The sequence below is a fragment of the Canis aureus genome, chromosome X (genome assembly GCF_053574225.1).
Source record: "Canis aureus isolate CA01 chromosome X, VMU_Caureus_v.1.0, whole genome shotgun sequence".
Classification (NCBI taxonomy): Eukaryota; Metazoa; Chordata; class Mammalia; order Carnivora; family Canidae; genus Canis; species Canis aureus.
The window spans coordinates 85,764,089-85,908,267 of NC_135649.1; the positions used below are offsets into that span (position 1 = coordinate 85,764,089).

The window sequence follows — 144,179 nt, forward strand, 5'->3', positions numbered from 1 at the left end:
TGATTTTTCAGTTGATTTTTAGATTTATCTTTAGGTTTACAGTTGTGTCAAATGTAAATAATGATAATTTTACCTTCTCATTTCCAACTTTATACCTTTAACTTATTTCTTTTGCCTAATCACATTAGTTAGTATTTCCAGATTAAGGTTAAATAAAAGTAATGATAGTGAACTTTGTTATTTATTCCAGTCTCAGATGAGAATGCTTTTACTGTGTTCCCATTAAGCATATGCTGACTTTAGAATATATATATGAAAAAAATGTATGTTGACAGAAGGAGCTTGGGAAGATGGTGGAATAGGAGGACCCTAAGCTCACCCATCTCACATTTACAACTAGATACCACTTACAGCCTTGTAAATAAGCTGGAAGGTGATCAGAAGTCTGGCAAAACAAACCCCACAACTAAAAGAAGCTGAATTTGAGAGTTTAGGAAGGGCAGAAATGGTGGTCAGGAGCTGCCCTAGGAGGGAGGAAGCTGTGGGTATGGTTAGGGGAAAGAAATGGTTCCTCACCACACTGGAGCCCACATTGGAAGACAATTACCCCTAACTTTGAAAACTAGAGGGGCTGAATTCCCTGAGTTTGTACAACCAACAGGGCTTGGAGCCTAGAGATTTAAAAGTCAGCTGGCTTAGCACTGGGCCAGCCAGGAGGGCAAGTGATAGCTGGGTCCCTGCCCTTAAAGAGACAACAACCCATGGAGAGGCAACATAGAAGCAACAGTTTGCACAACGTTGGGGGCAAATGGGAAGAAAATCTGTTTATGCTGATCTTGGAGTACGTTCTCTGGGAACAAAGGAACTGGCAGTCACAACTTTCCTCCCCCACCCCCCAACAGAAGCACAGAGCCACCTGGGAAGCATCACTGCACAGACACTTGCTACCTAACCTGCCAGCAGTGCACTCTGCCCTTGCATTTTCCTGAAGACTTGCCCATTACAAGCCTGATGGCCTCAGCCCTGGGCTCAGCACAAATTTTGTTAATGCCTCATATGTGTGCCATGCATGCTTATGCTCCACATCCTTGGCCACCTCTGCCTCGTGCTAAGCCCCTGGCTGCCACGCCCACCATGCTTCATGGGAACCAACCTAGGATTAGCATCTCCGTGAAAATTTTGTTAACACCACCTCCCCACCCCCAGGGCCTCCTGTGGTCCAGCTCCTCAGAGTTGGCCTGATTGTGTCTCACTAACACCACAGAAAGCAAGCACAGCCCATAACAGGCAGTCAGTGCACTTGTCCGGGCTGAAAGAAAAAGCAATTCAGACACAACAGCAAGATGTAAGCAACAAATATAGGAGACTCTTCTGAAATGCCAGGTGAATGGGGGACACTGCACTGCAGGGCACTACAGGACCTGTTCTCCATAAAGCCATTACTTTCTTTTTTTAAAAGATTTTATTTATTTATTCATGAGAGACACACACAGAGAGAGGCAGGCAGACATATAGGCAGAGGGAGAAGCAGGCTCCCTATGGGGAGCCTGGTGTGGGGCTCAATTCCAGGAACTCAGGATCATGAGCTGAGCCAAAGGCAACTGCTCAACCACTGAGCCACCCAGGTGCTCAAAGCACTATTTTTTTTAAAAAGATTTTATTTATTTACTCATGAGAGGCACAGAGAGAGAGAGAGAGAGGCAGAGACACAGGCAGAGGGAGAAGCAGGTTCCATGCAGGGAGCCCGACATGGGACTTGATCCCAGGTCTCCAGGGTCATGCTCTGGGCTGAAGGCAGCGCGAAAGCGCTGGGCCACCGGGGCTGCCCCAAAGCACTATTTTCAAAAGCAGAAGATGTAGCTGATTTTCCTAACACAGAGAAACAGACAAAAGAGGTAGACAAAATGAGAAGACAGAGGACTATGTCCCAAATGAATGAACAAGACAAGGCCTTGGCCAGAAATCTAAGCAAAAATGGAAATAAGTATTATGTATGAAGGAGAATTTAAAATAATGATCATAAAGATACTCACTGGACTTCAGAAAAAGGTGGGGGACATCAGTGAGATCTTTGATAAAGAGATAAAAAATAACATATCAGGGATGAAGAACTCAATACATGAAATTAAAAATATAATAGATGGAATAAATAGAAGGCTACCAGAAGCAGAGGAATCTATCAGTGACCTGGAGGATAGAGTAATGGGAAGTTATAAAGCTGAACAGGTGATAGACAAACAAACACTACATAATAAGAATATACTCGGAGAACACAGTGATTGCATCAAGCATAATAACATTCGCATTATAGGGATCCCAGAAGGAGAAGGGGGGGGGGGAGTGCTGAAAATATATGTGAAGAAATAATAGTTGAAAACTTCCTGAACCTGGGGAGGGAAACAGAGATCCAGATTCAGGAGGCACAGAGATCCTCAACAAAATTAACCCAAGGAGGTCCACACCAAGACACCTAGTAATTAAAATGGCAACAAATAGTGACAAAGAAATAATTTTAAAGATTTCAAGAAAAAAGAAGACAATCACATATAAAATAAACCCCATAAGTCCATCAGCTTGTTTTTCAGCAGAAACTTTGCAGGCCAGAAGAGAGTGACAATATATTCAAAGTGCTGAAAAGGAAAAATCTGCAGCCAAGTATACTCTATCCAGCGAGGCTATCATTCTGAATAGAAGGAGAGATTAAGAGGTTCTCAGACATACAAGTGTTAAAAGAATTCATAAGCATTAAGTGAGCCCTATGAGAAATATTAAAGGGGGTTCTTTGTGTGGAAAACAAAAACCATAAGTAAGAGACATAGGAAACACAAAAGCAAAAAAAGTAAATATATCTGTAAAAATCAGTCAAGAGAAACACAAAATACAAGGATGTAAAATATGACACTAAATTTCTGAAACATGGAGGACAAAGGAGTAAGAATGAGTCCAAAATTAAGTGGCCATAAGCTTAATATTATATGCAGAAGATGTTACATATAAGCTGATTAGTAACCACTAATCAAAGAACAATAAATACACAAAAAGTAAAGACTAAGGAATTCAAGTGTTTCACTAAATAAAGCCAAGTAATCATGAAAGAAGATAACAAGAGAAGAAAAGAACAGAGAGGAACTACAAATGCAACCATAAAACAAACAACAAAATGGCAATAAAGGGATGCTTGGGTGGCTCAGTGGTTGAGCATCTGCCTTTGGCTCAGGGAGTGATCCGGGGTCCAGGATTGAGTCCTGTACCGGGTTCCTTGTGGGGAGCCTGCTTCTCCCTTTGCCTGTGTCTCTGACTCTCTCTCTCTCTCTCTGCGTCTCTCATGAATAAATAAATAAATAAATCTTTAAAAAAAAACAAAAAAATCCCAAAATGGCAACAAATACACACATATCAATAATTGGAATATAAATGGACGAAATGTTCCAATCAAAAGACATAGAATGATAGAATGTATATATAAAAAAACAAGACTCATTTATATGCTGCCTATAAGAGACTCATTTCAGACCTTGACACATGCAGACTGAAAGTGAAGGGATGGAAAAACAGTTATCTTGTAAATAGAAGTGAAAAGAAAGCCAGAATACCAATACATATATAGAGCAAAATAGACTTTAAAACAAAGGCTATAACAAGGGACAAAGAGGGATACTATATAATCATAAATGGTACAAACAACAAGAAGATATAACAATTGTAAATTTATGAACCCAACATGGGAGCACCCAAATACATAAAGCAGTTAATAACAAACATAAAGGGAATAATCAATAGTAATACAATAATAGTTGGGGATATTAACACCCCACTTATATCCATGGACAGATCATCTAAACAGAAAATCAACAAAGAAACAAAGGCTTTGAATGACACATTAGACCAGATGGATCCAACAGATATACTCAGAACACTTCATCCTAAAACAGCAGACCACATATTCTTTTCAAGTGCACATGGAACATTTTCCAGAATAGATCACGTAGTAGGCCACAAAAGAAACCTCACCAAATTCCAAAAGATCAAAGTCATACCATGCATCTTTTCTGACCACAATGCTATGAAATATGAAATCAACAAGAAAAAACCTGGAAAGATCACAAATACATGGCAGTTAAATGACATGTTACTAAACAATGAAAGGGACAACTGAAAAATCAAAAACAAAAAAATAAATGGATTAAAAATGAAAATGAAAACACAATGATCCAAAACCTTTGGGATGCAGCAAAAGCTGTTCTAAAAAGGAAGTTAAGTAGGAAAAAATAACATGAAAATCAATAGATAAATATTAATTCTGAGAAAAAAATAAAAGGGAAGTTAATAGCAATACAGGCCCACCTCAAGGAGTAAAAGAAATCTCAAATAAATAACCTAACATTACATCTAAAGGTACTAGAGGGGCATCTGGGTGGCTCAGTTGGTTAAGTGTCTGCCTTCAATTCAGGTCATGATCTTGGGGTCCTGGGATTGAGCCCCACATAGGACTTTATGCTCTTCAGGGAGTCTGCTACTTCCTCTCTCTCTACCCCTCCCCCTCTCAAATAAATTAATAAGATCTTTTAAAAAATAAAAGCACTAGAAAATGAACAACAAAATGAAAACCAGTATAAGGAAAGAATAAGATTAATATTATTATTAATAATAAGACTATTATTAAATATATTATATAATTATATTACTAAGATTATATTATTATTAATAAGATTAGAGCAAAGAAAAAATAGAAAACAAAAAACCAATAGAACAGATCCATGAAACAGAGCTGGTCCTTTGAAAAGATCAACAAAATTGATAAACTTTTAGCTAGACTTATCAAATAAGATAGAGGTCAAATCAATAAATTCAGAAATGAAAGGGGAAAAATAACAACTGACAACACAGAAATACAGAAGTTTGTAAGAGAACATTATCAAGAATTATATGCCAACAAATTGAACAACAATGGATAGAAGATATGGATAAATTCCTAGAAACATATAACCTCCCAAAATTGAATTGGAAAGAAATAGAAAATTTGAATAGACAGATTACCAGCAATAAAACTGAATCCATAATCAAAAAACTCCTAACAAACAAAAGTCCAGGGCGAGACAGCTTCACGGGTGAATTCTACCAAACATATAAAGAAGAGTTAATACCTACTCTTTTTGAAATTTTGCAAAAAATGAAAAGGAAAGAAAACCTCCAAATTCATTCTATGGGGCGAGCATTACCCTGATACCAAAGCCAGATAAAGGCACTACAGAAAAGAGAACTACAAGTTAATATCTCTGATGAACATAGATGCAATAATCCTTTTTTAAAAAAAAAGGATTTTATTTATTTATTCATGACAGACACAGAGAGAGAGAGAGGCAGAGATACGGGCAGAGAGAGAAGCAGGCTCCATGCAGGGAGCCCGATGTGGGACTCGATCCGGGGTCTCCAGGATCATGCCCTGGGCGAAAGGCGGCGCTAAACCACTGAGCCACCCGGGCTGCCCAGATGCAATAATCCTTAACAAAATATTAGCAAACCAAATCCAGGGATACATTAAAAAAGTTTTTTTTTTTTAATTTATTCATGAGAGACACAGAGAGAGAGGAGAGATATAGGAGGAGGGATATGCAGGCGCCCTATGGGAGCCTGATGTGGGACTCCATCCCAGGACCCCAGGATCACAACCTGACCCGAAGGCAGATGCTCTACCACTGAGCCAGTCAGGCGCCGCCGCCCCCCCCCCCCCCCCCCCCCGCCAGGACACATTTAAAAAATCATTCACCATGATCAAATAGGATTTATCTCTGGGATGCAAGGGTGGTTCAATATTCACAAGTCAATCAGGGTGATATGTTATATCAATAAAATAAGTGATAAAAACCATATGATCATTTCAGTAGATGCAGAAAAATTACTTGACAAAGTATAACATCCATTCATGATAAAAACCCTCAACAAAGTAGGATTAGAGGGAACATAATTCAACATATTAAAGGCCATAAATGGGCATCCCAGGTGGCTCAGCAGTTTAGCGCCGCCTTCGGCCAGGGGGGTTGATACTAGAGACCCGGGATGGAGTCCCACGTCCCGCTCCCTGCATGGAGCCTGCTTCTCCCTCTGCCTGTGTCTCTGCCTCTCTCTCTCTCTCTCTCTCTCATGAATAAATAAATAAAATCTTTAAAAAGAATAAAGGCCATAAATGAAAAACCAGCAGATAACATCATACTCAATGGTGAACAACTGAGAGCATTTCCCCTAAAGTCAGGAACAAGACAAGAATGGCCAGTCTTACCGCTATTATTTAACATAGTACTGGAAATCCTAACTACAGCAATCAGACAAGAGGAAGGAATAAAAGGCATCCAAATTGGTAAGGAAGAAGTAAAACTTTCGCTATTTGTAGACAACGTGATACTACATATAGAGAATCCTAAAGACTCCACCAAAAAACTATTAGAACTGATAAATGAATTTAGTAAGGTAGCAGGATACAAAATCAATGTACAGAAATCCATGGCACTGTTTTATACTAATAATGAAGCAAGAAAAGTTAAGAAAGGGGTCCTATTTGCAATTACACTAAGGTTAATAAAATACCTAGGGATAAACTTAACCAAGGAGGTGAAAGACCTGTTTTTGAAAACTATAAAACATTGATGAAAGATATTGAAGATAACACAAACAAGTAGAAAGATATTTCATCCTCAGGGACTGGAAGAACAAATATTGTTAAAATGTCCATAGTACCCAAAGCAAACTACAGATTTAATGGAATCTCTATAAAAATACCAACAATATTGTTCACAGAACTAGAACAAACAATCCTAAAATTTACATGGAATCACAGAATACCCTGAATAGCCAAAACAATCTTGAAAAAGAAAAGCAAGGAGCACCTGGGTGGCTCAGTGGTTGAGTGTCTGCTTTTGGCTCAGGTTGTGATCTCAGAGTCCTGGGATCAAGTCCCTCATTGGGCTCCCCATGGGGAACCTTCTTCTCCCTCTGTCTATGTCTCTGCCTCTATCTCTCTGTGTCTCTCATGAATAAATAAATAAAATCTTAAAAAAAGAAAAGCAAGGCTGGAGGTATCACAATTCCAATTTCAAGTTATATTACAAAGCTGTAGTAATCAAACGGTATGGTACAGACACAAAAATAGGCATATAGATCAATAGAATAAAATATAAAGCCCAGAAATAAACTCATGTTTATTTATTTTTTTTAAATTTTTATTTATTTATGATAGTCACACACACAGAGAGAGAGAGAGAGAGAGAGGGAGAGGCAGAGACACAGGCAGAGGGAGAAGCAGGCTCCATGCACCAGGAGCCCGATGTGGGATTCGATCCGGGGTCTCCAGGATCGCGCCCTGGGCCAAAGGCAGGCGCTAAACCGCTGCGCCACCCAGGGATCCCTAAACTCATGTTTATATGGTCAACTAATCTTTGACAAAGCAGGAAAGAACATCCAATGGGAAAAAGATGGTTTCTTCAACAAATGGTATTGGGGAGAACTGGACAGCAACATGGAAAAGAATGAAACTGGACCATTTCCTTACACCATACACAAAAATAAATTCAAAATGGATTAAAGACCTAAATGTGACACCCAAAATATAAAAATCCTAGAAGAGAACACAGGCAGTAATTTCTCTGACATCAGATAGAAACACTTCTAACTAGATACATCTCCTGAGGCAAGAGAAACAAAAGCAAAATTAAACTTGGGGCTACATCAAAATAAAAAGCTTCTGCACAGTGAAGGAAACAATCAACAAATTGAAAGATATCATACTGAATCGGAGAAGATATTTGTAAATGACATAACTGATTAAGGGTTAGTATCTAAAATATAGTCCTTTTCTGGGTGCAGTGTCACAGGGTGAGGAGCTTTCATCTTTCTTGGCAGCCACACCATCCAAGGTTCTCTGCAGTCTATGCAGCTTTCTCAGAGGCAAGACAGCCACAGTAAATGGGGCAATGGCCACAACAAGGTGAATGGGTGGTCCCTGGAGATGGCTGAGTCACACTCACTGCAATACCAGCTACTGGAACCTGTTCTGCTTCTGGGCAAGGAGGGATTTGCCAGGGTGGATATCCGAGTCCGAGTGAGGAGTGGTGGCCACATGGCCCAGATTTACACAATCTCCTAGTCTATCTTCAAAGCCTTGGTGGCCTATTACCAGAAATCTGTGGATGAAGCTTCTAAAAATGAGATCTAACACATTCTCATCCAGTAGAACCAGCAGACCCTGCTGGTAGCTGATCCCTGGCAGTGTAAATCCAAAAAGTTTAGCAGTCCCAGTGCCCATGCTCACTACCAGAAATCCTGCTGATAAGTCCATCATGAGGATCAGGGTTCATTTGTTTTTTAAAGATTTCATTTATTTATTTGAGAGAGACAGAGATCAATAGCAAGAGTATGAACAGTGGGGAGAGGGAGAAGCAGACTCCCTGCTGAGCAGGGATTCCAATTAGGGGCTTGATCCCAGGACCCTGGGATCATGACCTGAGCCAAAGGCAGACACTTAACTGACTGAGCCATTCAGGTGTCCCCAGGGTTCACCTTTATAATAAACAATTGTCACAGGAAAAAAAAATATAGAACTTTTACAAATCAACACCCAAAAAACAATTCAATTTAAAAATGGGCAGAAGACATGAACAGATATTTCTCCAAAGAAGAACTATAGATATCCAACAAACACATGAAAAGATGCTCAACATCACTCATCACCAGGGGAATGGGAATCAAAACTACAATGAGATATTAGCTCACACTCACCAGAATTCTGGCTTAAAATCAATAACACAAGAAACAGCAAATGTTGGCAAGGATGTGGAGAAAAAGGAACCCTCTTGCACTGTTGGTATGAACGCAAACTGGTGCAGCCACTGTGAGAAACACTATGGAGATTCCTCAAAAACTTAAAAATAGGACTTTCCATGGGGCACCTGGGTGGCTCAGTTGGTTAAGCATCTGATTCTTGATCTTGTCTCAGGTTGTGATCTCAGGGTTGGAGGATCCAGCCCTGCATTGGGCTCCACGCTCAGTGGAGTCTGCTTGAGATTCTCTCCCTCTGCCCCTCCCCCTGCTCATGCACGCTCTCTCTCTAAAATAAATAAATTAATCTTAAAAAATATAACTACCCTATGATCCAGTAATCATGCTACTATAATACAAAAACATTAATTCATACACTCCTTTTTTAAAAAAGACTTTATTTATTTATTATTTATTTATTCATGAGAATACACAGAGAGAGAGAGGCAGAGACACAGGCAGAGGGAGAAGCAGGCTCCATGCAGGGAGCCTGATGTGGGACTCGATCCCGGAACTCCAGGATCACACCCTGGGCTGTAGGCGGCGCTAAACCGCTGAGCCACCGGGGTTGCCCCCTACACTCCTTTTATAGCAGCATTATTCTAATCCTAAATTATGGAAGCAGCACGAGTGTCCATCAATTGATAAATGAATAAAGAAGATGTTGTGTACATATATAATATGGAATATTATTCAGTTATAGAAAAGAATGAAATCTTGCCATTTTTAACAACATGGATGGATCTAGAAAATATAATGCTCAACAAAATAAGCCAGTCAGAGAAAGACAAATACCATATTATTTCATTCGTATGTGGAATTTAAGAAACAAAACCAAGAAAAAAGAGACAAACCAAAAAACAGACTTTTTTTTTTTTAAGATTGTATTTTTTTGATAGAGGGAGAGAGCACAAGCAGAGGGAGCAGCAGAGAAAGAGGGAAAAGCAGGCTCCCCATTAAGCAGGGAGGCGGATGCAGGGCTAGATCCCAGGGCCCTGAGATCATGACCTGAGCGAAGGCAAATGCATAACTGACTAAACCAGCCAGGTGCCCACCCCCAGACTCTTATTTTTTTTTTAAAGATTTTATTTATTTATTCATGAGAGAGAGAGAGAGAGAAACAGGTTCCATGCAGGGAGCCTGATGTGGGACTTGATCCCTGGACTCCAGGATCACACCCTGGGCTGAAGATGGCTAAACTGCTGAGCCACCCGGGCTGCCCCAGACTCTTAACTAGAGAGCAGAAACAGATGGTTAACAGAGGAGAAGAGGAGAGGTGGGGGGTATGGGTAAAATAGGTGATGTGGAATCACTATATTGTACACCTGAAACTAATAGAACACTATATGTTAACTGAGCTGGAATTAAAATAAAATAATAAAGTCAATAAAAATAAAAATATGTATATTAAAAATATATAGTAGTAAAATATATATAACATAAAATTTACCATTTTCATCTTTTTAAAAGATTCTATTTGTTTGAGGGGGAGGGGCAAAGGGAGAGAGAGAGAAAATCTGACTCCCTGCTGAGTGCAGAGCCTGATGTGGGGCTCGATCTCACAACCTTAAGATCATAACCTAAGCCAAAACCAAGAGTCAGATGCTCAACTGACTGAGCCACCCAGACAACCCCCCCCCGCCATTTTCACCATTTTTAAGTATACAGCTCTGTGGCATTATGGACATTCACATTTCTATGCAACCATCGCCACTATCGACCTCTAGAACCTTTTCATCATTGGGCATAATATGTTTTCATCATGCTGTTTTATCTTTGTTTTCTATTTTAAAAAAAGATCTTAGAAACAAGACTAAAGGTCAAATTTTATTAAATGCGCTTTAGCAATTATGAAGAAAATTATATAATTTTACTTGTTTGACCTCTTTTTAAAAAAATGTATTTATTAAAAAAATTATTTATTTAAGGGGAGAGAGAGAGAGAGAAAGAGAGAGTAGTAAGAGGGGCAGAGGAAGAGGGAGAGAAAGAATCTCAAGCAGACTTCCCTCGGAGCATGGAGCCGGGTGTGGGCTTCAGTTTCGTGACCCTGAGATCATGACCTGAACGGAAATGAAGAGTTGGACAGTTAACCAACTGAGCCGCCCTGGCTTGTTTGAACTCTTAGTATAATGAGTTATTTCAGTAAATTTCCTAATTTCGGAGTGATCCTCAGATTCCTGGAATTAACTGGTCCTGCTTCAGGTGTGCTATTCTTTTAATGTGTTTTTTTTTTCTTTTAATTACAAATTTTTAAAAACCTAGCTTTGGTCCGTTTGACCCTTAATTTTCCCCTTTTGCACATCAGGTGCTTTTACATGGTAGAAATGACAGAGCTTGCTGATGGAGAATAAAGAAGGAATTGGATGAAACTCAGCTTTATGGCCAGCTAGGGGGTACGTGTGGGTACTTTTCATTGAACTGGGGAATCACAGGAGTGGGAGGCTCAGGCTGGGTTCATATGAACAGTGAGACTCCAAGGGAGTGTGGGGGAGGGGGTGATCAGGATCACCTTTGGAGGACTTTCAAAACAGGCATGTTGAAGTTAAAATAGGTTGTAAACCTCCAGCTCAATAGAGCAGACTGTTTATTTCCTACCCCTCCTGAGAGCCCATTAAAATGATAATAAAAGAACAGAAAAAAAAAATATAAGTCAATAACAAGGAGATCATGGGCAGCCAGTAGTACTATGTGGTAGGGGGAGGAAATATCTGCTCCTGAGGGATTCCAGTAAGTTTCAGGGAGAAGAAAGCCAATTAAAGGCTCTTGACTGAGGGCCTCCTGGCCTAGAATATGAACAGTACGGGCTACAGCCAAGGATGGAACACTCCTGGAGAGCTGGGGAGACACGAGGGGCAGAGTAGAAATGAAAACAGGGGAACTACCAGATTCCGGCTAAAGAAGCATTTCCCTATCCTCTTCTCATACCTGCACGCAGGATATCCAGCAGCCAGTTATCTAGGATCTAAGCAAAAGGAACAACAAGAACAACAGCAATAATAATAATCCAATAAAATATGCAAAATTGGCAGGTTGCTCTCTAAATATATTTAACAAATGGTCTAGGGAGAAGCAGGGCAGTTGAAGGCAGGAGCAGCATTAGCTCCTAAGGGCAAAGACGATGACTTCTAGCATGTAGGGGTCCCCTGGACAATAGCGTACTCACTCTAAGTGGGTAAAATTCAGCCAGTCAACAAGACCTATTCAAGTATACACAGTCCTTAATCCTTTTTTCTATTGCCTCACTCTTACATATGATTACAAAATTACTAGACATTTGAAAAGAAAGAGCTTGCAACATGAAAAGAAAAAACAAAAAAGATCAATGAAGGAACTAAAAATATATTCTAACCATATTTGAGAGGAAGAGGTGATAGTGGTGGGTTGTGTGTATGTGTGAGTGTGAGCTAAATTCTCAACTGTCATGCTGGTTAAGTGAACAGATAATATCTTAAAGTGATAAAAAAAAGAAATTGCGGTATGAACAAATTATTTAGAGATACAGAGATAAGCTTCAAAAGATAAGCAAAAAGTCAAAAGAGGAATGGATGTATTAGAGCACCAGGGGAAGGGCGAGAGGAGCCATTCTAGAGCACTTGATGATTTAACTGTTCATCTTAAAAGTAAAACTGTCTAGTTATTTGACCAGCAAAAATGGGTCTATTCAGGAATGGCAGAAAATTGCCATTACGAATGTGCAGGGTATGGACTGCCATTGGCAAGTTGAGAGAACAAAGGAGAGAAAACTTCTTTCATAGAGGGAACAGTTGGAAGGAGCTGTTACAGACAAAAAATCCACTGGAGGACACGGGGAATTTGAAGGGTAGTGGCTTTTCGCTGGCTGAATTGTGGCAGTCTCTCATTGGCTGGGCTGTTGCTGGACAAGGAAAAATTATTCTTTCCTCTTCCTAGGGTAGTAAAGTATAGGCTTCTTCCTTCTGGGAATGCAAGGTAGTATCTCCATGTTAGGGTCTGCAATTGACCACGAGTGGTAGGACATAAGAGCTCCTTCTTCTGGCCACCAAACTCCATTTTTAAAAAGATTTTATTTATTTATTCATGATATATATATATAGAGAGAGAGAGAGGCAGAGACACAGGCAGAGGGAGAAGCAGGCTCCATGCAGGGAGCTCGACACGGGACTTGATCCCGGGACTCCAGGATCCCACCCTGGGCCAAAGGCAGGCGCTGAACCTCTGAGCCACCCAGGGATCCCCACCAAACTCCATTTTGGTGAGATCTCCCTTTATCAATTTTTACATAACCATGTGCAAATTTTAGTTCAATAGAAGACGAAGTATTTTAAAAAACAAAAGCAGAAAACAAAACACACACAGTCAGGCTGTACGTAGAATGTGCGTGAGTGGAAGGGAAGGGGAGCATCTGGCACACATATGCAGAAAAGGCTCCCCAGATGATTCTGATCAGAGTCTTCCCTCTCTGCCCTTGGTGCTTTAGCACTGTAGCCCCGTAGCTCCAGAGATGCTGGTCTCTTCCCTGGGGTAATTATGAAACAGACTCCTAATAGATAGTAAACATACCCTTAAGTGAAGTTCCTTTCAACTACTTCGTCCTCCCAGCATAAAAAATATAAATAATGGGAGGGTATCAACTTGGGCGTGATAAGGCTTCAACAGTAGAAACCTAACAGACATTGGTGTGTAAGCTTCTGGCTAAATTTATAAAAATCAAGTGATCCTGGATTGGGAGAGAGGAAGAATGAGGGGGATCCCCCACACAAACAAAAAAATATTTTTAAGGATTTTATGTATTTATTCATGAGAGACACAGAGAGGCAGAGACATAGGCAGGGGGAGAAGCAGGCTCCCCGTGGGAACCTGGGATCACACGCTGAGCCAAAGGCAGACTCTTAACCACTGAGCCACACAGGCGCCCACAAACAAAAATCTTTTAACTGTCCCAAATACTAAGTTACAGTCACAGAGAGCCGGGACCAGGGCAAGAAGGAAAGAGATCTTTCTGGAATTGTACCTGCTACTCCTGATACCCAAAATGCTCTTCCACCAGATCTTTGCCTATTTCCTTGTTATTTGGGCCTCTGTTTGTTTATTTATTTAGTAAGATTTTATTTAGTATTCATGAAAGACAGAGGCAAAGAGGCAGAGACACAGGCAGAGGGAGAAGCTGGCTCCAGAGCTTGATGCGGGACCTATCCCAGGACCCCGGGATCATAACCTGAGCTGAAGGCAGATGCTCAACCACTGAGCCACCCAGGAGGCGCCCCAAAAGGTCTTTCTTCTTTCTCTTTCTTTTCTTTCTTTCTTTCTTTCTTTCTTTCTTTCTTTCTTTCTTTCTTTCTTTCTTTCTTTCTTTCTTTCTTTCTTTCCTTCTTTCTTTCTTTCTTTCTTTCTTTCTTTCCTTCTTTCTTTCTTTCTAATAGTTTATTTATTTATTTGAGAGAGAGAGAGAGAGAGAGAGAGAGGAAGCATGCCTGGGGGCAGAGGGAGGGGGGAAGCAGAGCCCCCGCTGAGCAGGGAGCTTGAGCGGCCTGGATCCCAGGGGGCCTCGCCGACCGGCCGTTCATGCCTTCAAGCCGCTGCTGCTTAATGAGCAGCTGGTGTGAGGAGCTGCGCAGCTCCAGCGGCCTGAAGAACGCAGGAGACGCCACAAAGCCCCCGGGCTCAGGGACGTGTGTGGAGAGACAGACAATAAGCATAAAAGTAGATAAATCATCCCAGGTCAACTAAGTGCCAGACACAATTAACATAGGCTCTTCATTCACCGCCTTCCCGCCAGGGAACCCATCCGCTCTGACTTCCGTTTTAGCCTGAGTTCCAGGGTGTTGGGATGTTTCGCGAGTCAGGAGAGGAAACACGGAGACGGGGTCTAATTGGAAGGGGTTCTATTATGGTGGGACTTTTGGAAGTGGGAGACTTCACAATAGGCCGTCAGGTCCATCTGGCATCCCTGGTTGGAGCTGTTTGGAAATATTTCAAAAGAGGAAGAATTGTTCATTGTCAAGGTCAGAGTTTTCTAGGACTGGCTGTTTCCTGGAACACGTCGGGGGTTTATATCTGGCTTTTTGCAGGTAAATTGTTATAACGGTGCTTGTTAGAGGCGCTGCCGGAGGGGGCGTGGCTACCGCGGCAGGCAGTTGCTCCAAGGTTAGAATGAACGCAGGCTGTTCAGTAGGCGAGCCCTCGGCATCAACACCTGTGGGAGGCTGGGCAGGCGAGCAGCGTGGGCGGAGAAGATGTTGTCAGGAGACCCATTAGGGGCCTCGGGCAGCCCTCTGGGGCTCTGTAGAGCTAGAATTGTCCGTCAGAGGTGTTCCAAGGGGAAAGAATGACCCAGTCTCTACACTCCAGCTGCAGTCAGTCCCTGGAAGTGACCAGATCCAGTCGGGCCTTATTTATCTACCTTCTTTTAATGTTTTTTTTTTTTTTTTTTAAGATTTTGTTTACTCAGGAGAGACACACAGAGAGAGGCAGAGACACAGGCAGAGGGAGAAGCAGGCTCCCTGTGGGGGAGCCTAATGTGGGACTGGATCCCAGGACCCCGGGATCAGAACCTGAGCCAAAGGCAGATGCTCAACCACTGAGCCACCCAGGTGCCCTAGTACTTCTAATTTAAATTACTTAACCTCTTTGATATTCAATCTGTACCTCTATTTATTTTGTCATACCCAAAATTTTGGTTCTCAATTTCATCAACATATTACATGAAACAGTCTCAGAATACCAACACCAACATTATTATTATTTTTTTAAAGATTTCGTTTGTTTATTCATGAGACAGAGAGAGAGAGAGAGAGAGAGGCAGAGACACAGGCAGAGGGAGAAGCAGGCTCCATGCAGGAAGCCTGACAGGGGACTCCATCTCAGATCTCCAGGATCAGGCCCTGGGCTGAAGGCGGGGCTAAACTGCTGAGCCACCTGGGCTGCCCCCAACATTATTATCAACATGATTGCTGATAGGAGTTAAGATGGTTTTGGATTTCCTTTTGCTTTTAAAGTATATCCCATTAGGGATATACAGACAAAGTACTGTATTTAAAAGTAACTTGAAATAATTATTCTCTGTGTGATTTTTCTGCTAATTGATAGTCAATTTAATTCATTTGTTTCATGTAGTTTTTGGTTTTTCGGGATTACTGTTTGAAAATTTAATTTTGTTTTCTTTTTTTTAAATTTTTATTTATTTATGATAGTCACACAGAGAGAGAGAGAGAGAGAGGCAGAGACACAGGCAGAGGGAGAAGCAGGCTCCATGCACTGGGAGCCCGACGTGGGATTTGATCCCGGGTCTCCAGGATCGCGCCCTGGGCCAAAGGCAGGCGCCAAACCGCTGCGCCACCCAGGGATCCCTAATTTTGTTTTCTAATTATATAAATTAGATAGTTTCCAAATCAAATGTACATAACAAGATATATTCAGAGAAGTTTAGCTTCCACCTTTGTGTTTCCCACCCTGTTGTCTTTGTTTCTCTTTCAGTAATTTTTTAAAAAGATTTTATGTATTTATTCATGAGAGACACAGAGAGAGGCAGAGACATAGGCAGAGGGAAAATAGGCTCCCTGTGGGGAGCCTGATGAGGGACTCAATCCCAGGATCCCGGGATCACACCCTGAGCCGGAGGCAGATGCTCAACCACTGAGCCACCCAGGCATCCCTCTTTCAGTAATTTTTTTAAAATGCTTTTGTTTATCCTTCTGTTAAAAAATGTGAACAAATACATATTGCGAAATAATTCTCCATGGTTCTCTCATGTTTGTGCACATCTTGTGAACAGAGTCACTGATTGCTTTTATTCTAGTCTATCTTTTCAAGAATGTTTATAGAGCTAACAGCCTTGAAAGATAGAGACAGTATCTCCCCTGGGAGCATAGGGCAGGATTACGGCCAGTTATAAAATATTCAGGTTCCCTAAACTCAGGGTTCCTTTCCTGTAATGTAACCCACTGCATGAGAAGGCATTACATATGATCCTCTTCATGTCACTCTTTAGGAATTGGAGCTTGAGGACCTGGCTCAAATGCCAATAGTCTGATTCATGCTATTTCTGTAATAGTTTCTTTTGTCTTTTCTTTGTAATCAGGGAGTTTTAAGCAAAGAAGTGCCTTGATTTTACAGGGTCGTGATCTTACTTTAAAAGGATTACTTTGGCAGTAGTGTAGACAATCACCTGTAGGGATGAAAGAATGGACATAGGAAACTGTTGCCAAAGGAAACAAAGATGGGCATCGTCCAGGGTGGGAGCAGAAAAAGTAATGAGGAAAGAAGGAGTCTGAAGACATTTGACCCTCCTGAATTTCAGATATTAGATGTGTCAAATTCAAACTACAAAAATATATTTTAAAAGTTGTTTTAAGTTTGGCTTTATCAACTTGTTCAATAGGTCTGAAATGGCATCAAAAGAGATGCATTCAAAAGTATTCCTTCCAACTTTATTCCATAGTCATTCAGTCCCTTCTCTGAAGCCAATTAGAGTCACAAGTTAGTTAAATTGTCAAAGGAAATATGAGATGGAATTATAAGACTCAAGAATCGTGTATTTTCTACCAGAATCCATGAAACTATGGCAAGCTAACTTGTTGATGAAATCGCCGACCCTTTACAATTCTTAACAACACACACATATTTTTGTATTCTACCCTTCTCACTTTTTAAAAAAATTTATTTATTTATTCATGAGATACAGAGAGAGAGAGAGAGAGGCAGAGACACAGGCAGATGGAGAATCAGGCTCCCCGCAGGGACCCTGACGTGGAACTCGATCCCAGGACTCCAGGATCACGCCCTGGGCCGAAGGCAGCGCTAAACCACTGAGCCATCCGGCCTGCCCGTACACTACTCACTTCTTAGAGAAATGTTAGTGTTCTGTACATACTTTGCTCATTTTAGGATAAAGTACAGAAAATATTTAAAATCAAGGAACTGGATGGGATCCAGGCATTGAACGAAAATCAAAAAGAAATCCAGAGATGATCTCTGGGACATTCTAATATTTGGAGGTTGGAAAGAAGAAGGAAAATTATTGCAGAAAAGTAGAAAGGGCATCAGAAAGAGTGATGGCCCAGATTCTGAAGTCTTTCTTGGCCACCAATCCTGAAAATCTCTAAAGTAGCATTCCACCCACAATTCAGTTGCTCTGTATTTATCACCTATTTTAAATACTTCATAGCATTTATACCTATCTGAAATTGTTTATTTGACTTCCACTTCAGACCGTTTATTCTACGAGATCACAGACTTGTCTAAAAGGGTTACCGCTGCATCCTCAACAACTAAATCAACTTTAGGGCCTGAGTGTCCCTAAAGCCCAAGAAAGGACAAATTCTGTGTGCATGTGTATGTGTGTGTTTTGAAAAGGAAAAAAAAAGGAGGGGGTAATCCAAGTAATTATAGATACCAACATACTTGGGGAAATGTCAGAACAAATTACATACCAAACAATTTTCCAGCACTTAAGAAAGCAAAAATCAGTGTGTGGCTAGCAGTATGAGTCCATGGTGAGCCAGTGTGCCAGACTGATTCTGTTTTCTGCTGAGTGCCATGTCATGCTGATCCTGGTGAAGCAATAGATGTAATCTACTCAGACTTCATTAAGGCTTACATGTCCTCCAGCATGCTTTTCCAATCAACAACCTAGACTGATAAGGTCTATCTACTGTGTCTAAGAAGACTTTCCTGCTCGCCAAAAGTGTAGCAGGGACCCAATCTTATTTATTACTACTCTTTAGAGCTAATAGCATCCTGGGGAGAGAGTAATGTAGAAAATGATGGGCTTATAGGGAAAAGGTAAGCACAAGAAAGTGAAGGGAAGGAAAGGTATGATAATACCTTGACTTAGATATTATTTATCATTTATGCACCGGAAAATACTCACTTCTCCCCATATGGTACTTGGCAGATACAACCGATGACCTTGGCCTACCTACAGGGCACTGATAACAGAGGTTATCTGGTTTAATAAACGAATACATTTTATAAGCAAGGAATATATTTTTTTCACTTATAGTACCTTTAAAAGCTATTTGATTTTTTTCTGATGATAGATACAATTAACATCTTCCAAAAGGAAAAGAATACACAGTGACACCTGGGTGGCTCAGCAGTTGAGCGTCTGCCTTCAGTTCAGGGCATGATCCTACTACAGTCCCGGGATCGAGTCCCACATTGGGCTCCCTGCATGGAGCCTGCTTCTCCCTCTGCCTGTGTTTCTGCCTCTTTCTCTGTGTCTCTCATGAATAAATAAAATCTTTTTAAAAAAATTTTAAAAAGGAAAAGAATACACAAAAAAAAGAGTATAGTAAGAGGCAATATATCTTAGTGTTTACATAATTATGAGCTTTGGTGCTAGACAGTACCAGATTCAAATCCAGGCTCTAGTACTTGATAGAACTATATGATCCTTATGTTGCTTGAGCCTCAATTTCCACAATCATAAAGTGGGGATAATAAATGTTTAATTTGTAGAGTTATTATGAAGATTTAAGGATCTTTGTTTTGTTTTGTTTACTTCATATTACATGAAAAACTGGAAACTGGATTGTTCAATAAAGCTTTCCATAATAAGACATCTAGAAATCCTGGATAAAATACAAGTTTCCTAGTCAGTAAAGGAAATCTCCAGAAGTCAAAAAGGAACAGAAAACAGAAACCAAAGTGATAGGGAAGCCCATAGCCACTCATAGTTGCCATTATTAGGAACATAGAACTCTGGTTTTTAATGCCTGCACAGGGATACAAGACACCAGCTCTGGGCTCACACAATGAGAGTGTTAGAACCACAACCTCACACAAAGTCAGGACCCTCTAAAAACATAGTCAAATGACAAGCCAGAAAAGCAATCCACTTTCAGCAAGGGGAGAAAATGAGTCTAATCTGTCTCAATTTCCCCTCTAGGGGACGCCTGGGTGGCTCAGAGGTTGAGCATCTTCCTTTGGCTCAGGGCATAATCCTGAGTCCTGGGATCAAGTCCCACATCAGGCTCCCTGCATGAAGCCTGCTTCTCCCTCTGCCTGTGTCTCTGCTTCTCTTTCTGTGTCTCTCATAAATAAATAAATTAAATTAAATTTAAAAAATTTCCCCTCTAGGTGGGGAAAAAACGTTTCCCCCTGAAAATTTGTACTATAAGCCTGCCTTCATATGTGCTTAGAATTCAAATATATATATCACATAAAACATCTAAAGGATTTAATTTAAAGTGGTCCAGCTTTATAACACGCTGTGGTGATTGCTAGAAGACAATGGAAATTGTCTCCAGAAGAATCTGGCCCTCAAATAAGATTCCTTGGGATTTCCATGAAATTCATCCATGTAGAAGCCAATAATAAAGTTAGAAAACACTTGAAGAAACAAGCCAATATAGAGTCAGCAGAAAAAAAAAAAAGCAACAGAAATGAACCTTCCTGAATTTCAGATATTAGATGTGTCAAATTCAAACTATTAAATTAGTATGTTTAAAAAGTCACTTTAAGGGGTGGCTAGAGCCCCTCATTGGGCTCCCTGCTCAGCGGGGAGTCTGTTTCTCCCTCTCCCTCTGCCTCTGCCTCTGCCACTCTGCCTGCTTGTGCCCTTTCTCTCGCTACCTCTCTCTCTCAAGTAAATAAATTTTTAAAAATCTTTTTAAAAAAGTCACTCTAAGTTTAATTTCATCAGTTGATTCAATAGATCTGAAATGCCATCAAAAGAGATGCATTCAAAAGTCTTCTAATCTTCTTTCACCATCATTTAATCCCCTCTCGAAAGGCAATTAGATTACTAGTTAAGCTATTGAAAGAAATATGAAATGGAATTACAAATATGAAGAAGGAACAAAAGTACATAGAAAAATAAACAGATTTTTAAAAGTCTAAATACTTTTAGAAAAGAAAAATACAGTTATTGAAATTATAGACTCAATAAATAGGGTAAAGAGATTAGATAATTTGAAGATAGAACAAGTGAACTGGAAGAGAAATCTAAAAAAATTTTCACAGAATTCAGCATTTAGAAACATAGAGACAGAAAGTATGAGAGGACAAGAATAATGGATGATATGAGATAATTCAATATGCACTTAAGTGAGTATTTTGAAGGAGAGAACAGAAAGAATAAGGGAAAAGTAATTTTCAAATACATAATGGTGGAGAATTTTCTAGAATTTGTGAAATGCATGAATCTTTAGGTTGAAGAACTACAATGAGCTCTGAGAACATTAATAAAAACATATATTCTTAGACTTATTATAGTAAAACTAAAGAACACCAAAGACAAAGAGAAAAATATTAAAAGCAATTAGAAAGAAAAAAGAGGATCACAAAAAAAATGGAAAGCAATTGAATTGACAACAGATTTATCAACAGCAAAAATAAAACCAGAAGACAGTGGATTATGCTTTAAAGTGTGAAAACAAAATAATTGTTAACCTACAATTGTCTACTCAGATGGATTATCTTTTTTTTAAATCTTTGTTTGCATCCATTAAGTTCAGCCTGTAGTAAGTCCGATTCATAGGCAAAAGTATGTGTATAAGAAATGTTTATTGCAGCTCTATTAGTAGAAGCAAAAAATAGCCATAAACATGAGGATGGACAAATTATAGTATATTTATAAAATGGAATGGAATAATTATTATAATGATATAGAAATATATCCAGTACTTATTTTTTTAACTATAAAAAGTAAGTAGCCCAGCCATGTGCATATTATAATCCCATTTTTGTAAAAACACATGGAGGCATGTGCATTAAAAACATACAGAAGAAGAGGGGAGCCTGGGCAGTGCAGTCAGTTAAGCATCTGACTCTTGGTTTTGGCTCAGGTCATGATCTCAGGGTGGTGGGATCAAGTCCCGTGTCAGGCTTCACCCTCAGCACAGAGTCTGCTTGGGATTCTTTTCCTCTCCCTCTGCCCCTCCTGCTCATGCTCTCTCTTCCTCTCTCTCTCTCTCTCAAGTAAATAAATTCATAAATAAATAAATAAAATCACATAGAACAATACACAAGAATCTTCTTTTTGTATATTTTTTATTGGAGTTCAATTTACCAAAGTATAGTATAACACCCAGTGCTTATCCCATCAAGTGCCCCCTCAGTGCCCATCACCCAGTCACCCCATCCCCCCCGCCCACCTCCCCTTCCACTACTCCTTGTTTCTTTTTTTTTTATAAATTTGTTTTTTATTGGTGTTCAATTTGCCAACATATAGAATAACACCCAGTGCTCATCCCATCAAGTGCCCCCCTCAGTGCCCGTCACCCAGTCACCCCATCCCCCCACCCACCTGCCTTTCCACCACCCTTTGTTTGTTTCCCAGAGTTAGGAGTCTTTATGTTCTGTCTCCCTTTCTGATATTTCCCACACATTTTCTCTCCTTTCCCTTTTATTCCCTTTCACTATTCTTTATATTCCCCGGATGAATGAGACCATATACTGTTTGTCCTCCTCCAATTGACTTACTTCACTCAGCATAATACCCTCCAGTTCCATCCACATTGAAGCAAATGGTGGGTATTTGTCGTGTCTAATGGCTGAGGAGTATTCCATTGTATACATAGACCACAGCTTCTTTGTCCATTCATCTGTCGATGGACACCGAGGCTCCTTCCACAGTTTGGCTATTGTGGACATTGCTGCTATAAACATTGGGGTGCAGGTGTCCTGCCGTTTCACTGCATCTGTATCTTTGGGCTAAATCCCCAGCAGTGCAATTGCTGGGTCGTAGAGTAGCTCTATTTTTAACTCTGAGGAACCTCCACACAGTTTTCCAGAGTGGCTGCACCAGTTCACATTCCCACCAACAGGACAAGAGGGTTCCCCTTTCTCCGCATCCTCTCCAACATTTGTGGTTTCCTGCCTTGTTAATTTTCCCCATTCTCACTGGTGTGAGGTGGTATCTCATTGTGGTTTTGATTTGTATTTCCCTGATGGCCAGTGATGCAGAGCATTGTTTCATGTGCATGTTGGCCATGTCTAAGTCTTCCTCTGTGAGATTTCTGTTCATGTCTTTTGCCCATTTCATGATTGGATTGTTTGTTTCTTTGCCGTTGAGTTTAATAAGTTCTTCATAGATCTTGGATACTAGCCCTTTATCTGATAGGTCATTTGCAAATATCTTCTCCCATTCTGAAGGTTGCCTTTTAGTTTTGTTGACTGTATCTTTTGCTGTGCAGAAGTTTTTTTTTTATCTTGATGAAGTCCCAATAGTTCATTTTTGCTTTTGTTTCCCTTGCCTTCATCGATGTATCTCGCAAGAAGTTGCTGTGGCCAAATTCAAAAAGGGTGTTGCCTGTGTTCTTCTCTAGGATTTTGATGGACTCTTGTCTCTCATTTAGATCTTTCATCCATTTTGAGTTTATCTTTATGGTATAAGAGAATGATCTAGTTTCATTCTTCTGCATGTGGCTGTCCAAATTTCCCAGCACCATTTATTGAAGAGACTGTCCTTTTTCCAGTGGGTAGTCTTTCCTGTTTGTTGAATATTAGTTGACCATAGAGTTGAGGGCCCATTTCTGGGTTCTCTATTCTGTTCCATTGATTTATGTGTCTGTTTTGTGCCAGTACCACACTGTCTTGATGACCATAGCTGTGTAGTACAACCTGAAATCTGGCATTGTGATGCCCCTGGCTCTGGTTTTCTTTTCCAATATCCCCCTGGCTGTTCAGGGTCTTTTCTGATTCCACACAAATCTTAAGATGATTTGTTCCCACTCTCTGAAGAAAGTCCATGGTATTTTGATAGGGATTGCATTAAACGTGTAAATTGCCCTGGGTCACATTGACATTTTCACAATATTAATTCTGCCAATCCATGAGCATGGAATATTTTTCCATCTCTTTGTGTCTTCCTCAATTTCTTTCAGAAGTGTTCTGTAGTTTTTAGGGTATAGATCCTGTATCTCTTTGGTTAGGTTTATTCCTAGGTATCTTATGCTTTTGGGTGCAATTGTAAATGGGATTGACTCCTTAATTTCTCTTTCTTCAGTCTCATTGTTAGTGTATAGAAATGCCACTGGTTTCTGGGCATTGATTTTGTATCCTGCCACACTGCCGAATTGCTGTATGAGTTCTAGCAATCTTGGGGTGGAGTCTTTTGGGTTTTCTATGTACAGTATCATGTCATCTGCAAAGAGGGAGAGTTTGACTTCTTCTTTGCCAGTTTGAATGCCTTTTCTTTCTTTTTGTTGCCTGATTGCTGAGGCCTGGACTTCTAGTATGATGTTGAATAGCAGTGAGAGTGGACATCCCTGTCGTGTTCCTGATCTTAGGGAAAAGGCTCCCAGTGTTTCCCCATTGAGAATGATATTTGCTGTGGGCTTTTCATAGATAGCTTTTAAGATGCTGAGGAATGTTCCCTCTATCCCTACACTCTGAAGAGTTTTGATCAGGAATGGATGCTGTATTTTGTCAAATGCCTTCTCTGCATCTATTGAGAGAATCATATGGTTCTTGTTTTTTCTCTTGTTGATATGATTAGTCACATTGATTGCTTTACGAGTGTTGAACCAGCCTTGCACCCCAGGGATAAATCCTACTTGGTCATGGTGAGTAATATTCTTAATATACTGTAGGATCCTATTGGCTAGTGTCTTGTTGAGAATTTTTTTTTTGTGTTCATCAGGTATATTGGTCTATAATTCTCCCTTTTGGTGGGGTCTTTGTCTGGTTTTGGAATTAAGGTGATGCTGGCCTCATAGAACAAGTTTGGAAGTATTCCATCCCTTTCTATCTTTCGGAACAGCTTTAGTAGAATAGGTATTGTTTCTTCTTTAAACATTTGATAGAATTCCCCTGGGAAGCCATCTGGCCCTGGACTTTTGTGTCTTGGGAGGTTTCCGATGACTGCTTCAATTTCCTCCCTGGTTATTGGCCTGTTCAGGTTTTCTATTTCTTCCTGTTCCAGTTTTGGTAGTTTGTGGTTTTCCAGAAATGTGTCCATTTCTTCTAGACTGCCTAACTTATTGGCTGCTCATAATACATTTTTTAAAAAGATTTTATTTATTCATGACAGAGAGAGAGAGAGAGAGAGGCAGAGACACAGGCAGAGGGAGAAACAGGCTCTATGCAGGGAGCCTGATGTGGGACTTGATCCTGGGACTCCAGGATCACGCCCTAGGCCAAAGGCAGACGTTCAACTGCTGAGCCACCCAGGTGTCCCTCATAATAGACTTTTAAAATTGTTTGTATTTTATTGGTGTTGGTTGTGATCTCTCCTCTTTCATTCATGATTTTATTAATTTGAGTCTTTTTTCTTTTTAATAAGGTTGGCTAATGGTTTCTCTATCTTATTCTTACAAAGAACCAACTCCTGGTTTTGTTGATCTGTTCTACAGTTCTTCTGGTCTCTATTTCATTGAGTTCTGCTCAAATCTTTATTATCTCTTTTCTGCTTGATGTAGGTTTTATTTGCTGTTCTTTCTCCAGTTCCTTTAGGTGCAAGGTTAGCTTGTGTATTTGAGTTTTTTCCAATTTTTTGAAGGATGCTTGTATTGCAATGTATTTCCCTCTTAGGACTGCTTTTGCTGTAGCCCAAAGATTCTGAATGGCTGTATCTTCATTTTCATTAGTTCCCACGAATCTTTTTAATTCTTCTCTAATTTCCTGGTTGACCCATTCATCTTTTAGCAGGATCCTCTTTAACCTCCATGTGTTTGAGTTTCTTCCAAATTTCTTCTTGTGATTGAGTTCCAGTTTCAAAGTATTGTGGTCTGAAAATATGCAGGGGATAATACCAATCCTTTTGTATTGGTTGAGACCTGATTTGTGACCCAGTATGTGGTCTATTCTGGAGAAATTTCCATGTGGATTTGAGAAGAATGTGTATTTAGTTGCATTCAGATGGAAAGTTCTGTAAATATCTGTGAAATCCATCTGGTCCAGTGTATCATTTAAAGCCCTTGTTTCTTTGATGATGTTGTGCTTAGAAGATTTTTAATTTGCAGAATGTGTTGTGCTGAAGTCTCCTACTATTAGTGTATTATTGGGATCCCTGGGTGGCGCAGCGGTTTGGCGCCTGCCTTTGGCCCAGGGTGCGATCCTGGGGATCCGGGATCGAATCCCACATCAGGCTCCCGGTGCATGGAGCCTGCTTCTCCCTCTGCCTGTGTCTCTGCCTCTCTCTCTCTCACTGTGTGCCTATCATGAATAAAAATTAAAAAAAAAAAGATTTATTAGTGTATTATTATCTAAGTATGTCTTTACTTTGGTTATTAATTGATATACTTGGCAGCTCCCACATTAGGAGCATAAATATTCATGATTGTTAGGTCTTCTTGTTGGATAGACCTTTTAACTATGATATAGTGTCTCTCTTCATCTCTTACTACAGTCTTTGGGATAAACATTAATTTATCTGATATGAGGATTGCTACCCCAGCTTTCTTTTGAGGACCATTTGAATGGTAAATGGTTCTCCAACCTTTCATTTTCGGGCTGGAGGTGTCCTTAGTCTCTTGTAGACAGCAAATAGACGGGTCTTGCTTTTTTATCCAGCCCAAAACCCTGCATCTTTTGATGGGATCATTTAGCCCATTCACGTTCAGAGTTACTATTAAAATATATGAATTTAATGTCCTCGTAATACCTATTCAGTCCCTGTTTTTGTGGACTATTTCTTTGGGCTTCCTCTTTCTTTTACAGGGTCCACCTTAATATTTCTTGCAGAACTGGTTTGGTGTCACATATTCTTTCAGTTTCTGCCTATCTTGGAAGCTCTTTATCTCTTCTTCTATTTTGAATGACAGCCTTGCTGGATATAGTATTCTTGGGTGCATGTTCTTATCATTTAGGACCCTGAGTATATCCTGCCAGCCCTTTCTGGATTGCCAGGTCTCTGTGGAGAAGTCTGCCATTTATCTGATATTTCTCCCCATATAAGTTAGGGATCTCTTGTCTCTTGCTGCTTTAAGGATTTTCTCTTTATCTTTGGAGTTTGCAAGTTTCACTATTAAATGTTGAGGTATTGAACGGTTTTTATTGATTTTTTTGGGGGGGAACCTCTCTATCTCCTGTATCTGAATGCCTGTTTCCCTCCCCAAATTAGGGAAGTTCTTAGCTATGATTTGTTCAAATATGCTTTCTGGCCCTCTGGCCCTCTCGGCGCTCTCTGGAACCCCAATTATACGTAGATTTTTTCCTTCTGAGGCTTTTATTTCCCTTAACCTTTCCTCATGGCCTTTTAATTGTTTTTCTCCTTTTTCCTCAGCTTCCTTCCTTGCCATCAACTTGTCTTCTATGTTGCTCACTCCTTCTTCGACCTCATTAACCCTCGTCATTAGGACCTCCAATTTGGATTGCATCTCATTTAATTGATTTTTAATTTCGGCCTGATTACATCTAAATTCTGCAGTCATGAAGTCTCTTGAATCCTTTATGCTTTTTTCCAGAGTCACCAGTAGCTTTATAATTGTGCTTCTGAATTGGCTTTCTGACATCAAATTGTAATTCATATTCTGTAACTCTGTGGCTGAGAGTACTGTTTCTGATTCTCTCTTTTGTGGTGAGTTCTTGCTTCTAGTCATTTTGCTCAGTGCAGAGTGGCTGTATGAGCGGGCTGAGTCAAGAATATCAACCACAACCAAAGTAAATTTCACCCTAGATGATTCTGATGAGGTCAGAGACCAGAAAATGAAAACAGAGATCAGAATGAAATAAAACAAAAGGACCATTAAAGTGAAAAACAAATTTTAAAACAAGGTAGTAAAAAATGAAAGGCCAAGAATCCCAAAGAAGAAGAGAAAAAAGAGGAGAAAAAAGCAAAGGTAAAGAGGAAAAGAAAAAGAAAACAGGAAAAAAAAAGCGAAGAAAGAAAAAGAAAAAAAAAGTGGGGGGATTGGGAGATGGTGGTGGTGAAGTTGTAGTGGAGGGAGAATGTAGTCTACCTGAGGGGTCCTAGAGGGTTATCCTCTTGGTTTTGAGTGCATTAAGTTCTGTATGTTAGAAGATACTCAGTCCCAAATTTATATAAACCAGCAATACGTGTAGAAAGCCCTAACATTGTCCATCAAAACATAAACAGATAAAATAGGGGGGCAGAATGGGAATGAAGAGAGAATATAATCTCACAGAATGAACCAGCACAGTATACCACTTCGTTCCTCGTGCATGCTGGTCGTCTTTTAGAAGGTATTAACTTCTGCCATTGTAGAACAAAATGAGTCAGAGAAAACAAAAAACAAAAAACAAAAAAAACATATCTAGTATATCTCTCAAAATTAAATTGAGTATGTTGAAGGGAATCTAGAAGTGGAAAATATATCTAAGACCTATAATTGTAGAAATATGAAAGTCAAAAAGGAAGAAACTTAAAAATTAAGAGGTGGTAAAATATTGTAGTTAAGGTGGGAAAAGAAGAAAAATATTGGAAATTTTTAGTCTGGTATAAAAACGAGTTGTAATGGAAAAAGGGGGGGGGGGAAGGAGGGGCACCCTCTGGTTCTATATACTGCAAATTCCTTGACTTCCCCTGGAGCTTTCCAGTGCTGCTTGGTCAAGAACTTGCTCTTCCCCTGTCCTTCCAGTGGGTCTTCGGGCGGAGGGGCTGCTGTGCTGATTCTCAGGTGTGTGCACTTGTGGGAGCTGCTCCGCCCCCTCTGCCCCCCAGCCAAGTGCAGGGCTCAATAGGAGCTGTTTATCCTGTGAGGCCCCTGTTCCCTGGCAACCCCACTCCATCCCAGGCGACCCCCGCTCCATCCCAGGCACAGGGTGACACTTGGAGGAACAACCACATTGGCGGTGGCCAGCCTTCCAGCTCTGGAGTCAGCTCCCGCAGTAACTACCACAGTCTCCCAGTCCACATTGGCCTGGATGCTCTGGGGGCGGGGGGTGCTGACCTGCTCAGCTCAGGGGCACCCGGCGGCAGGAGCGTCCTCGCTGTCCTGGGCCCTCCCACCTCCCTGTCCCGGGGGGGAGCGCAGGATCCTGGGCTGTGTCCCCTGGCGCCCTGGGATCCCTGGCCTGCGCTGCTGGAATGGCGCTCTGGGGGTGCGGCTCCTGAAGGCCCTTTCCCCCAGGCTCCCCTCCTCTGTTAGTGACCCGGGAACCTGAGGCTTCACTGCCCCTCGCATGATCCTGCCCAGTTTCCCTGCTGAGCACCTCTCTGTCCGGGAAGAATCTGGGGCCGATTGTTAAAGTTCCCGCTTCTCCGGGGCTGGGCTCTCCTGTCTGGGGGCTCTCACCGCCCCCCCTTAACCCGGCTCCTTGCAGTGCCCCTCCCTCACTGGATTCTGTTTTATTTGTTTTCCCACCTTCCTACCTTGTTAGAAGCGAAACCCTTCTCTCTGTAGCGTTCCAGCTGTTCTCTCTTTAAATCTCAGGTTGAATTCCTAGGTGTTCAGGATGATTTGGAAGTTATCCAGGTAAGGTGGGGGGCCTGTTGAGTTGGGGACCCTACTCCTCTGCCATCTTGCTCCGCCCTCCAAGAATCTCTTAACTGTGGTTGTATCTTGGTCTGAAGTCACATCGTGGAGAGTAGGTGGAGGGAATTTGACTTTGAAATTTATAGTCTTCGAGTATCCTCCTCCTCTCTTTTTACTATGACACTGTTTTAAGGGATGTAGCTCTTAGGAACAAGGAGAAAGTAAAAATATTTCCAGATAAAGAAGAACTGAGAATTTGCTACCATACATTCTTCAGAAAGAAAGATCCCATGATAAAAGTTCAAAATATAAAAATGGATCATAGGGGTGCCTGGGTGGCTCAGTCAGGTGTCAGACTCTTGATTTTGACTCAGGTCATGATCTCAAGGTCCTGGGATCAAGCCCCAAGTCGTACCCACTAAGGCACCCTGCAAATAAATTTTAAAAACTTAATCCTAAATAAGGCAGGAAAAAGAAAAAAATAGGTGGGGAAAAACAAAGGCATAAATAAGATGGCAGAAATTATTGCAGATGCTTCAGCAATCACAGTAAATATAAATGGACCACATTTATCAATTAAGTGTCAGAGACTGTCAGAATAAAAAAATAAAATCCAGGTTTGTGCAATTTACCAACAATACACAATGCTTCAGAAAGATTGAAGAGAAAACATTAGAAAAGATATATGGGTAGCAAAAACTAACCAAAATAAATGCTGTATGGTTACATTAATATCAGACAAAAATAGATTTTATGATGACAGAGATAGCAAGCTATCCATTTAAAATCTCTTCCTTTTTATAGGGAGTTATAGGTGGGAAGTGACTAATCCATCAGTGATTAATTTTCCAAGTCCTCCTTTCACTTATGAGTGGTCATGTGACCAATTTTTCCAATCAACCATGAGTGGAATTGATGCCTGATAAGCACAGGGCTCTGAATATACTGGCATAAAATTCATATGCAAATTCCCTTGTTTTTGTTGTTATAAACAAAATTTACCCCAAATCTCACCTCCCAGTGTAAAAATGTTATTTTACTTCTTTCTAGGTCCCTCTATAAACATAATTGTGTAAACATAAAGAAAAATTGGGATCTCATTATATACAGAGACTTGTCTAGATTCCTCATTAAACCCTGTATTCTTCTCTTCCATGTTATCAAATGCTCCTCTTAAGCATGACTTTTAAAGTTGCCACAGCAATATATAACTCAGCACAGTGCTGGACATAGGGTAGCCTTTAATAAATGTTGGCAATGAGTGATGAAGAGAAGGAGCCTGAGGATGATAAGGAAGGAGATGGAATATATAGCACAATTCATATCCACCCACTCCTCTGACACCCATGGTAATGACTATCACTCCCTATATCTCTGTCTAATATCTCTGATAATTTCCTAAGGATAAATTGCTGGAAGTAGAATTACTGAGTCCAAGAATATGAGTCTGTTTAAGATTCTCAATACAGACCATCAAGTTGCTTTCTAAAGAGATTGCACCAATTTATAATCCTCACAGCTGCCTCGTAAAATGAGGATCATTATTCCCATTTAACAAATCAGATGACCAAGGCTCAAAGATTAAGAAACTTGTTTCAAGTCATTACTAAGACTGGACTTTGAATCTAACTACAAAGTTATTATTCTAATTCCATTCCTAACTTACTTTGGGGCTTAGTTTCCCCCTTTCCCCCAAAATGTATGTCAAAGCTCCAAAGCAACTGGCCTGGATTATTTAAAGATGTCAGTGTCATGAAAGACCAAAACACAAACGAGGAAAAACAACTAGGAACCCTTCTAGGTTAAAGGAGACTAAAGAGGTATGTAGTGTATGATCCTTTATTAGAAACTGAATTTTTATTTTATTTATTTTAAAGATTTTATTTATTTATTCATGAGAGAGAGAGAGAGAGAGAGAGAGAGAGGCAGAGACACAGGCAGAGGGAGAAGCAGGCTCCATGCTGGGATCACACTCTGGGCCGAAGGCAAGTGCTGCTAAACTGCTGAGCCACCCAGGGATCCCTATTCTATCATCTCTTTAAAGATTCTATTTATATAGTTATTTGAGAGAGAGCACATGCAGGAGTGTGGGAAAGTGGGGGGGAGGGCAGAGGGAGAGGGAAGAGCAGGCTCCTTACTGAGTAGGGAGCCCAAAGTGGGGCTTGATGGATCCCAGGACCTCGGGATCATGACCTGAGCCAAAGGCAGATGCTTAACTGACTGCATCACCCAGGCGCCCCAGAAACTGAATTTTTAAAAACCAGTTATTAAGGACATCTTGGGAAAAGTTGGGGAAATTTAAACTGTATATTAGACAACAGTATTGTGCCACTGTTGAATTTTGCAATGTGACAATCATAATGTGATTATGTAGGAGAATGTCTTTATTCTTAAAAGATACACATTGAAATATTAAAATTGAAGTGTCATGTCTGCAATAAACTCTCAAATGGTTCAGGAAAAGAAAGAAGGAAAGAAAAAGAGAAATGGGGGGAGAAAAGAAATTTAAAAATATGTACATAGTGGGAGGAGGGAGAGGGAGAATATAAAAGTGCTATATCTGGTGACTCTTGTTGAAAGGCATATAGGTGTTCATTTTACTCTTCTTGAAACTTTTCTAAAGGTTTGAAATTTTACAAAATAATATACTGCCGAATAAAAAATGGATACCAAAACATGGCATTGGTACTGGATCTTTAAAATGATTTCACAGGCTGTAAAGACTTTGCACAGGTTTCATTTCTTCTTTTTTTAATTTTTAAGAAAGATTTAATTATTTGAGCAGAGGATGGGGGGTGGAGCGCACAAGCAGGGGAGGGGCAGAGGGAGAGGAAGAGAGAGAATCTCTGACCCCCTGCCGAGCACAGAGGCCAAGGCAGGCTTGATCTCAAGACTCTGAGATCATGACTTGAGCTGAAATCAAGAGCCAGATGCTTAACTGACCAAGCTACCCAGTTCCCCTCTTTTGTTTTTAAAATATTTAAAGGAGGGGGATCCCTGGGTGGCTCAGTGGTTCAGCGCCTGCCTTTGGCCCAGGGCGGGATCCTGAGGTCCCGGGATGGAGTCCCACATGGGGCTCCCTGCATGGAGCCTGCTTCTCCCTCTGCCTGTGTCTCTGCCTCTCTCTCTCTCTGTCTCTCATGACTAAATAAATAAAATCTTTAAAATAAAATAAAATATTTGAGGGGCTGGCACCTGGCTGGCTCAGTTGGAAGACTGTGTGACTTTTTATCTCAAGAGTCATGAGTTTGAGCTCCTTGTTGGGTGTAGAGATTACTTAAATAAAATAAATCTAGAAAAAAATAAAGTATTTGAAGAAATGCTTTAAAGAGAGCCCAATATCCTTAAGGCTCAAGGGATCCTAAAGAATTTTCCCCATCGAGCTTGTTTTTAGACTGTTAAATAATTGCTGCTGACTCATTTGCTGATAGTCTCTGGATTTTGCAGTTTAGTACTGTGATTACTATTGTCTTGGTGATTAGCAATCTGATTATATAATCAGAGCTGGATTTTGTGTGTCTTCTTTCTTCATCCTAGGGGAGCAATTATAACTGGTCTCTCGGGGGATCATGAGTGTGGGCACAATGCAGTGAGAAAGGCTAGGATTCTTTCTGTATCTTTATTCTTTGTCTTTTTATTGGCTAGCTGTATCTGTCATAAATAAGCTGAGTGAAAATTAAAGTCTTAGGGTATAATGTATTTTTCTGATGGCCTCTATTTTTCAACCTAAAATATGCTATCTAAACCATGCACATTCATTGACAACTGAGATACAGATTTTGTAATAAAAATTCTATTCAAAATTGTATAAATGTATATATCATATTTTCCTTTTTGAGGGAGAGACTATTTTAAAATACACTATTAAAGGAAGACTTGTTTAAAAATGAAATGACATTACCTTTCTTCTTATCTAAATAAGCAGAGTTTAATTTTCCAGTGCTAACTTTCTCATATTTCCACAAGAGTAAAACAGTAGTGGAAAAAAGAATTGAGTCACCTCAGTTTCTTAATGAAAAGTTTGGTATAAGTTAATTTCTGGGGGAGTTGGCAGCCATGTCTCCATGAATGTACCTTGTTTCTAGGTCAGTTCCACTCAAGAGTAGCACTGAAATTGGGGTGTAAACAGCTTGGCTAATAGGTGTATTTTAATCCTGTTTGCCTGTTTCAGTCCCTCTGGGTTGCTTTGAGGAAGCACAAATCTCTCAGAAGGTCAATGGTTCAGTTCAATGCAGTGTTGCCTTCTAGCAACATCCCTTTGCATAATATTTGTTGGTGAGAAAACAAGGAGAACATTGATAAGGAATTAACATTAACTTGGGGTGAAATATTTATGAACAAATTTAACCAAAAGGCTTATACAGTTTAATTAAGTTGAATTAACATTTGCCTGCTTCAGGGTACGGTATATAGTTGGAAACCCAGAATTGTCACAGTTGAAATATGTTTTCAATGTTTACTTATTATTATATTTAATTTGAACTTTTTGCTTTGAAATAATTTAAGCTTACAAGTAAGTTTCATTTAGAAATAGTATAAAGATCTCAGGTTCTCAGGTATATCCTTCATCTAGATTAACCAGTTGTTAATATTTTGTAAAACTTGCTTTATCACTTTATCTCTCTGAGTCTCTCTCTATATATAATATATAAAATTATAACTCATTATAATTATGTATAAAATATATAAGTAAAGTTAAATGTATTTCTATTTCTATTAAATATAAATATATAATAAATATATTTAAAAATGATTATAATTAATTATATATAATCTATATAATCTATATTGTTCTCTATTTTATTGTTGTTATTATTATTAATTTTTTTAATTGCAGACCTCATGTCCTTTTACCCCTTAAATATTTTCAATGTGTATTTCTTAAGAACAGGGACATTTTCTTTCATAACTATAGTAAAATGACCAAAATCAGAAAACGTAACATTGAAACAATGTTATGATCTACTATACAATCCATATTCAAATTTTGCCAATTGTTCCTATGATGTCTTTTTTTTTAAGACTTGAGAAAGAGAGAGAGAGATTGAGAGGTGTGGGAGAGGTGCAAAGGGAGAGAGAATCAAGCAAACTCCATGTTCAGCATGAAGCCAGATTCAGTGCTCAATTTCACAACCCCGAGATCATACCTGAGCTGAAACTGAGTCAGTCGCTTAACCGATTGTGCCACCCAGATGCCCCCCAATAATGTCTTTTATAGCAAACTTTCCCCCCTTTGATCCAGAACCTAATCCAGGATCATACTACCCACTTAGCAATCATATCCTCCCTATGCTTTTAAGATCTGTAACAATTTCTCTGTTTTTCTTTGTCTTTCATGATATTGACATTTTAAAAATCCTAGAGGTCAGCTGTTTAGTAGAATATCCCTCAATTTAGGTTTGTAAGTTTATTGACACTTAGATTCAGATTGTGCCTGTTTGCCAGCAATAGCAGGGAAGTAGCATTATGCCCTTCTCCGTGCACGAGACCAGGAAGTCAATTTGTCCCATTATTGATGACGCTGACTTGAATCACTTCGTTAACCTCCATGTTTCTCCACAGTAAAATTACCATTTTTCCTTTGAAGTGCAATGTTTTTGAAACTACTACTCAATCTTTTACAATGGCTAAAGGTTATAGTACAGATTGAAAGTGGTGCAGAGTTATAAATTTGGACCAAAAAAACAAAGGTAACTCTATTATTCGAATAAAATTTAGGAATCTGATTGTAGGTTTGGCTGTTGCACACAATCTTAATAAGACTTCGTGTTCATTCACACAGAATGGTGTTACAGGATTATTTGTCTCAACACTATTTTTTTAAGATTGATTTATTTGTTTTAGAGACAGACCACAAGCAGGAGGAGCAGAGGGAGAGGGAGAGAGAATCTCAAGCAGACTGTGCTCGAGGCAGTGCTCAATTTCATGACCCTGAGCAGAAACCAAGAGTCGGTCACTTAACCAACTGTGCCACCCAGGTGCCCGGTCTTTAAATAAGTGATCTAGTTAATATGTTCCAACTTTGTGTCTAGCCTTGCTCCCATTGGGTATGCTTTGAGTTGTAGATAATATAGATATAATTCTATTTCAATTACACTTGTATTTTATATACTTACTCTAATATGGCACCTGGGATGGGGGATATTAGACATTTGTATTTTGCAGGAAACCTTTAAACAAAAGCAATTGAATGCATCTTTCTTAATGGCTACCCAAGAAATCTTAAAAACCAAATCAAACATGAGTTCAGTCACAATGTGGACACATGGAACATCTTATAAATGACACAGATCGGAGGAATATGTTTCTATGTGTCAGTGTCAAAAAAATTTTATTCCCTAAATGATCTATCTCATGCACATCAGGCAATCAGCCAATAATGATAAGCAATTATTACTAATAACAAGGAAGCATCTCTGTGGGCTCAGGGTACCCACAGCCCACATCGCACATCATTAGGGTGCCCCTGATATATTTCTTTGTGGCTTCTTTTCTCTGACTACATCAAAGCCTGAAGCAGAATATAATGATTTAAAAAGATAGACACAGTCAATGTATTGACCCTTGAAATTGGGTGCCTGTGGCTGCTTCTCATTTCTGGGAACCCTTCTTAATAACTCTGTCTCCTAATTTCTGCCTGGCTCGAGCTGCATTTCAGTAGGCTCCAACTTTGTTGGAATGGGAAGTAGGAAAACTGCCACCTTGGATAATGAGATTGGAATCCTAAGCTTTTCTGTGTTTCAGGACTGACCTACCAGTATGATTTGAAAATAGCTTTACAAATTCTCATCCCCTACGCATACAAAGATGATGGTAAATAGAATCCTTGAATTAGACTCTGTTTTAACTTTTACAAGACTATCAATCCTCTTCTCTTCTTTAAACATGATAAATGTTAAATGCAAAGCATCCCCAACCCTCTGAAGGAATGCTCCTGAAAGCAAGTAGGGAATTTACATAGTGCTATTTTAGCTGGTCTGCAGTAATGCAATAATTGTTTGATTTTGAAGTGTTCTGGACTAATTATAATGTTATCATAATTCATATGTCAATATTCCTGAGTTACAGAAATTTCTGTTTTTACCTAATAACTAAGCTTTAATGAATCTTATTTCTCAAGGGTGGATTTTCATTTCAGGCCACATATTAGTTTCCATTGTTGCCATAGCAGATTACCATGATTTTGCCTTTAAACAAAATCCATTCGTTAGTTCCCAGATCTGTAAGTCAGATGTCTGGATACAGCATGGCTCAATTGGATCTTCTGCCTCGGTCGGGTCTTATGATGCCAAAATCAAGATGTTGGCAGGACCTTTCTGGAGGTTCTGGGTAAAAATCTACCTCCGAAAACATTCAGATTGTTGGCTGAATTTAGCGCTTTGTGATTACAGGACTGAGGTCCTCGTTTTCTTGTTGGCTGTCAGTTCAGGAGCTGGTCCTGGCTCCTAGATGCTGCCCACATTCCTTCTCATGCTTTCATGTGTGCCCCTCCAACAAAGGCTGATTGAGTCCTTCTCATGCTTCAAATCACTGACTTTTCTTTCTGCCACATCTCTCCTCTGCTTCCAGAGAAAGTTCTCTGCTTTTAAGGACTTAAGAGATTAGATCATGCCTACTTGGATAGTCTAGGATAATTGTCTTATCTTCAGGTCCATAACCTTAATTCCATCTGCAAAATCCCTTTAGCCATGTAATGTAATATATTTACAGGTTCTAAGGGTTAGGGCAGGACACTAACTCTGGAAGGCCATTATTTGGCCTACTCTAGGCCAGGAAAAAAAAATAAAAAGATGAGACTGAAGGTTCATCATGAATTTGGGATTTTCAAACACAGATTTCAGTAGCTTTCTTGAATAAGTGCATAGTACCTCTATAAAGAATGGTACCTGACTTTTGGTTTTCACTGGTCAATACAGGAGTCTTGGAGATGAAAAACTGACAAGCCCAGGGATGCCTGGGTGGCTCAGTGGTTGAGTGTCTGCCTTTGGCTCAGGTCATGATCCAGGGTCCTGGGATGGAGTCCCGCATCAGGCTCTGCCTATGTCTCTGCCTCTCTCTCTGTGTCTCTCATGAATAAATAAATAAAATCTTAAAAAAGAGAGAGAAAAAAAACTGACAAGCCCAGATATCATTCAAATATAATCAGGAACTTTGGGGTGAATACAGGGATGAATTTATGGACCTCTAATCCTAGAGCTTGTACCAGATCCCAAAAGAGTGGCAAGTCTTTTGGGAAAGATCTATGTGCCTTCTTGGGTCCCTCATGACCTCTTCATGAACAAAATGGGAACATCAAATCATCTGTGCATGTAAGATGTGACAAGGAGAGTCTAAAAGATGTTAGGTGTTCTCTGGTTAATACAAACATCACTTGTATCCATCAGCTATTAGATAAGGTGTCAAAAGATACAATAAGATATTAATAACTACAAATGTCCGTAGTCATTTTAATTTGGGTGAATATAATAACAGCCAATCACCATCGGCTGGAACAGCCTTATAAATAAGGTCACAGGAGGATCTTCACTTGAAGAAAAGAAAAATTCAAGATATTCTTTGTGTGTGTGTTTTGTTTTGTTTTCGTAGCAGGCCGAAACCCTAGTTTATTTCAGCATCAGCAACATCTTAGCCATCACAAAAGTAAACTCTACCAAGGGCGACAGAAGTCTCTATAGTGAGGCTAAGGGCTCAGCTGCCAAGTGGCGAACATCAGAGGGGTGCATGGCGGGCAGTGCGCCGGCAGTAAGTTCGGAAGCAGCGGGGCTGGTGGTGGTGCAGGTGCGGCTGGGGCCTCACTTCTGGGCAGGCACGAGGTCATGGATGGCCTGGCCCTGCTCCAGCCTCTGCTCCATCTCGATGAGCAGCTTCACACCGTCCACCACCACCTGTACCAGCTCCACCTCTGAGAAGCCCAGGCGGTCTGCGTCGGAGACCTCAAAGACGCCCCCCACGGCAGCTGTGTCCACACCACCTGTGCCTCGTTTCTGAAGCCGTAGCCGCTTGAGCGCCTCCGGGAACTTCTCATGCTTGCCCAGGTGGGGCAGCTTGATGTGCACACCTGCCCGCAGGCCTGTGCCCAGGTTGGATGGGCAGGTGAGGATGTAGCCCAGGTGAGGGTTCCACGTGAATTCGTAATTCTTTGACTTGAAGAGTGCTTCAATCCGGGTGAGGCCGTTGCAGAACCGCGGGAACACCTCCTTCATGTTGCCCCCTTTCTGCATGGAGATGACCCGCAGGTGTCTTCCTCGTCGACCCACATCGGGAAGGTCTTATTGTCGTTGTGCCAGATGCCGCGGGCGTCCGGCCAGTCGTGGACAGGAGTCGAGGCCAGGAGCAGGGGCGACACGGGCTTGTCGAAGAGGACGTGGTCGGCGATGAGCTGCTGCTGCTCCGCCTCGGTCCTGCTCTTGAGCGCGTAGTACCGGGGCCGGGTCGCCGGCCAGGCTCGCCGGAGCTTCCACCGCGAGCTTCCCGAGGGCACAGTGCGGGGGAGGCGGAAGCCGCGGATGCTGCGACCCGTGCGCACCCGCGAGCTCAGCACATAGTTGGGGTCGGGTCGTCGCCGCCCTGCAGGTTGTCGGGGTTGAGGCCGGTCTATGTGCTCGTCGCCACCGGGCCGGTCCTCGAGGATGGGGTCAAAGAGCTCCTTGCACACGTCATGTGACTCCTCGTCGCCGGCCGCGCAGCCCACGGTCATGATGTAGGGGTGGCCCGGGTTGTCCACGCCGGTCTGGATGACGTCGTCCAGCGGGAGGCCGCTCGCGCGCTCTGGGCGCGCAGCTCCAAGTACAGCGGGGGGGGGGGGGGGGCCGCACCCTGGCCGTGTGGTTGCGGTGGCCGCGAGGTCGGGGGCGAGGGGAGCTCCTCCTTCAACGCGTTGTGGCTGTTGGAGAAGGGCGTGGCGGGGCGTGGGCGGGGTGCTGCCTCCCTCGGCAGCTCCGGACGCCGTGCAGGCCAACAGCCTGGTTTTGTTATTATTGTATTTTTTTCATAGTTACTTAAACTATTTATTTTATTTTATTTTATTTTATTTTATTTTATTTTATTTTATTTTATTTTATTTTATTTTATTTTATTTTTTTATTTTATTTTATTTTATTTTTTAATTAGAATTCAATTTGCCAACATACAGAATAACGTCAAGTGCCCTCCTCAGTGCCCGTCACCCACTCACCCCCACCCCCTGCCCACCTCCCCTTCCACCACCCCTAGTTCGTTTCCCAGAGTTAGGAGTCTTTACGTTCTGTCTCCCTTTCTGATATTTCCCACACATTTCTTCTCCCTTCCCTTATATTCCCTTTCACTATTATTATATTCCCCAAATGAATGAGAACATATAATGTTTGTCCTTCTCCGACTGACTTACTTCACTCAGCATAATACCCTCCAGTTCCATCCACGTCGAAGCAAATGGTGGGTATTCGTCGTGTCTAATGGCTGAGGAATATTCATTCCATTGTATACATAAACCACATCTTCTTTATCCATTCATCTGTCGATGGACACCGAGGCTCCTTCCACAGTGTGGCTATTGTGGCCATTGCTGCTAGAAACATCGGGGTGCAGGTGTCCCGGCGTTTCACTGCCTCTGTATCTTTGGGGTAAATCCCCAACAGTGCAATTGCTGGGTCGTAGGGCAGGTCTATTTTTAACTCTTTGAGGAACCTCCACACAGTTTTCCAGAGTGGCTGCACCAGTTCACATTCCCACCAACAGGGCAAGAGGGTTCCCCTTCTCCACATCCTCTCCAACATTTGTGGTTTCCTGTCTTGTTAATTTTCCCCATTCTCACTGGTGTGAGGTGGTATCTCATTGTGGTTTTGATTTGTATTTCCCTGATGGCAAGTGATGCGGAGCATTTTCTCACATGCTTGTGGGCCATGTCTGTGTCTTCCTCTGTGAGATTTCTCTTCATGTCTTTTGCTCATTTCATGATTTCATTGTTTGTTTCATTGCTGTTGAGTTTAATAAGTTCTTTATAGATCTTGGATACTAGTCCTTTATCTGATAGGTCATTTGCAAATATCTTTTTTCCCAGGAAGGACAACTCGAGGAAAGATACATATAAAAATTAGCTCTTCCCAGTGAAAAAAATTCTAACTTTGATATAGGCTAAGTTAAAGGCTGTCAGGCTCCTTAATAGTGTAAAGTGATTTGGGGGGAAATTGACTCAGAAAACCCAGCACTCATGACATATTGATAAGTAAAAGCAGAAGACTACAGAATGGCCTACATAGTAGTCTGTATTGTACATACACATTAAAAAAAAAAAGAAAAAAGAATGGGAGGCCACATACTAAAATCACAACAGAGTTGATCTCTGGGAGGTAAGATTTTAAGCATTTAAAATTCTTTTCTTTAGGGTGCCTGGGTGGCTCAGTTATGTAAGCATGTGACTCTTGATTTCAGCTCAGGCCATAATCTCAGGGTCAGGAGATGGAACCCCCCATTAGGCTCTGTGCTCATCTGGGACTCCGTCTTCCTCTGCCCTTCCCTCCCATGCTTGTGTGCACTCTCTCTCTCTCAAGTAAATAAGTCTTTAAAAAATTAGAAAAATAAGATCTTTTTCTTTGTGTTCTTTTGAATTTTCAAATTTTCTTTCATTGAGCACGTATTACTTTCTAATTAGAAATAGAACCATGTAAAAATCAAAAAAGAACTCAAGGTGGAAAGAGGGGGTGGGATCCATTTCGGAATGTAACTCTGTGCTCTTAAATATCTTTATCTGCAGTGTGATAGATATTTTTCTTGCTTTTGGCTGCCAGGCACCTTTTCAAAGCCTTCCTATACTTAGGTATTTCCTACCTCTTGACTCTATTTCTCCCTCCCCCAAAGTGGAAGACAATGGCTCATTTTCCCAGCTTGGCCCGCAGCTAAGGCACAAACCTTTGATGGAGGTTCTTCATGACCACGCAGAACAATAGCAGTGAAATTTCTGTCCAGAAACCAGAGACATTAGAAGGCATGCATATGGGAAATCCGTGGCTGAGCGGCATTTGTTCATCAGAAGCAGAGAGAGGTGGCCAAAATCCTAGTGGGAACTTTCTGGGCCAATCGGTGGTGGCTGTAGTGTCTCCACAGAAGCAATCTTGAGATGTGGTTTGGGTCCTGTCTGGGCTGTGGAAAGTCTCTGCCAGATTCTCCAGTCTTCCAGGAGATTCTGTGAGCTACTTACTATCCTTTTATAAGTGGCATTTCTGCTCAAACTACTTAGGATGAGTTTTGTTGACAGCTAAGAACCCTGACTATTATGGACTGAACTATGTCTTCTCTAAATTCATATGTTGAAGCCCTAACTCCCAGTACCTTAGAATGTGACTATATCTGGAGGTAGTTTAAAGAGGTGATTAAGTTAAAATGAGGTGGTTAGGACAGCCTCGGAGCCAATGTGATGGGTGTCCTTTTAAGAGGAGACAGCAGGGGCCCATGCACAGAGGAAAATCCAGTGAGGACCCAGAGATAAGGCAGCAGTCTGCAGACCAAGGAGAGAAGCCTCAGAGGAAACCAAGCCCTGCCGACACCTCGATTTTAGACTCCTAACCTCCAAAACTGTAAAGAAAAAAAAGTCTGTTGTTCCAGTGACACAGGCTGTGTCATTTTGTTACAGCAGCCTGAGCAGACTAACACGCTGACAATACAAGGACACGTCTGTGAAAGAAAAAAACCCAAAACCTATGCCTCCGTCCCTGCCTTTGCGCTGAGCCACAGCAGCGGCCACAGAAAATGAAGGCAAGATGGGGAAGGCCACGGGCGACCACAGTCAGGGTGGAGGAAGTACGCGGCCTGTGGCTGGTAGCCAGGATGGCAGGGCCTCAGAGAGCTGAGAGCAAGGCACAGCTATAAGGCACATACAGAGAATCACAGGTCAGGTACAGGGGCTGCCAGGAGGAGACAGAAGGCAAGATTCATGCCCACATGTCAGCATGATAGTTCACAACGAGGGCATGTAACGGAAGACACCAACCGCAAAGAAAACAGATCCAGAGGCGAACTCATTATCCTTTTGTTTTAAATAACATGCATCCATTTGCATTTGGTTACAAAAGAATTATATGCTTATCATAGAACATTTTAGAAAATACAGATGTTAAAAAAAGATTTTATTTATTTATTTATTTGACAGACAGAGAGAGAACAAGCAGGGGGAGCAGCAGAGGGAGAGGGAGAAGCAGGCTCCTCGCCGAGCAGGGAGCCCGATGTGGGACTCGATCCCACGACCCCAGGATCATGACCTGAGCCGAAGGCAGACACCTAACCTACTGAGCCACCTAGGGCACCCCACAGAACAGATTTAAATCGACACATGCACATAAATAAACCTCACTCCCAAGCTTCAAACCTAGAGATAAGACTGAAATTTGAATGTGTTTCCTTTAGATCATTCTCCACGTATATATAACACTTTTTTTAAAAGATTTTATTTATTTATTCATGAGAGACACAGAGAGAGAGGCAGAGACACAGGCAGAGGGAGAAGCAGGCTCCGTGCAGGGAGCCCGACGTGGGACTCGATCCTGGGTCTCCAGGATCCGGCCCTGGGACAAAGGCGGCACCAAACCACTGAGCCACCCGGGCTGCCCTATATGACACATTTAAAAAGAATCCTCACTGGCATGTGCCATGTAGTCCATTTCTATTGTTCATTCTCTGAACAGCTAACAATGTGGCAAGAGCATGTCTTGTTACATGGGCCTCGGGGAGTTGGTTTGCTGAGGGCGGACTGCTCAGCGGATCGAAGAGGCATGTCGCCAGTGAGCCTGGAAATAAGGGCAGGCTTATTTTGTTTTTCTAAAAACAAAAACCAAAACAAGTTCATCTCACTTTACTCAAGGAGGTCCGACATGATGCTGTCGCTTGTTCACTGCTTGCATTTGAAAAACTAAGTCTCAAGGTTTAGAAATCCACAGTTCTGATCTTTTTAAAAAGTAGTATTAGAGAGATTGTATAATGGTTTATTGAGTTTAGAAATTCACCAATGACTACCTTCAGCCTTCCAAAGCTTTTTGCTAAAGCAGCCTGTACATGTCAAAAAATTGCTCTAAATAGCTTGCAAACCACTCGACTCTGCCCCCTTTATGTAGTGAAATTGGTCAGTTTCCCAACAGTAAAGAAGAGGGAAAATATAGATTGGCAGCAACCAACACTGCCCTGAGAACAACGGCTTTCTAAATCCAGGGCTTTTTAGTAGGAGACATAAGTAATTACAGCCTCATGTAGCTGTTAACTAACGTTTTCAAACCCCAGGAAAAAAGAGCATTCTTTTGCTGGCTTTTGTTTCTGCTTTGAGCTCAGAGCTGTAATTCCTCTTCCTGCTGGGCCAATCAGGGACACTGGTGACTTTTCACTAACCAGATCTAGATTTGCAGTCCGAACTGGGCACTTTAAATCACACCCAGAAGCAAATTGGAAACTCGTCTTCTGGGAAACCTGGATATTTTGTGAGACGGTTAAAACCTTCTGCATTTGGGCTTGAACCTGGCCCACACTTTTGTGGCTGCCCCCCTGGGTAAAGCCTTTCTGATTTTTCACTTCAGACAAAGTAAAAGAATCACTGGTCTCAGATGTGTGTGTGTGTGTGTGTGTGTGTGTGTGTGTGTGTGTGTGTTTAATCTGGGTAAAATATACATAACATAAAATGTACCATTTTAACCATTTCTGTAAGTGCACAGTTCTGTAGTATGAAGTGTATTCCTTGCTGTGCAACCGTAACTACTATCCATTTCCAGAACTTTTTAATGTTCCCCAAGTTCCATACCTATTAAACGCCAACTCCTCATTTCCTGTCTCCCCTACAGTCTCTGGCAACTGTCTCTGTTTCCCATCTCTGTGAATGTGACTCCTCTAGGTACCCTGTATAAGTGGAATCTTAGAATATTTGTCCTTTTGTGACTGGCTTCTTTTACTTAGCATAATGCCTTGAAGGTCTGTAACATATTGTAACGTGTCAGAATTTCATTCCTTTTCAGGCTCTATAACAGTCCATGTGTGTATAGACTACATTCTGTTTATCCACTCATCTGTTGACAAAACACTTGGCTTCTACCTGTTGGCTACTGTGAATGATGCTGCTATGAACATGGATGTAGCAAAATCTTTCTCAGTTCTTGCTTTTGAATCTTTGGGGTATTTCCCCACAAAAGGAATTGCTGGATCATATGGTAATTCCATGTTTACATTTTTGAGGAACTGCATATTGTTCCTCAGAGTGTCAGACTATTTTACATCCCCACCAGCAGCACGCAAGGGTCCCGATTTCTTCAGATGTGTTTGTTTGTTTGTTTGTTTTTAAAAAGATTCTATTTATTTATTCATGAGAGACACACACAGAGAGGCAGAGACATAGGCAGAGGGAGAAGCAGGCTCCCTGCAGGGAGCCCAATACAGGGCTTGATCCTGGATCAGGGATCATGCCCTGAGCCAAAGGAAGGCGCTCAACCACTGAGCCACCCAGGCATCCCCAGATGTGTTTTAAAGTACCCACATTTGGGGCACCTGGGTGGCTCAGCGGCTTAAGCCTCCCACTCTTGATTTCAGCTCAGCTCATGATCTCAGGGTGGTGGGAATGAGCCCCAGGTCAGGCTCCACACTCAGCAAGGAGTCTGCTTCTCCCTTTTCCCCTCTCCCTTGCCCTGTGCACCATGTGCTCTCTCTTTCTCTCTCTCTCTCTTTCTCTCGAATGAATAAACAAATCTTAAAAAAAAAAAAGTACCTACATTCGCATCACCAAATCACCATTTTCATCACCCCACAGAGCTTTGTTAGAAGTGGTTCCCAAACTCTGATGCAGGTAAAAATAACCTAAGGAGTGTGTTAAAATGCAGATTATTGGTCCCACCCCAGAAATTCTCATTCAGTAGGTCTTTGGCGGGGGCCTTGGAATCTGCATTTTCACATCAGTTGCCCAGATGCTTCTGGTGCAGGTGGGTTCCGGGTAACCTTTGAGAAAAAGTAAGATAAAAGATCTAAACTGGGAAGTTTAGAATCACCCTAAAGCCAAACTTTTGGGTTTTGCCTCTATTTGAATTCAGCCCCACTTATATGTCAGTGCATTTTTACTCTGGGATTAAGTGACCACGTGCAGCCAATGTTGGAAAAATTGCTTATAAAACTTCAGGAAAGGGGTGCCTGGGTGGCTCAGTCAGTTAAGTGTCTGCCTTTGGTTCAGATCATGATCTCGGGCTCCTGGGATCAAGCCCTAAGTCCAAATCTGGCTCCCTGCTCAGCAGGGAGTCTACTTCTCCCTCTCCCTCTCTCTCTCTACCCCTCCCCTGCTGGTGCTCTCTCATTCACTCGCTAGCTCTCTTGAATAAATAAATAAAATCTTTTTAAAAAAAACTTCAGGAGGGAACCCTGGATGGCGCAGCGGTTTAGCGCCTGCCTTTGGCCCAGGGCGCGATCCTAGAGACCCGGGATCGAGTCCCACGTCCGGCGCCCGGTGCCTGGAGCCTGCTTCTCCCTCTGCCTGTGTCTCTGCCTCTCTCTCTCTTTCTCTCTCTCTGTGTGTGTGACTATCACTAAAAAAAAATTAAAAAAAACTTCAGGAAAGAGTGTCTTGTAGAAGCTATTTTCTGACTTCTTCAGGTGCCTACATTTTTTTTAATTTTTATTTTTTAAAGATTTTATTTATTTATTCATAGAGAGGCATAGAGAGAGAGGCAGAGACATAGGCAGATGGAGAAGCAGGCTCCCCACAGGGAGCCTCATGTGGTACTTGATCCCAGGACCCTAGGATCACGACCAGAGCCTAAGGCAGATGCTCAACCACTGAGCCACCCAGCTGCCCCTCAACTGCCTACATTTTGATCATCTTTTCCAGTTTCTCCTATTTATGCTTTCCTGTACTTTTAAAATGTCCAACACTGAACATGCATTACTTTTATAATTAGAAAAACGATCCTCAAAGTATTACACCAAATAAAAATTCCTTGAAAACTCAAGTATTTCCTCTGTCGGGTTTTCTTTAGCAGCCACTTCCCTTCCACTCGAGACGTATCAGTCCCTCGGAGTCTGTGCCTTCCTGGCATTTAGTTTATAATTCTTCTAGACTATGTCTCTCTTTGAGAAGCAGTGATTGCATTTATTTTATTTTATTAAAAAAAAAACAGTGGTTGCATTAATAGAAACTTGAGAAAGAGGCCAGTGATTCTTGCCAGCAGTGCCTCATGGGTAATGGGATTCAGTTTGGAGGCTGGGACATGGGAGTTCAGCATGAAACCCAGACACAATTAGATTCAGGAGACTGCTAGCTTACTGGAGACCACAGTATCAATTTATTAAATTACAGTGAGAAATAGGAGATCTCCAAATAGGACTACTTATGTGAGTCAGTCAGCACATGTTTTTCCCTGTAGAAATACATACCCAAGAGACCAAATGACTCTACCACTTGGATGAATATTGGGTAAGCATGGGAATCAGACCACAAGAAATCAAATGGTTAAAATCAGTGGTGTCATAAAGCTCCTGTCACCTGACAGGGCCATTTGCCTTCTGAAGCCATGTTTGCTAAAAATTCCAGAACACATGGGACAGTGAGTCAGAAAGAGACCTCACCTCTTGACCATCCTGGGGATCCACAGGCAGGTTTATCCTTCTGCTCTCTTTATTTCTATATTCTATGCAGAATATCCCCTTTCTTTCAGCACATCATTCACCAGACAAAACACATAAGTAGGTTAACTCACATTCTAGGAAGGCTTTCCTACAGATGTGTCCCCACAGTCCTATATGCATCGGGTACCTGAGCAAGATCAGGCAGTGCTGTTAGCATTGAGACAGGACGCGGGCTGGGGCAGGGGAGGAGATACTGAAAGATCTGCCTTAGATGCTGCAGCCTGCTTCAACAGCTAGAAGAGGTGTTACAAGTATGACCAAATCAGGTATTGAGGCTGAAAGATAGGAAGTGACAACAGGAAGGAAAACAAGAGAAAGCCTGAAGTAGATCAGAGGCCAAAGCCAGAGGTTCAGAGACTGTACTCAGACTAATTCTCGTGGATATGGTCTCCTGATGATGGCAGAGGCTTGTAGAGAACTCAGAGCCTGTCTCAGGGCTATGACCACCCCCCCACACTTAGAGACCCCCACACACACTTACAGACCAGGTCCTGTTTAGAGCATCTGACTGGTGGTTTCTAAGTATCTCAAAAACACATTTATAAACCATCTGTTAGGTAGGTTGGCTCCTTTAAATGGCTGAGCTCATTTGTTTTATGGTAATTTTCATTCAGAGGGTGAGTTCTATCTGACCTCATTAACAAATTCTGAGGTCATGTTATTGGACCCTATGGAAGTTATTTATATGTCTGGTCACCCTGATAGCCAAGGAATATCATGAATCCTCTCTATGTGTTCTCACCACCAAAGGCAAGTGCTTTAAAGAAAATTACAAGTCCAATGAAATTTGGGTGAATATATACATAATATAATTAATTAATTAACTAATTGTATTCTCAGAACACAGATCAATTAATTTCAGGGTTTCTGTGTGTTGCTGCTCACTACGATGAACAGAATTTATATATTATTTAGATCATCCAATTATCCTGAAGTACCATCACATTTGGCACTTATCTTTTTGTTTTCCTTACTGTATTTTTTTAAAGATTTATTTATATATTTTAGAAAGAGAGAGAGCGAGCATGTGCACACAAGCTGGAGGGAAGGGGCAGAGGGAGAGAGACAGAGAATCACAAGCAGACTCCCTGCTGATCTCAGAGCCTGACTTGGGGCTCAATCTCATGACCCTGAGATGATGACCTGAGCTGAAACCCAGAGTCGGACACTACCAGCTGAGCCAGCCAGGTATGTTGTACACTTTAAATGGGTGAATTGTATAGTGAAAGAATTATATCTCAGTGTAACTGTTAAAAACTCAATGACAGAGGTGCCTGGGGGGCTCAGTCGGTAGAGCATGCAACTTTTGATCTCAGGGGTCATGATTTCAAGTCCTACTTTGGGCATACTGCCTACTTAAACAAAAACAAATAAAAATAAAGCATACAATTCAAAGGTTTTAATATATTCACAGATAAGTGCAACCACCACCAAAACAATTCTAGAACATTTTCATCACCTTGAAAAGAAATTCTGCACCCTTTAGTTATCACCCCCTATCTAATTACCCACTGTCTAGCCCTAAGAAACCATTCATCTGCTTTCCATCTCTCTAGATTTGCCTGTTTCATATTTCATACAAATGAAATTATATACTACGTGGTTTTTTTGTGACCATCTTCTTTAATTCAGCCTAAACTTTTCAGATTGGTCCATGTTGTAACATCTGTCAGTACCCCATTCCTTTACATAGCCAAATAATATTCTACTATATGGATATACCACTTTCATTTATCCATTCATCCATTGATGAACATTCAGGCCGCTTTTGGCTATTATGAACAACGTTCCTATGAATATTTGTGTACAAGTCTTTGTGTGGCTATGCATTTTCATTTCACTTGAGCCTATAACTTGGGATGACATTGTTGGTTTCTATGGAAATTTTATGTTTAACATTTTGAGAAACTGCCAAATTGTTTAGCAAAGCAGCTTAAAAAAAATCACTTTATAATCTAATCATAAATGTATGAAGGCTCCAATTTCTCCACATCCTTGTCAATACTTGTTATTAACTGACTTTTTTACTAGAACCATCCTATGAAATGGTATCTCATTGTGGTCTTGATTTGATTTGATGATCTGATGACTAACAGTGACTAGCATCTCTTCATGTGGTTATTGGTCATTTGTATATCTTCCTTGGAAAAATGTCTGTTCTGATCTTTTGCCCATTTTTTAATTGGTTTGTCTTTTTATTATTGACGTATAGAGTTCTTCATATAGTCTGGCTACAAGTCTTTTATCAGATACACTATTTGCAAATATTTTCTCCCAACCTATGTGTTGTTTTCTCACCTTCTGATGGTGTCCTTCAGAAGCACAAAAGTCTTAAATTTTGATGAAGCCCAATTTATCTTTTTGTTTTTCCAAACCACACACAGAACATGGTATCTAGGTGATTAACTCACAGCATCGTGATGGGCTACACTTAACCTTCTTTCTTTTCAATACAACATGCTTTAAATTTTAGAGTATTTGATTGAATTCATTTAGTCATTAGCATGCCAAATGCACCCACAAGGAAACAACAGATCCACAATTTCTGGTTCAGCACAAGGGATAAAAAAAGAAAAATCCAATCTACTTCCTACCTCAGCATCCAGTTTGGCATCTTTTTTTCCTCTTTTCACATCCCTTCTTTTGAGATGAAACTTTAGTAACCAATTAATATAATGGCTTCACTTATTCCATGGACTTGAGTGGCCAGCGTTGCAGACACATTTTTTCAGGAAGAATTGTTATTTTAATAACATTGATTCTTTCCAGCAGTGATAACGGCAGAGCACTCTTCCTGGACAATGACTTTGGAATAGCTCACAATGGGGGACCGAGATTGTACTTGAAAGATTTACCTAGCGGAAGGTTTATAAAACTTACTCTGTGTTTACTCCTTATCAAAGATGGTCAAAACAGCATTGTTTTAGTTCTCTGTCCTCTTAAAAAAACCTATGGCTGAGGTCTATAGCTCACACACTGTATTTTTAAGTCAGGGACTAGAAGGGAAGGGAAGATTACCGTTTTTCTAGTTCTTTGGGAGTGTTGTCCCATAGCATGAGGTCATGAGTTAATTTATCACAAATGATTATTTTTCAGTCCAAGTTATTGTTGGCCATATGTTTGAAATAGATGCCAGCCAAACCATATGTAGCTGTCCTAGCTATGCTAGTAAGTACAACACAACGTAAAAAATTCTCCAAAGATGAAGTATCCTCTGAGACAGATCCTGGTAGCAAGAAGGGCGTATATGGTTTGCTAAGACTGCACACCAGAAACAACATAAGCATTGACGTCACTCTTTTTCCTGGGTAATAAGACGGCATGTGCAGATGAATAGAGCAGATAAAAGGCCTTCATGCCAGTTACCTGGTTATGGATTCTGAGGTTTCACCTTTGACCTATGAAACTCTCTAGGGAGTTTCCTCCAGGGCCAATGCTTGGGGAAAATATTATTATCTCTATACATATACATATACATATACATATACATATACATATACATATATATGTATAAAACCAGTGCAAAGTTTTCTTTTTTTTAAATCAATTCCCTATGGGAGCAAAGTCCCTGGTGAAGTGGTTAGTAAGCAACAAAGCCTCTAGAGAATTGCTGTTTCCTTCCAAAGCTTTTCTTTTTTGTCTTTAAGGCTACAAAAATCACCCTCTTAAAATGTGTTTTTGGAAAAATAAATTAGTAACAAATTTCAATGTTTTAAAATTCTATTAAAATGCCAACTGATTTCTTTCAGGAATGGTTTAGTTTCTTTCCGCCTCCAGAGCAGTAGTAATTTTTGTTATTTGCCATGCGAGCACTCATGCTTATGGAGAATTATAGGCACGCAGTTATATTTAAAGTGAATATTATTTAAGTATTGAAGGGTATGGAATTATATTCATTGAAATATAATTAAAGTACAGAGACATAATAATAAGTGGGTGGAAGTACGTGCAATAATAGTTCAAGGTAATCATTGCATTACAATTGGGCCACAGATTACAGGAGAGTATAATGAGGTCTCCATTTAATTAGGGCACTTTAATTCTGAGCCAGATTGGAGGCAAAGGGCACTTCAGAGAAGTGCTAGGGCCCATTCTTACTACAGAAATAGGTGAAAATGGCGTTCTGAAAAGATTTTCATTTGAGTTTAGGAGTAGCCAGTGAAATGAGAGACAGAATTTTAACCTCTGATTCCATTACTTCATTGTGTGGACACAGGATACAATCTGTGTCCATAGAATTTCTATGCTGAGGCAGTGCAAATAATTCTTGAATGGAGCCCCCAAGTGTCTCCCAATCCGTCCCCATCTATCCCTCCTACCGTAGCTCACAGTATTCCTACACAGAGAACCTCCACTCTGGCTGAACGTCCTTGGCTTGGCACTGGAAATACCATGAGCATGTCCTGAGAACAGGTATGTCCACATGTACATGCTGTTGAGACTTGGTAAAACGGAGCAAGGGAATCACTCAGCCAGATTTTTCAGAGCTGCTCTGGGTCAGCCACCCTACCCCTCCTCTGGCTCCCAGGAGGCCTTGAATTTCATCTTTTTTTGGTCCAGCTGATGTGCCCAGCAAGCAGCCCTTCAGAATGGCTGCCAGGATCCCTCAAGTAGGAAACTGGCACCCTGTTCTTGCCCTCCAAAATCAGTTCCTCCTAAACTGACCCCTCCCACCTCCTGGTGATGGCCAGAGCCATCCTCCCTCCCAGTTCCCTTGCCGAAGCAGCTTTCCGACCCCTCCTCCTCAACGAGCCACCCTCATGCCTCAAAAGTCACTTCTACCTCTGAATTCCTCGGACTCTAATTGTCTGTGGGGTTCACAGAACGATTTGTGGATGAATAGTGAAGTAATACATCACCACCCACTTGTCCTCCCAATAATTCTCTGTGAGGAGAATTCCTTTGGGGCTCTTCATATCTTCAGTGGCTACCAGAGTGCCGATTGCCTAGCAGTAGTTATATATGGTGTTAAGAGTCATTTGTGCAGTGCTCTCGTCAAAAATGGGTAAGCTGCATCTAAACACAAGGAGACATCAGACAAAGCAAACTGAGTGATATTTTATACAAGAACTGGCTTGTACTCTTCTACCATGTCAAGATTATGAAGGGCGAAGAAAGACAGAGGAATGTTCCAGGTTAAGAGATTAAAGCGATGTGACAACTGAATGCAATGTGTGATCAAGGATTTGATGTTGAACCATAAGACTTTTCTCTATAACAGACGTAATTGTAAGAATTGGTAGAATCTAAATAAGATCTGAGGATCTAATCATGTCATTTCCATGTTCATTGACAGTAAGGGACAATTATACAGTGTTTATATGAGAATATCCTTGTTTGGAAGGAATACACACAGAAGTATTTAGGGGTAAAGAAACTTCATGTGTGCCATCTACTCTCAAATGGTTCAAAAATGATTATAAATATCATATATATATATATGTATTAGGTGTCACCCACACATATAAACATATGTATACACATACAAAGAGAAAAATAAAGCAAATTGCGGTAAAATGTTAATAGTTGGAAAAATCTGACTACATGAGTATATAGAATTCTCGGCACCATTCTTGCAACCTGAAGTTAGAAATTGTGTCAAAACGAAAGTCTTTTGTTCACTTTTGTTATTTTTTGAAGTGTGGACTCTGGAATAATGCTCCAGAGCATTGGAATAGCTTGGAATCCCAACTTTGCCGCTTATCAGTCGGATGACTGGAGGCAAGTTACTAGGCCCGTGAGGGACTCTGTTTTATCATCTGGGTTATGAAGATAATAATGGTACTGATTAGAGCAGGCTGCTCAAGTATTGATCTTAATTCTGGGAAAATTAAGCACTGCGAGTCTTTGGCCCAGAGTCAACTTGTGGTAAAGGATAGCTTCTATTATGAGATGGCCCAGTCCAGGTTTCCAAACTACTTATGATAGAATGATGTTGAGAAATCATGAATTACTAGGGTCAGGAAGGGAACACCATAGGCCATGAATCTCTTGCACACTTCCAAGGGGCCTTGCTAGCTGCTGTGACAGCTGAAAGCACCTGGGGGCTATCAATTCCTAATTTTTAAAGATCTTTAGGATGTTTAAAGAGGGCTTACTTAGCTTTGGACCCCCATCCAGGGCTCAAGCACAATAGGATGATCACCCTACCGGTGGGTGACATATGGCTGCCAATTAAAATCCCACCAGGTCCATTCCCAGAACGAGCTTTAACACATGGCCAGGTGGCTTGCGAGTGCTTTGGGCTGGATGCAGATATTTGTCCTCTCTTACCCAACAGAGAGCTGTTCTGAACAGCTCAGAGTCTCATTGGCTTGACTGACTCCGAGTCCTAAACCCAGAAGTACGTTCACATGGGAGAGAAATAACTACTTACAGAATTATCTAGACCAAGTCCTTTATTTCACCTCAGAGGAAACTGAGGCCCAGAAAGCTAATGAGATTATGCTGGCGATTACTCTGTGGGTATTCGTACTGGGAGGACTAGAGCAAATTTCCCTAAATCTCTTGTCTTTGTCCTTTCCATTAAGGCCACATTGCTTTGCAGCACTGTGACCAATAGAGTCAAGGAACTCGTAGAGGCAGATGTATAGGGAATGACAGGAACCAGGGGCAATGCTCCCCTCATAGGCTGGTGCCAGTCAGCGTCTAAAGGGTCTCTCTGCTGAGACATGGTTAGCAAGGACCCCATGTCACAGGGATGCACGAAAAATAAGAAGGCAACATTTGCTGACATTTGAACAGTAGATCTCTGTAGGCCCAGGTGCTCATTGACCAAAATAAAGTGTTCAGTTTTCATTACACAATTTGCTTCCCTGATATCTACATGCTCTTTCTTCTATCTTCATCAAGAGGCTTCTTACCACTTTCTCTGGTTCTAAACACCAACGATCTCCCTACCTTCCACTTTGCTATGACCATCTTGGACTTGAGGACATTAAGTGTGGCTTCACTGTGAAGTTCATAGTTGACCTTGACCTTGACTAATTCAGGGAGTACAGGACTGTTGCAGAAGGAAAATCCAGTTTCCTTTTGTGGTTGGTTAGGAAAGCTATTTCAAAAACAACTTGGAAGGTGACTGGAAAAACCGTAGATTCGGAGCTGGATATCTCTTTAGAGCTCATCCCACCCATTGAGGGAACTTTGTTGTCTCTGATAACTGAAAGTAGGGACAATCCTTATTATTATTTTTTTTCAAATTCTTCTGGAAGGAAGACAATACAATTAACACAGAAAAATATGCAACTGGGCATCTGGAAGGATTGTTTTTTCCTTTTTAACCAATGGCTGCTACGTTGAGGAAAGGTCTCAAGGCTGAAGAGCTAAGTGAGAATCTGATGGCAACCAAACTCTAGAATCTTGAAAAAAGCAATCTGTGTTGATTGAAGCATGCACCAGAAAGAGAGCAAAGCAGATTTCTGAATTCTCTATGAGGCTTATGTTATTTGCTTGGCAAGGTGTTAAGAAGACATTTTAAAATCTTGCATAGGCAACCACAGCAGGGATATGGTGAAGATCACGTGTGGAGCTCTTGCAAAGTATCTTTACTTTGGTTATATATCTCTCTTTCCAAAATATCAGGAATCAGCATTTCTGAATTTGAATTAAACAACATTGGTATTGGGGCGCCTGAGTGGTTCAGTAGGTTAAGCTTCTGCCTTTGGCTCCCATCATGGTCTCAGGGTCCTGGGATGGAGCCCTGCATTGGATTTATCCAAAATCCAGAATCTTGACTCTCAGCTCTTAGGACTGAAGGTATGCTCCTCAGGAAAACATAGCTAGACACCTAAACTTAGATTCTATCCTGGTAAGAGTAATGACTTTCTGTAGAGAAAAATCATAAAATTTGAAGATATTAATTTTTTTTCTCTAATTAGTGAAGTGAACAATTTTTCTAAAGACTTTATTTGAGAGAGAGTGTGCATGAGCAGGGGGAGGGGCAGAGGAAGAAGCAGTCTCCCCACAGAACAGGGAGCCGGATGCAGGGCTCAGGTCATGACCTGAGCCAAAGGCAGACACTCAACTGACTGAGCCACCCAGGTGCCCCAGTGATATGAACAATTCTCCTGGAAATGGGAGCTCTTTGCTTCCAGCAGCCTTTGACTTCCAGCAGAGGTGTGCAACCTGCTACGTGTCCTCAGGGCAGAAGACCCCCAAGGAGTCAGCTGACTTCAGCTCTCTCTTAACTAGGCACCATGCAGTGTGCAAAGCCATTGACAGCAAATACCCAGAATTAGGGAGAGTCAGAGTTTGCTCAAGGGGAAAAATGGAGAAGAAACAATTGCCCAGAAACCAGAGTGCTATGCTACATTTCAAGAAAGCATATTATAAAGAATTCAAACTTGGTTAACTATGTCATAAAAGTCATAGATTTTGAGGGGCACCTGGGTGTCTCAGTTGGTTAAGCTGCCCACTCTTGATTTCGGTTCAGGTTATGATCTCAGGGTCTTGGGCTGGAGCCCTGCACTGGGCTCCCTGCTCAGCAGGGAGTCTGCTGGAGATTCTCTCCTCTTCTTCTGCCCCTCCCCTTTCCAAATAAATAAATTAATCTTAAAAAATAAAACAACTAAATTTTGAAAAAGCTATGGGTGTAGAGCAAAACAGACATCTGTATATCTCAAAGGCCCAAATGTCTTTTTTCTTGCATATCCAGTTTGGTCTATTCCATTGTATTCCTTCTGCCTTCATCTGGATTTGGGGTCTCATTCTGAGCCATTGCAATAGCTGGCTAAGTGATCCAGACTCCATATTGCTGCTGGGGTTGCTTTAATTTAAAAAAAAAAAAAAAAAAGCTTTATGGGAAATTGGAGGCAGCCAGGATGTCGAACAGCAGGGAAATACTTGGAGGCACATTATCTCCTTCAGGCAATGAAGTTATTTATTGTCTAGGCATTGAAGGCTGAGCTTTCAGAGGAGTTCTTCATGACCTGGAGAATGGTCAGGACAGAGCGCTAGGTGACAGAAGTTGTGTGGCCTATGTGATCCTGATGAGGTAACTTGGATTTATATATAGGCCTAGCTGTGCCTGTTGGGATGGCAGCCTGGCTTAGTCGGAGGAGCATGTGACTCTTGATCTTGGGGTGGTGAATTCAAGCCCCATGTTGAATATAGAGGTTACTTTAGAGTAAAATCTTAAAAAAAAAAAAACAACTTAGCTGTTCCTTTACCTTTGGAAAGGTGAGAAAGATGAAAAGGCACAATTACCAGAAAGAAAATTTTAGTATAGACCAGCCTTTCTCAGCTGGAGAAAGAGAGAATTACACCTTAAGGCACCCATTGTATGTAATAAAGTAATTTCTCTCCAATCTCTCTAGAATGAAACTAGTTATGTACCGTCTTTGGGAGAATTAAGAAAATGATCACTTGAAATGTTTTTCTATGTTGTGTAATTTAGAAGAGGATCTGCTATAAAGCATCATCTGTATGCCCACAGTCCAGGGGCACCTGGGTGGCTCAGTGGGTTAAGCATCTGCCCAGGATCATGATCCCAGGGTCCTGAGATCGAGTCCCTAGTCAGTGTGTGTGTGCATGTGTGTGTGTGTGTGTGTGTTTGGGGGGGGGGCTGCTCAGCAGGGAGTCTGCTTCTCTTTCTCTCTCTGCCCGACTTGTGCTTGCTTTCTCTCTAGTGCTCTCTCTCTCTCTCTCAAATAAAATCTTTTTTTTAAAGCATCATTCATATGCACAGAGTCCAGATGATGAGGCCAACCAGTCCTTGACCTTTACCATCAAGGCCATTGTCATTAGAGTCTTCCTGTGGCCAGCATTCGAGGCCCTCTGTCCCAGTCTCTCACTCAAGATCTTTAATGCCAAGATCCTCAGGTCTTTGTACCCCTCTGCCCAACATCCTCCCTGACCCCAGTTCTTAGTCCTCAAGTGCCAATGGCCTGTGAACCCTGGACTGAGCTAATAGCAACTGGACCAAACACTGGGGGAGAAAATGTCAAAGGAAAAACATAACTCCAGAAGGTGGATAGAAGCCATGGGGATGTTCAAGGCATCAGAAAGGGTGAATAGGGGCATCAGAATGAGCTACAATATTATTGGTCTACTTATCCATCTGTTTATCCATTCACTTATTCAGCATTTATTAATAAGAACCTACTAAGTGGGAGGCAGGCACTGTGTGTACAGTGATGAGGAAGATAGATGTCATTCTTTGCCCGTTGGCAAGGAATTTATAGTTTAGATGAGCTAAGCAATGGGAGGAAGAACAGGGTTTTATAGATTCCAGAGGAAAACCGCTGTCATCTAAAACTTTGCAGACAAGGCAAGAGAAAAGAAGTAAGCTGGGCACCAGGTAGCCCAACTGACACCTTCTGATCCAGGCAGCTCTCATAGACACAGGTGGCCAAGAAGAATGTATGGGTAACAATCTTCTTGGGGAAGAGATGGGAGCCCCCCTCCACCGCCCCATTGGCAAACTTTGGCCTCCATAAGGAACAGCAGAGCCAGTGTGAGCGTGTCAACTATGTGCCACTGTGAGCTCAGAAGATCACGCCGCTTCTGGCCTGGGTGTATTTGGCCCGCTAAGGCTGTTAGGGAGTGGTGGAGGATGCTTGTTGTATTTTTTATCCCATGCCCTTGGCCTTATTGGACTTCAGCTGGCATAGGTGCCTCCTCGGGTTTCAGGGCCTCTTAGCTTCTCTAACTTAGGGCTTTTTACCAAAGCTTAGTGAACTTGTCTAAGCCCATAAAACATCCAGAAATTTAGAGGAGGCAAAGCCCCAGGGGTACCCACCAACCAGAGGGAGATCGGAGTCCATGGATAAACGGTCTCACCTCTTGTCCTCTGGAAGGACGTTTCCGAGGCTCAGTCTCTCTGATCCATCAATGGGCTCCCAGTGAGAATGAGTCCACAGCAGTAACCAGCTCAACAAAGCACCCTTCCTTTGGCTTTTTCTCTTTCCCTGTCTCACTCTCCTCACTCCCTCACTCTTATTCTTGGGGTCACCTTCCAAATAAACTACCTGCAACCAAGTCCTTGTCCCAAGCCCTATGGTGGGGGAATCTTGAACAAAGGCAGGTGCCATGCCCCTTCAACAACACTACCCTAGCCCCGAGGAAAGAGGCCTTGCAGGTAAATCACTAAATTTGGGACTACCTTGCCCACCCTGTCATATCTGCATCTGGCCACTGCCTGTGTTATCTGTCCCCTGGATCTTGTCCTTCTGTGGTGTCTGTTGGTCTGCCCAGGCATGGGATGGATGGACTGCTTGCAATGGGATTCCTTCTTGCTTTCTCAGGCCCTGATATCTTTCTTCTTGGGCCCTCTCCTGTCTGGCATGCTGGTGTGGTCCTGCCCAGCTCATGCCACTTGTCCACTTGGAATGGTCTGTTCTGAGTGGGTACAAAAGACCTTTTGGTGCTAGTGGTTGCTGAGATCTGCCCCCTCCCCCTAGGGGTAAGACACCCTAAAACAGCAGTCTACCAAGCACCCCGTAATGTCTCAGACAGTAATAGATGGATTAGGAGTTCACGCTGAGAGAGGTCGGGGAGGAGGATCCAGGGTGCAGCCTGAGGCAAGGGACTTGTGGGGAGAAGACATTCATTGTCTGTAAGCCCAAGCAGTGTCCCTTATGCTGTCTCAAGACAGAACTGCCTCCTCCCAAAGACTCGATCTGGGTTTCAAAGAAAAAGTGGACAGACTGATCGACATGATGGGCCACTGCCTCTAGGGATTCAGGAAGAGCCTGAGGGTGTACAGATGGTGGGCTCTGCCTCGTGCCCCAAAACAAAGACACCTTGGGGAGACACTGGCCTTCTCCCCACCTTTCATGGGAAGATGCAGCTCCAACCCAGTTAGAAAAGCAAGAAATTGGGTACCAGGAGAAGTGACTTGGGGCTTGGCTTGGCAGGGGTCAGCCTGCAAGCCATGAGAAGACAGGTAGCCTGAGGTGACAGGGAGAAAGTTCATTGGGTGCAGGTGATGTCTCTGAGGACCCTCAAGCCACCAGGGAGGGAAAGAAGTCGTTCTGGAATACTAGTGAAGTTGGAGGGTCTGGAGCATGAGCTTCATTCATTCCCATAATGGACCTTGTTTCTTCCTTTGGGGGGACATAGGCTAGTGCTAATTACTTGTGGAGCAAAAACATTCAAATCCATCAGATTTCTGAATCCACTCAGATCAACTCAGATCTTCCCAGTTTCCCCTCTCTGTTTACTCAGGGCCCTTCTCACAAGGATGAAGAGGAACAACATCTGCTTCGCCCTCTCCTTTTCTCCTGGGGTTGCTTACCTTGGGGGCAGAAACATTTGTCCATTATAGCCAGTAGGATCCTTCTTGTTGCCTGGTAGTTGAGTGAGCCGGTCTCTGAGATAGAATGGCCATCACTTTGACCCAGGTGCATGGAAGCCTACCCTCTTCCTGCTCCAGGCTATGCCAGCATGCACTCTGCCCCCTTACCTGGACAAGCCAAACAGTCTTATAGTCTCCTCATGGAGTGAGTGGCACTGTCCTTGTCATGGAACCCATGGTTTGCTTATTTACATGGACAATCAGTTCCTTGCCCATGAGGTGAATAATTGGTCTCATCTCGTTGGCTTTTGAGTCTTCTTCCCTCCAAAACTAATAGGTTGTCTATCTTTGGTTTTGATAATAATTCAATGTAAAGGCATCCATTCCCTTCACATCTTACAGATCGAGTATTCCTGACTCTGAAATGAATTTTCTGGGTTCAGTGTCTCAGAACCATAATAACTGACTTGGCAATATGAAAAGTCATTTACAACAAAAGTACGATGAGGCTCCTCTTCATTTGATCCTGGAAATATCTTCCATAAATCTAGCTTATTAAAACAATGAGTCTCTCATAATATCTATGCAATTTTCAAATGATAGGGTCATAAAATTGCTATAAAATATTAAGTCTATTCTCTTTTGATGATAATGATGCAAATATTGATGTAGGCCCACTAAGATACACCAAGCACGTGTTTATCAAAATGGATGGATAGTGATATTGAAATACTTCTTCATAGCATGCATAAACGAGATTATGTGCTTTTACATTTTTTTCTTTGTCTTTTCTAGTTAAAAGAGACATCCTTCATGTTTATGAGTGTGATTTTCATAAGACTTCACATTTTTTTATATTGAAGTTTCCATATACTACATTTTCATGATCCTTCACTGACTCACTTATACATTCACTCCTCAACAAACATATACGTGTGAGGTAGCATGTAAGTGCTTCAAGGAGTAAAAATGGATCAAAACGGTTCACAATGCTCAAAAGTTCACAATTGTGTGGTGAGTTTAGGGAATATGGTAGGGATATGAGAAGAGCTATCCAAAATGGCACCCACAAGAGAATAAACGTGAAATAAAGATGTGATCATTGTGCTATGAGAGAAGAGAAAGGAGTAATTCCTTCCAGCTTGAGTATGAGAGAGAGCTTCCAGAAAAAATCACCCTGATCAGCAGAAACCACCACTGCAAGCAGCTACCCAAGCCTCCCCTAACATAAGATGCCATCTTTTCAAAGACTGATCCAATTTCCTCCTTGAAGATGAAGTTAATAGTGTCGTCCCCTGCCTTTTGGTAGAGAAGAAATAATCAGAAGTTTTGCCATACAGAGTAGAAATTGAGAGGATTATGTGGATATTCTTTATAAGGTCCAAAGTAATTTACAACTCCAAAGCATTTATTATGATTGCTCTTATTTTTTTTATTAGTTTCAGAGGTAGAATTTAGTGATTCATCAGTTGCATACAACACCCAGTACTCATTCCATCAAGTGTCTTCTTTAATGCCCATCACTCAGTTACCCCATCCCTCCACCCACCTCCCCTGCAGTGACCCTGTTTGTTCCCCTAAAGTTAAGAGTCTTTTATGGTTTGCCTCCCTGTTTTCATCTTATTTTATTTTTCCTTCCCTTCCCCTATGGTCATCTGTTTTGTTTCTTAAATTCCACATATGAATGAGATCATATGATAGTTGTCTGTCTCTGACTTATTTTGCTTAGCATAATACTTTCTTACTCCACCCATGTCATTGCAAATGGCAAGATTTCATTGTTTTTGATGGCTAATATTCCATTATATATATATATATATATATATATATATATATATATATATATATATATATTATCTCCAGTCATCTGTTGATGGACATCTGGGCTCTTTCCATCGTTTGGCTACTGTGGACGTTGCCGCTATAAATATTGGGTGCATGTGCCCCTTTGAATCACTGTTTGTATCCTTTGGATAAACACCTAGTAGTGTGGGGTGCCTGGGTGGCTCAGTTTATTGGGCACCTGCCTTCGGCTTGGGTCATGATCCCAAGGCCCTGGGATCGAGCCCTGAGTTGGGCTTTCTGCTCAGTGGGGAGCTTGCTTCTCATTCTCCCTCTGTAGCTCCTCCCTGCTTCTGTTCACTTGCTCTCTGTCAAATAAATAAAATCTTTTTATTTATTTATTTATTTTATTTTTTAGCAGCAGGCAGAGACAGCGAGAAGCAAGCTCACTGCTGAGCAGAGAGCCTGACGTGGGACTCAATCCCAGGACCCTGGGATCATGACCCAAGCCGAAGGCAGATGCTTAGCTGACTAAGCCACCCAGGTGCCCCAAATAGAAGTTTAAAAAAACAAAACAAAACAAAACAAAACCCTTAGTAGTGCAATTGCTGATTGCTCTTATGTTTAAGAACCCCTACCTCGGGATCCCTGGGTGGCGCAGCGGTTTGGCGCCTGCCTTTGGCCCAGGGCGCGATCCTGGAGACCCGGGATCGAGTCCCACGTCGGGCTCCCAGTGCAGGGAGCCTGCTTCTCCCTCTGCCTGTGTCTCTGCCTCTCTCTCTCTCTCTCTCTGTGTGACTATCATAAATAAATAAATAAAAATAAAAAAATAAAAGAATCCCTACCTCCCAAATGTAAAAGACTATGAAGGGACTGTTTGGTGACTCTGGAGCATTTGTAAACCTAAGCTCTCTCAATCTCTTGCTCAGGCTGGGTTCTCTGAAGTTCTCACCATGGCAGCTCCTGTGTAGGCATTGGCTCTGAGAATCTTGTTCTGACGAAACCCAAACATGTGTGCGCTCACCTTGTTCTCAGCAAAGCTTCCTCACTGCCAGGCCTCTGGAAAGGGGTAAACACTAAGCCCAGGCACCCCTTCTGTTTCTTCTCTTCCTCTGTCTCAAATTCATCCAAAAATAAGTCAGCAGACTCATGAAACTTGATGCCTTTGAGCAGATGCCAGGAAGAGTTGCTCACTGGCTAGAATAATTAGGAGGGAAGGGAATTAGGTCTGGAGTTGCCACATTAAGAAGCCTGATGTAGCAAATCTGTTGGGCCTTCCTTGGGCAGACAGGGTCACCAACCGTGATGTTCTAAAATACTCACAAATTCTTGTATACTATAGCCACAATTTCCTCCCCTTGAACATGAGCTGGCCTATGGTGACTTACTTCTCACCAACAGAATGCAGACAAAGTGACAGTTGAGTGACTGCTGAGGCTGAGTTATCAAGGGTAATACAGCTTCTGCCAGGCTCTTGCTCTTGGGATCCCTGCCTTGGGATCCCAGTGCCATCATGTCAGGTGTCTGGCTACCTGGAGGCCACCGTGCTAGAGAGCCCACATGGAGACCCAGAGAGACTGCCTGAGGTGTCCTGGTCTCCAGCTGTTTGAGCCCTTCCAGCATCAACATCCAGATTTGTGAGTAGAGCCTTGGAGTGTTCCAGATCCCAGCCTTGGAGCATCCCTTGCCAATGGCGAGTGGAGCTGGCTTTCGAGTCCCCTCCACTATCATGGAACAGGGCGGTCATGAGCTGTCCCTGCTGAACCCTGTTCAGATTGCAGATTTCTGAGCAAGATAAATGCTGCTGATTTAAGCTACAAGTTTTTGGGTGGTTTATTATGCAGCCAAAAGTAACTGTAATATCTACTTAACTTCGTCATACAATCAGTTTTATTTTCCCCTGAATCAAGCCATCGAACTGTTGTTTAGACTGGTATAGACAGAGCCAGACTTGCTATTTTTGGAGATGAAGTTCCCAGAGTGGGTCTTCATATCTGGGACATGCAGGCCATAATCATTTCAATCTACTCTCATTTAGTAGCAGAGAAGTGGGCTGGGTTTTTTTTTTTTCTTTTTCTTCTATTTTTATTATCTATGGTAAAAACAGGATCTGTGTATTTGAATTCAGATCTCTTCTCAATTCCCTGTCAATTTTTGTTGCAAGCTTTCTTTCCCACAAGGAAATATTTTATCGGTTTCCAGAATTCAGCACTGCCCAGCATTAATTTTGAAATCACAGTGTTTAATAGGGATTTATCTATAGAAAAAGTTGTCTCTATAATTTTCTATTCCCGTGACTGGAAGCTGCTGGGTCAGTGCAAATTTTAATGCTATTTGTCCCCTGTGTATTCATTTACTGATTTAATGGAGGGGTGGGGGACAGGAGGCCCAGGTTCTGACTTCTTGGAAATGGCCTAAAATAGTTAGCCGAGTGAGGACTCACAGATAAATAGATGTTTTTAAATGCAGAGAGCATTAAAAAAAAATCTAGCAAGGAGATACTATGGAGAAAAGAAGTAAGGAAATACCTCAGTTCTTATAAAATCGTACTTTTGAATAAAAAATAAAAAAATAAAAAGTAAAATCGTACTTTTGGTAACACAACCATCTAGAATGCATCTCTGAGCAGAGACAGATGAACATCGGAAAAAAAATGACAGGTGTGGAGAAATACCTGAATAAGTGTTAGAGTTTTCATAATTTATTCATAGACAAGTTCCCCGGCTTTCACTCAGAGACCATTTCTTCATACGGCAGTAAATTCTAGCTTCTGAATTTGCAAATATTTTACACAATATTGTAACATTCGTGGTCATCTGGTTTCCTAATCCATGGTAGATTAGAATTAGCAAATAAGCAAGGGGGGTGGGAGGAATGCTTAAGGGGGAAAGATAGTAGGGACAGGTACCAGTGACAGTAGTGGGAAAAAAACATCTCAGAACATGAGACAGAAACTTAAAAGTGAAACAAGAAATCAAAATGCATAGTCCACTGCCCTTGGCATAGAGGCAGACAGCTCTACCTGCGTCAGTGATCCAGGAGAACATCATTGATGTTCAATAACATCACGTGGTGACAAGTCGTGGTGAAATTTTATTCAGGATGCTCTTTTTATAAAAGAAGGGAAAGTTGTTTGGGCCATATTTTAGAGAGACTAGAGAAAATGAGCTGAAGAAACAAGTTTTAGCACTTAAAAAGATAAAGTTCTGTTAGCTAGAAAAATCACTTAGGTGGACACATTTTCTCACACGTGGGTTAAGTCTGGACTTGCAGCATTATGAATATTCATCTCAATGACTGGAAGTCATGTCACTTTGTATAAGGTCTCACAGGTTCGATTTTTGTCTTTAATGAGACGGTAAGGTTATCTATTTATTTATTAATTTATTATTTTTTTTATATCAAACTCCCCTCCTTTCTTCCGGGTTGAAGACTCTGCTTTCTTCGGGGAGATGCTCCTTTAACCCGAGGGTCAAAGGGGAGTTGCCATCTTTTCACAGACGTCACCTCCTCGGCCACGGTGATTGGTTAGAGGTGGCGCCTGCCTAAAGTGGCCTGATCCCTGGTCACAGTGGTGGGACTCGGGGATGAGCTTGTGACCTAAGACAGGCCTGTGTCCACCAGAGTAATTTTAATTAGCACAAAAGAGAGAGACCACTTTCCCACTTTCCTATGGGCCCGTGAAATTGAGTAGATAGGAGGCTGGAAGCTTCCAGGGCCTTGGTCTCAGCCTCTGGGCCTAAATTGATCTGAGAAAATGTCACAGGGGAAGAGACAGCACACAGATCCTGAGGAACTTCTTTCCATCCTTTGAGGTTCCTGGGGCTGTCCCGATTTTGCTTACGTGACCCTGTGTGCTTAGCAAATCCCTTGATTCTAGAAGCTACCCACAGTGTCCTTGCCACAAATCCTCTTTTGCATAAGTTATTCCAGTTGGCTTTCTATCATTCTGCTGCTAAGACGTCTGCCAAATGCAGAGAACTCTGGAAACTGGGTGAGGCCCCTGTGGGCTGGCCGCTGCAATCTAGAGGGTCTGATGTGGATGTCAAGAGTAGAATACTGAGAAGCAGTTCCTGTTTGTGCAACTATGGGGGAAGGGACGTCTCTCGAGCCGCATGATTGGGAGGAAGTGCTGCTGCCTACCTGGGGGCGGGGGTGGGCTGGGGTAAGGCCAGGCCTCAGGCTGCAGTCGGAGTCCAGGAGCAAGCTGCATTATCAGATTTCCCTTTTCTGGGACGCCTGGGTGGCTCAGTGGTTGAGACTCTGCCCTCGGCTCAGGGCGTGATCCCAGAGTCCCTGGATCGAGTCCCTGGATCGAGTCCCTGGATCGAGTCCCTGGATGGAGTCCCGGGATCGAGTTCCGCATCCGGCTCCCTGCGAGGAGCCTGCTTCACCCTCTGCCTATGTCTCTGTCTCTCTCTCCTTGTCTCTCATGAATAAACAAATAAAATCTTTTAAAACAGATTTCCCTTTTCTGAACAATGCAAGCCCAGGGCTCAGCCTCACTCTCCGGCTCCCCTCACCCCCGAGGCCCTAAGCGAACCCGCTGATCAGGCGTCATCCCAACTCCGGGGCGGGGTGGGAGGTGGGGGGTGGAGGGCAGCTCTTTGAGGACTCTTTCAGTTGGAACTTTCTAGGCCATCCCATCATTTTGGGATTCAAATCAGTCCTGTTTTTTTTTTTTTTTTAATATTTTATATATTGATTCATGAGAGACACGGAGAGAGAGGCAGAGACAGAGGCAGGGGGAGAAGCAGGCTCCATGCAGGGAGCCCGATGTGGGACTCGATCCCAGGACAGGGGATCACAACCTGAGCCGAAAGCAGATGCTCAACTGCTGAGCCACCCAGGCGCCCCTCCAGTCAGTCCTGTTAACCAATCATCATGTCTCTCAGATACTGCTGGTGCCCCTAACCTCAAGTCTGGCTAACTCTGAGTAGAATCCCTGAACTATAACCACTCTAGAGACAAGATGTCCTCCAGCCAGAAAAAAAAAAAAAAACAATAATAGCAGGTTAACACTTATATAACACTCTTACATAGAGTATCTTACCTATACTAACTGATCAATGGCCCACAACAACCCTAGGAGGTAGGTGCTATCATTAACCTCATTTCACAGATAAACTAAGGCACGGAAACATTAAATGACTTGCCCAGGTTTATATAGATAGCAATATGTGAAGCTGAGATTCAAACTTAGGCATTCTGGCTTCCCAGTCTACTGTCTCAACTTCCAGGTTAAACCTGCCTTCGGTGTGCCCATCTGTCTATCCATCGATCTCTCCATCAAGTACCTATCTCACATGCACACATACTAGTAGATTTGGTCTGCTAATTTTCCTTTTGTAGTTAGGGGTTTGGGTAGCAGCCTTTGTAAGAGTGATCAGCCTATATTTTTCCTATGTTTTTTCTTCATTATTGGTACCAAGATTATATTGACTTTATAACATGAATTGGGGAGTTTTCTCAAAATTGCTAATGGTATTGCCAATTCTATATTCTTTCTTGGATTTTATAGCCTTAATTTATTAGTTTCTAATATGCCTGTTAACATCCTCCATTAGGATTGTGTTTTACATGTCTTCATAATTTTTTTAAGACTTTATTTGAGAGATAGACAGCACATGCACTCAAGTGCTGGGGGTGGGGGCAGTAAGGGAGGGACAAGCCGACTGTGTGCTGAGCAGGAAACCAATGCAGGGATCAGTTTCACCACCCTGAGATCATGACCTGAGCTGAAACCAAGAGTCAGAGGCTTAACCCACTGAGCCACTCAGGCACCCCATATTTTCAGATAATATCAATATAAAAAGGAATGTTAAGGCAAACTCCAAAATTAAAAATAGAGTGAAACAAACGAACCCACAGGGAAAAGCCTTATTTTAAGTGGCCTGTGCACAGTACTGTGTACATTCTTGGTGGAATATATTATAAAGGCATAAAACACTACAAAGAAACCTTAAGCTCTCCTCAGTCGTTTTATTTTTAGAAGTAATATTGACATTGCAATTTTGGAGCTATTTTTATGTATTATAGAGTAAAGTAAAACATGTAACTATGTCCATGTTATGAAAAAAACAAGACTTTCAGTTAAGAAAATAGAGATACAAAAATAAAATCAAAGAAGTCAAGAAAAACACTTGAGTTCCAATTTGAATGAAAAACAGAAACATGGAATGTTATTATAATATATAATTCCTAGATGTTTACACCAGAATTGGCAAATTTTTCTTGTATGGCTGAAATGGCTGGATAGTAGACAATTTAGGCTTTGCAGGCCACTTCATCTTGCTGCAACTGTTTGACTCAGCTGTTATTGTGTGAAAGCAGCCACAGACAATATGTAAACAAACGAGCATGATGGTATTCCAATAAAAATTTATTTACAAAAAAAAAAATTTATTTACAAAAGCAAGCAGTAGCTTAAGGGCCAGAGTTTGTTGTGTTTTCTGACCCTTGGTATAGAATCCACGCCCCTTCCCCCAATAGCAATGAGAACATTTAGCACTTATGTTGGCTTTTGAATTGCATTCCCTTAAAAGCAATCAAGGGTTTTCAGAGAGAGCTGATTCCAGATCTCTGCAGGAAAAGTTCAAGATGAGCCTGAATTATCTTGTTTCAGAAAGCAAAACAAAACCAAAGAAATCTCCAAGATTAATGGAGTCATTTCAAAAGAATCTTGGCATTACATTGAAGGGTTCCCACTGTCCAATTTGAGCAATTTGAGTATCAAATAATGATAATGATGATAACAAACATAATTATACACAAGACAAATAAAATTCGTTTTTTATTATTCTTTTTTAGAGAGGAAGAAGGAAGGGATGAGCAGAGAGAGGAGAGAGAATCCTAAGATGGGCATGGAGCCTGATGTAGGGCTCACTCTTACAACCCTGAGATCATGACCTGAGCTGAAATAACTGACTGAGCCACCCAGGTGCCCCAAAATGAATAAAATACTTAAGTTTATATTGATAATTAAAAAGAAAAGGAAGAGAAAGAAAAACCACTCCTTTGCCAGCATTGCAGATGATTTCTATATCAACTTTTTCTCTGGTGATTTGTAATTAGAAAAAATAAGTTTTTCCTCTACTCTAATTGAAGAGAGAAGCCTCTTCTTTACAGAAAAATTACAATTGATAAGTGTAGAAGGATGATAGAAGTAAAGAATCACCAATGTGTAAATCCTAGTGGCACAACTGATTCAAGAAGGGATTATGAATGTGTGGCAAAATGGTCAGCTGTCAGGTTGTTGGTGAACAGAAGAGTTGCGTGGTGCCAAATTGTCACCTCACAAATAATTCACCTGCTATAAAGGGGAATGCATACCTTTGCAGTGGAGAAATCTGGTGGTTGTCACTAACTCAGGAATCAAATTCAACAGCACTAAGGCTGGGGAAGTCTGACATTACATACACCTAGTCTGATACAATATGAAGGAAACAGCATAACCTATGAAATAGTGTTGCCTTTCAACCTTTCACGTGGAATATAGGGGCCAGGAGAACAAGTTAAGTGATACCGCAAGGAAACAGTCAAATTCAGGATGATGTGGGACATTCGACAAGATGACAAATTGATCTTGTCTCTTCAAAGTCTATGAGTGCAAATTAAAAAGATGTCGAGGGGATCACTGGATGGCTCATTGATTAAGCATCTGCCTTCGGCCCAGGGCGTGGTCCTGGAGTCCCGGGATCGAGTCCCATGTCGGGCTCCCTGCATGGAGCCTGCTTCTCTCTCTGCCTGTGTCTCTGCCTCTCTCATGAATAAATAAATAAAATCTTTAAAAATAAATAAATAAATAAATAAATGTTGAGACACAAAGGAGATATGACAAATACATTTCATCAACTTTAAATCACTTTTCAAAAAAAACAGTCACATAAAATATATTTGGACAATTGGGGAATTTTGATTATGAACTACATAGCAGTTATAAGAAAATTATCGTTAATTTTCTTAGGTGTGATAATGGCACTGTGGTGATATAAGAAAATGTCCTTATTCTTGGGAGATGCATGTTCAAATATTAAGGACTATCATAGCATCATACTTGAAAGCAGATACAGAAAGCAAACATGGCAAAATTTTAACAGCTCTTGAATCTTATTGGTTATATATGTGTGTGTACATTACGCTATTCTTTCAAATTTTTTGTATGTTTGCAACTTTCCAAAGTCAAAATGTAGGGAAAAGTTTTCTTTGTGCAGGACTCTACCTTGCCTTCAAACTTGCAGTCAGGCCGATCATTTTGCAAACTGGCTTTCACATAGGCAGAATTTTAAGGATGACTCCCTCAAGATTGTATGCCCTAATCCAGGTCCTGTGGGTACCATAAAAACAGCCTTCCCCCCGACTTACATTATGTTACATAGCACAACTGACCCTAAAATAGGGAGATTATCCCAGTGGTCCCAATTCTAACCATGTGAGTCTCTTTAAACAGACTTTTTTTTTCTGGTTGGCAACAAAAGAGGACATCAGACTCAAGGCACGAGAAGAAGTCAACTCACTGTCGCTAGCTCTAAAGACGGGCAAAAGGGGGCATAAGCCAAGGAATGCAGGTAGTCTCTAGAAGCAGAAATCAGCCCCTGATGACAGCCAGCAGTTCGACAACTGCAAAGAACTGAATTCCAGCAATAATTTCAATGGGCTTGAAAGAGAAATATTCTTCAGGGCTTCCAAAGACAAATATAGCCTGGCCAACACCTTCATTTCAGTCTTAAGAGGCCCAGAACGAGAAAGTACTGAGTCTGCCTAGAGCTCTAACACACAGAATGGTGAGCAAAGAAATAGTGTTGTTTTTAACCATGAGGCTTATGGTTATTATTATGGCAGCAATAGAAAATTAATATAGTATACTAGCAAGATCCAGGTGCTAGAGGAAAATGTTCAGGGAGTTTTGAGTTTGGGTTCATTAATTTGTTGAATTCTGTAAACTGTGGAATTAAAATTAAAATCTGAGTTGCTTTGCTTCTCTGTTGCAAATTACTCCTTATCTTTCCAAATTATATAAAATTTATTCTCTGTTCCTTATTTCTTTGTATCTTCTAAATATGCGTGCTCATTAAGGTGTTTTCAGTTTTATTTTTCAAGTACCAGAAAATATATAGATATGCACTTTCTAATCCTGTAAAAAATAAACACTTAATAGATTTTCCTTCATAGATTGTTAGATATGAAAGCAGATTCAGAGGAGTGACGTCCGTGGGAATGGTGGCACAAAAATATCCGCAAAAATTCTCCCCAATAAGAACAATGAGAATGCTAACAAAAATTGTCAAAATCAACTTTTTCAGAACTCTGGAAACTAAGTGAAGGCTTGCAACAATTCACAGAATGTTTATTCAAGAAAAAGAGTGGAATCTCAGCAAGAATGGGAGCTTTGTGGTACTTGCCTCATAACATCTTCCTCTTCCAGTCTCCTTGGAAGCCTTGAAATCCAGGAATCTCACAACAAAAGTAGCTGTGAAAACTAGCAACCTAATGGCCACAGGGGGCAGAAGAGGTTTGGAGCTCCCCCAAGGCTCATCCCAATAATTGCCTTTATCTGTTTTTTTTTTTTTTTTTGCTGCAGTTCCCTGGAAACACCCTAAATCAAAAGGCAGAGATTGGCAGAGTGGATAAGAAAACATGATCTGACTCTATGGTGTCTATGAGAGACACACAATAGTCTCAAAACCAAATAGGAGCACCTGGATGGCTCAGTGGTTAAGCATCTACCTTTGACTTGAGTTATGATCCCAGGGTCCTGGGATCAATCCCCACATTGGGCTCCCTTCTCGGCAGGAGGCCTGCTTCTCCCTCTCCCTGTGCCTGCTGCTCTGCCTACTTGTGCTCTCTTGCTCTCTCTCTCTGTCAAATAAATAAATAAAATCTTAAAAAAAAACCCACAAATACTTTGAAAGTAAAAGGACGGAAAAAATATATACCATACAAATAGTAATCCTAAGAGATCTGGAGTGGCTATACTAATTTCAGCCTGCTTTTCCCTCTCCCCCTGCTTCTGCTTCCTCTCTCTCTTTCTGTCAAATAAGTAAATTTTTAAAAAAAATCTTGAAAAAAAACCACAGCAAAATACCACTACATCCCTATTATAATGGATAACATTTTATTTTAAGTAGGCTCCATGCCCAGCATAGATCCCAATGAGGATTCGACTCAACAACCCTGAGACCAAGACCTTAGCTGAGATCAAGAGCTTAATGCTCCATGGTCTGAGCCACCCAGGTGCCCCTAATGGATAACATTTTTAATAATAATGACAATGCCAAGTGCTGGTAAGGATGAGGAGCAACTGGAAGTCTCACAATTTGCTGGTCGCAATTCAGAATAATATAGTTACTCTGGAAAATGGCTCAGTATGCTCCTTGTAAGATTTAACATACCCTTCCTATGAGACTGAGCCATCTCACCTCTGGATGTTTACCATGGAGAAAGGAAATTTCATGTCCATACAGAAACCTGTTCGCTGATAAACCTAGGCTTTATTCATAATCTCAAAATATACAGTTAATTTTTGTTGATTTTAGAGTATCACAGATAATTAATAATTACCTAGAAATGATTTTGATGATCAAGGATTTCACCATTATATATAAAAATATGCTGCAGAGGAAATTTAGAACAAATTAGTAGGTATGTGTTAGTATGTTTTTGCTTGTTTGTTTGCTTGATCCATCTTCTTTGGAATTTTTGAAGGATAGTATAAGCCTCTTCTCAAGTTTCTCTTTCCATAACAAGACCAAATTCATATGCATAGAGATTTTATCTCTGGATTCTGAAATGGTGGACTAGGGAATTTGGCGTGCACGCATGACTTTGGGACAACTAGAGAAGGTGGGTGAAATAAAAAAGTCTGTGTGAAGGCTCAAGGGAGGTCCCTTGATCTACCTTCCCAAGATCTAGGAGAAGGAAGAGACCCAGGGAGCTGTTTTTCCCCTGGGCACTTATACTAATTCTAATAGGAAAGCTGAAAAGCTGAACAGAACTTTTCACAGCCTTGCCAAACTGAGGAACCTGTCAACGATATACGGGAAGACGGGTGTTTACCCCAACGGGCTGCATCCTACAACCAGAAGCACATTCTCCCAACAGCTGTAGCCTGGAATCACCTTAATCACCAAACACAGAATAAGTAAATTCTGGTGTGCTAGTGCTTCTGGGCATCCCAAACGCCTGGCATGCCCAGATTCCTTCCTGAAGTAAACATATATCTTCTTTGGAGGAGAACAGCTATACATCAAATTGTTTCTGCAAACAGCTTTGCAAATACAATATCCAGGATTTGACAAGAAATAATGAGACACATAAGAAGAAAAGATGCCATAAATTAAAGCCAGCAGAAATTACAGAAAATAGAAACAGACTCACACAGGCTATAGATACTAAAATTATGAGACACAGGCTTTAAAATAATAGTTCATTCTGGGGTACCTGGGTGGCTTAGTTGGTTAAGCATCTGACTCTTGGTTTCAGCTCAGGTTGTGAAGTCAGAGTCCTGGTCTCTGTGCTCAGCACTAAGTCTGCTTGAGAGTCTCTCTCCCTCTCAATCTGCTCCTTCCCCCAGTGTGTGGGCATGCGTGTTCTCTCTCTCTCTCTCCTTCTAGCTCTCTCTCTCGCTCTCTCTCTCTCAAATAAATAAATAAATCTTTTAAAAAGAAAAGAAAAGAATGATCCTCCTTATGCCCAAGGAGATAAGGAACAAAATTAAGAATTTGGCAGAGAACTGCAAATATTGAAACAAATGAAATAAAAATTCTAAACTACACTAAAAAATTCAATAGAGCTAAAAAAAGAAAATACAATAACCAAAATTAAGAATGCAGGGGTTGGATGTAACAGATTAGACAAATCTACAGGGAGAATCAGTGACCTGGAACAGGGGTCTATAAACTAAAACCTGTGGGCAAAATCTGGCTAATAGCCTGTTTTTGTATGGCCCAGGAGAGAATGGTTTTCACATTTTTGAAGGGTTTAAAAAAAAATATGTGAAAGACACTCTCTTTGACCTGCAAAGCCTAAAATAGTTACTGTCTAGCCCTGTAGAAAAGCTTAGCAACCCCTAACCTAGAAGGGACAAGGAAGAAGGCTGACAAGTCAGCCCCAACCAGCATTGTACCCAGCTGGTGAGACTCAGCTACTCTGGCCCTTTCAGGAGGGCTTTGACCATTCATTTATTCATCCGCCCAGATATCTAATATCTATGCAGTCAATTCCCACCTTAGTGCTTAAGAGCATGGACTTTATGGTCAGAGCTGGGTTTAAATCCCAACTTAGGGGCTCTCCTGTGTGGCTCAGGCAGTTAAGTGTCTGCCTTTGGCTCAGGTCATGATCTTAGGGTCCTGGGATAGAGTCCCACAGGTTTCCTGTTCAGCCGGGAGCCTGCTTCTCCCTCTCCCTCTACTGCTGCGCCCCCCCCCCCCCCATTGCTTGTATGCTCTCTCTCTGTCAAATAAATAAATACATCTTTAAAAAATAAAAAATAAATAAACCCCAACTTAGCCTCCTCACACAGAGAAAAGGGGATTAATAATAGGGCCTCGCTGACTGATACTCATGAGGACCTTGATAGTGCAGATCAGACACTTAGTACAGTGTTTGTATAAAGTAAGGACTCAATGCATGTCAGATGCTATTGTTAGCAAGGAGTGCGCTCAGGTCATGCCCCAAACTGACTGTAAGTCCCAGAAGGGCACCCTGGTGCCTGTAATGGGGTAAGATGGGATGAAGGTAGGACAGGAAAGGAAGGGAGAGCAGGATTATCTTGAATATGCAGGATGAAGGCCAAACACAAACTTTTTTTTAAAGATTTTATTTATTTATTCATAAGAGAGACACACACACACACACACAGAGAGAGAGAGAGAGAGAGAGAGGCAGAGACACAGGCAGAGGAAGAAGCAGGCTCCACGCAGGGAGCCCGACGTGGGACTCAATCCGAGTTCTCCAGGATCAGGCCCTGGGGTGAAGGCGGAGCTAAACCGCTGAGCCACCTGGGCTGCCCAAATACAAACTTTATACCATTCCCCTTCCCACAAACATTTGCCTACATGTGAATTACAGTCGGAAGTGAATATCATCAGAAGTGCCTGGGTGGCTAAGTCAGTTAAGCACCTGACTCTTGGTTGGGCTCCAGACATGATCTCAGGGTTATGAGATCGAGCCCCACATCAGGCTCTGCAATGGGTGTGGAGCCTGCTTAAGATTCTCTCCTTCTCTTCTGCCTCTTCCCCCTATAGTTCTCTCTCTCTCTCTCTTTCTCTCAAAAAGAGTGAATATCGTCAGCAATGCTTATTTGTAATAGCTAAAGACTACAAGTAACCTAAATCTTCAACACCTACGGAGTAGAGTGAAATTAGTTGATGACATGTAAGGTGCAAAAAATCAATGCAAAACTGTGAAGTATGTCAAAGCATAATATTCGAACACTTAAAATTTAAACTCATAAATATAGACGGAACATGTAACAAAGATTCATTTGATTCATTAGTGAGGGCATTGGCGAGATTGTAAAGCTGGTTCAAAGAGCAATTAGTGAACTGGGTATCCACAGGCATGAATAAAGAACATTAGAATAAGCACTACATAAGGTACAAATCTGCTTAAATAACTCATAAGGCCATAAAACCATAACCTTCAGGTTATCTTTTGTACCAGACAGAAATAATCTACAAGTTGACTACAACTTCACAGTGTCTGGGCTTTAATCAAATAGTAAAAAGTGAAGCCAAGCACAGAGACATTTTCTTAGAGAATTAAATAATTCTATTACACAATTCTCCCAGTACAACACTGAGATGACGTGCCTCCCCTCCTTTGCCTTATTTCCAAACTTTTAGGCATTTTTTCTTAATAAATAGTATGCCAGTGATATAAAATGTGTTGAATGTCTAAGTATTAGATCTCACACAGGAAATTTGTGCCACCCCAAAGGTTTTAACTGGGAAGTGTTTAATAAACAGACTACTTGTGGGGCAGGGAGTGAGGCAGGGAGGGGGAATAGGGTTAAGAAGATCAAAAAGAGATGAGGTTTCTAGGCACTAGGACAAGTAGGAAACCCTTACTATCCATAGATATGACAAAAAGGGGAGAAATTGAGTAAATAAATACCAACTCTTGTCCTCCTTCTGCCCTCTGTTCTTCAGTCAATGCCTTCTATTGGCTCAACCCAACTGGAAACCAGAGGAAGAGCAGCCATTGATGCCATCCATGCAGGTCAGCCTCTGGACATAGAGCAAGACCGAGAAGGTGGGAAATGAGATGCAAACAGAGAATAACCTGCTCAGTCAATATGTCAGGTATTGTTATGGATTAAATTGTGTCTTCCAAAAAAGATATGTTGACATCCCAACCCCCAGTACCTCAGAATGTGACCTTATTTGGGCATGGGGTATTTACAGAGGTAATTGAGTTTACTTTATTTATTTTTGTATATTTTTTTATTGGAGTTTGATTTGCCAACATATAGCATAACACCCAGTGCTCATCCCGTCCAGTGCCCACCTCAGTCACCCAGTCACCTCATCCCCCTGCCCATCTCCCCTTTCATTACCCGTTGTTTGTTTCCCAGTTAGGAGTCTCTCATGTTCTGTCACCCTCTCTGATATTTCCCACACATTTCTTCTCCCTTCCCTTATATTCCCTTTCACTATTATTTATATTCCCCAAATGAATGAGAACATACAATGTTTGTCCTTCTCCGATTGACTTACTTCACTCAGCATAATACCTTCAGTTCCATCCACATTGAAGCAAATGGTGGGTATTTGTCATTTCTAATGGCTGAGGAATATTCCATTGTATACATAGACCACAGCTTCTTTATCCATTCATCTTTTGACGGACACCGAGGCTCCTTCCACAGTTTGGCTATTGTGGACATTGCTGCTAGAAACATCGGGGTGCAGGTGTCCTGCCGTTTCACTGCATCTGTATCTTTGGGGTAAATCCCCAGCAGTGCAATTGCTGGGTCGTAGGGCAGGTCTATTTTTAACTCTTTGAGGAACCTCCACACAGTTTTCCAGAGTGGCTGTACCAGTTCACATTCCCGAGGTAATTGAGTTTAAATGAAATAATGAGGGTGGACCCTAATCCAATATGACTGGTGTTTTTATAAAAAGGGGAGATCCGAACACAGATACACATAGAAGGAAGACAATGTGAAGAGACAAGGGGAGAAGACAGCCATCTACAAGCCAAGTGGAGGGTTCTGGAACAGAGTCTCCCTCACAGCACTTCAAAAACAACCAACTCTGTTGGCACCTTGATTTTTGTTTTCTAGCATCTAGAACTATGAAGAAATACATTTCTGTTGTCAAAGCCATCCAGTTTCTGATACTTTGTTATGGCAAACTAATACAGGTGTGTAAAAAGAAAAATACACACAGAAGGAGGGCCTCTATCAAGAGGGCCTCTATCACTCAACACAGAGTGTTACTTCTGTGAGGTGGCAGGGGAGATTTCTATTTGGTGGTTTTCTTTATTCCCTAGCTTGTGTACGTTTACATCAGAACAAATGAGCAGATGGTTTTGTTAAAATGAAATTCAAGGCAGTAGGAAGAGGAAGTCACTCATGGGCAACTGGAGCGGTGTGTATGGCAGAGGGGCCAGCTCAGTGATATACCATTAATATGTGGGCTCTAGTTACTTGTGTCCCAAGGGGACATTTCTTGCCCCGGACTGGATTCCCAAGCTTTCTGTTCCCTTTATGTCACACACTTGGCTTTTGTCTCCTTTCCAAAGCTGCTGTCCCACTGGTAGGTCCCCTGAGGCTTTGTTTCCAATCCCTACCCCCCACGACTGTAGAGAAGGCCAAAGGTTAGCACAGAAGACAACTCCATTCAGGGGGGCTCCTGGGTGGCTCAGTGGTTGAGCGTCTGCCTTTGGCTCAGATCCTGGTCCCAGGGTCCTAGAATCGAATCCCGCATCAGGCTCCCCACAGGGAGCCTGCTTCTCCCTCTGCCTATGTCTCTGCCTCTCTCTGTGTGTCTCTCACAAATAAATAAATAAAATCCTTTTTTTTTTAAAGGCTACTTCATTTGAGAATGTGTTATTGCTCTTCACTAATTGAAAAAGTTAAAAATATCACAAGTTGTGGGCACCTGGCTGGCTCAGTCAGAAAAGCGTGTGATTCTTGATCTTGGGGTCATGGGTTCAAGTGCCAGTTAGGTATAGAGATTCCTACCAAAAATAAATTTAAAAAGACATTAACACAAATTTGATCCTCTCAGAAAATGTTTGCTAAATGAACACATGTTATAAGGTTTAAGAGCTCTAACCTAATTTTTATTTATTTATTTTAAAAAAATTTTTATTGGAGTTCAATTTACCAACATACAGCATAACACCCAGTGCTCATCCCATCAAGCGCCCCCCTCAGTGCCCATCACCCAGTCACCCCCACCCCCTGCCCACCTCCCTTTCCACCATCCCTTGTTCATTTCCCAGAGTCTAACCTAATTTTTAAAGGAAGGGTATCTCATCCATAGGTTCTCTACTCATTTCTTAGAAAAATAATTAAAAATCCAACTGGAGAGAGGGGAGGGGCAAAGAGTAGGGTCCCCAAATCACCTGTCCCCACCAAATTACCTAGATAACCTTCAAATCATCCTGAAAATCTACGAATTCGGCCTGAGATTTAAAGAAAGACCAGCTGGAACGCTACAGTGAGAAGAGTTCGCGCTTCTATCAAGGTAGGAAGACGGGGGGAAAAAAGAAATAAAGAAACAAAAGGCCTCCAAGGGGGAGGGGCCCCGCGAGGAGCCGGGCTGAGGCCGGGGCGAGTGTCCCCAGGACAGGAGAGCCCCGTCCCGGAGAAGCAGGAGCTGCACCAACCTTCCCGGGCGGAAAGGGGCCCGCAGGGAGTTGGAGCAGGACCCCAGGAGGGCGAGGATGCCCTTGGGTTCCCGGGGACACTAACAGACACCTGCGCCCCGGGAGAGTGCGCCGAGCTCCCTAAGGGCTGCAGCGCGCACGGCGGGACCCGGAGCAGCTCGGAGGGGCTCGGGCGGCGGCTCCGCGGAGGGGGCTGCGGGGCGGGAGCAGCTCGGGGGGCTCGGGGGCGGCTCCGCGGAGGGGGCTGCGGCCCGGGAGCGCGAATCCAACAGCGCAGGCTCCGGAGCGCAGGGCGCCGGGACACAGCCCAGGATCCCGCCTCCCCCCGGGACAGGCAGAGGCCGGGAGGGCCCAGGACAGCAAGGACGCTCCTGCCCCGAGCTGAGCAGATCAGCGGCCCCGCCCCGGAGCCTCCAGGCCCTGCAGACGGAGAGCTCCGGAGTTACTGCGGGGGCTGAATCCAGGTTTCCAGAGCTGCAGCAACCACTGGAGTTGTTCCTCCTGCGGCCTCACGGGGTAAACAACCCCCACTGAGCCCTGCACCAGGCCGGGGGCAGAGCAGCTCCCCCAAGTGCTAACACCTGAAAATCAGCACAACAGGCCCCTCCCCCAGAAGACCAGCTAGACGGACAAGTTCCAGGGGAAGTCAAGGGACTTAAAGAACACAGAATCAGAAGATACTCCCCCGTGGTTTTTTTTTTTTTTTTTTTTTTTTTGCTTTTTGATTTGTTTGCTTCCCCCACCCTTTTATTTCCTTTCTTTTTCTTTCTCTTTTTCTTTCTTTTTCTTCCTTTTTTCTTTTTTCTTCCTTTCTTTCTCTCCTCTCTTTTTCTCCTTTTCCCAATACAACTTGTTTTTGGCCACTCTGCACTGAGCAAAATGACTAGAAGGAAAACCTCACCTCAAAAGAAAGAATCAGAAACAGTCCTCTCTCCCACAGAGTTACAAAATCTGGATTACAATTCAATGTCAGAAAGCCAGTTCAGAAACACTATTATACAGCTACTGGTGGCTCTAGTAAAAAGCATAAAGGACTCAAGAGACTTCATGACTGCAGAATTTAGATCTAATCAGGCAGAAATTAAAAATAAATCGAATGAGATGCAATCCAAACTAGAAGTCCTAACAACGAGGGTTAACGAGGTGGAAGTACTAGTGAGTGACATAGAAGACAAGTTGATGGTAAAGAGGGAAACTGAGGAAAAAAGAGACAAACAATTAAAATACCATGAGGATAGATTAAGGGAAATAAACGACAGCCTGAGGAAGAAAAACCTACGTTTAATTGGGGTTCCCGAGGGCTCCGAAAGGGCCAGAGGGCCAGAATATGTATTTGAACAAATCCTAGCTGAAAACTTTCCTAATCTGGGAAGGGAAATAGGCATTCAGATCCAGGAAATAGAGAGATCCCTCCCTAAAATCAATAAAAACCGTTCAACACCTCGACATCTAATAGTTAAGCTTGCAAATTCCAAAGATAAAGAGCAGATCCTTAAAGCAGCAAGAGACAAGAAATCCCTGACTTTTATGGGGAGGAGTATTAGGGTAACAGCAGACCTCTCCACAGAGACCTGGCAGGCCAGAAAGGGCTGGCAGGATATATTCAGGGTCCTAAATGAGAAGAACATGCAACCAAGAATACTTTATCCAGCAAGGCTCTCATTCAGAATAGAAGGAGAGATAAAGAGCTTCCAAGACAGGCAGGAACTAAAAGAATATGTGACCTCCAAACCAGCTCTGCAAGAAATTTTGAGGGGGACTCTTAAAATTCCCCTTTAAGAAGAAGTTCAGTGGAACAATCCACAAAAACAAGGACTGAATAGATATCATGATGACACTAAACTCATATCTTTCAATAGTAACTCTGAACGTGAACGGGCTTAATGACCCCATCAAAAGGCGCAGGGTGTCTGACTGGATAAAAAAGCAGGACCCATCTATTTGCTGTCTACAACAGACTCATTTTAGACAGAAGGACACCTACAGCCTGAAAATAAAAGGTTGGAGAACCATTTGCCATTCAAATGGTCCTGAAAAGAAAGCAGGGGTAGCCATCCTTATATCAGATAAACTAAAATTTACCCCGAAGACTGTAGTGAGAGATGAAGAGGGACACTATATCATACTTAAAGGATCTATCCAACAAGAGGACTTAACAATCCTCAATATATATGCCCCGAATGTGGGAGCTGCCAAATATTTAAACCAATTAATAACCAAAGTGAAGAAATACTTAGATAATAACACACTTATACTTGGTGACTTCAATCTAGCTCTTTCTATACTCGATAGGTCTTCTAAGCAAAACATCTCCAAAGAAACGAGAGCTTTAAATGATACACTGGACCAGATGGATTTCACAGATATCTACAGAACTTTACATCCAAACGCAACTGAATACACATTCTTCTCAAGTGCACATGGAGCTTTCTCCAGAATAGACCACATACTGGGTCACAAATCGGGTCTGAACCGATACCAAAAGATTGGGATCGTCCCCTGCATAGTCTCAGACCATAATGCCTTGAAATTAGAACTAAATCACAACAAGAAGTTTGGAAGGACCTCAAACACGTGGAGGTTAAGGACCATCCTGCTAAAAGATGAAAGGTCAACCAGGAAATTAAGGAAGAATTAAAAAGATTCATGGAAACTAATGAGAATGAAGACACAACCGTTCAAAATCTTTGGGATGCAGCAAAAGCAGTCCTAAGGGGGAAATACATCGCAATACAAGCATCCATTCAAAAACTGGAAAGAACTCAAATACAAAACTAACCTTACACCTAAAGGAGCTAGAGAAGAAACAGCAAATAGATCCTACACCCAGGAGAAGAAGGGAGTTAATTAAGATTCGAGCAGAACTCAACGAAATCGAGACCAGAAGAACTGTGGAACAGATCAACAGAACCAAGAGTTGGTTCTTTGAAAGAATTAATAAGATAGATAAACCATTAGCCAGCCTTATTAAAAAGAAGAGAGAGAAGACTCAAATTAATAAAATCATGAATGAGAAAGGAGAGATCACTACCAACACCAAGGAAATACAAACGATTTTAAAAGCATATTATGAACAGCTATACGCCAATAAATTAGGCAATCTAGAAGAAATGGATGCATTCCTGGAAAGCCACAAACTACCAAAACTGGAACAGGAAGAAATAGAAAACCTGAACAGGCCAATAACCAGGGAGGAAATTGAAGCAGTCATCAAAAACCTCCCAAGACACAAGAGTCCAGGGCCAGATGGCTTCCCAGGGGAATTCTATCAAATGTTTAAAGAAGAAACCATACCTATTCTACTAAAGCTGTTTGGAAAGATATAAAGGGATGGAGTACTTCCAAATCCGTTCTATGAGGCCAGCATCACCTTAATTCCAAAACCAGACAAAGACCCCACCAAAAAGGAGAATTACAGACCAATATCCCTGATGATCATGGATGCAAAAATTCTCAACAAGATACTAGCCAATAGGATCCAACAACATTAAGAAAATTATTCACCATGACCAAGTAGGATTTATCCCCGGGACACAAGGCTGGTTCAACACCCATAAAACAATCAATGTGATTCATTATATCAGCAAGAGAAAAAACCAAGAACCATATGATCCTCTCATTAGATGCAGAGAAAGCATTTGACAAAATACAGCATCCATTCCTGATCAAAACTCTTCAGAGTGTAGGGATAGAGGGAACTTTCCTCGACATCTTAAAAGCCATCTACGAAAAGCCCACAGCAAATATCATTCGCAATGGGGAAGCACTGGGAGCCTTTCCCCTAAGATCAGGAACAAGACAGGGATGTCCACTCTCACCACTACTATTCAACATAGTACTGGAGGTCCTAGCCTCAGCAATCAGACAACAAAAAGACATTAAAGGCATTCAAATTGGCAAAGAAGAAGTCAAACTCTCCCTCTTCGCCGATGACATAATATTCTACAGAGAAAACCCAAAAGCCTCCACCCCAAGATTGCTAGAACTCATACAGCAATTTGGTAGCATGGCAGGATACAAAATCAATGCCCAGAAATCAGTGGCATTTCTATACACTAACAATGAGACTGAAGAAAGAGAAATCAAGGAGTCAATCCCATTTACAATTGCACCCAAAAGCATAAGATACCTAGAAATAAACCTAACCAAAGAGGTAAAGGATCTATACCCTAAAAACTATAGAACACTTCTGAAAGAAATTGAGGAAGACACAAAGAGATGGAAAAATATTCCATGCTCATGGATTGGCAGAATTAATATTGTGAAAATGTCAATGTGACCCAGGGCAATTTACACGTTTAATGCAATCCCTATCAAAATACCATGGACTTTCTTCAGAGAGTTAGAACAAATTATTTTAAGATTTGTGGGGAATCAGAAAAGACCCCGAATAGCGAAGGGAATTTAAAAAAATAAAACCATAGCCGGGGGCATCACAATGCCAGATTTCAGGTTGTACTACAAAGCTGTGGTCATCAAGACAGTGCGGTACTGGCACAAAAACAGACACATAGATCAATGGAACAGAATGGAGAACCCAGAAGTGGACCCTGAACTTTATGGTCAACTAATATTCTTTAAAGGAGGAAAGACTATCCATTGGAAGAAAGACAGTCTCTTCAATAAATGGTGCTGGGAAAATTGGACATCCACATGCAGAAGAATGAAACTAGACCACTCTCTTTCACCATACACAAAGATAAACTCAAAATGGATGAAAGATCTAAATGTGAGACAAGAGTCCATCAAAATCCTAGAGAAGAACACAGGCAACACCCTTTTTGAACTCAGCCACAGTAACTTCTTTCAAGATACATCCACGAAGGCAAAAGAAACAAAAGCAAAAATGAACTATTGGGACTTCATCGAGATAAGAAGCTTTTGCACAGCAAAGGATACAGTCAACAAAACTAAAAGACAACCTACAGAATGGGAGAAGATATTTGCAAATGACCTATCAGATAAAGGGCTAGTTTCCAAGATCTATAAAGAACTTATTAAACTCAACACCAAAGAAACAAACAATCCAATCATGAAACGGGCAAAAGACATGAAGAGAAATCTCACAGAGGAAGACATAGACATGGCCAACATGCACATGAGAAAATGGTCCGCATCACTTGCCATCAGGGAAATACAAATCAAAACCACAATGAGATACCACCTCACACCAGTGAGAATGGGGAAAATTAACAAGGCAGGAAACCACAAATGTTGGAGAGGATGCGGAGAAAGGGGAACCCTCTTGCCCTGTTGGTGGGAATGTGAACTGGTGCAGCCACTCTGGAAAACTGTGTGGAGGTTCCTCAAAGAGTTAAAAATAGACCTGCCCTACGACCCAGCAATTGCACTGCTGGGGATTTACCCCAAAGATTCAGATGTAATGAAACGTGGGGACACCTGCACCCCGATGTTTCTAGCAGCAATGTCCACAATAGCCAAACTGTGGAAGGAGCCTCGGTGTCCATCGAAAGATGAATGGATAAAGAAGCTGTGGTCTATGTATACAATGGAATATTCCTCAGCCATTAGAAACGACAAATACCCACCATTTGCTTCAACGTGGATGGAACTGGAGGGTATTATGCTGAGTGAAGTAAGTCAATCGGAGAAGGACAAACAGTGTATGTTCTCATTCATTTGGGGAATATAAATAATAGTGAAAGGGAATATAAGGGAAGGGGGAAGAAATGTGTGGGAAATATCAGAAAGGGAGACAGAACATAAAGACTCCTAACTCTGGGAAACGAACTAGGGGTGGTGGAAGGGGAGGAGGGCGGGGGGTGGGGGTGAATGGGTGACGGGCACTGAGGGGGGCACTTGACGGGATGAGCACTGGGTGTTATTCTGTATGTTGGTAAATTGAACACCAATAAAAAATAAACTTATTATTAAAAAAATCCAACTGGACTTCAGCCTGCTGTCTTTATTTCTTGAGGTGCAACTCTTCTCGAGGTGGAACCCCTTCACCTCTTTTTTCAGTATAGACTGAAGTACTCCTACTTGTAGACAAATCTTAGTAGATCCTTCCAGACTATCCCTCTGTCCTTCATTGACCTGTGTTCACTTGTTTCCTTTGCCTTCTCTCTCTCTGAGGCCAAGACTTCCTTGAGGGGATGGGACATGGCTTATCCTTACTTGACTGACACTGGTGATAAGAATCTGGTAATAACCAAATGCTCACTCAAGCCTGAAACATGACTCAGGTGACCTTTGAAAAGGGGGATAGGCAAGGAGGTAAGAGTCATGCTTCAGGAAAATGAGGGATCAGTTTTTTTTTTTTTTAATGAGCAAAAAGGAAATGAAGAGTATATATCAGCTAAAGGATCCTAGGGATTTTTGAACCCAATCCTTTCCTTTTCCTAATAAAGGGAACAGAACCAGGGCTGAGGAAGATGCATTACCGTGTTGGTTCCCATGGTGACTGATTTATTTATTTTTTTCTCTTCAAAGATTGAAGGTATTTTTTTTCCTTACCTCAGTAATTTTTCTTATTTATTTATTTATTGTATTACAGTTCTCTCTGATCTGCTTTCTTATAGGGGTCATTTGGAACCTACTTGCTACTGGCACTAAGGTATAATTTCCAGAAAAGGTGAAATCATGATTCTTGAGCACATACAAAAGGTATGTAAGCCAAAGATTTTATTCAACTCATTAATGAATGTGGTAACCAGTAGGATATTGAGTATAGAAGAGCATGTCAGGAGCTCGATACGGATAGGTAGTTTAATAAAGGATGACATAGCTGGGTTAGATACAAAACTTTTCTACAGGGAAAAAAAAAACCTATAACCCCTGGGGTTATCTTTTCTACTGAACAGAAATTATTTGAATCTCTAGAGGACAAAATTCTTTAAGTTCTTACATAACTTCACAAAGTCTTTGACTTTTAATGAATGGTCAAGTGAGCAAACAAGGTACATTCCCCTAGACCACTCTTGGGTGAGTCTTCTTCTCCATTTGATATTCAAAGGCTATGACATCTGCCTTTTCCCCTTGTCTCTCACTCTTTTATAATTTTTCTTAACAGTTACCAGATGGAGGATGAATATTTGGGGAGCATATAAATTGAAACCTTTTTTAAGAGGAGATGCAAGATTTCCACTCAAAATGGGGTTTCAAATAGCCTTAAATGCATCAGATACCCAGGGAGCTGGCCCAACGGCAACCACAGAATGAGGAAAAAGAGGATTTTTTTTTTTTTTGGCATCTACATGGTTTTATACTGAACCATGGCCCCATCAAAAAATGAGGAGATCGTGATGGGTGCTAATATCCCTGAAGGATTGAATTGCATTGTAAACTTGGAGTATGTAAGGAGTTAATAAAGTATGTTTGTATATGCTAATACACATATTTTGTGTATGAGCTAAAGATGTTATGGAACCAAGTGGAATAACAACAAAAAATTGTTGAACTATCTGAATCTTATAGAACAACATTTAAAATCACCGGGAAAACTGAAAATATGTATGGATTTTTTTAATCTACTTACTCTATTTTCAAAACGTCAGATATTTGGGAAACATCAAAGCAAGATGCAGTGTTCATTTTGCATTCAAAAGCCCTTTAAGCTCTTTTGGAAGACCTGTAATAATGAAGAACTTGTAATAAGCTCACAAAAGACTCTTCTAATGAATTAGTCAATTTTAATACTCTTCAGAATTCCCCATAAGAACATCATGCTTTCGCTCGCTCTCTTCCTTTTTTCTTCTTGCAAAGCTTAGCTCTCTCCTCTCTTGACAACCACTCCAAGATATTTTAGATTTCTTTAAGAGAGAAAAGGTTTCATTTATTAAAGACAGAATTGTGCTAAATTAAAATCAATCATTATAATAATTACTTCTGCCTTAACACATACTGGCTGCTATGAAAAGGATTGTAAAGACTGGCTTCAAATTTTTATTTTGAAAAACAGTCTGGATCATACGTGTTGTGATTCAGGTTCAAAGGTTTATCTTCATCCTAAAGTTTAGATACCCAACCTTAAATGTTCTGAGAATAGAATGGGAACCTCGTTACATATTTCTATTTTAAACTTCTATTACCACCTTTCTCATCCCCCAAACCCTTACCATCCTAATCAGTGGGATTTGAAAATATCTGAGCTAGATATTGACTTCTTTGACCAGCAGGATCTAAACGAGCAGAAGACATTTTCTGCCTGACTTCTATGTCCATACATATCTGACAACATTTTGTAGTATTTATCCAAACGGCTGCAGTCTGTTTTCCCTACAGATATTTTCCAAGCACTTCCTTTGTGTCAGGTGCAGTTCTAGAATGGGAATGATGAACAAGACAAAGTCCCTTACCAAAGAAGAATACGTTTCCGTAGGAGAAAATGGATGATAAATAAGTAAACAAATTAATATTCTGTGTTTAAAGTGGTGCCTATACATAAACGGATAGAACATACATTTTTTTCCCCTCAGTTACATCTGTTAGTAGTGCCAACTGAATAATGAGAGACCATAATTGTGCTTTATGGCAGGGAAAGAGGTAGCTTGGCTGGATAACCAAATGTAGGATCAGGCCAAGAAAAAACTGGCCTGTGGTTCAAATTCATTTTCTCCTATCAAATTGAACTCTCAGAAAGCTAGTGGAGAAACTCCTTCCTTGGCCTGCTGTCCCCTACATCTTCAAACCAGTAACAGCATGTCAAATCCTTCCCATACCTTGATCTCTCTGTCACCTCTCTTGGACTCCAGCTGGAGAACGTTCTCGGCTTTTCAGAGCTCCTATGATTAGACTGGACCTAGCTGGATAATCCAGGATGATCTCCTCATCTCAAGGTCCGTAAACTTAACTATATCTGCCAAGTCCCCTTTGCCATCTCAGGTCACATATTCACAGGTCCCAGGGATATAGCTGGGGAAGGGGCATTATTTTGCCTACCGCAGAGGGCCAGTCTGTCACTGTCGCAACCACTCAACTGAAAGCCGCCATAAACAATATATAAGCGAGTAAGTAAGGCAGTGTTCCAATAAAACTTTATTTATGGGCACTGAAATCTGAGTCTCATATAATTTTTGTGTCACAAAATAATATTCTTATTTTTTTTCTCAATGATTTAAAAATCTACAAGCTGTCCTGAGCTCACAGGGTGGTGACAAAATAAGCAGTAGGTTACATTTGGCCTGTATGATTTGCTGATCTCTGATGTAGACGTTAATTCCTCTGTCCCAGACTGGGAGCCCACAAACGGCAAGAATGTTCTCTCTGACTTTTGCTGTACTGTGGATGCTTTTTAATACGATCAAACATTTGATCAAAGCCCTTACCTGTAGGACAATTCCAGATGCCAAAGTGATATTTATGGTGAAGTGGCTATAGAAAATTTTGCTCAGGAAACTAGTCCTTTTGTAAGAGTAAAGATGTGCTAGAGTTGAGAAAATGAGTTCATAGGGGGAGGAATACAAATGTGCAGTTGCTAAATTAGCTGCATTCTCCTTTGAACTTTAATGACACCTTTAGGTAGGCAGGCAAAACTAATAATAAAGGAAATCAAATCAAATCTCATGCTTCAGGAGGGTAGCAGATAACCCAAGATGATATGGGAGGGTTTTTTTCATTTTTTACCTCGTATTAGTTTACCTGAAACATTGTAAATTCCATTTACAGTCTTTTAAAATACTGTACCCTAGGGGCAGGACTTCGACATTAACTGAATTGGTAATATGATTAGGCATGTGGTAAAACCCATTTGCTCACAGAAGCAAGGTATTGAAATTATTATGCTTCATAAAATAATTGCATAATGAGGTATAATCTGGAGTGTTCGTAATGTTCGAGAGGTGGGATTGGAACTTATAATAATGATACCCCAATCTCTCAAATCTATATATTAGGAACAATCAAATTTTGGTGTCATGTTATAGCTATTCCAAATCTAATAAACCGTATGCTTTGGGCCATGTTCTCTAGAAAGGGATCCCAGGACATGGACTCCTGTACAGATGATTTATGAAATGAAGTCCTCCTGGGAGAAACCAGAAAGGGGGTGGGAGAGGTGGGGCATGGAAGGGAAAGAAGCCAAATAAGTGTGAATTCAAGCAAGGTCCCAGCCTCAGGTTGATCTTGTGAAGGACTCTGGAACATAAATTATACCTCCAAGTTTGTTTGGACCAAAGGCAAGGAGCTAGGACTTCCTACTACTGCACTGAGTAGTCAACTGGTCAAGGCTTCCCCAGGGCAAATAAATACCCAAGCATTTCTTGCTCTCTTTGCAGGTGGGCAAGATAGCTTTAACAGCCCAAAGTAGCTTTAACAGCCCAACAAGTGTCACAGGTGCAGGCCATTATAAGCAGAGCTCTCAGAAGTCGGGGGAGGGGGAGTTCACAGAAAACATAACAGGGATCCGAGGGAATTTACACAGAGCACCAACAGGGTCAGCTCTACCACACATGTATCATACAAATACATGGGGATTTGGTTTTCTGGAAGAAAACAAATTTAGTCATTCTCTCTATAGATCTCTTTCTCACTTACTCACTTCTAAAAATGCCTTTTGATACCCGGGCCTCATGTTCTCCCATGTAACAAAGGACAAGTCTTAAATTTTAGAAAGTTGCCTCTGGAGTTTATAACTCCAGGTGGACAGGAAGGGAAATATATTCGTTTTTGTTTGTCTTGCCACTCTCTGTTCATTTATTTTTAAATTTATGTTTCGAATAGGTAAGGTATTTCTGTGATTGAAAAGCCTGGAAATACAAAAAGATACACAGTGAAAGTCTCTGCTGACCCTTGCCCCCCATCTGCCAAGACATCTGTGCTTGTATGTGGGCATACAAGCAAACACACACAGACTTGTAGTCTCCTTCCTTTTATACAAAGGACGGGGTAGTATAAAAACTGTTCTGCCTATAAAAATTGTTGCATTTTTTTTCACTTACTATATCTTAGAGTTCCTTCCGCATCAGTACTGGGAGAGTTTCCCCTTGCCACTCTTTTGATGACATCTGCATGGTATTCCATTGGGTAGATAGGTAAACATTTATTTAAACAATTGGCTATGGATGTGCATTATTTTGGAATCCTTTGCAGTTACAAATGGTGCTGCATTAAGTATCCTTGTGTATGTATCATTTTCCAAGTATGCCAGAGTATCTGTGGAATAAATTCCCCGACATTTAGTTGCTCATTGAAGGGCAAATAAATTTATAATTTTTTAAAGTTTTTATTTAAATTCCAGTTAGTTAAGATACAGGGTAATATTAGTTTTGGGTGTGTAATATAGCAACTCAACACTTCCATACAACACCCGGTGTTGTTCCATACAACAAGTGCCCTCCTTGATCCGTACCACCTGTTTCACCCATCCCTCCCCAGCTCCTCTCTGGTAGCCACCCATTTGTTCTCTACAGTTAAGAGTCTGTTTCTTGCTTTGCCTCTCTCTCTCTCTCTCTCCCTCTTTTTCCTCTTTGCTTGTTTCTGAAATCCCACATATAAGTGAAATCATATGGTTTTTGTCTTTCTCTGACTGACTTATTTTGCTCAGCATAATACTCTCTATCTAGCTCCATCCGCATTGTTGCAAATGGCAAGATCTCATTCTTTTTTCTGACTGGAGTATAAGAATGAGATCTTGCCATTTGCAACAATTGTCTGTATATATCACATTCCATTCCAATATAGACAATTGTCTATATATACCACATATATTCCATTGTCTATATATACCACATCTTCTTTACCATTCATCAGTTGATGGGCACTTGGGCTATTTCCATTATTTGGCTATTGTAGATAATGCTGCCATAAACATTGGGGTTCATGTATCCTTTTGAATTAGCATTTTTTTTTATTTGGGTAAATACTTAGCAGCGCAATTGCTCAATGGTAGGGTAGCTCTATTTTGAACTTTTTGAAGAACCTCCAAGCTGTTTTCCAGAGTGGCTGCACCAGTCTGCAACCAACAGTGCCAGAGGGGTCCCCATTTTCCACTTCCTCGCCAACACCTGCGGTTTCTTGTATTGTTGATTTTAGCCATTCTGACAGGTGTAACATGATATCTCATTGTGGTTTTGATTTGCATTTCCCTGCAGATCAGTGATGTTGAGCATCTTTTCATGTGTCTGTTGGCCATCTGGATGTCTTCTTTGGAGAAATATCTGTTCATGTCTTCTGTCCATTTTTTAATTGGATCATTTGTCTTTTGGGTGTTGAGTTGCATAAGTGCTTTATAGATTTTAGATACTAACCCTTTATTAGATATGTCCTTTGCAAATATCTCCTCCCATTCCACAGGCTACCTTTCAGCTTTGTTGATTGTTTCTTTCATTGTGCAGAGGCTTTTTATTTTCATGAAGTCCCAATAATTTTTGCTTTAGTTTCCCTTGCCTCAGGAGACATAGCTAGAAAGAAGTTGGTAACCTGTTACTGCTTATGCTCTCTTCTAGGATTTTTATCGTTTCAGGTCTCACACTTAGGTCTTCCATCCATTTTGAATTTATTTTTGTGTGTGGTTTAAGAAAATGACCCAGTTTCATTCTTCTGCATGTAGCTGTCCAGTTTTCCCAATACCATTTGTTGAAGAGATGGTCTTTTTCCCATTGGACATTCTTTCCTGTTTTGCCAAAGATTAATTGACTGTATAACTGTGGGTCCATTTCTGGGTTTTCTATTCTGTCCCATTGATCCATGGGGCTATTTTTGTGCCAGTACCATACTGTTTTGATCACTACACCTTTGCAATCTAACTTGAAGTCTGGAATTGTGATGCCTCCAGCTTTGTTTTTCTTTTTCGAAGTTGGTTTGGCTATTTGGAGTCTTTTGTGGTTCCATACAAATTTTAGGATTGTTTGTTCTGTGAAAAATGCTGGTGGTATTTTGATGGGGATTGCATTACATGTATAGACTGCTTTGGGAAGTATAGACATTTTAACGGTATTTATTCTACCAATCCATGAGCATGGAACGTCTTCCCATTTCTTTGTATCATCTTCAATCTCTTTCATTAGTGTTTTATAGTTTTCAGAGATAAATTTATAATTTTGATAGCCATTGCTACATTCCAAAGAGGTTGTATACCAATTTGTGTTCTTATCATAATACATATTTCCCCACATCCTCGTGATACATGAATATTTTCCCGCACCCTCACCAGCACAGTTTGTTATTAAACCTTTAGATTTTTGCCAATCTCATAGATAAAAGATGGTTTCTCAGCACAGTTTTAATTTACATTGCTTTAATTGAGTGAAATTGAGCATCTTCTCATTTGATATGTAGACCAGATACACTAAACAATTTCCAGTTGATTCAAAGAGTGATATCTTTGCAACTAGAAAGCTGGAGCCAATGCAGATATCAACCTTTCTGGAACACATATCAGGGTCAGAAAGCACCTGAGTTGTCATCTAGTCCGCTTCTGATCTGATACCTAAATGACCTCCTTGTCTTTCCCAGCACTGTTGTTCACGACTAGGGAGTTCATAAAATTGAAGACATTTTTCGGTGGCTCTAAAACTTAGGAAGTTTTTTATATTGAGCCAAAACCTTCCCATAATTACTGCATGACAGTAATTACAATATGCTCTTGTTAAAGTATGCTATTCTTTTAGATCACAATGAATATACTTCACAAAGAAATAATATTAGCTTCAAATATAGGTAAAATAGTTAACTTCTCTGTCCCTGATAGTCTTAAAATTACATTACATATTGTCTTCATCACAAATAGAAATAGAATTTAAAACATAAATGCCATTTATGTAGTATTCTTACTAAAAATGCATAACCTGAATCTAAGCATGAGGAAATCTCATGCAGTACTAAATTGAAAGACACTCCAGGAAATAACTGGCCTGTACTATTTCAGAACATTGATGTTATGAAAGCTGAAAAAGGGCTAAGCAGCTGTTCCAGATCAAAAGAGATTAGGTGCTCCTGGCTGGCTCAGATGGAGGAGTGTGCAACTCTTCATATTGGGGTCGTGAGTTCGAACTTCACTTTGAATGTAGAGATGACTTAAATAAAACTTTAAAAAAAGAGAGATTAGAGAGATGTGACAATTATTTGCAATCTGTGATTCTGAATTGGATTCAGGGAATCCAAAGAAAAAGAAAAAGGCCATAAAAAAGGATATTACTGTGACAATTGGCAAAATTTGAATACAGATTATATATCAGATTATAGCATTAGGTTAACATGAGATTTTCTGATTTGGATAATCTAGCTGTTACTCTATAAGGGAATGTCCTTGTTCTTAGGAAATGTATACTGAAGAATTTAGGAGTAAAGAGCCATGATGTCTGCAACTTACTCTCAAATGATTCAGTAAAAATTAGAGAAAAAGAAACAGAGAGACAATAATAAAACAAATGTGACAAATGTTAATTGCTGAATGTGGGTGAAGGGTGTTCGGGATTTCATTGTACTGTTTTTGGCAGCTTTTCTGAGCGTGTTTGAAGATCTTTCAATATAAATTGAATATAAATACTTCTAGAACAGTGACTTAAGTTTCCACCAAAATGTGAATGACTGCTATGGGCACATTTACTGAGAAGGCACAGGTGGCAATTGATTAAAAGATGATTTGGAAACCATGCATGGTCCCGTAGAAGCCCTTCATAAAATAGACTAAGAAAATCAGTGAGTTATTGGCTTTTGCCAACTGGCCTCTGCATTTTCCATCAGGATACATTTGTTTGGATTATTTTAACTAAAAAGATCGTAGTACGCATAACAGTAGAGAGGGCTAGTGATCCTCTGTGTTATTGCCAGGGTCACAGAGGTGGTTGTCAATCAGAATGCCAGAGCAGGGGGAGGAGAGATGTGTATCAGAAGGGCATGAAAGGAAAACAAGATGAATGAGGTGGTATAAAGCTGAATTAAAGGAGAAAGTTGGTAGTAGAAGGAAAGGTGGTTGTGAGTATTTGCTGTTATTAAACATAGGAGAACATACATGTGTTCATGGGTGAAAGGAAATGGTATCTAAAATTAAAAAAAAAAGATGGGCCACCTTGATGGCTCAGTGGTTGAGCGTCTACCTTTGACTCAGGTTGTGATCCCGGGGTCCTGGGATCAAGTACTGCATTGAGCTCCCCACAAGGAACCTGCTTCTCTCTCTGCCTATGTCTCTATCTCTCTCTGTGTGTCTCTCATGAATAAATAAATAAAATCTTAAAAATAAAATAAAAGGCTAACCCATCAGTTATTGCCATACTCTTACTGTAAAACAAACCACCTCAAAATCGAGTGGCTTAAAGCAACAATGGTTCGTTTCCATCAGACATCCGGAGAAGAGTTGGCTGGTGTAGACTGGGCTGAGCTGGGGTTGGGTCAAAAGTCTGTTCAACGTGTATCTCACCCTCCTTGGACCAGCTAGCTCCCCAGAGCATGTAACTCTCATGGCCGTGACCAACAAGAGGAAAGCAACACAGCTGTGCAAGCACGCATTTCAGCCCCTGCTTATATCACTTTTGTTAGTATCCCTTTTGGTCAAATTCTTCCCATCATCTTTGTTTGAAGATCTACCCTCCCTCCACTTCTCCACCCCTCAGATAAGCTCATGAATACACTGCCAGGCAAGAATCTTTCTGGCCCATGGAAATGAGACTGTCTTTAGCTGCTAGCCCTGTTCTCTCTGCCAGGCTGCTTCCCACCAGGAAGAGTGGCTACGTGTAATGCTTTAGGATACATTTAAATTCCGTGTGGCCCTGGACAAATCACTTAACAAACTCATGCCTTGATCTCTTCATCAGTAACATGAGGATAGTGATAAATGGCCCCTATTGAGCGGCTATGAAAGTTAAGTCAACTTAGAACAGTACTTGGCACATAGGTAGTACGATGTAAGTGTGAGCTATTATTATTACTTTCACTAATTCCAGGAACCCACAACTCTGCAGCCAAGTGGTGGTTAAGCTACCATCAGGGCGGCCCTGCTAAAAAGCTTTTGAGTATTAGCCTATTTTTAAGCCTAACCTGCTTTCCAAACGCTCTAGGGTTGTCTGGTCAGGCAGCCCACGGGCCAATAAAAAGAAGATGCTCTTTGAATTCTTCCAGATTTCAGGAATCAACTCAATGAATAGACCTCATTAATTTTGAACTCTTAATTCATTTACTCTACTATACTCACGCCATGGATGGACAGTTCCCCTAGTTATATTCATGGTTTCAAAGTTGTCACAGATTTTAACATTATCCTCCTTGCATCTTTGGTTTTGCTCCGTCAGGCTACGTTTTTGGATTTCATAAACTGAAAAGCACAACATTAGATGATGCATGGCCTTGGGGGCCTTCCAAGGGGCTCAGAGAGGGAACATGGCAAACCTTCATTAATTTGGACTCAACCAACTCTGAATTTGTGATCATTTCGACACAGGATAAATGAGATGTTTTCGGTGCTATTGCAGGAGAAAGGTATTGCATTCAAATTCTGCCTACCTCAGCTTAATATGTAGTCCAATATCTCAAGTGAGGAGATAAGAAAGGGGGAGAAAGCCCCAGATCTTTGGGGAAGACTTGACCTAATTTAAGCTTGGACATGGAAACATAGCAGGTAGGATTAGGAAATAAAAATTGTGAACCACTTCAAGAATAGAGCAAAGTGACTTTTAAAACTAACATGGATACCTGGGTGGCTCAGTCAGTTAAGCTTCCAGCTCTTGATTTCGGCTCAGGTCAGGATCAGGCTCCTTGCTCAGTCGGGAGTCTACTTGAGATTCTCTCTCTCCTCATCTCCTTCTGCCCCTCCCCCTGCTTGCCTGCTCTCTCTGTCTCTCAAATGAATATATAAACTCTTTTAAAAAGGGGGGACCTGGGTGACTCAGTGGTTGAGCACCTGCCTTTGGCTCAGGTCATGATCCCAGGGTCCTGGGATTGAGTCCCACATCGGGCTTCCCACAGGGAGCCTGCTTCTCCCTCTGCCTATGTCTTTGTCTCTATGTGTCTTTCATGAATGAATAAAAATTTTTAAAAAATCTTTAAAAAAATAAAACTAAGTTGAGACCATTTATTACCCAGTTGGCCCCATGGGGAATCAGAAGGCAGGAAATTTGAGAACCAGTTCTGCCTCAGGACAGCTGGGTTTACTTGGGCATGTGGTTCAGGATCTTTGACCTTGTTTCTTTATCAGTAAAGTGGGGATCATTTTTACTCTGCAGAACTATTGGAAGGATTTATTGGAATAATCTGTATAAAGTCCCTGGCATTGTGTTTGGGGAGAAGCCAGGGGCTCATTCCAATAATACTGTCACTACTCAAATTAGTTTTTGAAACTCATATTTTTAAAGTGCCTTCAGATTTAGTTTGAGTTACCGGGAAAGAAAAGTTTCACTGCCCTAGAGTCATATTTCATTTTTGACATTAAAAGATATTTTCCAGATTGGTCTTTTGACCTACTTATTAAACATGGGTTGCTCTTGACTATTTCTAAAAATCAAATCACCATTAAAGGACAAACATGTATTGCCATTCAGGGTAATTAAAAAAAAAAAGACACATTTCATGCTTTTGGAGGCAAACTTAGCAAAATAAGAGTTTCAGAAACATTTAAGCAATGATTTCATCAATCTTGGCATCAATGCAAAACCTCAAAAAGAGACTACCTGGAAGATGCTCAAACTTTCCAGAAGTGTACGTTCTAGTCAGTTTGTTTTAAAAACACACACATATTTTTATGGTTTTACCTCATTTAAAGAATAAATTCTCAGCTTATATCAGAAATATTGGGTTTTCTGTTATAAAAATTATGTCATTTCCCTGATACCACATTTGGTAAGAAGCCAGTATCAATTTCCAAGCATAAAGAGGAATTGATAAAAGCACAGTTGTTTCCTTTTAAACCACTTGATGCAGAAAAGCAGGCAAACTTTGGAGTGCCTGGATAACTCAGTTAATTGAGCATCAGGCTCTTGGTTTCAGCTCAGGTCAAGATCTCAAGGTTGTGAGATGAAGCCTGATGTCAGGTTCCACGCTCAGCTCAGATTCTGCTTAGGATTCTCTCTTCCTCCCCCTGCCCCACCCCCAGCTCTCGCACAGGTGCGTGCACGTGTTCTCTCTCTCAAATAAATAAACAAATCTTTATTTTTTAAATATTTTATTCAAATTCAATTTGCCAACATATAGTATAACACTCAGTGCTCATCTCACCATGTGCCCTCCTTAATGCCCATCACCCAGTTACCCCATGCCCCCACCCTCCTCCTCTTCTGCAACCCTTTGTTTCCCAGAGTTAGGAGTCTTTCGTGGTTTGTCTTCCTACTTAATTTTTCCCCACTCAGTTTCCTTCCTTCCCTTATGGTCCCTTTCACTATTTCTTATATTCCACATATGAGTGAAACCATATAATAATTGTCTTTCTCTGATTGACTTATTTCACTCAGCATAATACCCTTTAGTTCCATCTATGTCAATGTAAATGGTAGGTATTCATGGCTGGGTAATATTCCGTGTCATATGTATGTATGTATATATATATATATATAAAACACATCTTCTTTATCCATTCATCTGTTGAAGGACATCATGGCTCCTTCCACAATTTGACTAATAAACAAATCTTTAAAAAAGAAAAAGAAACGGAAAGTCAAACCTCGGGATAGTTTATCAAAGAAGTTCCAGAAGTGTCTAAAATGAAAAGATGTGTTCCATGGAATTTATAGAAAATATGTTCATACAATAACAGCCATTGCATGGCTACCAGCAGGAGAACAAGAGTATCAAGAGGAAGAGCCAAGGGGATCCCTGGGTGGCGCAGCGGTTTAGTGCCTGCCTTTGGCCCAGGGCGTGATCCTGGAGACCCGGGATCGAATCCCACGTCGGGCTCCCGGTGCATGGACCCTGCTTCTCCCTCTGCCTGTGTCTCTGCCTCTCTCTCTCTCTCTGTGTGACTATCATAAATAAAAATAAACATTAAAATTAAAAAAAAAAAGAGGAAGAGCCAAAATACAAAGCAAGAAAAAAATTTTAAAATCTACTATGTTTGATTTCTGAAATGTTTTTATTGAGCTATAAATCACATAACATACAATTCACCCAAAGTATACAAGTCAGTGGTTTTTAGTATATTCATAGGTGCAACCGTTACCACAATTTAATTTTAGAATATTTTCGTCACACCCAGGCAATCTTTTAGCAGTCACTCCCATTTCTCCCAAATCCCCTGCCCACTAGCCCCAGGCAATCACTCGTCTGCTTTCTGTTTCTGGAGATTTGCCTTTCCTAGACACTTCATATAAATGGGATCATGCAATATGGGGTCTTTGTAGCTGGCTCTTTCGTTCAGAATAATGTTTTTAAGGTTCATCCATGTTCTAGCAAGTGCCAGTCATTCCTTTTATGGCTGAATGACAGGTTTTTTTTTAAGATTTTATTTATTTATTCATGATAGACATAGAGAGAGAGAGAGAGAGAGAGAGAGAGAGAGGCAGAGACATGGCAGAGGGAGAAGCAGGCTCCATGCCGGGAGCCTGACGTGGGACTCGATCCTGGGAATCCAAGATCAAGCCCTGGGCTGAAGGCAGGCGCTCAACTGCTGCGCCACCTAGGGATCCCCCATGAATGACAGTTTATAGTATGGATAGACCAAAATTTGCTTATCCATTCCTCATTTGATGGACATTTGGGTTGTTTCCATTTTTGTCCTGTTATAAATAATGCCACTTTGAACACTTGTATCCATGTGTTTGTTTGAAGCTCCGTTTTCAACTCTCTTGGGTACATACCCAGGAGTGGAATTGCTGGATCCCAGGATAACTCAGTATTTAATATTTTGGGGAACCATCAAACTATTCTTCACAGTGGCTGCACCATTTACATTCTCACCAGCAATGCATTCAAGGGTTCTGATTTCTCTACATCTGTTTGATTTGGTTTTAAATCAAACTCTGAAGACGACTAACAGCAAAGCCAAGCTATTAAGATGGAAAGAGTTAGAGATATAACAAGCTCATAAAGGGTTTCAGGGCTGCTGACAATGTCATGAGCCTGTTGGATGAAGAAGAGTCAGGAAGAAATCCAATGTCAAATAAAATAAAATATTTTAAACATTATCATTATCAACCAACATTGCTTGTCGCCACCTGTTCTTTTGTGCTTTTGTCTCCCTCCTGGGCAGCATGCATATTCATATTTAGAGACTTAAATTAAGGACAACAACTGAAGAGGGAAAGAGCTTAATGGAAATAAATAATTGAGGATAATTATAATTGAGGGAGAAAATAGACAACTATTTATGATATTATTTCAATGTGTTGTATTATCAAGCTAAGTGTCCAACTTCACCTCCCCCCCCCCACCATTCCCTCCCCAAATACACCGTTCCAGCTAGGCTCTCAGCTCCACTGTCCTATTGTCTGATGACTGCTGTCCCATTTATCCCTGATTCTTTGGCGGCTTCTCCACTTCTGCCTATGAATACACAGCCTTTACTTTGGATATTACTCATTTGGCACCTTCTGATATATATCATTGTTTGTCGTAGTTATTTAACTTTTGATGCAAAAGTGCTTTGCCTCCCTCCTTCACCTCCTGCATGCTGGCAGAGTATTAAACTTGTATTAAACTTTCTAATTCAGCAAACACAGCTTGGGATCATGATGTGAGAATTTCATAAAGGCATTCAGTTCATCTTTGTTGAATCATTTAATTCTGGAGCAGGACTTATAAATTTCAGTGATGTCACAAGATGACAAGGCACAAATTTTTCAGCTTCTGGACCCTGAAAATAAGCACCAAAAAAAAAACACTTGCCTATTTTTCTTAACAGTATGCCAATTTCCAAATGGCAATACACAACTAGCAGCCAGAAATAAATATCGATCATAAACTGACATTTAATCAAAATCTGATTCACCCTGTGTGCTACCCATTTCCCATCTGAGTATACACACACACACACACACACACACACACACACAACGCCAACAAAAAACTCACCTGTCAATATCTGCCTCTGAGCATAAAAAACTTGAACAGCAACAAAAAATAGGAGTTGCCACTTTCACAAAAGCCTGAAGATCTATTCCCAGAACTAGGAAGATAATGTTCATCCTCCTGAAATCGTTGAGAGATTTTATTTGTAGCTTTTTTATGCTGCAGAGCTTATAAAATAAAATAATAATGCAACACAGTATACTTTGGTTTTATATAGTACCTTTCATCCAAGGAGCTTAAAGAAACTTACAAACATTACTCATTCACCTTCATAAATTTTTTTATTAAATTAACAAGATAGTCTACCAAACAAAAGTTAAAAGCAATAAAAACAACCATATTTTATGTAACAACTGTTCCAAACATATCCAATTTCCATTTTCTTGACTTACATGAAATTATTCAGCCTCTCATTAGTTTCAACCTCCAGGAGATAAGGCAACCACAAACTGCTGAAGCATATAAATAAAAAAGAATAATTCAGAGCTCGTGTCGCATTTGTCTTCTCCCTGTCTAACTTAGAGCTTTAATTCTGAAGAAGAAGGAAAAGCCCATGATATATTTCTTATCTTGCCAATCCAATGTGTATTTCATGTTTCACAACAATCCAACTAAGCCTGTAAAGGGGTTTGAGCTCCTGGGGGAAACTCTAGTAATGCAAGCAGAGACATATTTCTGGGACTCCAGGACTCTGGGCCTAGCCATTTGTTCTTTGTTCTTTGTTTTTGTTTTTTAAAGATTTTATTTATCCATTCATGAAAGAGACAGAGCGAGAGAGGCAGAGACATAGGCAGAGGGAGAAGCAGGCTCCATGGAAGGGAGCCCGATGTGGGACTCGATCCGGGGACTCCAGGGTCAGGCCTTGAGCCAAAGGCAGACGCTTAACCACTGAGCCACCCAGGCGTCCTGCCATTTGTTCTTTGATCCTGATATTGCAAAGCCAAAGTTTGCTTAGGTCATACATTTTTATGCATGTGGGCGGAGGGGTGATACTCTCTGACCATCCAGGGAAGACATAATGAAGCCCCATACCCCAAGGACTCTTGAGACCCAATATGGGGGCTCCAGGAATCTCCATGGGAAAACAAGATTCCTTGTTTTCTTCAAGTGGGTGCTGGCTATTTGAATGAATTGTTTCTTAAATTAATATAAAAGCAAGACAGTGCTCAAAAGTCATATTAAAATAATAGCACTGTCTTAGAACTGCTTGTGATGGCAATACGAAAATGGATTTTTCCCTTGGAAAGTAGAAGTCTCAACAACTAGGTCACCCTACACCCTACCCAAGACTTTTCCCCATCCGTTTTTTTGTCTGTGGTCTGTTTGGTTGGAAACTCAACCCATTTGGATGTTGAACTAGATGTCAAATCGAGGCCTGAAACTCTGCTAGTGTTTTATACTCATACATTCATGAGACTCTAGGCTCTTATAAATGCCAGGGCAAACGTTTAGATGAAGATAAAGTAAAATAAAGCCCATAGCTTTATTTTCTTAAATGAATTATTTTAAAGGACTATTTAACAGTTTTTAAGGGTTCTACCCAACGTGTGGTTTTAGCCCTATTTAAGCAATGCCAAAATAATTATTTTAGTGGGAAACAAGACAAAAAGGTTGCACTTCTCTCTTGGCATGGTATAAATAAAAAAGGATAAAGATTTCTTGGTTTTAAAATACTTTATTACAGAACATTAAAATCATACAAAAAGAATAATGAACAGTTATATACTCTTTACCACAAAACAACAGGCATTAGCATTGGCATTGGTGACTATATTCTAATGAAATGAAATGAAATAATTCTACTTTAGCTAAGACTTCATCCTTTCTCCTTACCTTCTCTTCCTAAAAAATACCCAAGATCCTGGTGTTCATCATTCTCATACATATATGAGTCCACTAAAAAATCACTATTGTTGCCCATTTATTTACCCATTCCTAAATTGACGCAAGTGAAATTTATTTCCTTTTTTTTCTACAATTAGAGTGTTATAATAAGCACATGTACATGTTTTCTTGGTCATAGGCAAGAGAGTTGTGCCAGGGTGGATATGGGCACATGGACTCTTGGGTTGTTAGGTAGACACATAATCAACTTTGCTATGTCTGGTCAATCTGCTCTCCAAATTACTCTTCTGAAGGTTCTTATAGCTTCAGAGCCTCATGGTGACTTCATGTACTCAGATTGTCATACCCTTTAAATTTTTTCCAATCTGCTGTGTCTAAAATATTTCGTTGTAAAATGATATTTAATTTATATTTTCCTGATTAGAAAAGCAGTTGATCTTTGAACATATTTCATGTGTTTATCGCCCATTTGCTTTTCTTCCTCTATGAATTGCCTATTCAAACCTTTTGGCTATTTTTTTAATAAGCTGATTATCATTTTCTTATTGATACAGCAGTGTTCTTTTTTTTTTTCCCCAGCGGTGTTCTTTATATGTTGAGGTTACCAATTCTTTGTCAGTTATCTGTTATAAAATTATTTTCCCAGTCTATGTCTTGACTTTGTTTTTAAGTATCATTTCTCTTTTCTTCTCTCTTTTAAAAATGTTTTAAATGGAGAATTTCAAATATATGGCAAACTAGAGAAAATAGTGTAATAAATCCCCATGTCTGCATCACCCAGATTTAAGAACTGTCAACTCCTAGCCAATCTTGTTTGATTTATACCCAACCTGCCTTCCCCCAACTCCTCACCAATTTCTCTTCTTGCTTCCTGAGATTTTTTTAAAGCAAGTCCCAGATATCATATTATTTCATCCATAAACATTTCAGTATGTATATTTAGAGGATGAAAACTTAAAAAAAGCATGACTTGTCACTTTGTTTCTGTGTCTTTCTAATATAGAAGTTTTAAAATTTTAATATGGCCTAATATTATCATTTCAAAGCTTTACTTTTCACATTTAGATCTTCAGTCAACTGGAATTATTTCTTTAGTATGGAATGGGGTGTGATTATGTTTTTATTCTCCCTCCATATTTAACAAATTGTTCCAACACCATTTAATGAAAAATTCATTCTTTCCAGACTTGTGATGTCTTTTGTCAAATACTAAATTTGAAACTATATGCAAGCTTGTTTATGCATTCTCCATTTTATTATCGTGGCCAACAAATTCAGCTTTGCACCAATAACAGTACTTTTCATTATTGTAGCTTTATAGTGGGTTTTCATATCTGAAAGATAATTTTCCTCTTCTTCTCTTTAAGATTGCCTTGGCTACTCTTGAATTTGAAGTTGAGATTGTCAAGTGCCGGGAAAGATCCTGTTGAGATTTTGAATAAAATTACACTGGATTTATAGATCAGTTTGAGAATACTTTATGTCTTTATGATGTTGAGAGTTCCCAACAAATATGGTATATCTTCCCATTTATTGTCATCTTTTATGTCTTTCATTGAAATTGTATATTTTTGTGAATTTTTTAATTATATTAATTTCAAAGGACCTAAGCTTCTATTGCTATTTTAAATGTTTTTTTAATTGCATCTTATAATTTTTTATGCTGGTATAAAAGAAAGCAATTGGTTTGGTATTTGAACTTACATTTAACAACTTTGTCATACTATCTCATTAGTTCTAATTGTTTGTCAATTCTATAAAGATAATCATGTCATCTGCAAGTGACAACAGTTTGCTTTCTGACATTTTATTCATTTTTTCTTAAGTCACTGGCAAGAATCACTGATACACATTAAATAAAGTAGTGATGGAGTGAGGTGTGATTATGTTTTTATTCTCCCTCCATATTTAACATGCTCTTAGATTTAAAGGGGATGTTTATAATGTTTCATGTAACAGGGTTCAATCAGAGGAGCAGAACGCTAGGAGATACATATTTGTTAAGGGATCTGCCCTGACAAAATTGCAGAAGCGGTAAGGGTGCTGTCCTCCCAACTGATGCTGGCACTTGAAGTTCTGGGGCATGGGGAAGAGAAGATGTACGTAAATCAGGGAAAGATCAAGGACAAGATTGAACCCACAAGAGCGAGCTGAAGCCCACAACGACAAACTGAAACCCACGTCAGTTCTTACTACCTCTGGCCTTGGTGGCTGGAGCTTTTTGTTGCAGGGCTCAACACACACACCTTGCCCAGGAAGGTAGTTATGAACACCAGCTATGACCATGTGACCAGTTGCAGAAACAAGAGTTTGGTGTATCATTCAATGCAATCCCTATCAAAATACCATAGACTTTCTTCAGACAGTTGGAACAAATAATCTTAAGATTTGTGTGGAATCAGAAAAGACTCCAAATAGCCAGGGGAATATTGAAAAAGAAAACCAGAGCCGGGGGCATCACAATGCCGGATTGTACTACAAATCTGTGATCATCAAGACAGTGTGGTACTGGCCCAAAAACAGACACATAGATCAATGGAACAGAATAGAGAACCTAGAAATGGGCCCTCAACTTTATGGTCAACTAATATTCAACAAAGCAGGAAAGACTATCCACTGGAAAAAGGACAGTCTCTTCAATAAATGGTGCTGGGAAATTTGGACAGCCACATGCAGAAGAATGAAACTACATCATTCTCTTACACCATACACAAAGATAAACTCAAAATGGATGAAAGATCTAAATGTGAGACAAGAATCCATCAAAATCCTAGAAGAGAACACAGGCAACACCCTTTTTGAACTTGGCCACAGCAACTTCTTGCGAGATACATCTATGAAGGCAAGGGAAACAAAAGCAAAAATGAACTATTGGGACTTCATCAAGATAAAAAACTTCTGCACAGCAAAAGAAACAGTCAACAAAACTCAAAGGCAACCTACAGAATGGGAGAAGATATTTGCAAATGACCTATCAGATAAAGGGCTAGTATCCAAGATCTATGAAGAACTTATTAAATTCAACGGCAAAGAAACAAACAATCCAATCATGAAATGGGCAAAAGATATGAACAGAAATCTCACAGAGGAAGACATAGACATGGCCAACATGCACATGAGAAAATGCTCTGCATCACTTGCCATCAGGGAAATACAAATCAAAACCACAATGAGATACCACCTCACACCAGTGAGAATGGGGAAAATTAACAAGGCAGGAAATAAATGTTGGAGAGGATGTGGAGAAAGGGGAACCCTCTTGCACTGTTGGTGGGAATGTGAACTGGTGCAGCCACTCTGGAAAACTGTGTGGAGGTTCCTCAAAGAGTTAAAAATAGAGCTACCCTACGACCCAGCAATTGCACTGATGGGGATTTACCCCAAAGATACAGATGCAGTGAAACACCAGGACACCTGCACCCCGATGTTTCTAGCAGCAATGTCCACAGTAGCCAAACTGTGGAGCCTCAGTGTCCATCGAAAGATGAATGGATAAAGAAGATGTGGTCTATGTATACAATGGAATATTCCTCAGCCATTAGAAACGACAAATACCCACCATTTGCTTCAGCGTGGATGGAACTGGAGGGTATTATTCTGAGTGAAGCAAGTCAATCGGAGAAGGACAAACATTATATGGTTTCACTCATATGGGGAATATAAGAAATAGTGAAAGGGATCATAGGGGAAAGGAGAGAAAATGAGTGGGAAATATCAGAGAGGGTGAGAGAATATGAGAGACTCCTAACTCTGGGAAGTGAATAAGAGGTAGAGGAAGGGGAGGTGGGCGGGGGGATGGGGTGACTGGGTGATGGGCACTGAGGGGGGTACTGGACGGGATGAGCACTGGGTGTTATACTATATGTTGGCAAATCGAACTCCAATAAAAAATATATATACCAAAAAAAGAGTTTTGTGTATTTCTTCATTATTCCAATGTGAGTAAGTTAAAATATTTAGTCACATATTTTTGTTTTCTTTCCCTCTGGGTCTTTGTTATCAGGGAGCTCAGATACCCATCACCTATCCCGGTAACTGTAAGGACCCTTATTATTGGCATAATTATTGGCATAATTTGGGATCCCTCTTTTTCCCCAGTATTGCACTTGTCTCTATTGGTTAACCAATTTATGTATTTTGTAGGGGAAAGATTTAAAGCAAAAATTAAATAAGTAATGATTCTAGTAGCAACCAGCTTTTGGATATCTCATTTATTTTCCTTTTTATATAATGTAGATTTATAGTGGTACTACATATTATTTTTCCTTTGGAACACATTATACATAATCACAATGAAATGATGGCTGAAGACCTTTCCTTCCTCAAGGGGCTTTATGAGTCATGGTGCAATTAGAGAAGCAGAGGCACCAGAAATGAGTATACATACATGTATGAATGTGTTACAGGAATTGGACCTTAATGCAATTGTAGCAGCCGGTACAGTCTCTGTAAGGTTGCTGTCTTCACTTCTCATGCTAAACATTCAAGTCCACAGGGCAAGCAGTCAGCAAGGGAAGGTGGATTTAAAGTAGGGGAGAGCAGGGCACCTGGGTGGCTCAGTTGGTTGAGCGTCTGCCTTTAGCTCAGGTCATGATCTCAGGGTCCTGGGATCAAGCCCCAAGTCAGGCACCCTGCTCATCGGGGAGTCTGCTTCTCCCTCTTCCTTTGCCCTTCCCCCCATTCATGCTCTCTTTCTCTCTCAAATAAAATCTTTAAAATATATATATAAAGTAGGGGAGAGCAAGAACAAGTGGCAACCCACAAGCACCAGCTGGAGATGGTGAGGATGGACTGGAGCCCACATTAGTTCTCATTCCCTCTGACCTTGATGGAGCACTTGCTGCCACTTGCCTTACACCAACCAGGTGAGCCAGAAGACAAATGATAAAATGTGTGAAATACAAAATAGCTGCTGTTTCACTCCCACTCTCCAAACGTCACCCAAGAATCTCTCTCCTGGGCCACTCTAAACAGAAACATACAGGAAGGGGAATTCTGGGAAATGCAGGTCAGCTTCACCAAGTTGACAAGTGACAGACCCACCAAAGATGCTTTTTTTTTTTTTAATTCATGAGAGACACAAAGAGAGAGGCAAAGACAAAGGTAGAGAGAGAAGCAAGCTCCCTGTGGGGAGCCTGATGTGGGACTTGATCCCAGACCCCGGGATCACGACCTGGGCCAAAGGCAGCCGTTCAACCACTGAGCCACCCAGGTACCCCTGGATATTTTTCTAGATCAATTTTATTGAAGTGTTTATTTATAATAACATGTACCCATTTGAAGTGTACAATTTGATGAGTTTTGACAGTTATTATTGATTACACCCATGTAACCAGTAATCACCAGTGCAATTAGGATATAGAATATTTCCATCCCCCTTAAAAGTTCCCTCCTGCTTCTTAATAGTTAATTCCCTCTCTCATCCACCATTCTAGGCAACCATCGATCTGTTTTCTGTCAGTATAGATCAGATAGGACAGATCGAGAATTTTCTGTAAACGGAAGCATATAGAACTGTACTCTCTTGTATCTGGTTATACCGTCCCTGGTGGTCTAGCGGTTAGGGTTCAGCACTCTTTGTGCCTGGCTATTTTTGCTTAGCCTAAAGATTCTGAGATTCATGTGTGTTGTTGCATGCAGCAGTAATTCATCCTTTTCATTGCTGAGGAGTATTTCCCTCCCCCACCCCCGCTTGTGCTCTCTCTCTCAAGTAAATAAATAAAATCTTTTTTAAAAGTCTGTTGGGATTTTGACTGAGATCCATTGAATCAATAGATCAATTTGGGGAGAATTTAGATCTTAACAGTACTGAATGTCCCAAACCACAATCATTATCTCTTTGTTTAATTATGTCTTCTTTAATCTCTTACAACCACGTTTTATCATTTTCATGTAGAGGTTTTGCAGTTTATTAAATATTTCCCTACATCTTTCATTTGTTTGTTGCTATTTACAAGTTGTATTTTTTAAAATTATATTTATTTATTCATGAGAGATACAGAGAGAGAGAAAGGCAGAGACATAGGCAGAGGGAGAAGCAGACTCCATGCAGGGAGCCTGATGCGGGACTTGATCCCGGGACTCCAGGATCACACCCTGGGCCGAAGGCAGGTGCTAAACTGCTGAGCCACCCAGGGATTCCCCCAAATTTGATATTTTATTTTTATTTTCATTTATTTTGAATTTCCTGTTGATTTCTTCTTTGACCCATGAGTTTCCTAAAAATATATTGTTTCATGCCCTAATATTTGGGAAAATTTTTCAGTTACCTTTCTATTACTGATTTCTAAATTGATTCCACTGTGGTCAGAAGACATATGCCATATGATTTCAGTCCATTTAAATTTATTGAGACTTTTTTATAACATGGCATATAATCTGTGTTGCCGACTCTTCCATGTGTGCTTGAAAAGGATGTCTATTCTGTTACTGTTGGGTTAGAATGTTTTATAAATGTCAATTATGTCAAGTCGGTTGATGGCATTTAAGTCTCCTATATCCTTACTGATTTTCTGTCTACTTGATCTATTAATTATTGAGAGAAGAGTGTTGAAATCTTGAATAATGACTGCATTTGTCCGTTCCTTTTTAAAGTTTCCTCGGGTTTTGCCTCATGTATTTTGAAGCTCTGCTATTTGGTACATATGCATTTAAGATGTACATCTTCTTGATGAATTGACCCTGTTATCATTAGGAAATGCACTTCTTCATCTCTGATAGCATTTTTTTTTATTCCTTTTCAGCAAAGGTCTGTTTGTAGTAAACTCTGTAAATCTTTGCCTGAAAATGTCTTGATTAAATGATGACTTAGGGCCCCTGAGTGGCTCAATCCGTTAAGTACCTGCCTTTGGCTCAGGCTATAATACTGGGGCCCTGAGAACGAGCCATGCATCAGGCTCCCTGCTTCTTCTTCTGCCTGCCACTCCCCCTATTTGGGCTCACACTTGCTCTCACTCTATCAAATAAATAAATAAATAAGATCTTTTATATATATATATATATATATATATATATATATATATATATATATATATAATGCTTAGTTGCATATTGAATTCCAGTCTGATGGCTATCATCTTTCAGCCCTGTGAATATGCTATTCCATTATCTTCTGGACTCTAACATTGCTGTTTCAATATCCCTTCTCCATTTAAGTGTTATTTTCTTAGGGTACTCTATTATTACTTGCTAATGGCTTTTAAAATCTTCTTTGTAACTTCGGTATTTTGATATTTCTTTGCAACATGTCTAGGTTTGGGTTTATTTTTATTTTTCTTGCTTGGATATGCTTCTTAAATCTGAGATTTATGACTTTAATGAATACAGAAAAAATTGTCAGCCATTATGCCTTAAAATATTGATTCCCCGTCACCCCACCATCCTCATAATCTTTCTGTTCTCTCCTTGGGGAGTTCCTGTTAGAGACATATTTGACTGTCTAATTCTATCCTTAATATCTCGTAACCTCTTTTATATATGCTCCATAATTCATATATTTCATCTTTTTTACCTTACTGTGTTGCATTTTGAGTAAATTCTTCAGATATATTCTCCAGAGAGTTCAGTAATTCTTTTCAGCAATGTTAAATCTGATTTAAGAGTCCACTGGGTTTTGAATTTCAATAATTATATATTTAATTTCTAGGAGATAAGCTTGGTTCAAAATCTGCCCACTATTTTTAAAATACTGACTTGCTCTTATGGGTTACAGTATTTGCTTTATGTTTTTAATCATTCTAAACATACTTATTTTATCCTTTGTTTTAGGTTGTTCTAATAGCTGAGGTATTTGGGGGATATAGATATGCTATCCGTGTGTCCACTTTTACTCAGAGTGAAATCTTTCTTATGTTTTGTAGTTCAAAGTTTAAACTGAATGTCAGTGGAGCTTTGGCTGTGCAATCCTGTGCATCTCAGATTTGGGATGTGGGCCTCCAAGGCACTTTTGCACTTGTTTTTGCCAGGCAATAGAGACTGGGAAGGTTTTTGGTTTTTGTTTTTGGTTTTTTAAAGACTTTATTTATCCATTTGAGAGAAAGAGACAGTAGCGGGGTGGGGAGCAGGGGTTGAGGGCCAGAGGGAGAGGGAGAAATAGACTTCCCGCTGAGCAGGGACTCAGCCCTCACCCCCACCCCAAAGCAGGGCTTAAACCCAGGACTCTGAGATCATGACCTGAGCCAAAGGCAGACATTTAACCATCTGAGCCACCCAGGCGCCCCTGGGTAGAATATTTATATTAACTTTCATTTTAGGGTTTCATGCAACATGAAATACATGGTTATGCATTTTTCAAGAGAGACACTGGCAAAGCAAGCAAGCAAGACTCTTCATTGTCAACTTGTGGCAGCAGGTGGATTTTTTTTTCCCTTTCCTACCTTTTACTAATGGCTTATCCCTTCAACGCCCTGGATTTCTGGAGAACATGGCTATTCCAATTCTTTGTCTCACTCATGAGTCAAAGGAATTCATTATGCAGCTAAACCATCATTCAAACAAGAGGGTTAAAGAAACACATTTATAGACAAAGACTTAGAGTTACCCCTGACAAACCATTGCTAAAAAAAGAAGCAAAAGATTTTCCTGAGGAAGGAAGATATTTGAACAAAGCAACATGAAATTAAATGGAAGAAGCATGTAAACAAAGAAATTGGTAAATGTACAAGTAAAGCTAAATAAGAAATCACAACATGTTTTTAATGATGATTAATTAAGGAGGCATTAAAAGTTAATGGAACAAAGATACTGGACAGTAACAGCATGTCAAATGGAGATCATATTAAGGAGGATTAGAATGCAGCAGAAAACACAATTAGAGCTGGCTTAAATCATCCAGAAAATTTTATTTTTCGATTAACAAGAAATCCAAAGATAGGCGGCCCTTGAGCTGGTTAAATTAGACACTCCTCAGGGCCAGCAAGCATTCAGATCCTTCATCTTCCCCTCTGGCCTCCTTTTCTTATGCTCCCTGCTAATGTTAAAATTCAATCCAGTATCCGGATCACTTTTGTCTTTAGATCTCTTTGTTCCATCCATCTGGAAATTTCCATTTGTCACCTGGAAGGACTTTCTTCTGCGTGCATACATACATATTTTTTTTCTCCCTGAATCGAAGTCACGCTGTAGATACCATGTTGTTACCTGCCTTTTAGAAAATATTCATCATTAAAATATTTAGCATTCCATAGGAGAAAGTCTTTTACTTCATTTTCCATTTTTCAAATGACTGAGAACTGTGAAGAGTTCTTTAAAAATGTTGACTCAAACAACAATTTAATGTAATTCATTGTCATCTGTTCACTCAAATAAAAATAAGGGAAGAAATGTCCACCTACAGAAGGTGGAGGGTTAAGAGAATAAATAAGCTGGTGAATGTTCACACAGTAGGGAAGAAATTGAAATCAGGAAAATCTGTTTTCGCAAAGATAGTATAATAGCCTTATTTGTTTCACCCTTGAGATTAGGATTCTGATGTTAGTGTTGCAATGTCTTTATTAAAATATGTTTCATCTTTGCATTTCTTATTTTCAGAGTTGCACAATAAGGCTCAGTGAATGTGTCTTTCATTAACTCTGAAATGCTTTGTTTATTCGTGGGTTATTTCCACGTAGTATGGAAAGACCAAAGGCCTACCTTGAAAGATGCTAGAAACTTCCCCATGGACCTGTCTACTGGGGGAGGGTGGCAGCTGCTGTTGCTGCCTGTTCCAGAGAAGTCACTTGGGTCATCAGATGCCATGGAAAGAACCCCAGATTTTCGGGTATAAGTACTTCTACCAGGGGATCCCTAGGTGGCGTGGCGGTTTGGCGCCTGTCTTTGGCCCAGGGCGCGATCCTGGAGACCCGGGATCGAATCCCACATCGGGCTCCCGGTGCATGGAGCCTGCTCCTCTCTCTGCCTGTGTCTCTGCCTCTCTCTCTCTCTCTCTGTGACTATCATAAATAAATAAATAAATAAATAAATAAATAAATAAATAAATTTAAGTACTTCTACCATAAGAAGAATGGTTAATTTAAGCATAAACTTTCTTTTTATTTTATTTTGTTTAAGATTTATTTATTTATTTATTTGAGAAAGAGAGAGAGTACCTATGTGTGTGGGAGGGGAGGGGCAGAGGGAGAGGGAGACAGAGAGAATCTCAAGCAGACTCCCCACAAGTGTGAATGCCGTGGGGGAAGGGGCGGCTTGATTTCATGACCCTGAGATCATGTCCTGAGCCAAAATCTAATCGACTGGGCAGCCCGGGTGGCTCAGCGGTTTAGCGCTGCCTTCGGCCCAGGGCATGATCCTGGAGACTCAGGATCGAATCCCACATCAGGCTCCCTGCATGGAGCCTGCTTCTCCCTCTGCCTGTGCCTCTGCCTCTCTCTCTCTCTCTCTCTCTCTGTCTCTCATGAATAAATAAAATCTTTTTTAAAAAAATCATCTAATCGACTAAGCCACCAAAGCATCCTAACTTTCTTTTTAAAAAGCTTGATTTCAAATAGCCAAAAAGTGGGAGCAATCCAAGTGTCCCTTGACAGATGAATGGGTAAACAAACGTGGCATATGCATACAATGGAATATTATTAAATTATAGAAAGGAAGTAAATTCTGACATATAATACAACATGGGTGAACCTTGAGGACACCATACGAAATGAAGTAAGCCTGTCAAAAAGGACAAGTACTGTATAATTACATCTATATGAGGTATCTAGAGTTGGCAAATTCATAGAAAGTAGAATTGTGGTTGCCAGAGGCTTGAAGGAGCGGGGAAATGAGAGGCTGTTGCTTAATGGATACAGAGTTGAATGGGTACAAAATGAAGATTTTCCAGAGATCTGTTGCACAACAGTGTGCAGTTAATACTAGTGAACTATGCACTTAAAAATGGTTAAGATGGTCAATTTTGTGTTATGTGTATTTTATCACAATAAAAAAATTTTATTTTTTTATTATTATTTTTTTTTACAATAAAAAAATTTTAATGGGGAAAAGAAAAAAATCTTGATTTCTATTTTGAATAGGCAATACATATATGTGTTGCCCGAATCAGCAGGTACAGAAGGGTAGGCAGTGTTTGCACTATGTGCTTTACCTGTTTGTCTTCTTACCTGTCCCACAACCACTTAGCCCACCTCCCATTAGGTGTCAACTGATACCACTTTCCTGTGTGTCCTTCCATAGGTATTTTATGACTCGTTCTTTTGAATAGCTGCATGGTATTTCATTGTACATAGGCTCCATATTTTCACTATTCCCTTGATATTGGTCATTTAGTTGCTCTGAGCTTGACATTTCTTTGAAATTTCTTTTTTTTTTTATTTTAAAGATTTTATTTATTTATTCAAGAGGCACAGAGAGAGAGGCAGAGACACAGGTGGAGGGAGAAGCAGGCTCCTCATGGGGAGCCTGGGATCACTACCTGAGCAAAAGGCAGATGATCAACCACTGAGCCACCTAGTTGGCCCTGAAATTTCATTTTTTAATTAAAAATACATTCTATTTTGCATTTATTTGATTCTTTAATTTTACTCGTTTTGATAAGCAATATGTTTACAGGGTTCAAAAATCAGAAAGCACAAGAGGGTAAACATTAAAATGTCTCCCTGTAAGCTATGTTATGAGCCTTAAAGACATTGAAGTCATTAGGTCCCTGAAAATGACTACAGGAATTTTTTTTTTAATTTTTAAATTAAAAAAAAAACCCACACAAATGTTTTTATTTAAAATAAAATTAGAGGGATCTCTGAATGGCTCAGAAGTTCAGCGTCTTCCCTTGGACCAGGGCGTGATCCTGGAGTCCCGGGATCGAGTCCCACGTCAAGCTCCCAGCATGGAGCCTGCTACTCCGTCTGCCTGTGTCTCTGCCTCTCTCTCTCTCTCTCTCTCTCTCTCTCTCTGTCTATCATGAATAAATAAATGAAATCTTTTTTAAAAAAAATTAAATTAAAAAAAATTTTTTTTTAAGTTTTTTTTTTTTTTTAAGTTTTTTATGATAGTTACACACACACACACACAGAGAGAGAGAGAGAGAGAGAGGCAGAGACACAGGCAGAGGGAGAAGCGGGCTCCATGCACCGGGAGCCCGACATGGGATTCGATCCCGGGTCTCCAGGATCACGCCCTGGGCCAAAGGCAGGCGCCAAACCGCTGCGCCACCCAGGGATCCCATTAAAAAATTTTTTTAAAAATTAAAAAAAATTTAAAAAAATTAAATTAGATAAAATAAAAAAATAAAATAAAATAAAATAAAATAAAATAAAATAAAATAAAATAAAATAAAATAAAATAATAAAATAATCTCCCTGCTACAGCTATCTCCCAGGTCAACACATTTCCTTCTGGACCAGTCGTTTATCCACTTCTTCACAAATCAATTCACTGGCCTCTGTCTGTTCTGCTCTGTGCTGTAGGAAACTGTCTTTCCCAGGCTCCTTTGCGTGGTGGTTTCTGTAGCTTCGGGCAATGGGCGCTCAGGTACTGGTAAAGACTGGAGAGTGGGAGGGGGCAGACACAAGCTATTTCTTTCTTTCATCATGTTTTAGTAGGACCTTCTGCAGTTGGGGTAACTGCACCTTGGTTCCAGTCCCCTCCCCCTCACCCTCTGTGGCCCCAGCTCCCCATGAGCACTCCCCACCACTGTTCCACTACTGCTGCTTTGACCCAGCACCTCCTTCTTATATTTTTCAGCGCTAAGTGTGGTAGTCATTTCTTGCTTTTAATAACTTCTGGGTCACCTCAAAGTCTCCTATTTGGCATCTAAATCCTTCCATTACCTGTGTAACCAAGTTCTTATGTTCAATGCACTCTGAATGCAATCCTTAGAGTGGTTCCTCTGGCTGAACTCTGACTGACAATCACCCCTGGAGGCAAACAGTATTATTAATTTCTCCACGTGTCCTCCCAGAGGTATTTAATGCATGAACAAATTATATCCATGCTCTCCCTCCCATTTTTTTCACTAATGATAAAATATTATATGCACTATTCTGCACTTTGCTTTTTCTTTCATTGAGCAATAATCCTGGATCACACAGATCTGTCACAGGCAGAACACAGCCATGCTCATTTGTTTACGTATTGTCTGTGATTGCTTTTGAGCCAGTCCCATATTGATGGGTATTTAGGTCATTTAAGATTTCCTGCTGTTACAAATAATTCTGCCATGATTAACCTTGAACTATACCATGTCATGAACTTGGAATAAAATTTGGAAACTGAAATTGCTGGATCAGTGGTTACGTGTGTTTGAAAACTTTTTAAGCATAAAATTTCAAAAATATATTCTTGATAGGCTTGGGAGCAGAACTTTTGGAGCTCCAGGAAAACAGGATGTTAAATTTCATCTTTTAGTGTTATTTTGCATATGGTCAAAATAATTTCACACTATTAAATATTCTTGAAAAATTAGATAGTAAAAGCTAATCCTACCTGTACACAACCAAGCGAAGATGAAAGGGCAGGCTTCCAAAATTATCTTGAGTTTTTCAGAAAGTTCAAGTACTACTAGGTTAACAGTTTAAGAGCTCTGTTGGGTTCTCTTGATTGTGAGTTGGTAGAGTGATTACCCAAGGAGGATAACCAACTTGCCTGCTGAATGATTTAAAAAAAATTCTCGGGCAGCCGGGGTGGCTCAATGGTTTGGCGCTGCCTTTGGCCCAGGGCGTGATCCTGGAGACCTGGGATCGAGTGCCACATCTGGCTCCCTGTGTGGAGCCTGCTTCTCCCTCTGCCTGTGTCTCTGCCTCTCCCTCTCGTGCTCTGTGTCTCTCATGAATAAATAAAATTAAAAATTAAAAAATAAAAAATAAAAAAATTTCTCTGAGCATAGAAAGCCTACTGTAACTCTCTTCCCTGGTAAGAAATTGAGTTTTGCATGGAGAGACTGTGTCAGTGAGGACTCGAAGACAGTGAGGACTTCTAGAAGTGTGAAGGACACAAATTGGTTTGACTTGAAAGCATCACATAGGTTTACTTTAAAATTCTATTACTGAAAGCTTTACAGTCTCTTGCCTCTTTAGGGTATATATGGACTAGCCCAAGACCTGTCTACTACTGTCAGTTAAAATGTGTACCTTGGGGTCAATATAATTTCTGGAAACAAAACCACATACGAGGAAGAGTATCATTGCTGAATATTACCCCGGTGCCATGGTTGGCAAACTTTTTCGGTAAAGGGCCAGACATCACATATTTTAGATGTTATAAGCCATGCAGTCTCTGTTGCAACTATTGAGTTCCAATGTTTTAGTGCCAAAGCTGTCATAGACAGTACAAAAATGATTGAGCATGGGTGGCAGGATTTTGCCAGAGGGCTGGAGTCTGCCTACCCGTGGCCTAGGGTAAAGTCAGAGTCCTCACAGGGCACCCTCACTTTAAACCATGGAGTGTTTGGTGGACTTTGGTACTCTGGCTTTCCTTGACATGAGCCAAGCTCTCCTGTGGGACAACTGTAACATCTGAAGTGACTTTCCCTGATAATAGCCTGGGTATGCTCTCTCATTAGCTTTTGTTTTTTGATTGAGAGTAAGTACACAGGGCATGTTGATATTATACCCTCCAATGAATTTGGAGATCCATAGAGTGAATGTCATTCATGACAGAAAATTAGAGAGTGAGAGAACAAAAGCAAAAAGAGGCCTCTGGCGTCACTGATGTCACCTAAAATGGATTGTTTCCAATGATGCCTGCCAACAATCTCTCTTATCCCCATATGCTGCACCTCCCATTGAGAATTGAGGTCTATTTCCCTCCCCTTGAAAATGGACCGATCTGGGGACTTGCTTTGGCCAATAGAATATGGCAGAAGTTCTATGTCCAGGCCTTAAGAGACTTAGCAGCTTCAGCTTTCATCCTCTTGAGAGCCTTAGGTAGAGAAGTTTCTAATGTAGAGAAACTTGAGTTAGACTTCTGAATAATGAGCGATCAATGGAGAGAGAGAGAGAGAGAGAGATTGGTCAGTCAGATGAGGAACTCAGGTGTCCAGTCACTCCTGCCATCCCGACTGAGGCACCAGACATACGGGTGAGGCCACCTTCGAGGCCCAGCTTCCAGCTCAATGTAGCCATATGACTGACTGCAGTAACATCACATGGAGCAGAGACCTCACATCTCTGCCGATCTCCAGCCAACCTGCAGAACTATGAGCAAATGCATGGTGGTTGTTTTAAGCCACTAATGTTAGGGATGGTTTGTTAGGCAGCAACTGTTCCCTTGATCCTACAACTCAACAGCAGGGAACTCACATTGGGGAACCCCTGGCCTAAGGCTCTCCTGAATCCTGACTTTCTGCTCTTACAGCATCGTTCCTAGCAACTCCTTAATCCGGCCTCCCCACTGCCTGGCTTTTACTTACCTCTCCAACACTGTCTCTGCCTGCCCCGCTGCAGGAAATGTTCCCTCTAGAAAGCAGTTACAGCGTAGGTGTTAGGAGCACTTCCCAGAGACACACTGCCTCTTGTATTAGTTGTGTGACCCTGGTCAAATTGCTTACTCTATCTGTGCTTAGCTTTCTGCATGGGAAAGGTGAGTAATAATAGTCCCTACTTCAAGTGGGCTGGTGGTGAACATTAGTATGTTAGTATGTGTAAAGCACTTAGGGTTGCTGCCGCACTCTGTATGATTTTGGTAGGCTTCAAACATTCTGTCCTGCCATGGTGGCTCTCTCTGCTCCTCTTTCTTTTTCCCTTTCCTTCTATCTCAGCCTATCTGGAGCTCCACATTCTACAGGGAGCTCCTTAATGCAAGAGCTCTCACTCATCTAGGTCTTCCTTCTCCAATTTCCCAGGCACTAATTCCTGGGACATACATGTAGGCTTTGAGATTCTGTGGTCTCGGACCATTCTGGGGATCCCGTTCTGCCTCTTGAAGGCAGACACTGTTATATAAAGATACACAACACTTGTGTTGCCGCCCCCACAGTGTGTGCACGTCTTCTGGAAATGAAAAACTTTGCGAAAGATTGCGGGGAACTAGAGCCAGTGGCAATGCTTTGGGGGTGAGCAGAACTTGCATTGATCTTGGAGGCCTAACCACTTAACGAAGTGGGGGTGGGTCCTTCTCCTGCCACATGTAATAAAGACCTTAAGGGTGTGGGTCTGCTGCCAGGCTGCATGTCCAGTTCCTCACACTGTCACTAGGTAGCTTGATAACATTGGGCAAGTACTTACCTTAACTCTTTGGTCTCCTCATCTGTCCGGTGGGAAACTTAACAATAGTCCTCCATTCGTAGGGTCATGGTGAGGATTTACTGGCTAATATCTCTGAAACCCCTGGAACAAAGTCTGGCGCAAGGAAATATATCATAAATGTGAAATATTTTTGTATCACTAAGCCCTGTAATTTCTGCCAGCTGCTGTCAGCTCTATCACCTGATGAGCCAAACACTAAAGAACACGTGTCTACACTTTTCTGTCACAAAGATCATCCCACCCAGGTAGGATTCCCCGACCCCACTTTAAGAAGGACTGCTCTAAGGGCATCCTATCTGACCATTCCTTAAAGTGCTCTCTTAACCCAGGACTAGAGGAGACTACCAAAGAGACTTATACCTGAACTACGTTATTTTAGCCCTTTGTAGAGTTGTTTTTATTGGACTGTGCTTTTGCACTATGCCTTTGGTCTATACTGTAGGACGTTATAAAGAATAGCACCATGAACTATAGATTTTCCTATAAAGATACCATTGAAGAGATTAATTTCATTTCAGTGTCCTCTGTATAGAGAAAACTTTCTCTCAGTTTCATTACTAAGAATAAGTGTTCTTTTCTCATAATTTTTTTTACCATATGTCCCTGTGACACAAGTGATGGAGCAGGTATCACTCTTGGCCTTTATCTGCCAAATTCATGGGCCTCTAGCAAGTAGATAGGCTCTTTCAGGGTGTTGGGGGGAGGATTCTAACCTAATCCTTGCTTCATCTCTAGTTTTCTACCATCGTTTTCCCTTTCCCCTGATCATCTTGTTTAATTTTTTTAAATGGTAATCCAACTCAAATCCTTTTGTTGGACTGAAGCGAGCAAAAGACTTAAAAATTGCTACTTAAAATAATTCTAAATCAACACCTTTTTAAAATATGTGGATAATGTAAATATGCATTCTATAATTTTAGAAATCATATAACTTATCTGTGAGTTTCTTCTTGGCCTTGAGCAGTTAAACAGTCAGTGAGTAAAATTAGACTTGAGAAGGAATGTGAAAGACAAGAACCTTTTGGTTCTTATTTTCAAGCTCAAATGATGTATTGTCATAAAATCCCCTATCACCACTACAGCCCCTGCTACCACAGAGCACCTACAGTATGCTCGGAGTTCTGCTGGATGCATCACATTCATCATCTTGTTCATGAACAACTATGTGCCATACTGAATATAGTCAACAAGTAAAATGTATGCTAGATGCAAAGGTGCTAGGGATACAGCAGAATAAAACCAGACAAGATCTCTCCTCTCATAGCACTTCAGTGAAATTAGTTATCTTTCATAACGAATTTATAGCTGCCTGCCTTTGAGCAAGTTATCTTTGTGCTCTGAGCTTTAAAGAGCCTCATGATGGTGATGAAGATCATGTGATGCTACCAGGCCCCGTTTATTGAGCATATACTATATTCCAGGTATTGATCTAAGTGTTTTACGTGTGTTAGTTCATTGACGCTTCAGATAATCCTATGAGATTTATGCTAATATTAATTTCATTTTATAGGTTAGGAAACTGAGACACACAGGGTTTCTGAACTTCAACACTCTTTGGGACCAGGTAATTCTTTTGTGGTAGGGGCTGTATTGTGCACTGTAGGATGTCTAGCAGTATCTCTGGCCTCTCCTCCCGACTAGATGCCAGAAACAATCCCTGTCCTCAGTTGAGACAACCAATATGTCTCCAGATATAGTCAAATGTCCTCTGAGGGGGGCAGAATTTTCCCCGGAGTTGAGAATCACTGGGTGAGATGATTTGTCTAAGCTCACACAACTAGTAAAGTGTCAGGGCTGAGATTTAGACCCTCTGGCTCCAGAATCTGAAACAGCAACAACACGAAACTCTAAGTGTAATGATCTTTTTCATAATTACAATTTTCAGCAGTGACGATGCAAAAACCATGCCCTAACTTTCTGAAAATGACGGCCATCACACTAATGTTGAAATCTAATAATTATTAGCATTGTAATTATTCTGGGAGGGATTGGTTGGGGTCCCAGGAGGAAACCAAAGGTATCCTCTAATCAAGATAATTTGAGGAGAGTTGAATAAGCCAACTGTTGACAAAGGTGTGGGATGGGGAGTAGAGAGAGAGAGCAGAATGCAGAGTGCAGTACTCTGACACTATTAATGGTGGTGAGGCTTTACCACTTCTAGGCTGGAGGGGATGAAGAAGAGAAAGAAAGAGAAGATTGACAGACAGAGTGTTGTAAAGAGACACCTCGAGAAAAGCACAATCTCCTGTCAGGGGACCCAGTTAACCCAAGGCGACCCTGCAAGAAGAGTGCCAGGAGAATAAATACTGCAACTTCACTCTCCTTCCTCCCTCTGGTCTTCTGGTGCTGCGTAATGGCTTCCCACTGGAAGCCAAAGAGCAATGGTGCCCACGAATGTGCTCCATTCAGGTCAGGAGGGGGAGAAGGGTGAAGAGAGATGTCCGCAACCTGCAGTAACATTTCTCACAAGTTTTCTCCCTATCGGCTTTGAGATTTTAAATGTTAATCCATTAACTTTACTGATTTGTGACTTCTCATGGTGAGAAGTGAATTTGATCTAATATCTTTGTATGGATTTTTCCATGACTTCCAATTTGTATAGTTGATTAACCAACTTGTATGGAATTTGTTGGGGAGTAGGAGAAGAAGATTATTGTAATATCTGCTTTGGAAAGATGTCATCAGGATGCATCCATTACCAAGACATAAGGTTCGTTATTATGTGTTTCTATTGGCAGAGCTTCAAATGTGAAAATTCTCTTCTAAGCAGTTCTTTGAAATATTTGGATATTTGCTTCAAACTTTTTGTTACACCTGACATTGATTAAATGTTTATTTTAAAGAGTTTATGCATAGCATGCCTGAATTTACAGTCCTTTTGAAAGACTTCTAAAGTCGTGGCTATACAATAACAAAAATGGTCTACCAATTCTGGGAAATTGAATCAATTTATGGGGAAAAAATCACCACTATATCGCCAATGCCACTGCATCCTGCGTGTGAAAAAGCTCTTGGGTTGACCATAATTTTTATTTTTCTTGCAATGGATTTTGGCACTGTTGGACACAGCTTGGCTGTTTCTTTCCTATCCATCCTTGACTGCTTCTTCTGTCATGTTCTTTATACATTGAGTTCAGACCCTTGCTCTGAACTGTATGTTCTAGAAACAGAATCTTGGAGTCGAAAGTGCTTTTAGGATCCACTCAGTTCGTTCTGCCTCCCAGCGAACAAACACCCTCTTGTGTCATGTCTGTGACAGGTGGCCACCCAGCCTGTGTTCGAGCATCACCTAGGACAGGGAACCCTCTGCTTTGCAAGGCAGCTTGTTCTGGTGTGAGCAAACTCATACTGCTAAACAAGTCAGCTTTTTATTGAGCCCAAACTGGCTTTCCTCTAGCTTTCAGACATCGGGACAAGGCAGGAGAGGGATACTGGTGAAGATCCCAGGCTCTGAGCCAGATCCCTGTTGTCCACGTTTCCATTTCCTCTTATCATCTGTGTGCCCTCATGCACATTATTTAACCTTCTAAGCCAGTTTCTCTGTAAAATAGGGACAGCAGGAGAGCAGGAGCTTAGAGTCCTATCAATTTTGTGAAGTTGGAACCAAGATTCCCCGAATTTCTTTCCCTGGTTGGTTCTAAGTTAGGGTTGCCTACGAGAGAAGTTGAAGAGCAGAGTGAGGCCAGAAGGAGAGCTTAGGGCTGGTGCTGTTGCAGTGCCCCTGCATTGCCACAGACCCTCTGGTTTGCGTACTCATGTGGGGTAACAACTGGGCCTGCAGCTCCTCCAGCTCCTGCCGGATCTTTTCCTTCAGCATCTTTGGATCCTGGGCCAACTCTGTGTGAAGCCCAATGGCAAAATGTGGCAGCTCTTCTGCAGGTCCCCTGCATCTTAGAGACAGTAAGAGACAATGTAGGTTTCAATATGAGACCGAGATGGCCAATATGAGTTCTGATGAGAGACAGATATGGGTTTCAGCTCCTTCATGGTCTCACCCACCTCATGTCCATCTTCCCTTCCTGGCTGCTGCTTTAGGCACCAGATATCAGACACAGAAATAAGAACTATGCATAAACTATACGGCTCCCACCACTTTGTAAGGTCTCATCTCTCAAATAGATCTCTTATATTACTCACACTGGTTCTGCTTCTCTGATCAATCCAAGTGATATCAGTACATTGTGAAGAATACATGACATCGTGCATGTCAAACACTTAGCAGTCTCTGAAACAGGGACAAGTGCCCAGAATCTGTGAACGTATGTTATTCTTCATCTTCATGGAACTATCAGCTCCATTCTCCAAGGCATTAGAGAATGCATTTGGTTCCTCTTCCACCTGACAATGGACCTACATATTTAAATCCATATTTTTGAGGCCTTTTATAGAGAAAATGATCTCCCAAGTGAAACTTTATAGTAGATCCCAGACTAAGTGATTTAGATACATTATCTCATTTAATCTTCACAAAAACTAGGAGTTTTATGGTGAGGCTACAGAAGTCCATCCCAAGGTACTCTACCAAGAGGCATGTCAATCTAAGCTTGTTAATGACCTAAGAGGACTCTTGGACTATCTATACTTAAATGGCTTTTATAGTAATATTCAATTTTTAAGCTTACATATTTATTCTTGAAATGTTAAGTTCAATTTGTGACTATTGTTAGTTATGCTATTAATAAATCTTGTAGCTCCTGTATAAAATAAGGGCAATTACTTTCATTTGTTCTCTGATTAATAGTCAACACAGTTCAAACAAATTAAATTCACTTTAAACAATTAATCTCATTTATAAACTTATTTAATTCCCCTTTTTAAACTCTACTCATACATTTAATATATTTGAACTTTTCAAACCCTTCAACTGCCTGACAAGGCGTATGCATAATCCTAACAAATAAAATCCTACTAGGTGGTTAAATGACTGGTGAAGATAATAAATTAAGCCTGTAAGTTTGTTGAATCTTGAGTTCCCTTAAATATTTCATTTTTTTAAATTTTTATTTATTTATGATAGTCACACGGGGGGGGGGGGCAGAGACACAGGCAGAGGGAGAAGCAGGCTCCATGCACCGGGAGCCCGCCGTGGGATTCGATCCCGGGACCTCAGGATCGCGCCCTGGGCCAAAGGCAGGCGCCAAACCGCTGCGCCACCCAGGGATCCCTAGTTCCCTTAAATATTTCAATACTGTTAATATACTTGGTGAAATTCTCATGCTTTTCTATCTGAAACTAAAGTCAAAATCAATTGCTCAAGGCTAATCTGACAGATTTCCTAAAATGGCAGATTTTCTTAAACACTACAAAGAGATTTCTTTTACTTTACACAAAAGTATTACTGTGATGATGGTTATTGTATCATTCTAAATTCTTCCCAGAGTTGAAAAGTCAAATAAGGGTAGCAGATTTACCACATCTGGTGGATTGAGCAAAAGTTAGAAGGTGGCTTTGGCCATCAGCGGGTGTTTGCTCATTAGTCAGAGATTCAAAACCAAGATATAGGATTTAAGAGCTTCATGCCTTCTGAACAAGTCTACCTTAGCCACCCAAGTACAAAGGGAACCCCTCTTTTTATAGTCACTTTGTTCAGGGCGACTCCAGTGCCATGCCTTTCTCTACAAAATTTTAGTCTCCTGATTTGGATAGCTGGAAATCTACAATTCCACTCTGGTGGCAACTAACTTTCTTTACCCTTGATTGGGCTCTTAATTATTTAAATATTCTATTTAATCATGTACCATGGGCTAGTAGAGCTGGATTTCAGCCTAGGTCCCCTTGCTCTCAGAGCTTGGGCTATGATCCACCATGATAGGCTATTCTATGAATCCTCTCAAGTCTTTTTAATTTTTTTTAAGCTAGACACTTCCTTCTGGTTCTCAGGGGTTGTTTTTTTTTCCCCTTCTAGTTTTCACTTTATGAATTTCCAATTGCCTCACTATCTTAATTTCCTACTTCAGAACTTACTTCAGTTGTCAATATTCTTCTTAAAAATATAGTGAACTGAATTATCCTGGGAAAATTACCTGCCTGGATCTAGACCAGAGTGAGGAAGAATAGTTCAAAGATCAATCAGCCAAGAAGCTCTGTTTTTATTTTAGATTTTACTTATTTATTTGAGAGAGAAAGAGCGAGCATGAGTGGGAGGAGGGGCAGAGGGAGAGGGAGAAGCAGAGTCCCCACTGAGCAGGGAGCCCATCTCAGGGCTTGATCCCAGGACCCTGGGATCATGACCAGAGCCAAAGGCAGACACTCAACCAACTGAGCCACCCAGGACCCCCAAAGGAGCTCTTTAAAATGAGCCTGCCTCCAGTTCCTCCACTTCATACACTTAAGATAAAAATATGGCCCTGGTTTGCTGGTCATCTTAGCCCTTGGTGTGCTGGGGTAGAAAGGCTTGCAAATTAGTGGTCTTGATACTTTGCTCCTTTTAAACAGGGCTTAGGTATGAGCTGGTTTTTCAGGGCCGCATCAAAGTGTTAGCTCAAATTGACCTTTTATGGAAATAAGTAAAACCTATAATTCTTTTAATCCCCCAAATACCTTGCCTTCTCCATTCTGAACTTGTATAATCAAATTATTTAAATTAAATGTGAAAATCTTCTTAAATCTCATCTTGCTTATTAAACACATTTTCCAACTTGTGGACTGCTCTCACCTTAATGTCTTTACACCAAGGATATTATCCTTCTGAACTTAGTTACCCTACGATTTAAAAACAAGTCTTTGTATCTTCATTTAAATTGTTAGTAAAAGTGCTAAACAGATTGACCAAGAGACTGGCCAAGCTAGGTATGATCCTAGAGATTTCCACCCTGGTTGGTGTTGATATGTTAATTAAAACTTTTTTTGGTATCATTATTTAATCTATTACAAATTTGTCAAATTCTTCTTGAATGCCATTCACATTTCTACATTTTGTCCATGGTACCATGAGACTGTCCAATGTCTTACTGAAATTACTGAAATTAAGATACTTTATTTCTAGTCCCTACCACAGTGCCAGACATAGTCTGGCACACTGCAGGTACTCAGGTGAGACTTATATTAAGGGTATATCATAGCATTTCAGGACCACTAAGTGTATTCTGAAACATTTTATGCATTCTCTGCTTCCATGTTCTTGACTCTAAAAAGGGGTGCCTGGGTGGCTCAGATGGTTAAGGCATCTATCTTCAGCTCAGGTCATGATCCCAGGGTCCTGGGATCCAGGCCTTTCAGGCTCTCTGCTCAAAGGTGGCCTAACTGCTCCCTCTCCGTCTGACTGCCGCTCCCCCAGTTTGTGCTTTCTCCCTCTCCCCTCAAATAAATAAAATATTTTTTAAAAATAAAGTATATCTGCTGAACACTGGTTGGTAAGATAAGTGAAAAATGTGATAACTATATTACTCTTAGGAGTACAAAAGACCTGTAACACACAGGACAGTCATGAGTTCCACTTAACCACAGCTCTTTGACACATATTGTTGTTCATTTGTATGATCTTGAATAGAATGAAATGTTGGATTGTTTTGAGCATACTGTGATTCTTTTTTTCCTCCAGTTCACTGAACTTAGAAAACAAAAGGAGATTCAGTTTCAAGTTTAATGAGTTCACTAGTTTGGCCTATTTTATTTGGTTTGCTTTTATTTGTTTTATTGGAGGGAAGGGTTTTTGTTGCTAAGTAAGTTAGTTTAATCCTAGTTTTGTTTACAGCTTATGCCAACATAAGTTTTATGTGAAATAGTTTTACTTTTTATTGATTTTATTTATTTTTTTAAAAGATTTTATTTATTTATTTATTCATGAGAGACACAGAGGGTGAGGCAGAGACATAGGCAGAGGGAGAAGCAGACTCCTTGCGGGGAGCCTGATGCAGGACTCGATCCCTGGACCCTGGGATCACAACCTGAGCCAAAGGCAGATGCTCAACCACTGAGCCACCCAGGCATCTCTGAAATTGTTTTAATCTCAAGATCTCGCCAATACACTTCTGGGCCTCACAGTACTTCCATTTGATAGTTGACTAGAAAATCCAGGTGAAACTTAATAAAAACATATAACAGCTAGCAGTAAGAATGAAAGATGATTTGTAAAAATATTAAAGGCTAAAAATAAATGATCTTTTCTCTTGCCTGTTTTGAACTTCCTTTAGTATTATACTGTGCATTTAATCAGCCAAATTGGCATTAAGTTGTATTTGGGTAGTTTCTCAGTGTGCAGGGCGGGGGGTGGGTACACTAGTGACATTGAAGTAGGACAGTTCTTGATTATGTTAAAATTGCAGCATTTTTAGCATCCATAACCTCTAGTTACTAAATGCCATTAGCAACCCCAAGTCATTCTGATAACCAGAGCACTCCTATCTATAACACCTATTCGAGTGTCCCCTAGGTGGGCCCACCTATTGACAACCATTGGGTAGTAAAAGGAATAACACACAATAACACTGAGAGTCAGTACATCTCCTTTCTTATCTCAACCCTACCACAAACTGTAAGACTTGATCCTTTTTGCCTGTATTTCTTTCTAATAAAATTATGGGGTTGAATTATGCCCCAGGAATCCAAACACTCAAAGCCAGGGACATATAGGGCTTATTTGAATCTGGGGAGCAGCCTATTTAAACTTTTTCATACACACGTCTTATCTAGTTTATTTTTTAAGATTTTATTTGTTTGAGAGAGAGAGAGCAGGAGAGAGCACTTGAGCTGGGGGAGAGGCAGAGAGGCAGAGGGAGAGGGAGAGGAAGACTCCCCGCTGAGCAGGGAGCCCCATTTGGGGCTCGATCCCAGGACCCTGAGATCATGATCTGAGCGTAAGGATATGCTTAACCAAATGAGTCACCCAGGTGCCCTATCTTACCTAATTTAATAGAATTTTTAATTAATGAGTTGGTACCTATGATTAATAGACCACCCACTATTACTACTCCTGTCACCAGGTTCCTGTTAGATAGAATTACCATTCAAAAGTTACTAATGAAGGATGCCTGGGTGGCTCAGTGGTTGAGCATCTGCCTTTGGCTCAGGACATGATCCCAGGGTCCTGGGATCGAGTCCTGCATCGGGGTCCCTGTGGGGAACCTGCTTCTCTCTGCCTCTCTCTGTGTGTCTGTCATGAATAAATAAATAAAATCTAAAAAAAAAAATAATAAAAGCTACTAATAAAATGGAACACACAGAATTGTATCATTATGAATTGATCACCATTAATTTTATTAAAGTACAATCATGAAATTAGGATATCCTGAAGGATGAATAACAAAAAGGAAAATAGGGCACCTGGGTGGCTCAGTGGTTGAGCATCTGCTTTTGGCTCAAGTAGTGATCCTGGTGTCCTGGGATCGAGTCCCACATTGGGCTTCCCATGGGGAGCCTACTTCTCCCTCTGCCTATGTCTCTGCCTCTCTCTCTGTGTCTCTTATGAGTAAATAAATAAAGTCTTTTTAAAAAAAAAAAGAAAAGGAAATGTGCATGAAGATACCTTCCCAACTCATTGTTTCAATGAGATGTCCATGGTGCCTCCACACATAAAGAGTTCTTGGATTCTCATTTTTTAAATGATGTACTTCAAGCATACAATGAAGGGGAGCATTTGTCACATCAAATTTGTCACCTCAAAATATGCCTCTTTGGTATAAAGATTATCTTGAGCTGATTATTTTTAAGAAATGGTAGATGCTGGGGCAGCCCGGGTGGCTCAATGGTTTAGCGCTGCCTTCAGTCCAGGGCCTGATCCTGGAGACCCGGGATCAAGTCCCACATCGGGCTCCCTGCATGGAGCCTGCTTCTCCCTCTGCCTGTGTCTCTGCCTCTCTCTGTCTCCCTCTGTATCTCTCATGAATAAATTAAAAAAAGAAAGAAAGAAATGGTAGACGCAGGAAAAAGCTCTGAAAACCTAGTAGAAGTTATTGCCTTGTAAGACACATTTACCTTTTGTAAGGGCGTCTCCCTTGTGGTACCTGGATGGAGAGGGATGACTCCATCTCTAGAAACTCTTGTCAATGGAGGAGGCAGTGCCTGAAATCCACATGATAACCTTATCCTTTTTACGGTGCTTTCCCTTGTCATCCCCCATAACTGGCTCTCTCCCACCCACATCACCTTTTATCTTTAGCTGCAGATGGTATTTTAGGAGGTGGCTTCAGCCGTTTCTGGGAGTTACTCAGTTTTCCGGGGTCTCTCCCATGTGTACAGGTGGTATACATGCTATTAAACTTCTATTTTTTTTCTCTCCTATTAACCCGTCTTTTATTGGGAGAAGGGGATAGGTGTCTCAACCAACAACCTAGAAGGGTAGAATGAAAATTATTTTTTCTTCCCCACAACAGCAAAATAGAAAGAATAGGAAATTGAACATTCTTTTTTTTTTTTTTTTAAAGATTTTACTTTTTGACAGAGAGAGAGCACAAACAGAGGGAGCAGCAGGCAGAGGGAGAGGGAGAAGCAGGCTCCTTGCTGAGCAGAGAGCCCAAAGTGGGGCCCTATCCCAGGTCCCCAGGATCATGACCTGAGCCAAAGGCAGACACAACCGACAGAGCCACCCAGACATCCTGAAATTGAATGTTCTTACACATACTAACTGGTTTTAACAATTGTTAACCTTTTGTCCTGTTGGCTTTTTTTCTGAACTATTTTGAAGTATAGATATCATGATACTTCACTCCTAAAATCTTTAGCATTTATCTCCAAATAATATTCTCCCACATAACAATAGTACTACAAATCTAAGAAAATGAGCAATGATTCCTTACTATCATCTAATTCCCATTTATTTTACCCGTGTCCCCCACATTGCTTAAAGATTGTCTCTTACCACTATTTTTTAAAGTCAAAATCTACTCAAAGGCCATTATCTTTCATAATTATTTTGCTTCCGTCTTTTTTTAGTTTATACTAAAACTAAAAACTAAAACAGTTTTCTTTTTTCTTCATTTTTTCTTATTTCATAGCATTGACTTTTGAATGAGAATGATCAAATATCTTGTATGTCTCACATTCTGACTTTGTAGGATTATTTCCCTGTTGTATCATTTAAAATATGTCTCTTCCCACAATGAATCTATAAAGAGGAAATTAGATACAAAGATTTGATTAGATTCAGGTTGAACATTCTTTTTAAGAACATAGGTGATGGTGTGTGCTTCCTATATTTCACATCAGAAGGCCCATTGTTTTATGTGTCCATTATTAGTGATGCTAACTCTGCTCACTAAATTAATGATAATTTAATAAGTGGTTTCTGCTTGTTAAAAGGGAAATTTTTGAAAAAGGTAAACTCGGACCTCATACATATATAAAATGAACATATGTCAAAGAATTTATTTAAGTCCCTAATTAATGAGGAAATTGGTAAGATGTTACTACTGATTCAAAGGAAAATCCAAAAAGCTGACATATCCAGGCTGAATAAAGCTGAAATGAATTGGCTTACATTGTTCAATATCCATGGGGCAATAATCATCTGCATCTCTACCAGACAATTCTATTTCTATGGACAAGAATTATTGGCATTATTCTTATATTTTATATCTTAAAGAGTTGTAAAATAGCTCAAAGACAAGGAAAGGCCCAGAGACCCAATGGGATCAGACAACCTGTACAGCACTTATTTCTCCATTGAAGAGTGGAATCTTTGGTTATTTCAAAGGGTTTCATAATTTTTCCCTACAGTATAGATCTTTCCATTATAGAATTAACACACTTTACTTTTAAACTAGCAAGTTATCTGTGATGCCTTGGGAATATCCAGTTCTTCATAAGGTAATGGAGACACAGTTTTATGTAAGAGTTTTGGTATTCATCGATGATTTTTGTCTGAATCAATTATTTCACCGAGGGTGGCAAAATGGTGATTGTTCTAATTTTATCATTTCTCCTTCATGTATTGCCAGACATTCTGCAAACATGACAAGCTTTCCCTTACAGTTGGGACTATTTTATTACTCCTGAAATACAATTTCTACTGAAAAGGCAAAAAACGTGCTTAGATTTTTCCCCTTTAATTACGAACTTTCAGAGTTAGGAGTACATATAATAATTACCTCTAGTGTTGCCAAAGAAGATTTTGTTTTGTTTGGGGCTTTTTTTGGTGTGTGTGTGTGTTATGTCTCCTATATTTTATTCAATCATACTCATTTCTTATGCTCAAATTATCTCAAATTTAATCAGTGGGAGCCTCTTTAGTCTAGTTCCTTTATCCTTTCCACATGCCTCCATTACTCTTTGAGCATCTTGCTTCTGGCACAAAAAAACGCACCAGACTGATCAAGAAAAAAAGAGAGAAGATGAAAAATATTCATATCAGGAATTAAAGACGGTTTATCACTAGAGATTCTACAGACATTAAAAGGCTAGTAAGGAGATACTATAAATAGTTTCATGCCAATAGATGTTTTAACATAGATAGATAAAATGGAAAAATTCAGTTTTTATCAATCTTTTCAAAGAACCAGCTTTTGGTTTCATTGATTGCCTGTGTTTTTTTTTTTAATTGATATTTCCAACTGAAATGTAAAATCATTTTACGTGATTTTCTGTATAAAACTACGGAAAACAATGTTGAGATTCCTCCACCAATTAAAACTAGAAATACCATATGATCCAGCAGTCCCATTTCTGGGTATATATGCAAGGGAAATAAAATCACCATCTTGAAAGATATCTGCACCCCCATATTCACTGTAGCATTATTTGCAATAGCCAAGACACAGAAACAACCTAAGTATTCATCCTTGGGAGATGGATAAAGAAAATGTGATACAAGCATACACACACGGACCCAGGGACACACACACACACACACACACACAGACATACACAGAGGAATGTTTTTTGGCCATAAAAAAGAAGAAAATCCTGAAAATTGCAATAATATGGATGAACCTTAAGGGTATTATGCTAGGTGAAATAAGTCAGACATAGAAGGACAGATACTGTATGATCTCAGTAATATATGAAATTTAAAAACAAAAACAAACTCCTAGAAACAAGGAGTAGAGAGGTGGTTACCAGGGCCTAGGGAATTGAGGAAATGGAAGAATAATGGTCAAAGGGTACAAACTTCCACTTAGAAGATGAATAAGCTCTGGGATCTAATATATAGCACAGTGACTATTGGGTTTTTTTTCTTTTTCAATTTTATTTTTAAGTAATCTCATATCCAGTTTGGGGCTTGAACTCACAACCTACAAGATCAGAAGTCCCAGTTTCCACCAACTGAGCCAGCCAGGTACCCTTAGCACAGTGACTAGTGTTAACAACACTTGAAGGTTGCTAATTAAACTTACACAATGTTATGGGTCAATTATCTCTCCATAGAGCTGGAAAAAAATGTGAAATTAAAGTATTTTATACCAGCATCTCTTTTCTCTTATGCTGAAAATCTTGGTTCTTATGATAACAACATAATTATGTATTTGCTTTATCTTAAAATATACATAAAATGGTTTTTAAGGAATAATTCTTAGATTACTACTATCAAACTGTGGAATGAAATTAGAGATTTGTTGCAGTTCTTTTTGTATTAGAAGGATATGCAGCTTTCAATATTATAATGTCACATCAAGTAATTACTTTAGTGTAGTAATATTACCAGATATGTAGTTAGGTTCATTTGTTTAAATTTGTTTTCAATTTTAGAGTTTTTAAAATATTTAATTTTATTTTTGAATAGGTAGAAATTTAGGTGTTTCAAAACCAAAAGTATAAAAACATCTACTCAGAGGTCTCTCTTCTGGGGCACCTGGGTGGCTCTTAGTGATTCACGCCTCCTTTATAGAGGTACCCTTGGGGCATCTAGATGGCTAAATTGGTTAAGCGTCTGCCTTCAGCTCAGGTCATGATCTCAGGGTTCTGGGATTGAGCCCTGTCAGGCTCTCTGTTCAGTTGTGAGTCTGCTTCTCCCTCTCCCTTTGCCCCTCCCCCTCACTGGTGTGCGCTCTCTCTCTCTCTCTCTCTCTTAAATGAATAAATAAAATCTTAAAAAAAAAGAAATCTACCTTCTATCCCTGTCTTTTCACTTCCTTCCCCATCCCTAGAGTTAACCATTTTGGTGAGGTTCTGGTTTATTATTATGTTATGTATATACATTCGTGTGTGCATGTGTGTGTGTGTGTGTGTGTGTGTGTGTGTGTGTATTCTTATTTCTCCTCCTTTCTCACACAAAATATAGCACCCTGTAAACACTATTCTGCACTTTAGTTTTTTTTTTAATTTAATGATATATTCTGGAAATTAATCTGTCTCATTACATGGAGATTGTAGTCGGTTGAGTTGCACCCGCAAAAGATATGTCCACCCAGAACCTCAGAATGTGTCCTTATTTGGCATAAGGGTCTTTGGAGATGTAATTAAGGTAAAGATCTCAAGATGAGATCATCTAAAGGCAATGACTGGTGTCCTTCAAAGAGAAAGGAGAGGGAGATATGAGACACAGAGAAGGAGGCCACGTGAAGGAGGAGGCAGAGATCAGAATAACGAAGCCACAAGCCAGAGAATTCCAAGGATTGCTGGCAGTCAGCAGAAGCTGGGAGAGAGGCATGGAATGGATTCTTTCTCCCAGCCCCCAGAAGGAATCAACCCCGCCAACACCTTGCTTTCAGATTTCAGGCCTCCAGAACTGTGAAAGAACACATTTCTGCTGCTTTAAGTCATTAACTTTGTTATGATTTGTTAAGGTATTCACGGGAAATTAATACAGAGATTCTCCTTATTCTTTCTTTCTTTGTTTCTTTCTTTCTTTCTTTCTTTCTTTCTTTCTTTCTTTCTTTCTTTCTTTCTTTTTCTTTTTTTGGTAATGACTGCATAGTATCCCATGTGCGGTTATACAAGTTTCCTCAGTCAGTCGCCTATTGATGGACATGTGGATTACTCCCAAACTTTTATTTGTTCAAATAATGCTCAGTAAATAACTTTGTGCCTATATTATTTCAAATCTGTTTATGTATAATTTATATTTGATTCTTAGAAGTAAGATTGCTGGGTCAAACTAAATAAATTTGCATTTTTGCTAGATATTGCCAAATTCCCGCTCGTAGGGGTTGTAACATTTTGTACTCCCACTAGCAATGAATAAGACTGCCTATTTCTCCACAAAGTCATCAACAGAATGCATTTTCAGTCATGAATTTTTGCCAATCTGATACACAAAAGATGGTATTTCAGTGTAGTTGAAACTTGCATTGCATGAAGTTGAACTTTTTTTTTTTCCTGGTTACCAGAGTTCCTTTTTTTGAACTTTTTTTTTTATGTTTGAGATTCTTTGCTTCTTTTTTTCTTTGAACCTTCTATCATGTCTTTTAGTCATTCTTCTACTGGGTTTTTTTCTTCTTGATTGTTAAGAGCTTTTGCAATATGTAATTTGAAAATAGTTTTTCTGGGAGCACCTGGGTGACTCAGTGTTTGAGCATCTGCCTTTGGCTCAGGTCATGATCCCAGGGTCCTGGGATTGAGTCCCGCATCAGGCTCTCCACAGGGAGCCTGCTTCTCCTTCTGCCTATGTCTCTGCCTCTCTCTCTGTGTGTCTCAAATAAATAAATAAATAAATAAATAAATAAATAAATAAATAAAATCTTCAAAAAAATCTGAGATTTGAGGTACACTATGGCTCCTGTCACTCCTTTTTCTTTATATATCTTAGATGGATCTCCCCTAGATGGATTTCCCCAGAAAGCAGAGCCAAAGACAGAAGTCATATATACTGTTATTTCATTGGACAAATGAAGTTGAGAAGGATAGAGAGTCAGTACAAAGGTGTGTTATCAAGCTGACCACCTCTAAGTGCAATAGTGCTCAATCTGTGGGAGTGTGCCCCAGAAAAGCCCTATCAACTCTGTTTGAGGACTTGCCTTACCAGTGGAGTCAGGAGGAAGGGAAAGAATTTATCCACTTGCTGATTAACCAGTCATCCAATCTAAACTCTTAATACAGTCAACTCAGTAAAGAATAGTCTTCTAAAAAAAAAAAAAAAGAATAGTCTTCTTGTGGGGTTATGGTTAGTTTATTCAAAAATGACCATGGGGAGCATCTTCCACCAGGCACCAGGCCATATTTCTATTATCAGACTTGACATTCTAGGGTTTTTCTCAATATAAGTGAAGAGTAAAAAAAAAAACAATGCATCTTTTCTTTTCTTTCTTTCTTTCTTTCTTTCTTTCTTTCTTTCTTTCTTTCTTTCTTCCTTTCTTCCTTTCTTTCTTTTTCTAGGTAGGCTCCATGCCCAGCATGGGCTTGAATGCAGGGCTTGAATTCACAACCCTGAGATCAAGACCTGAGCTGAAATTAAGAGTCAGACACTTAACAGACTGAGCCACTGAGGCGCCCTTCAAAGTTCTTAAGACAAGAACTTAATATGGAAGATATTTCTCAGCTCTGACTCTGACTTGGCAACATCACAATCCGATACCCTGAGGGGAGGAAAGTGATGGCTTAGAATATAATGTTCAGAAACCCAGGACCATGGAACTGAAAACACACAAAATTGAGGAAATTAAAGAGTTTATGATCCTCAGAAGTAAGTAACTCTGGTATGTATTCCAGAACTCCAGTTATTTCAAGATTTTGAGAGCATAATATGTGTATTCCCAAGAAGACCTTGAAATATTTTCAAAACAGCAGATGCATAAATTCTTTTTAAAGGGTAAAGAATAAATGTTTTGAAAGGGAAGAACTACAAAAAGAATCAGAGAAATCTAGTTTGAAAAATCCTCAAAGGGATGGGCCTCTAGTTTTTAAAAAATAACTTCTTGCGTGTTATAAGAAAAATACTTTTTATTATTTTGTATTTAAATGGAGTCTTTACTTTGGGGAAATTATAATACACGTTTATAAGTAGCTTCAATGATAAAACCAGTTATTAAATCAAAGGGCAGTAAATACTTCTCAATGTAAAGGCTTAGTTCTTTTTTTTGACTGTGTGGAAGGGAAATAATGTTATTTGGGGTCTGATAGCTATCCTAGTACAGAGTACAGTTTGATTAAACTTACAGATTGACTATTATAGTCTTCTCAGACACCAGATTATACGGTGTCTAGCTGTATAATAAAATTAGTTTCTGCTTTGTTTTGTTTTGCTTTGCTTTTAAACCCTAAACTTAATGTTGGAAATAAATGGAATAAAATAGATATTTGGCATGGTGAGGACTTCAACTATTGTTTTGATGGTATATTGTACTTGGACATGCAATTAAGGCTCCTTGGGATATGCCTTTTTTTGAACTCCTGAAAGAATAAAAACAGTCCCATATGTGGCTATGCTAACATATGGCCTCCCTAATGACAACGCAACAAGACACCTACTCGTCTTAAACAAATTGTAGCATAATATATGAACAAATGATACACGAGAGCTTCATGTTCCTGGGTCTATCCCAATGGGAAATGAAGATTTATATGCATCTGGCTGGATGGGCATCCAGAAAGTGGAGGTGCCGAAGTGAGAAAACATAATCTGACAATGATGTATGGCATTCAGGACTTGACTACATATTACCATAAATTATAAGCTTGGAACTTTGGGCTGATATTCAAAGACATTCAGTACTTTTTATTGAAGGAGGATGAACATAGACACACTTAGCCTGGCACTGAAAAATTATCAGCCTCCCCTCTAAAATGCTCTGTGTGTTTTTTTTTAATTAATTATTTTAAAGAGAGGGAGAGAGAACACAAGCAGGAGGGACTGAGGGAGAGGGAGAGAGAATCTCCAGCAGACTCCACATGTGAGCACAGAGTCTGATGTGGGGGCTCGATCTCACAACCCTGAGATCACCACCTGAGCCAAAACCAAGAGTCAGACGCTCAACCAACTGAGCCCCCCAGTTGCCCCGGGGCTCTGCTTTTTCTCACGAAGGAGGCTCCATTATACAATTTTCCATTCACAATAAATAGTCACAGTTTACTAACTCATCTTTAACTAAATGTATTTTTGTGATTTAAGGAATTAAAGTAGCGATAGGTAGTTTTCTGATCACACTGGACCGGGAGCCCTTGTTTTCATATTCTGATGGCAGCACACACACGCAGGGCAGACTTTAAGTTTTATGGGCCATTGCTCTCAGTTATTTCATAAGTGCGGGGACTCAGATGAGGGGCTCCAGGCTCCCTGTTTAAAGATGGCACCATCTAGGTACATCCCTCCCCAATCCTGCCTGCCTCCAGCCTCCACACATATAACCCACACAAGGTTCTTGCTCTCGAAGGCAAAATTTCTATACAAGGTCAAAATGAAGGTGCAAGATCTCTGATTGCTATTTTCTCCCACCCCCCTCAGTACTGGGGAGAAGTGATGATCCCCTGGAAGTCCTTTGCTGACCGTTTGGGAGTTAGCAGTAACCCATGATTCCTTTCACTTCCTGTCCCAGAGGAGTACCAGCCTCCGCAATCCACCCCTGCCCTCCCACACCCTTTCTCTATTTCTCTACAAGGATTCTCACCACAGCTGGAAAGTGATTTTGTTGCTTCAGTTCACTCCTTGTCCATTTTCTTATAGAGTATGACTCTCAATTCTGAGATTCCTTCTGTCACAAAAAGACTTTGCCACCCCCTTAATCACCACAGTCCTGAATAGATTCTGCAATGGCTCATTCTGGCACTAGGTACAATCACCTCCTGCCTCCATGGTCTTTACTACTTGGATGAACCCCTTCTCAAGACTCAGTGGTTAGTGCACTTTTTAAATCCCCCAACCCGAGTGTAAGGTCTGTGAGGGCAGAGGTTGTTCCTGATTAGGGTTGCTAGGTGTCATATTAGAACATCCTATTCGTGGGGATCCCTGGGTGGCTCAGCGGTTTGGCGCCTGCTTCCGGCCCAGGGCGTGATCCTGGAGTCCCGGGATCGAGTCCTGGGATCAAGTCCCATATCGGGCTCCCTGCATGGAGCCTGCTTCTCCCTCTGCCTGTGTCTCTGCTTCTCTCTCTCTGTGTCTCATGAATAAATAAATAAAATTAAAAAAAAAAAAGAACATCCTGTTCGATTTGAATTTCAGATTTTTTTTTTTTGGTATAAATAGGTTTCAAATATTGCATTGGACATACTAAAAAAAAATTATTTATCTGGCATCCAAATTTAACTGGGTGTCCTCTATGTTTCTTTGCTAAACCTGGCAACTCTAGGCCTCATTTGTCTCTGACTTCCTAAGGCCATTATCTGTGAAGGGGTATGGCTCTTGCCTAAATTGGGGGCCCTATTCCAGAACAGCAATTGTGAGGCCAGAGACCATGTGGGCCAACTTTAATGGACTGCATTCTTCAGGACTGAAAGCTAGGTCCACAGGCCCTGAGAACGTGCATGTAGCCTGCAATCCGAGGACCTGGCTAAGGCTGACACTTGGCATTAAAAATTCTGTTGATAACAGTAACACTGGAGACTGTCATACCATCCTGGCTACTCAGCCATGTCTTTTGTTTGTGGATCCCAATGGATTCAAAGCCAGAGTGTGTTTTCCTCAGAGAGCTTTCTTCTGAGCATGACTACTGGGCTTTCAAACATTGTTAGAGGAACTTCTGTGAAGCCGGGGGAAATTTATTTAATACCAAATGCATTGAGTTTTGATGTTCTGATTATGCATTCCCACTAGACTCCCCACCCTCACCCCCAGCCACACAGATGTTTTATAAATTATTTTATAGATTATCTTTCCATATAGGCTGTTCATCTGTGGCCAGTTTTAGTAAACATTGAAAGTAAGCAGGTTACCCGTGAATATACTGTGGGGGCCAATGGCAGGTACCCCAAGATGGGCCACTGTAGCACGAAGACTATTTTGAGTTAAAAATCAAAATCCAGCAGATTCAGGGTTTCAACCCAGCAGATTCCATTTCAACTACTTAAAAAATTTTTTTGTTAGAGCAACTGCTCTGGGAAGAAAGCTAGCACCCTAGATAACTACATTATGATACAAACTAGGTCTAATGAACAAGGAGGAACCTAGCAAGGCCTGTTTGATCAAAGTCCTCTCTTTGTTCAATTGCTTTTAAATGGCCCAGCAAACATTTGTTTACCATTTCCTCCTTTTCATTTTTCTTTCCCTTTGAAGACCTAGACCCCTATTCCCCTCTCTTTAGTTCAGGGAGACCTATATGCCTCTTTTTACCTTACTGTCTTCAGAATTTCTATGTCTCTGTGGGTTCTCTGCACATATGCTATCAAATTTTATTTTCTCCTGTTTATCTGTCTCATATCAATTTGATTCTTAGTCCAGTTAGAAGGACCTCAAAGAGGACAGAACACTCTTGTTCCTCGACAATAACTTTATGAGTTTTTCAAGACTGCCATAACAAACCCGATAGCATCAACAACAGGAATGTGTTCTCTCACCGTTTTTGAGACCAGAAGTCTGAAATCTAGCAGAACTGTGCTCCCCTTGGGAGGCTCCATGGAAGAAACTGTTCCTTGCTTCTTCCAGTTCCTAGTGGTTGCCAGCCTTCCTGAGCTTGTGGTCACATCGCCCCAACCTCTGTTGTCATCTTCACATCACCTTCTCCTCCATATCTGAGTCATTTCCCATTGGTTCTCACTTATAAGGACACGTATGTGATGGCATTTAGGGTCCACCCTGATAATCCAGGGTTATCGCCTCATTTCAAGATCCTTAATATGATCACATCTACAAAGATCCTTTTTCCAAATTAGGTGACATTAACAAATTTCAGGGATCAGGACTGGATATCCTTGGGTGAACATTAGTCAGCCTACTACAATACCATATGAATTTGGTCTTTCTCTCTTACACTAGAGTTAATACTGTTCAGAAAAGTCTAGCTGCAGAGACTCTTCAGATAGAAAGAGAAAGATGATTTAGAAAAGTTCATTGAGAGGGGTGCCTGGGCAGCTCAGCTGGTTAAAAGTCTGACTCTTGGTTTTGGCTTAGGCCATGATCTCAGGGTTGTGACATCAAGCCCCAAGTTGGGCTCTGCACTCAGTGTGGAGTCTGCCTATCTCTCTCCCTCTGCTCCTCTCCCTGCTCTCTCTCTCTCTCTTTCTCTCACTCTTGCTCTCAAATAAATAAATAAATAAATAGTTCTTTGAGGGAAGGAGAAAGCAAGAATTTTTTTGCAGTCAATGAGGTTAATTTAAACTGAGTGAGATTGAAGTCCTGGTAGAGGAACATTTTGATTTCCTAAACACAGCTCACACATTCTATGTCAATGGGTTTATTAGATTTTATTTTTTTTTAAATATCCCCCTGGATATTAACTAGACTAACTGTGGTGATCACTTTGCAGTACATACAAATATCTCATCATTGTGTTGTACACCAGAAAATCATAGAAGATTATATATCAATTATACGTCAATAAAAAAAATCACCAGGTGACCTGGCTGGCTCAATCAGTAGAGCATGCAACTCTTGCTTTCAAACTCCACATTGGGTGTGGAGCCTACAAAAAAGAAAAAAGGAAGATGAAAGAAAGAATGAAGAAAGAAAGAAAGAAAGAAAGAAAGAAAGAAAGAAAGAAAGAAAGAAAGAAAGAGAGAAAGACCATACAAAATACTTGAAGATTTTATATGATCTTATCCATGCATTTTTTATCTTACCACTATTTGAAAGTGAATGTTGAATTTTGAAACATCTGTATTTTGCCTTGTCTAGAAGCAAACCATTTTAGGAAGACAAATTGTTATGCCATGCTGGCTAAAAATAAGAGCAAAAAAGTACACTTTTCCCTTTACAAGGTCTAAAAGAAAAAATGTTTAATATGTTCCACATTCTGTTAAATTTTAAGAAACACAAAACCAAAATTTAAAGTAAGTAAAAATATTCTGTGGTATATTGTGTGTATATAACACATTTTGTTTATCCATTTATTTGTCAATGGACACTTGGGTTGCTTCCACCTCCTGGCTATTGTGAACAGTGTTATTATGAACACAAGTGTGCAAATACTTTTTCAAGACCCTACTTTTAATTACTTTGGCTAAATACCCAGAGGTGGAATTGCTGGATCATATTTATATCCATATTTCTAATTTTTTGAGGAACCTCCATACTATTTTCCATAGTGGATGAATCAACTTACATTCCCACCACTGGTACACAAGGGTTCCCTTTTCTCCACATCCTCACCAACCTGTTATCCCTTGTCTTCATGATGATTGCCATTCTAACAGGAGTGAGGTGATATCTCATTGTAATTTTGATTTAAGAGAACTTGATTTTTAAAAAGTAATTATTGGCTCAACACATTTTGAGAGTGCACACAGAACGTTTGGCACAATGCCTAGAATAAGACACATGTGTAATGAATGGTAGCTATCAATAATGTCATTGTCCGTCATGGTCCAGGCATTATGGTAGAGGCTTGAGACTCCTAAATAGGAAGATCTGGCATCCTTGCTTTGGAGAAGGTAGGACAGATGGACATGGAGAGTATACTGGCCTCCAAAACCAAAAAAGAAATCCAAATATTTTTGGCAATTAAAGAACAAACAAAGGAGCTACCTTAAAAACAAAACTGATGAAATTCAAAACCAATATATTTAAGGGTGAAATGTGAGCCAATCCAAGAAAAAAGATGTTTATTTCATATACATGGCTGCAAGTTAAAATAACAGGAATAAAATTTACATGCAAGATTCATCCTGAATGAATGGCATTCATGGTATATGGCAAATAGGAAGTTCATGTCTGTAGCCAAATAACAGCAAATTTATTAATTCTGTTTAGGTTTAAATGGCTAACATTCAGGTTAATAATTTCCTGGCTCTAAGTAAAATATCTTTGTTTGGAGAAAATTTATATATCATATAAGATAAAAGCAAGTAGTAAGACAGTATGTACTATAAGATCATATTTTATTTTAAAAATTATTTTAAGTAATCTTTATACCCAATGTAGGGCTTGAACTTACAACCCTGAGATTAAGAGTCACATGCTCCACCAGCCTCCCCTGTAAGATCATATTTTGAAGCTAATAATAAATAAGCAAATAGGTCACTTACTACATTCAAAGCATCAGTTACTTTTGGAATTTTTAAATGTAGAGCAGATATTCCTTTTTAAATTAGAAAACAACAATAAAAATATTGAAAATAGGAAAATTAATTCAGAGGGGAAAAAACAGACAATATTTTTATACAAAATTCTTATGGAAATTTTTCTTTACAAAACATAAAAAGAAAAGTCTCTAGCAAGACTGATCAAGAAAAAAATGAAAGAAAATTTTTAAAAAGTAATTGTTAAGTTACTGTAGAAATGTTTACAAATTTTTGTCAGTAAGTTAAAAAACATATAAAATGGGTAATAAAAAAAAATAGGTAATATATGTCCAAAGTTGATTCAAGAAGAAATAGAAAACAAGCAGACCAAGTGTCTGGGTGGTAATGTTGGTTAAGCCTCCAATTCTCGGTTTTCACTCAGGTCATGATCTCAGGGTCATTGAATCTAGCCCCACCTTGTGCTCTGTGCTCAGCCCGAAGTTTGCTTGGGACTCTCTCTCCCTCTCTTTCGTCCCCCCACCCAGCTCTCTTTCTCTCTCTCATAGATAAATAAATCTTTAAAAAAAAGAAAGAAAAGAAAACAAGCAGACTACTAACCATTAACAGTAATTTAATTGGTAATAAAATACATCTGCCTCCACCAAAGTTCCAGGATCAGATGGTTTTACTGGTGAGTTTTAGGAAATCCCCTAAAATTCATTTTATACAAGCTATCAGAGAATAGATAAAGAGAGTTACCTAATCTATTTTGTGAGGTATAAGAAAAATTATAGATTAATCTCACATCTAATTGTGAATTTAAAAATTCTAAATAAAAGAATGCAATTTAACTGCAACTTTGCATAAAAAAATAATACCGGGATCCCTGGGTGGCGCAGAGGTTTGGCGCCTGTCTTTGGCCCAGGGCGCGATCCTGGAGACCCGGGATCGAATCCCACGTCGGGCTCCCGGTGCATGGAGCCTGCTTCTCCCTCTGCCTGTGTCTCTGCCTCTCTCTCTCTCTCTGTGACTATCATAAATAAATAAAAATTAAAAAAATAATAATAATACCTTATGATTAGGTAAGGTTTATGTCAGGAATGCAAGGATTTTTTAAAATCAGAAAATTTTATCAAGCCTTCATCACATTCATAACATAGTGAATTACAATAACTATATGTTCACGTTAGTAGACAGAAAAGGCACCTGGTAAAATTTAACACTAATTCAGGATTAAATTTTACAGCAAACTGAGAATAGAAGGGAATGATTCTAACTTGGAAAAAAACCTAGAGCAAACTTCCTGTTTAATGGTAAAATATAAGAAGCATTAACTTTTTAAACATGCCTACTATAACCATATCTATCCCAAAATGTATTAATGTTATTAAAAAAGAAAAAAACCAAAATTGGAGTCATTTGCCCCCCAGGACAGCAAACCAATACTTAATCAAGTATTCAGTAATCAAGTAATCAGTTTCAACTTTTTCCCAGGAATGTGACCTTGTAATAGTCAATCTGCAATTTCCTGGTCAGTGCAAGGGAGGTCATTTGCATGATGAAAACTCTGCTGTCCACCCACCCCTCTCCACCACCACCCCACCCCCACCCCGGCAAAAGAAGACATTCTAGCTTGAAACAGTCCTGCCTTTTCTTTTGCTAATAACTTCTTGCCCCAAACTCCTTCCAATAAAAACCTCTATTTTGTACAACTCCTGGGAGTGTCTCTATTCCTGATTCATTTCATAAAGCCAATCAGATCTTCAAATTTACTCAGGAGAATTTTAGTTTTTAACAGTACCCTAACCAATGAAATAAGAAAGGGAAAGTAATTACGAAGCATAGATTGCCAAAGGAAAGACATAGTGCTGTTGTTGTTAGTGATTTCTCTAGATATAAAATCTAAGGAAGTTGATAGAATTAGTAAGAAAGCTTAGCAACATTACTGAATGCAAGATTGATATATAAAACAATGGTAATATTCCTAAACCCAATAATCAATTATAAAGTGCAGTTGTGTAAAATATAGCATTTATAATAGAAAAAATTATAAGAAAAAAATACTAAACATTATTAAAAGACAAAAAAGGAAACTCATGTTAAATCTTCAAAAATTCTATAATTCCAGTTTTTTAAGATAACAATTCTACTACAAATACCATTGTTTGTCAATTATAAACAGATTTTTTAAAAGCATCTCTGAGATTGGGATATGTCTTACAACCAATGGTTTCTTCTATCTCTTCCCCCAGGATGGATTGTGATATAGTTGTCATTGCTTGAGCATGGGTAAAGTTTTGCTCATAGCTGTTCATATTCTTGTCACTTCAATTGAGTTATGTGCATTTTTGGACTACATGTGTTGAGTTTAATGGCTGTTTAAAATGTCTTAAAATGGTAATGTTATGATTTAGCATTAAAATGAAAATTTATTGTGTGTGCAGAAAGGCACAGAAACAGAGCACAGGGAATAAATTTGATATCAAGAAAGCAAATCTCTTTTATTAGAAGAATGACTGAAATTGCATATTTTCTTGCAGAGAACAGTCAAGGACCTAAGAAAAGAAGATACTCACAAGTAGGTGAAGCTGAATTATGTTTTGGTACTGTGACTGGGAACAACATTTCAAAGACAGCAGCAGATGGACTATTCTTATAAGAAATGCTGCATTACCAATGTCCTTCATGGCACAGAGGCTATTATTATGTGGAAAAAACACAGATATTGAAATTTTAAAGTGATTCAGGGAAGTCAGACTCTGAATGTGAAGAAGTATTAGGGATATTTCAACCAATTCATTTATATTTTCATTTTAATGGACACACAAGAAAAAGTATGATAATATATATCTAAATAAGTCTAAAGGACCTTTTTCAATAAGTATAAAATAAAAAACCTAAGTGATAAGAAAAGATTATGTCATAGCTTAATGGGCAGCAATTTTTCTTTCCTACTGGCACATAAAATAATGATGTGTCTTACAATCTATGGCATTACAGAATAGATGAGGTCTAAAAATGCGATGCAAATCCAAACACAAACTAAACATGAATTTTCTTGGAACTTGACGATCTAATTCTAAAACTCAAAAAAAAAAAAAAAACTCATATAAACGAATAGAGGTACAAGATGGATGTTTCCAGGGACAGATCACAGAGGGCTTTGCAGCTTAGGATAAGAAACTTAGACATTTTCTTCTTTTTCTTTTTTAAGATTTTGTATATTTATTTGAGAGAGAGAGAATTAGAGCACAAGAAGCAGGGGAGGGGAGGAGAAGGGGGAGAAGGGGGGGAAGAAGCAGACTCTCAGCTGAGCAGGAAGTCCAATGACATGGGGCTCAATCCCAGGACCCTAATACCATGACCTGAGCTCAAGGCAGCTGCTTAACCAACTGAGCCACCCAGGTGCTCCCTAGACATTTTGTCTAAGTGCGATGAGGACTGATTGTTGCTTTTTAAGCAAGTTAGTGCTCATTTGCAGTTTTAAAAAATTACAATAAAAAGAATAAATCATCCCACCTGCAATATGAAGAAATTTTATTCAATACCCCCAAATCTCTTGAAGAATAAGGAAGTAAGATTTGCCTTACCAAATATTAAGGCTTAATTTAAAGCTACAGTAAAATAAACCAGTGTAGTGATAGTTCATAGATAGATTGATTGAACATAGTGAAAATTTTAGAAATAGACCCAAACAATTATGGAAATTTGATATATAGCAGAGGTAGCATTAAAAATCAACAGTAAGGGGCACCTGGGCGGCTCAGTTGGTTAAGCATCCGACTCTTGATCTCAGCTCAGGTCTTCATCCCAGGGTTGTGAGTTCAAGACCTGTGTTGGGCTCCACAGTGTGGAGCCTACTTTAAAAAAAAAAAAAAAAAAAAAGAAGAAAAAGAAATCAACAGTGAATGGCTGGCCTAATCCTGGGGTGACTGGGACAAATGGAAACAAAAAAACTATTTGATATTTAAAGAAAGGAATTTCAGGTGAATTAAAAGCTTAAATGTGAGAAGAAAACCTTTAAACCTTCAAAAGAAAATGTACAGTTTCTTCAACAAGACATAAAGTAAATACAAACCACCAAAGAAAAGATCAATGAATTTGACCACATTAAATTTTAAAAAAAAAGAAAACTATTAAGAAAGGACCCATGAACAAAATGAAAAAAAGAAGCTGGGACCCTGGGTGGCTCAGCAGTTAAGCGCCTGCCTTTGGCCCAGGGTGCAATCCTGGAGTCCCAGGATCGAGTCCCACATCAGGCTTCCTCCAGGAGTCCTGCTTCTCCTTCTGCCTGTGTCTCTGCCTGTCTCTCTCTCTGTCTTAAATAAATAAATAAATAAATAAATAAATAAATAAATAATAAATAAATAAATAAATAAAATCTTTAAAAATATATATATATTACATTTAAAAAAAGCCAAAGACTAAGAAAATGTTATTTACAATCTATATAACTGACTGAAGATCAATATACAGGTACATAAATAATTCCTATAAACCCAAGGAATATAAAAGTTAAAGAGAACAATAGGCCTTTCATAGATGAGGAAACCTGAATGATCAATAAACACAGGAAAGGGTATAAAAAGATGCTTAATATGTAAAACAAAATAAAATATTATATTTATAACCATGAAGTTGAAGAAAGTTACACAATCTGACAACACCAAGAAAGGTCATGATAAAATAGGCATTCTCATCCGTATAAAACTGTGAGTACAACCACTTTGGCAATTTCTAGTGAAGTTAAATATGCACATGCTCTGACCTTACAAATTCCTTTCACTGATGGGAACCTAAGAAGTCTTCATTCACGTAGACAAGGGGAAATACACAAGGATTTACATTTCTCATATTAGCTAA

General features: G+C 40.3%; 1 long non-coding RNA gene and 1 pseudogene across 1 annotated transcript; one reads left to right on the forward strand and one right to left on the reverse strand.

The window, feature by feature from the left end:
- Positions 1-37,620: 37,620 nt before the first annotated feature.
- On the reverse strand, positions 37,621-44,216 carry LOC144308931 (creatine kinase B-type pseudogene; annotated as a pseudogene).
- Positions 44,217-69,131: 24,915 nt separating this feature from the next.
- On the forward strand, positions 69,132-84,145 carry LOC144307939 (uncharacterized). The gene is made up of 3 exons (XR_013374596.1): positions 69,132-69,461; positions 74,829-74,981; positions 84,060-84,145. It is a non-coding gene; the product is annotated as an uncharacterized LOC144307939 (long non-coding RNA).
- The last annotated feature ends 60,034 nt before the right edge of the window (positions 84,146-144,179 follow it).